This window comes from Lonchura striata, chromosome 20, assembly GCF_050655825.1.
Source record: "Lonchura striata isolate lonStrDom1 chromosome 20, ASM5065582v1, whole genome shotgun sequence".
Classification (NCBI taxonomy): Eukaryota; Metazoa; Chordata; class Aves; order Passeriformes; family Estrildidae; genus Lonchura; species Lonchura striata.
In genome coordinates, this window is record NC_140722.1 from 9298861 (window position 1) to 9439230 (window position 140370).

The window sequence follows — 140370 nt, forward strand, 5'->3', positions numbered from 1 at the left end:
TGTGCTTTGCTTCTGTCTGAAAACAACAGAGAAGGTATGAGCCACTGGATGTCTGTTGCTCAGGAGATCAAGAAATCTTAATACTGCTGTGATGGATCCTAAAAAAAAAAAAAAAAGCTTATATATAAGCTTATACATGTATGGTGCTAAAAAAGTATCATACATATTCTAACCTTCCACAAACGTTAACCAAGGGATCATTGCAAAAGGCCTGGGAAGATCCCAAACAGCACAATCCTCATTTTATTGGGACCACAAATAGTAATTAGCTGACTAAGGATTGCAAACTCAGCACCCACATGAAAAGTGGGGCTCGGGGAGTTCTGCTCCTGCCTGGCTGCTGCTGTCACACACCTGCAGCAGGGACAGCAGCCGGGGAGCTGCCCAGAGCCCCAGCACTGGGAAACCACAGCTCCCGAGCACAGCACTGGGACACAGACACTGGGGTCTCACAGGCAGGGGGGCATCACAGCAAAGGAGCCCAGACAGGCAGGGTGAGGCCAACAGCTTCTGCAAACAGTCTGAGCAAAACTGAAACTTGCTGATGGATTTAGCTTGTTGTTCCCAACACAGGTTCCTTGGAGTGTCAGCAATATTCCAGAATAAACCCTGCAGTTCAGCTCCTGCTTCCAGCCCTCAGGGTAAAACACAGGACTGCAGGTGAAAACAAGGTGGCCACAGGTGAAAATTATGTGGATAAAACACAGATATTGTGGCTGAAATGTGGCGAGGTGAAAGGCACGGGGAGAACAGTACAAAGCCATGGATGAGCTCTGGGGTTGTTTTCACTGCATCATGTGAACCAAACCTGTCGAGTTTCACATGAAGGGCAGCCTGAGGCACACGTTGTGTTCGCAGAAACTGGAATTTGTAATAAATATGTGGCAGTCTGTGGTAACCAGAAACTATTATTATCACAGGAAACACTGTTGGTCAGGAGGAACAAATGAGTTTGATCCCCGTGGTGCGAACAAACCTTGAATTTGTCTGTGCTGCACAGACCCTCGGTGTTATTATTACATGGGCAATGCTCTTAATAACAAGAGAGACTGAGTAAATGGGTTTGACTCTGAGCAGAGAAGCCAACAAGCCATGAAGAATAACATGTTGTGAGCAGAGGAATACTGTGGAGTGTAAACAGTCTGCCTTTGCCTCAGCTGGGCTCTCCTTAGAGCTGCGCCCTGATGAACATGACTAGCAGGGAGGTAAATTGATTTAATTTGTCTATTAATAGAAAAGAAGGTGGTTTAGGGTGTTTGGAGGGTTTATAACACACAATGGAAGGCGGATGGTGATTTAACTGAGACTAAAATAATCTAATTGAGTGTATAGGAGGTTAAATTTCTGCCAAAACTGCCAGAAAATTCCAAGTTATCTCAACTTAGGATCCATCAAAGCAGTGTTAAAGCTGGGTTTTTGAGTCAGCAGTTTATGTTCCTGTGGGAGGGAGTGGCATCCCAACCACAGTGGGAGTGGTGCATAGTGCCTGCAAATGACTCTGAATACATTAGCTTTTCACAGTGGATTTTGGGATGAAGATGGAAAGGAAATTAATTTCTATTTGAAATAAAGCCAACATTGTTTGTAGTTATTACGATCAGTAAGTGATTTCAGTGAAAAATTGGTTCCTGTGCAAGACCTAAAAGCTTTGCTGTGCTGTAAATATGTTTTGTAACAGAAATTGTGAATCTTGGGGCTTCTATGTTAACAGTAATTGTATTTAAAAGAAAACCAACCCAGCAAAAAATTAGGAGAAAGATTTTGAATGTAGAGAAGAAGTACTTTGAATGATTTTGAATGTAGAGAAGAAGTACTATTTTGAATGTAGAAAAGCTGCTAAAGACAGAGAAAGGCTTTCTATAAATGAGGAATCCTTTCATTTGTGCTGCCCTTACAAAGCAGCACAGGAAATCACGCAGGATGTGCTGGGGAGGAGAAGGAAGTGGTTTTGAGGATGGCACCGGGCGTGGCGGGGGCGATGCCAGCCGTGTTGGGCGCTCATGGAGCGTTGGTGCTCCTGCCAGTCCCACCCTTGTGGGAACCCCAGCCTTGCTCTGGGGTCCCATGTGGTGGTGAAATTCCTCCTCCAACCTGTGATTCCAAAGAAAAACTGTGCAGGCTCTTGCTGTTCGGTCTCAAGGCAGTTTATTGTTAGTTATCTAAAAGATTGTCTTCTTGGGCTGCGGCTGCTTGGTCAGTGGCTTGGGCAGAGGCACACACACACCCTGACATCCTCTCTGTCTGCTGTCTTCTCTCCCCACCCAGGGCTGCTGCTATCTTTTCTATGATATATTACGTATTACATGTTTATAGTTTTCCCCCAATACCTACTATTTATATTACAAAGTGCTTTTCTACTCTAAACCAATCCATAAGTGCCAACATCACCAAGAACATGGAGGCAAGGAAGAAGAAGGAGGAAGAACAGGATCAGCCCACTTTCCTCCATCTTAGAACTTCTGACCCCCATGTACAAAGTGAAAACCCCCCTGTACAGGTGTTAAAACCCCTCTGTACAATACTAAAAAAAATTCCCCTCTGTTTTGTAACTACTTTTACTATATTATCTAGCCTTCTGTGACTGCTTGTTCTACCTCCAAAGTTGGTAACTCATTCCATGGCTCAAACTCAAAATCAAAGCTGTTTCCAGCTGCCTGTCAGGGTCTAAAATGCTTCTGACCAAGGCCTGGAACATCTAAAAATGTCTGAGAGACATTTTGAGTTCCAACACACCCTGAGCCGCTGCTGTGCCCCTGGGCATGGAGAGCTCAGGGAGCACCTCCTGAGCCAAACCCAGAGAGCCCCAAACCCAGAACCCCTCTGGCTCCAGGCTGCTGCTGGGGTGTTGCAAAACCTGAACCTCAGGAACTGAAACTTCTGAAATCTTCCCGAGCTGTCTGGTGAAGGCTCCACCTCGTGAGAGTCCTGTTCCACCGGGGACACTTGGTGTGAGCTTGGGGTGTTATTGCAGAAACAGGGCAAAGCACTTCACTCCTGGGCAACTGGAGCCTGCCTTGGCCATTTCAAAGTGATTACAGCAAACAAGATAATCCGTGTTTACTGAGGTCCTTGGCGTGTTATTTTCCTTTCCCTCTTGATGTGGTGCACAGGTTCAAAGGCAGCAGCAGAGCTCTTTGCTTCCCAGGAGGTGCAGGGGGGTTTCTGAGCAGACAGCCTTGTGTGATTGCTGCCATCACATGTGCTACTGCAAATGAAAACAGTTTCTGTTCTAGACACTCATTTGCCACAGATTTGAATATGCTTAAAAATAACTGTGCACACAAATAACACATAGGGGTGCACTGACAGCATTTTTGTGAATGTATATATCCATATCCATATACCTATATATCTTTATACCTATGTATCTATATACCTATATATCTTTATATCTATATATCAATATCTATATATACACATGTATCTATATATCTTGATATCTATAGATCTATATACATATGTATCTATTTATATCTATATATATATGTCTTGATATCTATAGATCTATATACATATGTATCTATATATCTTGATATCTATATATTTCTATATCGATACCTGTATCTATTTGTCATATGTTCAGTGAAGGTGCCTGTGTATTTCTGCCCAGAGTCTAAGTCTGTGCTTCTTTTCCTGTGTAGCCAGTGTAGCTCAGATTCTTTTCAGCTAATCTACACAGCTTTTGAGCAGTTGAGTTCAGGTCAGTAGCTGCATGAGGCTGAAAAATCTTAAATTTCTCTCAGAACCCTTAAATACAAACCCAGAGAAAAATAGTTATTCATAAGGCTTGCTCATAAATAGTTCATTACAATGTTATATTGGCAAGCCTATAACAAAATGCAGGTTCCCACCTCCACGCTGTTTGTTACTTGTGAACAGAAATTCAGGAGGCTGACTCCACAGTATTTAATTTAATCAGATCCAGTGCAGATCTAGCAGTGCCTGTTCGTGTGTATTAAATCTCCTAAGACAGTAATGCATCAATTCTGTCAGCTCCTGATACAAAACTGAAATAAATTTTCCTGCTGTCACCTCAGCATCAGAGGGAAGAATGTCAGAAGCTCTCAGCTGTGTGGCTCAAAGGGTCCCTGCTTCAGTGGCACATGTCTTACCTCCCCTCATAAATGTGGAATGTGAAATGTGCTGTGTGCCTCAGTCTTCCAGGCAAAAACATGGCTTCAACCCCTGACTTCTGTAGCAAAGCATGGGACAGCTTTTTCATCAGTGAGAAAATATTCTGGACAGGGAAGAAGGAATAAATGTGGTCATATTTTAAACCTGCAATTTATAAAACACAACTGAATTCCAAATATCCTGGAGAAAGAAGCACCTTGCCTAATAAACAAGATCCACCTGCTGTTTGGCTCTTTCAGTTTCAAGGTTTCTCTTTGCTGCTGGAAGTGGCCTTTGTGAGACTTAAACTCCATAAATGGTTGCACATTGAGGTTTAGTGTTTACCCAGTTTCCCAAGTGGAGGTCAGCTCCTGGTATTCCTGTGGTCCAAGCTGAAACAACACAGGTTTTCATGATGGTAAAGAGGAGACAAGTGAGATCCTTGCTCTACACTCCTTCAGAGGTTATCCAAGAGCCCCGGGGCCAAGGCCACCCCCACTGCTTTCCTTGGGCAAAGAGCAAGGATTGCTTCAGTGCAATTAGATGGAAAACACCTTTGCAAAGGATGAAAAGATGGATTTCCCCCAGAAGAATTTCCTAGGCTAGTGGGAGATAATTCCCAGTCAGTCTGGGCTGCTGCTGTGGTTGCTTCAGTGTGGGTGCAGCCTGAGCAGAGGCTCCTGGTGTGAGCACTGGGTGCCAGGGCTGGCTCCCACCCCAGGGCAGGGAACTCCTGCAGGCTCTGGCTGTTGCCTGGCTGGGTGGAAGAGCCGTGCTCTCCCAGCCTGGCCCTGCACGAGGGTGGATGCTCAGCAGGGCTCAGCTGCTCTGAGCGCTCCCTTCAGCAGCCAGCCTTTGGGAACAGCTCAGCTCAGAGACTGAACTCTCCAAAACCTGCTCACTTGTGGAAAAAAAGGAGCTGCCACACACTAATTCATAGTGATTCTATCGCTAAGAAAAACCACTTAGCAGATCTGGACAAGAGCTGAAGCTGATAAGGAAAGAACTCATTAAACTGATAGAATTAGAGAACTCTTTTAGCCTTCTCCCCATCTGTCTTTTGCCACCTGTCACTCACTGTTGTTTCTCTAACTCAGAACTGTAGGTTTGGGGAACAGAGATTATTTCTTCCTACATCTTCTTCCTAAGGTTCTTTTAACATTACATAATTACCAATAACACAAAGGGAATAAGGTATGAGAGCTGCAGAAAACCAATCTTTGTGATGCTGCTCTTGACAGCAAAAAGCCCCTTCTAGCACACAAATCCTTTATAGTAAGTACAGCTCCTAAATAAAACATGATAAGACTCAAAAAAAATGAAAACCCAGCAAAGCCCTCTGGAAAACCAGTGTAACTACCATTGCTGGAGCCAGCAGAGGGATCCTCACCCCCCAGCTGCTGGTTCAGGCTGAGAACAACTCCAGGAGCAGATGACTGTGTTCAAACACCACATTTCCCATGGATGCTGAAGGAAAAAACCTTAGATATATTTGTACAGATATAGATGTTTTAAATGATCTTTAAAATCTTTTTTTCTCAGGAAGGCTTGGGGGAAATCAGAGGTCAAGGAACACAGGGCTAACACCTCCTGGCCAGCCCGGCACAGGGTGGAGCAGGGCCCCTGCCCCAGCCCAGAGGAGTATTTTCTGTCAGGGTTTATCTCTCTGCTCCCATCCTCTCTCCACCACTCCCCTCCATTGCTTCAGGGCAGTGCAGGGAGCTCTCAGGGCCTCGGTGTCAGAGGCTGTTCACAGACATCTTGTTTTCCCTTTTCATGTCACAGCTTATCTAGCAGAATAATTCCTGTTTTTTAATGTTTAAATGCCTTTTTATGTAAGGAAAAGGTGCGCAGTGAAATCTCGCTGAAGGGGTACTCAAGCATTCTGCTTCATAAGCCTATTTTTGTTTAGGTTTTTTTGTTTAAATTTATTATGAAGACAGACACTTTCAGAAAGTCCATTTTTATTTCCCAGCATCTTTCATTTCTTTTGGCTGGGCACCATCAGCCAAATAGGTGTAATAAAACCACGGAAGAAAAGCAAATGCACAACAAGGCGCTTTACCTGGGCAGATGTAAAATTGCACTCATTAAAGAAGCACATTTAGGTATAAAATGCAGCTCAAAAACCTCCATTAAGAGCTTCCACTAGGGAAAAAGATTGCTTTGACCTTCAGAGATTGACGCAATATGTGATGTTTATTAATAGTTTTAGAAAGAAAGTATCTATACAGGGGGTTGTCTTGCCTTTTCATCAACCCTATGGGTTGATGAAAAACTCCCTGCTCTTAGGTTGATGTCCATCAAAAGATTTTTCCTCTAATGCTGAAAGCAGCACTGTGAATGCTGCAGGACTCTGGGCTTAATCCCATCCACCAGCTTTCCAGAAAGGGAAGGATGGCTCCAAAACTCCCAGTAGATGTTCTGTGTATGAGAAATGCTCTCTGAAGTGTGAGGGGCTTGGGATGACTCCTTGGGGAAGCATCTCCTTGTTTCCCCTCATGAGATGTCTCCTGCCCTTCAGGAGGTTTTCTCTAATCAAGATCCTGAAGATCTGCTTTCATGTTTTTGCTCATGACTCGTGGTGGAGGCAGTGACTCGTGCTGAGGGGCTTTGAACACTGCTCTAAGCCATCAGCAGTACAAACCTGTCTCTGCTGTGTGAGAGTTTCTCCATCCTTAACAAAGATCAGCTGAATGTTATCAAACCACCCATTTCTCTGTGTTGACAGCACTCTGCTTGCCCAGGCCATAAAGGAGTAAAGCTGACACAAGAATGCCACTCTCAGGCCTTAACACTCACATTTAACACTCACATTTAACTCACATTATCTCAGGGCTTGGAGCAACCTGGTCTAGTGGAAGGTGCCCTTTCCCATGGCAAGGGAGTGGAATGAGGCCCTTCCAACCCAAACCATTCCGGGATTCTCAGATTTCGGGATTCCTTCCCCAGAGCCTCTCCCCAGCCCAAGTGAGCCAGCCAGCAGAGGGAGCGCAGCACATGAGCTCACAAAAATAGGAGCCTGCTAAAAAAAACCCGCCCCAAACAAACCCAAACAGCAGAATGATTATGGTCTTTAGCAGAATAAACAGAATAGTCAGGAGGCAGAAGCTTTTCCCCAGGCGATGAGATCCAGCTGCAGGCTGGATGGAGAACAGGCACCGCATCTGGCAGTGAGCGCGTTCCTCCGGGGGGGAAATCCCCGTGGTGAGGAGCCACGGGTGGGTTCCATCCCATGGTGAGGATATTCCCGTGTGCCACAGGGTGGGTTCCATCCCATGGTGAGGATATTCCCGTGTGCCACAGGGTGGGTTCCATCCCATGGTGAGGATGTTCCCATGTGCCACAGGGTGGGTTCCATCCCATGGTGAGGATATTCCCGTGTGCCACAGGGTGGGTTCCATCCCAAGGTGAAGATGTTCCCATGTTCCACCCCTGCTCCAGGGTGGGTTCCATCCCATGGTGAGGATGTTCCCATGTGCCACGGGGTGGGTTCCATCCCATGGTGAGAATATTCCTGTGTGACACTCCTGCTCTGGGATGGGTTCTATCCCATGGTGAGGTTATTCCTGCGTACCACTCATGCTCTGGGGTGGGTTCCATGCCATGGTGAGGTTATTCATGTGTGACACCCCTGCTCTGGGGTGGGTTCCATCCCAAGGTGAGGATGTTCCCATGTTCCACCCCTGCTCCAGGGTGGGTTCCATCCCATGGTGATCCCATCCCATGGTGAGGATATTCCTGCGTGCCACTCCTGCTCCAGGGTGAGTTCCATCCCATGGCAAGGATGTTCCTGTGTGCCACCCCTGCTCCAGGGTGGGTTCCATCCCATGGTGAGGATGTTCCCGTGTGCCACCCCTGCTCCAGGGTGGGCTCCATCCCATGGTGAGGATATTCCCGTGTGCCACCCCTGCTCCAGGGTGAGTTCCATCCCATGGTGAGGATATTCCCGTGTGCTACCCCTGCTCCAGGGTGGGCTCCATCCCATGGTGAGGATATTCCCGTGTGCCACCCCTGCTCCAGGGTGAGTTCCATCCCATGGTGAGGATATTCCCGTGTGCTACCCCTGCTCCAGGGTGGGCTCCATCCCATGGTGAGGATATTCCCGTGTGCCACCCCTGCTCCAGGGTGAGTTCCATCCCATGGTGAGGATATTCCCGTGTGCCACCCCTGCTCCAGGGTGAGTTCCATCCCATGGTGAGGATATTCCCGTGTGCTACCCCTGCTCCAGGGTGGGTTCCATCCCATGGTGAGGATGTTCCCATGTGCCACCCCTGCTCCAGGGTGAGTTCCATCCCATGGTGAGGATATTCCCGTGTGCCACCCCTGCTCCAGGGTGAGTTCCATCCCATGGTGAGGATATTCCCGTGTGCTACCCCTGCTCCAGGGTGGGTTCCATCCCATGGTGAGGATGTTCCCATGTGCCACCCCTGCTCCAGGGTGGGCTCCATCCCATGGTGAGGATATTCCCGTGTGCCACCCCTGCTCCAGGGTGGGCTCCAACTCTTTTCCATGCTCTTTAGCAAAGGCACCTCTGTGGATGCCCCATCAGAGCAGAGCAGTTGTGGAGCAGCCAGGATGAGCATCCTCTCGCAGAGGCAGCGCAGGGTGCGGGTGCAGGCGGTGGCCAGGGTGACAGCAGTGTCACAGCTGCTGGGCTCTGGGGCCTGCTCGTGCTCTGGCCATGCTGCAGATTTGGGCTAGAAGCTGGGAAGTTTGGGACTTGCCTGCGAGCAGTGCAGTTCTGCAAAGAGCGGGATGTGATCAGCACGGGAGGGTGGAAGTTAAGCCGCCTGTCTGTCTTAAAGAGGATGATAAATAAAGACTAACAGGAACTGGAGGTGTTCTCTGGGACTTTACCATCTACAAAAGGGTTTTTCCAAAGATCTGGGAACCTGCCTCACCTGACACATCCTCCTTGTGTATGGGTGTGGGGGAGCAGAGCTCATAGGATGTGTGGCTGGTTTTCTTGGGGGCTGCAGCTGCTGGTCCTGCTGGAAGTGTTTAATTCTGGGGCTTGCTGCTCTCTCCCTGCACTCCCTGGGGTGAGAGGCAGCTAGATGATTTTTCCCATATCCCTGCCAACATCTGGGCCCTCAATATCTCATTTACTGCTTGTGAGGTGTCTCAAAACAGGACAAACTGCACATCCAATATCTGATCCTTCACTCAGAAGGATGGGGGAGTTTCGATGAACTCATTTCACCCAGGATCTGTATCTGACACCAAACCATTGCTATTGCAGGCTGGTCATTAGCTGGAGCTCAGTGATTGCAGGGTATTTCCATAAGAGCTCTGTATCCCTTCAAATCAAATGCACTGCTTTCAATCCGGATTAAAAGTGCAGTTTGCAGCCAAGATTTAGTTTTTAACAAGGATTTAAACACTTTAAATTATTTCAAAGCTGTAAGTAAGGGTCATAATTTAAACCCTCACAGACAGATATCCTGGCAAAAATATGAAGACTATTTAAAGACAGTCAGTCTGCCTGCCTGTCCATCTATTTGTCACCTTCTAATCTGCCTGACACGTGCCATGGCCTTTCTCTCTCCAAACACAACGAGGCCAGGTCTGAACAGGCACGTGTGGAATGACCTGAGCTTCCCCAGGGTCCTGCAGGCTGCCTGTCAGCTGCAGCCCAGCCATGGGAATGGGAATGGGAATGGGAATGGGAATGGGAATGGGAATGGGAATGGGAATGGGAATGGGAATGGGCTGATGCTGATCATGTAATCACAGAATCACACACTGGTTTGTGTTGAATTTGTTCCACCCCCTGCCTGGGCAGGGACACCTTCCAACAGACCAGGTTGCTCCAACCTGTCCAACCTGGGCTTGGAATTTCCAGGGATGGGGCAGCCACAGCTTCTCTGATGCTCAGCCTTGCTGCAGAGCAGCCTGGACCTGCCAGGATTGGAGGTTCAGCCTTGCTGCATGGGGAGGATACCTGCAGGTTTGGTGGAGGAGTTTATCCAGCCAAGGAATTCTTCCCTCTGAAGTCAGTGGGAGGAGGAAGGCATCCAACTCACCACCAGATCCAGTTTCTTGTCTACTTGTATGGGAACAAGCATGACACAAAAACCACATCACTCTTGGGAATCAAGTGAGACATGATATTTCACTCTTTTAGGTGACCTGAGTATATTTTGTCCCCCCTGTAGAGAATTAAATGATGCTCAGCCAAGTCAATCTCTTACTTGGTCAGGCCTTTCCAGCTGCCCTTCATTGGCCAGGGACCAGTTGCCTTGTATGGGAGCCACAGCTTCCAGAGAACCCACTCACAGCCCTGCAGAGGTTTTTTGGGGAGGCAGGAGGGATCAGCAGCTTGGGCTGACACACACACATCTAATTCTGGCAGTACAGAGGAGGGTAAAGGTGACAAACGACTCGGGGTGGCACATCTCACTTCCAAGGCTGGATTTAAAGAGTGGAAAAATGTTGTCTGGTTACTTGTCTGAAAAAGTCTAGGAATATTACTTTTAAGATATTTTTGAAATCAAAGAACTGAGCGTAATTCTGTCTTAAGAAAACCATTTTGGGTTTGAAATGCCCTTTGTGTCAGTGGTGGTTGGAAAGACAATCTGAGTTCATTTGGTGAATTTATATGAGGGGCTGGGGCATTTGAACAAGAAAGAAAATTGCAGAAATTCTTAAGGCTCCATCCTCACGGCCTTAAGGAGCATTTCCAGGAACTGGTCTGGTGTCTTTCTGAGAGATCAAAGTGCCCTTTGCCTTCAGCTTATCAAAGGGATTTGATTGTGGTGCTTGAGTTGTGCAGCAGTAGGCAGCTCTATGGGGCTTAGCAAGAATCAACATCTGGATACAAAATGCAAATGAGTTCAAATAGAAACCAGGAAAACCTTTTCAATAGTGTGAGATTGAAACAGCAGAGCACTCTGCCAAGGGGAGCTTCTTTATCTCTGAATAATTTTGAGCTATGGCTGATGACCTTTCTGCAGGTGCTTTTATCCAGCACAAGTTCCTGGGCTCAGCACAAAAATAACTCTGAAGGGGGAGAAAATGCAGCAGCTTCTTTTGGCCTTAAGGTCTCACAAAGGTTGAAAAGGACAAGGCAAACTAAACTTGCCTTGTGTTACTGAGATTATTGTGGAAGATAAAGAGCTTGTTAGAGTTCAGGCGTCGCTGCTGAATCCTGCCACGCTTTTGTGCTGCCTGAGGTCTGTGCCTTAGTCCCTGCAGCCCATCCTTGGGTTTTGGAGGGTTAATGGGTGTGTGCAGAGTGCTCTGGGTGAGGAGGGAGGGCATCATTTATTGCTGCAGAGATCGGAGACTCCCTGATGTGATTATAACGTGTAGTGATGGAGGCTATTTTCGTTGTATGTTGTGAATATTTCCTTGTATGGAATCACAAGGAGCCTGCTTGTGACTTGCAGCTCTGTTGAAAGCTCCAGCCATGAAGCTCCCGAAGTCTTTGACATTCCCAAGTATGCAGCAGTGTAATTAGCCTTGAGGGCACTGCATAATATTGATGAGATGATGAAAATGGAGATGCCTGTGGGCTCTGCTCTTCGCAGAGGGGTTGGACAGAGTGGCATGGTCTCCTCTGCACCTCAGGGCCGGGCATCTGGCACCTGGAGCGAGTAATCCCCACGGAAGTGGGAGGAAACTCTTAATTCTTCTTAGCGATCCAGACTGCTGCTCTGCAAATCCCCTCACCACTGGAGCTGCAGATCTGAAATGGCATTAAAGAGGAAATCAACCTTTTGCACAGTTTCCTCTTGGAAAGTGAGTGTTACTTCTAATTATAGCGATTGCAATGTTTCAAATGCTCTCCCAGGGACCAGGATGCTGGGGGTGGGGAGGGACAGCTGGAAATGCAGCTATGTCCCCCCTGCCCATGGATTCCTGTGTGTTATCTGTAACAGCAGTGCAGAGGAACAGCTCTGGCATTGTCCCCACGCTGCTCCTGCTGTCCATCACCACTGTGTCCCTGACAGGCATCAGCCTTGGTGGCAGGAACATCTCTCCCAAGTTGTGACTGCTTTGCAAAGCAGCTCAAACTGTCTCTTCCCCCCTCCTTCTTCCTCCAGCACTTCAGCTCTCCCATTCTCCAGCTTCCTTCCATGGTGAGGAGCGCATTGTGAGCGATTTTGCCCCAGGCTGGGCCCTCCTGCAGAGGAGCCACCATCCATGGGCGAGTTGAGCCTGCCACCTCCTGGTCACAGTCTCCGGGACTGACCACAGCTTGGAGCTTTACAGCAGCACTTTTGGCACTTCTCCCCCTCCCCCTGACCCCCTTGGCTGTTGCCCTTGTGGGGTGTGAGCATGTGGTTCCCCCTCTTTGGTAGAGGTGAGGCTCAGAAGCTCAGCTCTGCGCCCTTTGATGTGCTTGAGTTTGGTGTCTGATGGTTTGAGGACCTGGATTTCCTGTGTGGAGAGCACACAGCACACAGGAAAGAGTTGGATTTCTGAGGAGGAGGGTCCAAGTCATCCTCTGGAGTGAGGCAGGGCTGTGGATGTTTGGCTCTGAGCCTTGCCTGGAGCATTCCCAGTTTTGGCCAGCTGTTGGCCAGGGTGGCTGGTGCTGGGGGAGCCTGGTTTGCCCTGGGAGCTCACAGAGCTGTGTCCCTGCTCCGTGCTGTGTCTCTGGGTAATCTCATTGCAGCCACACTCAAATACCATCTCTATGGAGATGACTCAGGCATGCAGCCCCTCTCTGGGCTCTCCTCTCCCTGTCCAAATTCATATCTCAGAGGAGCTCTCTGACATCTCGTGAATGGCTCACCACCCTTTCAAGCACAACACGGCCAAATCAGAGCTTTTAACCTCTCCTTCTCAGCTCAGGGATTCCCTGAGCTCAGCAACACCAGGATGCTGCTTTGCTGCCAGAGCCTGAGTCGTGGCTTCATCCCCTGCCTCCTCCCATGTCATCACATCCTGGGCACCTCAACAGCTTGCATAACCTTGCTAAGCCTTTCCTAAAGCTAAACCTCTCACCTTCTCTTTCATCACATCCCCCTCCACTTGTTGCAATATCCTTTTTTGCCTTCAACAAACTCGCTGTGGGCCAGCTTGCATCCACTGGGATGATGTTTCAGGCATTGCTTCCCACCTTTCCTGCCTCTCCTCCCTCACCCCTCTGGGCTGCCCTCCTGCCCACAGCCACCCTCTGCATCCCCTTGATCCCACCCATGTCCCTGCCAGCTGCCAGGGCTGTATCCTCCTGTTAGTTCCTAATTTTATTTCTAAATTGTCAGCTTTGGGCTTGCAGGCAGCTTCCTTTGCTGCTCTCCTCACCAGTGCTGGGCAATCAGGCTGCTGTATTTCAGTCGAGCTCCTACTGACTGGTACAAAAGGGAAAAACTCTCCTGAGCAAGGAGGGGGGCACTGGATGGGCAGGGCAAGGGATTTCCCCAGGCTCTTGTCAGGGAGGTGGCTCCAAGGCTGCCCATCCATCCTGGGGGTGTTGCTGCACTCCTGAGTCTGGTCCTCTTGGTGAGCAGAGGAGCAGAGCAGGACAGCTCTGGACCAGCTTGTTGCACAGGAGACACAGAAGAACTGAGGCAGAGCTGCTGCTGTGTCCCAGAAAGGTGTTGGCAGAGCCTGTATCTGCAGTTTCCCTGCCAGCTGGACATTCATTTAGGCAGGAGCAGAAAGCTGTGACGTGCCTCTGCTCGAAAGCAAAGGCTTTCCATTCATTTATTGATGCTGGGCTCCAGCCTCATCTCTGCTCCTGCAGAAGGATGAAAGCAGCTCCTTGTTCTCTTCTGCCAGGAGTGGGGCATGTGTGTGTCAACAGGAATTTTATGCTGACATGTGAGGAGCTTATCCTAAAGCAGCTCATTCCTGAATTCCTCCCACTGGTGCTGAAGTGCATCCCTGTGTCCCGACATCCTGCAGCCCTCCCAGCCCCCGGGCCATGTCCTGACCTCTCTGCAGGCCTCACAAGAGCTGCCCTTCTCAGCTGAGCCATCCAGGTGAGGGATGGTTTTAATGTGACTACACAAGAGACACACTTACACCCCTTGCTGTGATCCTTTCTTACAGGGAAATGCTCTGTTCAGAAAGATTTAATTGATTTCTTTAAGGATGGAAACAGTAAGAGAACCTCACCACTGCCTAGCTGTGCTCCATTCCCCAAATCCTCCCAGCTGGGATTTCTTCACTTTTGCTCTGTCCCCACTGGGTTTCATCTCTGGGATGATAAAAGCAGTGTCAAGTGTTCTGTTTTTCCTGTGAATTCATACTATGGCCATGGCCTGCCTGGGGTTAAAAACTACTGCTGGTCTCTGGGCAGTTTGCTTTGCAGCAGAGAGCACAGCTGCCAAAAAAAAAAAAAAAAAAAAAAAAAAAAAATTGGTGATGCAATCCCAATTTTGAAGAACTTGACTTTGGATCACATGATCCAAGCCACCCCAGAAGTCAGTAAAAGCACTGGATGGGAAATCCCCTAAAGTTCCCAAACCCCACAGTGCTGGCCTGGAGGTGGGCTGTGGATCTGCTCCATCTCTGGCCAAGGAAGGGCACCACAGTGTGGGCAGGCACCCATGGGCTCCTCAGGTCAGTTCTGCCTGCCTGGCATCACCCACTTCCCCAGGATGCCCTGGCTGAGCAGTGCCAAACTGGCTCAAACAAGCCCCAAACAGTTTGGATGGAGGTTCCTTCGATCTGTGCTTGAAGCATCTTTAGTTATTATGTGAACCAACAAGGTCTTCTGACTTGACACGTTTATCTTTTCTCTAGTAAAAGGGCCAAAGCAGAGTCCACAGGTGCTCAGCACAGAGAGCAGCTCTGCCTTGCTGTGCTGGGTGATGCAGGGCTCAGCCCTTGCTGTGTCACCCTGCCAAAAAAACGAAGGCCTTGCTGTTTGCACTGAAATGAATCCTCATGGGAATCTGCTCTCTGATGCAATGCTCAGCAGGAGATTTCTTTTTCCCATCACTCCGCTTATTTCAGCTTGAAAAATAAACAGGGACGAAAAAGCAATAGACAGTAAAAATATCTGGGAGCTGCTGGGAGAGTGAAGGGTTCGCCATCTGTCCGTGGGGAGCGCCGGGTGCTGCCTCAGCTGCCATTCTTCAGCACTGAGAGCCGAGGGAAAGACTAAACACCCCGCCTCCTATTCTGGCTCAGGATCACATTAGAAATAATAAACATCTGAGCTCTGATTCTCAACTGACAGTATCTCTAAATGGAAGGGAATGTACAGGATGGGAACCAGCAGGCAATGGCCGAAAGGAGCGAGCAGCTACAGCTGGGAGTAGGAATGTGTGGAGAGGCAGGAGAGTGGGCTGTGGTGGGGCCAAAGGAGCCTGCTGGAACCTGCATTCCTCTGAGGACAATAGTGAGGTGGAGGAGGAAGAGGAGGAAGGCTTTCTTCACTTCTTCATATCTGGAACTAATTTGAATCCTGGGCTCCAGCTTCAATGAGGCCTAAAAAGTGCTCATGTCCATGTTTGTGCCCCCTCTTCATCTGCAGCTGATCCAGGCACATTTTGAGACCCTTTGCCCTTTGCCATGTGCCCATGCCATGCTCCTGAGGGCAGGCAGGAGCTGGGAGCACTCCTGATACCTGGAGCCTTATCAGAGACTCACAGACTGGTTTGGGTTGGAAGGGTAAAGCTCCTCCTGTTCCACCCCGTACCATGGGCAGGGACACTTCCACTATGCCAGGTTCCTCCAAACAACCTGGCCATGAACACAGCTATGGGGCAGCCACAGCTTCTCTGGGCACCCTGTGCCAGGGCCTCAGCACCCTCACAGGGAAGAACTCCTTCCTTATATGAACCCAACCCTGCCCTGTGCCAGTTTGATGCCATAGCCCCTCATCCTGTCACTCTCTGTCCTTGTCAGAAACCCTCTCCAGCTCCACCATCAGCGTGGGCAGCGTCCCTGGGCCAGGAGAGGTGCTGGGTGGGTGGCACAGGCTGTGCAGCTGGGCACAGTGTCTGTGGCATGGGCACCAACCAGGGAAGGGCTGTGGGAGCTCCTGGCTGTGCACAGAGCCTGGCTGCCCTTGCTGAGCTCTCTGGGGCGTTTGACACACAGTCTGAGCCAGCTCTAAGTCCCCTTGGGCTATTAATGCAAACAGAAAGGCATCGGTGATACATTTTAGTTTAGCTGGAAAAGCCTTTAGAGCGATGCTGAATAAGGATTAAAAGGCCATTTAATCTATTTTTTTTTGCCTTTGCAAACACAAGGAAAATTCAAACCAGCTGACAGGGCTGGTGGTTTTGAGCCAGTTGCAGCAGCCTCTGGGATTTCCTTGGCATGTTGGAACTGCCTGTGGGGAAAAGCTGGAATGAACCAGGTAATTTGGGCTGTGTCCTGGTGGCGTTGCAAGCAGGGATGGCTGATGGGCTGCTCTGCTTTCCCTTAAGTCAGGAGGGATGCTGGAAAGATGCATTTTACCATGTGGATCCTGCTGGCAGCCAGATACATCCCCAGGCATCCCTCCCCTTGCCTGCATGCCCAGCATCTTTGCTTGGCTCTGCCCTGGCAGATCCAAACCCTCCATCTGTCTCCTGGGATGGAGAGAGATGATATCAAACCCATGTTGCTACTCTGTCCCTGCTCTTATTTCCCAGCCCCATGTGTGTGGCTCTGGGGACCTTCTCCTGCCTGTTTAACCCAACTGGGAGAATTCTTCAGGTGCTGTTCATATCTGCCCTGTCTGACAGAGCCCAGCCTGCCACATGAGTCTAACCAGCTCAGACTTCACCTGGTTTTTCAGCCCCACTCCATGCTCCGTGTCCACCCACTCCTGGTAAGATGTCTTTCACCAGTCCCGGATACAATTTTTTCCCCCCGAGTGCAAGTTCCATCTGGAATAATTGCATCTTTATTGCAGCCATTGTATTATGCAAATAATAAAACTCCATTAATTGGGCATAAAATGAGAGCAGCAGAGACTGCAAGGACGATGTACATGGGGAACAACTGCAGTATCCCGTGCTGGATGCCACTTTTTGGTGCCTGTAGAAGGGCTCAAGCTTTCCACAAACCACCCCCAGGGCCCTCCTGGTGTCCCCCAGTTCCTGCCTGGAGCTGAGCTGCACATGTGAGCGAGGGCACGTCCCCAGCTCGTGTGCCAGAGCCCATCTTCATGTGCCTGCAGCGCTCTTGAAATAATTGTGCTCAAACATTTTGACTAAGCCCTTTGCTGTCCCCATCCCAGCTCTGTGCTATCCCTGGAAATGCTCTTGCTGTGGGCCAGGCTCTCCTGGCTGCTCCGCCAGCTGCCGGTTGGTTCAAATTAACTTTGCAGGCAGAGCTCTGCCTCGTTTTCTTCTGACTCCAACAAGCTCCGGGCTGCTCAGCGCCTGTGTGGCCTGTCCCCCTCGGTGCCTTGGGGACAGAGCTAATGAAAATCATTCTGGTTGGAAATCACAGCCTGGGAGAACGGGTTTCTCCTCTTCTCACCAGGAACCCGGCTGAAGAGCCAGGGTGGCTGAGCAGAGGAAACTGGTTTTGGGGACCAGGCGGGGATGTGGAGCAGGGCTGGGTGCTGGCATTTGGGAACTGTGGTGGCTGGGAAAGGGACACTCCCTGCAAAGCTCTGAGCTTTGCTTTGATGCAAACCATGAGCATGGGCTGGATACACCAGCCAGAGAGGCCAGGCTGCCATAAAGACTTCAAATCCCCTGTGCACCAGAGCAGGCTGCAGCCCCCTTCAGAAACTGCCTGGTGAACTCGCTGCCTAGGACAGACCATGTAAAGGGAGGGGTCCCAACGCATCTCAGGTGCCTGCAAGGATTTTAGGAAGAGCCTGGTGCATTCTTGGGAGGCCTTGATCCATGTGTGCCACACGCTCAGCCCGTAGGTCTTGGAGCACATGGGTACCAGCCTGCTAATTACCATCCCTGCATCCCACAGCCCCACACCTTGCTTGCCCCAGCGTGGCTGTGACAGCAGGTTCAGCAAGGAGGGGTTTTTTTGGCTGGAAATCCAGAAGAATTCTCAGTCTGCAGGGGCATGGAAAATCCTTGGGAGGCCAGGAAAGCTCCATGGGGGTTTACTGGGGCTGCTCTGTTGGGATCATCCCTGCCTCTATAGCACTGCAGGCTGGACAGAACACAGGACAGTGATTAATTACATTTCACATTGCTTTGCCCACACAGTGAAATTAGCAATCCTAAAAACGAGGGGCAGTTTCCCAGGGGAAGAGCTGATTCTCAGCCCAGCTGGTCTCCTCTCTGTGGCTTGGTGGAAGCAGCATGTGGGGCTGGCAGAGCTGAAATGCTCCGTGTTCCCCTCCAGTGAGGAGTAACCAGCAAAGCTGGGCCAGCTCTGAGGACGTGCTTGTCCTCTGGTGTGTCCCTCGTGCACAGGGTCCTGCGTGGCCTCGGCCAGCTCTGCCGTGGGACACGTCCCCCTGCCTCTCTGCGTTCTGCAGCCCCCCAGCACGGTGTCCCTGTGGCTTTAGGAGGAGAAGGGTGCCAGTGGGGAGCACGGCAATTCTCTTGGTTGATTCAGAGAGTGGGCACACCAAGAAGCTGGGGCTGATGTGCTCAGAGCTTCGGCAGTGCCCAGCATCACCCGACGTGCTCAGCCTGCAGCGGCTGCTGCTCCCAGGGGAGTGGGTGGAAGCGTGCTCCAGGCTGAGGAAGGAAAGCAGGAGTGCAGAAGGATGCTGTTCTCTCCAAAGCCGGCCCCAGAGCTGGCTGGGAGGATTTATTTTGGAAGTGTTGGCACAAGTTGCAGGGGAAATCACTCACGGAGGAAAGGCTGGCTTATTCTGAGGTTTCTCCTGGGTTTAGGTAGCTCAGGAGGGTGTGTGTGTAACAACTGCACTCTGTGAGGAGCAGAGGGAGAGAATTAACCTCTCAGTGTATCTCTCAGGGGGAAGAAATCCACTGTCAAGCACAGCCCAAAGCTCAGAAGAGCAAATTGATTTTACTCCTGCATTTCTCTCTCCTTCCTATCAGCACCTATGGAAGCACCCATGAAGAGCTTGTCAGTGATGAGCTTTGGGAACAATTCTTTCCACAGACTTTTCTTTCCCAAAGAAAGAAAGAAAGAAAGAAAGAAGAATTAAAAAAAAAAAAGCTTCTCTTTGAGTTGCTGGGTCAGCTCTTTGGCTGCTGCTGGTGGTTCCAGTGGATGCTTTTCCCCTCGTTAAAGCCTGCCCTGTGCGGAAATGCGTGAGCTGGGGAACTTTGACACCCTGGTCCCTGCCAGGGCCCTGCCACCACGTCTGCCGTGATTGATGGCTGCGCACAGGGGGCTGCAGATGCTGTGGTTGCACAGAACAACAGGGAGCTGGTTCCTGTGGTCGGGGGAGATGCTATCTGCCTGGGATTGGCCTCAGGAAAAGCCCCCCCCAAGGCCTTTCCTTCAAGTTGCAAAACCAGTTGAGGCCACCCCAGATTTGGCTGTTTCTTTGCATAAGCACTAAATGGAAGGGAAGATTTTAGCAAGCCCCTTCAGATGTGCTGCTCAGTGGGAAAGCCAAAATTCATGATGGCTGCTGCATGCAAGGACACAGGCTTTGGTCAGACCTGGCTCAGAAACGATGGAACTGATGGAGCCATGGGAAAAACTGAGCTGTAGGGATGTGCTCTCCAGACCCTTGGCAAGGGGAGCTCTGGGTGAGTGAAGATGTGGCATTGGATCTTTAGAATCTCGGGGTGTGTGTCCCCAGACCAGGAGCAGTGGTCACTCCTGGGATGAGCTGGGTGGATTTTGCCACTTGTCCTCTGAGCCTCCTGACCTCTGTGGGGCTGGACCCATCAGCCCCATGGAGAGTGTCCATTTTGAGCTCTTTTCTTCTTCATGACATGTGGCTAAGGTACAGATTTCCAGGGACTCTTTTTTATGTACAGATTATTTGGGTGGGGAACTTCCCAGAAGGATGGAGCCCACCTAAACACACAAATACACATAAAACCTCTTGCTGCTTCAGAGTGTAAAACAGCCCTGCTCAAACGTGTTGTAAAACCAGGCAGATCAAGCCTCCCTTGCTGTAAACAGCTGCTGTCAGCTGTAAAATACCTCCTTTTTCAATTTGCAATACCTGGACAAAGCAATCTGCCAGGATTTGGTGAGAACCATGCCCATCTATCAGCTGCTGTCACCCTACCCTGAGTCTTGCTTGATCCCAGAGAATCAATCCTGCCTGATGTATAAATACTCGATCTGGAGTCTCAGCTGTGGAGGAGAACACAGAGCTGTCAGATAAGCTGCAATTAGTACATTTATCTACTTTATTTTCCTGTCGTTTCCCAAACACCATTTGCCTGCCTGCTTTTAATACACGTATTAAACCTGCAGTAAATGTTGATTAAAGAAGTCTTAATCCCAGGTGTTTGTTTTCCAACACTGCTGTGAGATGCACTCTTCAACTGCCTTCAGGAAATTTTATTTTTTAGGAGTTTTTTCCACCTTCCAAGCACAGTTATGCCCAGGAAATAGGATTTTAAGAGCAGATCAGTGAGTTGTCCTTCTGATTTGCTTTGATGTGCTTGGCTCCACTGGAGAGGGTGATGGGTCACAGCTTTGCAGGCAGCTCTGCTGCCATGGAGAAGCATTTCCACCCCTTCACCAAATGCTCCACAACCACTTTAAATAAAACACTGCGGAAGAGATAGATATATTCTTATTAGTCTTGCAAGAGAAACTACAGCAATCAATCCCAGTGCTAGACTAACTCCTTCCCTTTGCAATTTGGATGTTTAGAAGTAATTTGGGGAGTAATCTCTGCAAATGGCAGCATGGAAGTAACTGCATGCAATAAAACATTGCGGGGGTGACTGTTATCCTAATGATATTTCCAACAAACATTACTGAAATATGTTTTCCTCTCTAAAAATGGCAACAGAATTTAAGTGTTCTTCGTGGTAACAGGGAAATGGAGTAAAAATTAGCTGGGTTGGTTCTGTGATTATGATGATTTCTTTATTATTGCCATGGTGGGTGAATTTCCCCCTTCCTACTGCCCTGTTTATCCAGGGTACAGCATTATTCCCTGTTCATTATTCTCTGCTTCACGACCTGCTTGTGTGCTATTTCATGTGACAAAGCCCCTTTCCATTAAACCAATATAAATAACTACTATATTCTTTCACAGAGGAAGCAGGAATATTTCACGTGGCAAGAGCATTACAGGAAAAAGCTGCTGGCCTGGTCCCAATGGCCTGTTCTCTTTCTTTATTTTTATTTTTATTTTTTTCCAGATGGGTTAGTCTCTTATTCTTTGTGAATAATTTATCCAGGTATGCTTGGAGAAATACTCTGATGAAATTACAACTGTCTTAAAACATCTATTTCAGTGCTCCCTGTTGGGAAGGTTCTCCAGCGATGCCTAAAGAGCTTTCCTGTTATTCTTTCAGCAAAGTGGTTTCCTGTGTGTGTGAGCAAGCCAGGGGTGTTGGGCTGAGCTGGGATTTTGGGAGAGGAGCTGGAGGTGGGCAGTGATGGGCAAGGTGTGTGGACCATCCAGCCATCATCTAATTGTGAGGTTAGAGGGTGGCTGAGATGTTTGGGGATGCAGTTTGGAGCTGGGCAAATCCTCTGGGACCTGTGACAGAATCACAGAATTTTTAAAGTTGGAAAAACCCTGAAGATTTTTCAGCACAACCATCACTGCAGCACTGACAAGGGCAGCACTAAACCACGTCCCCATGTGCCACATCTGCACATCTTTTAAATCCCTCCAGGGATGGTGACTTCACCACAGCCTTGGGCAGCCCATTCCAGTCCTGGGCAACCCTTTCAGTGAAGAAATTTCCCTGCTAAACAATCAAATCCTTCTTTTAACTCAGTCAGTCTGCTGGCTGCAGCTGGGTTGGGTTTATAGAGCAGGCCAGCTGAGGGTGGGGCAGGGGGACCTGCCCACGCCTTCCTTGGCTGTGTGGGTGCACGCTGGGTGCCTCTGGCTGCAGATGGAGCTCATGGTGGCCAGATCTCTCCAGCCAATTGCTTCCTGTTTTTCAGCATTTCCAAACCAAAGTGGGATGGATGGAGAAGCACTGCCAATCCTTGCTCCTGCCTCCATCTGGCCAAACCTGGCTTGGAGGCCAGAAGAAAAGAAAAAAAAAAACTCACCAGGATCATCACCAAGGCATCTGAAACCCCAGGGCATCATGAGCTACAGTTAACACAAGCAGGAAAAATTTGGGGGAGGCTTCAGACATGTGCTGTGCTTGGTGCTCCTGCTCAGAATGCAGCCAAGCATCATCCTCCCCCGGCGTCACAGCACAGCCCTGCACGGCCAATTGAATTCTGTGGGAAATGAAGGCCGGGGTGTTGCTCAGCCCTCGCTGTCCCTGTGCAAGGGGGGCTGCTGTCCTTAGCAGGGCTGTCCCCCACGACAGGGAGAGCCAGCTCTTTGCTGCTGCCCGGGATGCTCTTTCCATGCTCTGCCTCTGGCAGATGCAAAGCTATTATAATAGGCAGGTGATTAAATGCGATGCCTCTCTATTGATCCTCTGCTTCCCAGAGCCAGAGCTGACGTTATCCTCTTTGGATATTCATGGAGCAGCTGCTGGGAGCCGGCTCGGGGATCCTGCTGGACAAAGGTGTCAGCAGCCTCTGCAGGGCTGTGGCTGCCAGGCTCCTGTGCCGAGCTCCTGGGGGGCAAGGGCTGGTGGCCATCGGCCCCTGAACGACCATGGTGTGACCCCATGCCGGCTGTGAAGGTCCGTGGCCAGGAGGAGGAGGAAGGAGGAGGAGGAGGAGAGGTCCTGGCACATCCTCCTGCTCCTGCAGCTCAGGCTCCCGCAGGCTCTGCAGTGATGGGATGCTGATGTCCTCTCTCCTCTGGATGTTGGGCAAGCCAGGGCTGTACCTCTGGGGATCACTTCTTCCTTCCCACTGGTTGTGGACACCATTTTCCCAATGGTTCATGTAGTTTTGGTTTTCTCTCTCCTATTTGCCTAATTTTCAATGGAAGCATCCCTCCATGAGCAGATGCTGAGGGAACCCAAGTGACACCCCCTTCTTATTTTGATGGGCAAGTCAAGAACAGAACAGTTAGAGCAGGCAGGCTGTTTTCCAAATGCAGTAGAAAAAAAAACAAACAAAAAATTTGGTTTTAAGGCATTTTTACTAGGTGTTTGGTTTGCAGCCAACAGTCTAATGCATCACTGAGTTTAGCTCCATCCATTCTGCGGTGCAGTTGCCCAAGAAATCAATGCCCTGACATACTTTCCTTTGCTAGAAAATACACTTTTGCTTGAGTGGGTGTGAAAGCCGAGCTCTTGCCAAAACCTTGTGAGTGCTGGGGAAGGCTGTCCCGCTGAGCTCAGCTTCCAAAGGAGCTGCAGGACAAAGGCTTCGACTTCTGTTCTACCCGCAGGGGCCGCGGGGCTTTGAATACTGACCAGAGAGCAATTGAAGGAGGGAAATCTCTTCCAGTTTCTGGCTGAAAAGAACCTTTTTCTAGTGCATGGCCAGGTGGTTTGTAATCTAGGCAGATTTTCTGGCTTCCTGTATTCATAAAGCATAGAAAAATCCCCCTTGCATCACCTGGGCTGGGCTCTGCCTTCTGCACAGACACAGCTTCACTGTTTGCTGAGAGGTGCCTACTGAGGTGGTGGTGATGGGCTCCCCCCAACACGGGGGATTTTTTGAAGTTTTTCTGCAGGGCCAAGTGCCTCTGCATGATTGTCCACTGTGGGCATGGATTTTAGGAGATGGTGGTTTCCTGCAGGGACAGTCCCCGTGGATTTGGGTCTGGGGGTTGCTCTGCTGCTGTCGGCCCTCTGCCATCCCAGACCTTGGCTCGCAGATCTGTCTCACTGCTGATATTGTCCATCCCCCTGCCTCCCTCCCGTGAGCTCTGACTCAGAGCCTGACAACTTTATAGGTTTCCCAGAGCCTTTCCAGTGCCACTGAGGCCATGCCTTTCATTTTGAGGGTGAAGCAAGGAATAGTTAATGCCTTCAAAGGGGTGAGCCTTGTGGCTGAGCTGGCTTGTGCAAGGCCACTGTCCCTTCATGCCCCACATCCCTGCTCCTGATGCAGCACGGAAAAGTATAGGAATGCCCTGATGTCATTCCTGGAGGGTATTGGAGGGGCTTGCTTGTGTTTCCAGCTCTGCTGGGGAGAGGCTGGATGGTTTTGCTCACACCAGAGCCCTTTGCTGCCTGCTGGGATCTGCCTGCAGCAGGGACATGAGCAGGGTGTGCAGCGCCCACAGTGAGTGGGGTTGGAAAGCCCCAGGAAAGTCTTACAGGTGTGCTGGGCACAGGGGCTGTCCACACATCAGAGGCTCCTGGATGCTCCTCTTCTGGATGGACTGACAGCTCCCAGCTCCAGAGCCCCCAGGAGAAGGAGGGGTGACCTCCCTGGTGCCCTTCCAGCCTCACTGTGCTCAGTGGCACAATTTCCTGTGGCCTGGGAAGAGCACACACTCCACCCTGAGGTTCAATCTGCCACCTCTCAGAGGTTCTGGGTGTTCTATCTCCTGCCCAGCTACCAGCTTCTTTTCCTCCTGTGGGTCTGGCCAGCTCCTGGGCAGAGCTGTTTGCTCTCCCCAGTTTTGGCACCCACACCCTCTGATGGCAGCACACCTTGGGGACCCTCTTTTCACCTTGGAGGATGCCAAGGTCGTTAATCCACTTTGTGGATTAAAAACTGAAAACATTTGGAGCATGAGGAGCTGTGTCCCAAACCGCTGCTGCCCCAGCACCCAGCACCATCCCTTTGAAGGCACTGTCAGTTTGCAGTAGCAGGCCAAAAACGGGACTTTTTCAGTGCAAAAAAGAATGTGCAGCTGGGAAAGGACAAAAAAAAAAAAAAAAACAAAAAAGGTGCTTACTCCTTTACCACATTATAATAGGATTGTGATGGGGAGGAGTGAAGTGGTGCAATGAGCAGAGTGCTCATCAGTGACTCCCGCATTTTTGGAAGGGGGGGCTGATGTCAGGACTCACATCTTTGGGACCAGGGATCAGCAGTGGTGTGGAGTAGACAGTGGGGCTCTGGGAAAGAGCAAATAAAACCCCAGAAGAAAAGAAAGCCAGTAGCAAAACCTTCAGAATGATCCCTTTCTTCTGTGCCCAGAGCCCTTGAACCAAACCTTTAGTTGTTCTGGGAGGGATGTGCCTGCAGGAGGACAGTGGCTTCCCCCCAGTCAAGTTTGGGGTTTGCACAGAGATTGAGATCTCAGCTGGGACAGAAATCCACTCAGCAGAGTGCAGGGGAAAGAGCAGGGAGAGGCACTCAGCAGCCCCTGTGTGCCACCTGTGAGCTCTGTGTGAGCTCTCTGTCCTGCTGGATGGCCGTGTGTGGAGAAAGCAGCTCTCAATTTGAGCTGAGTATTTTCTAAGTATCCAAAGGTTCTGGGGAGTCGATTTTCATTACCTGCTCACTGCAGGTCACTCCTCTCCAGGGCCTGGGAAGATGCTCTTTGAAATTTAACTGCAGAAAAGGAGTCAGTCAGATGTGCTCCAAGTAATTTCCACGTCTGGAGCCCCAGGAGGAGGATGCTTATCCGTTTTAGGGGAAAAAGTTGCTCCCAGTGCTGTAGAAATGGTGTGTGGTTGGGCTCAGTCAACTGCCTGGAGCAGTGAAGTCCAAGGGAGAGGCTCTTTGAGGCAGCACACTATGCCCAAAGCATCCCAGCTCCTTTCTCCTGCAGGGTGGCAGGAAGAGAGGCTGAGGGAGAGATGACCCCAAACCTCTGCCCTGAAGTTACAACAACCAAATGAAAGCAGGGGTTAGGAAAGCAACCGGGGTGCAGCGTTCGGGGGGGACAGTTTGGGGAGCAGCTGTGAAGCCTAGCACAGACATCCCCCATCCAGCAGAGCTGCTGCAGGTTTCCTGAACTCTACTCTAAGTGCAGAGTGCAGCAGTTTGTGCTCAGCCCTTGGCTCACAGGTAACCAGCTGTGAGCACAAAACCTGGCTCAGCTCCTCTTCCCTCTGGCCGGCCCAGGTGGCTGTGACCTGGAGAAGCTGAAGCTCTTGTCCTGCCCCGAGACGTGCTGGACCTGCAGATGGAGTATTGTACATGCCTTTGCAGAAGCTGAGCTAGTACAGAATGGTGTTTTTGCTTTAGTCCTCACATGCTTGCCCTTGTCCCTCCGGTCCCACCGTGTCCCTGTGCCCGTCCTGCTCCATCGCTGCCTCCCTCCTGCCCTGCAGGGGAAGCTGTGACCCGCTCCTGCTGTGAAGGAGATAACGCTGGGGGAAATGCTCTGCCAGAACAGTGAATTCAGCTCATTACAGACTGTTCCCACAAATTTCTGCTGCCCTCTTATCAGCCCATCAGCTTAACCAGATCACCCTTCAGCTCCCAGCAGACACCTCTGTGCCTCTGCAGTCCGAGCCTTGGGAGCTGCAGCCTGACTCACACTGTGTGGGAGAAAGTAATTGTTCCATCCACAGCAAATTGGACCTGTAATAACCTCTCTCTCCATAACAGCAATGATGCTCCTTCAAAAATATATTTTAATTGATTTTGGATAATGAATTCAGCTTAGCAGGGAGCGGGCAGTGGAGGGATGAGGAATGGCTGGATGGGGAACAGCAAGCAGAAGGGAGAGGTGGCTGTTTCCTCCTGTGGAGAAGGTGCAGGAGGCTTGGTGCTGAAGTCAGGGCAGGGCATGGACAGCCAGCCTCTGGGGCATGAGCAGAGGGTGAGCAACACCACTGGACTCACATCAGCCTCTCCCAGGGCTGTTTCTTGGTGCTGTGCAAGGTCTGTGTGCACACAGAGCCTTGGTGAGGATTGCACGTGCATGAAAGGGCTTTCCTTCCTCCTCCTCTTCCTCCTCCTCCCTCTGCCAGCCACCGCAGAGGCTTCCCCAGGGTTCTCTGCCCATGCCCTGGGGTGCTGAGGAGCTGTTTCACATCTTGGAAAAAGGACAGCTGCCCTTCCTCAGCAGCTGTGCTGTGAGCCAGCAAAGAGCACCTGATGGAAGGCGAGCTGCATCCAAAACTCAGTGCCCTCCTCTGCAAGGCTTTGTTCATCCTCACAGCTCACAGCAGAGATATCCAGGGGGTTAATGTGAGACTGCCATGTACCACTGCAGCTGTTTCAAGTCCTCTGCTTGGAGATGCCTCTGTTCCTGTCTCTTGCTGGGAAGAAAATGCAACAATGCTCTCTAGAGGCAGAAGTCAAGGAAAGCTTTGCTTTCCCTGGCTCTGTCTTTCATCATGACCTCACTGCTCTCCCCAGCTGTTTATTTCCCACAGCTGTTTCTGGGCATTTGGGCATCCTGAGATGCAGCCTGGGTAGTTTGCTGCCCCCTCCCTCCTCACAGGACAATCTGATGCAATTATTGTGGCTGATCAGAGGAGGGCTGGGAGAAGTGGCGAGCATTTGGGTCAGGATGGAGCTCTGGGCAGAGCAGGCTGTGCAGGGTGATGGAGGAAAGGGGAAAGGGCTGGAGGAAATGTGCTGCAGCATGGTCCAGCATCACTCTGGGGCAGGGAAAGTGGGGTTTGTGCTGAGCCACAGGATCCCAGAATGGTTTGGGTTGGATGAGACCTTAAATCTCATCTCATTCCACCCTTCTGCCATGGGCAGGGACACTTTCCACTCTCCCAGGCTGCTCCAAGCCCTGTCCAACCTGGCCTTGGGCACTTCCAGGGATGGGGCAGCCACAGCTTCTCTGGACAATCTGTGCCAGGGCCTTGGCACCATCACAGGGAACAATTTCTCTCTAATGTCCAGTTTAATCCTGCTCTTTGTCAGGTTTGATGCTTTCCCTCTTGTCAGCCGGGCTTGCTGTGCTCTCAAAATCAGTGGGGATTGTCCTTTACTTATACCTGGAGCTGGTTGGATGCAAAGCCCAGACCACCCCTGGACATCAAAAGAAAATAGAATAATTAATTTTACTATCCTGGCCAGTTTCCAATCCACTCAATTACATTCTGCTGATCCACCCTGCAATCCCATATGTTGTTGTTTATTTTATTAGCTCAATATTGCAAATCTTTCAGTAAGAACTGCCCTATGAATAGCCTTGACTGCTGAATTAATTGTGCTGCTGAAAGTTTCAGGTTAATGTAAAAAATGTACTTGCAGGACCTGGATAAAGGAAACAAAGGAAATTATATTACTGAGCTGGACTGGGCAAATCTCGTCTCCCCAAGTAACTGAGAGGATACATAAAGAATTAACTGGACAAATGACCACCCTCACAGAGAAGAATTTATTCCCAATATTCCATCGAACCCCACCCTCTGGCAGTGGGAAGGGATTCCCTCTTGTCCTGTCACTCCAAGCCCTTGCCCAAAGTCCCTTTCCAGCTCTTTTGGAACCCCTTTAGCACTGGAAGGTGCTCCGAGGTCTGGAGTTCTGAACAGTGCTGGGTTGGGCTTCATCAGCCAAAACACCCTCCCAGGCAGCTGCCTGGTACCCGTGTGCTTCTTTCTATTCCTGGTAACTCTCCTATTGGAAAGCAAGTCCCACATTGCATGTCTGCCTTTATTCAGGCTGCATCTGGCCACATCTTTTAGCTTTTATTACGTGCAGCCTGCCAGCCAAGGTGGGTTGTGTGGGGCTTTGTGCTTCCTCTGCTCTGCTCTGATCTATCAAGAGTGGTAAATCAGCGCCACACGTGCAGGCTGCAGATAAACACGGGAGGGCAGATTGTGTTAAATTGCACCAGATTAAAGCACTGCTGTTTGGAGATCCTTGCTCTGGTTTAATTTCATGGAGTTCTGTGCTCTGAGAGACTCAGTTGCTATGGGGAGCTCGCTGCTTTTGGAGCTGGAAGGGATCACTTTGGTTATTTACTCCGGCCTCCAACGAGGTGTAAAATATTCCCCATAATTCTGCAAACCCACAGTTCTGCCTGAGCTCCTGCATATGCTGCATCTTAGCTTCAAGACTGATACATGATAGCAAACACCTAAAAGACATTTGTTAAATATGGAAATTACCCTGTCAATTAAAAGCTGTCTTGTTTCTAGCTCCTACTTTATTTTACTTCAGTTTCCAGTGCCAGGGGCTCATTATTTATTTCTCTGCTGCAGTAAAAGATGTCACTGGGCAGGGCTGTGCTGGGGGAGATGTCTGGATGGCCTGGGTGAGTAACTGGGGTTCACAGCTGCTGTGGGAAGGGGACAGGCAGGGAGGGATGATAAGGAGTGTATGAAATAACAAAGGCCTGAGGCAGGAGATTTTTCTCTTACTTCACAGACCTCAGTTCATTGAGTTGATGCTGGACTTTGCAAACATCCTGGATTTGTGCAAAGGCTCAGCCAGCTCTTGCTCTGCTTCTCCATCTGCATTTTCCCCACCTCGTTAGTGTTACACGGATGGATAAGCAGTGCCTTGATTTATCACTGGTTTTCGGTTACTGGGAGGAGCTGAGGCTGCTGCTGCCTGTCACACTGTGGTTGTTTGCTTCCCAAGGGCAGAGCAGCGTGGCTGGGATGCTGGGGAGCCTCAAGGATGGGGGATTCTGTGACCAGAGGTGATGCTCTCCTTTCCCCCACCAGCAGATTACAAGGAGCCATGAGGAGCACAGATTCTGAAGTGTAGAGAGGACATAGTGCCAAAATTGTTGGGCAATTTGAACCCATGTGGGACCCTCATTAAATGTTTTCTCTCCCTGCTCTCAGCCCTCCTTTCCCTGCTGTGCTTGCAGGACACAAGTTCTGGCCTCGGCAGCACTGCAGACCCCTCCTGTCGCTCCAGGGTGACCTGTGTTTGCTGCCAGCTCATATTTTGGTGCCAACTCTTATTTAACCCAAGCTCTCATGGATGTGTGCAGAAATTTGTGGTGCTGTCGAGGGGAATTTGCATTTGGGTGGTGAGGAAATTGTGTAGCCAGAGGAATGCTGGTGTTTTCCATCAGGCAGTCAGTGCCATCCATTACTCGCTGCTCTAACTCAATTTGAGGCTGTGCTGTCAACTCTTTAAATCTGATTAGCACAAGTGTTGCTTCTCCTCCTCAGTGATTTGCTGTGGTCTTAATGTGATGCCCACTAATGACAGGGGAAGGAGCTAAACCAACTTATTTTCCCATTGAATAAATGGCAACTTTCATTGCTCTTAAAAACAGTGAATGGAAGGGGAAAATGGAGTCGATGGAGTTGAGAATTAATTCTGGCTGCTAGGAGTGGGATAAATTGGGACAAGGGAGTTGGACATGCACTCACACTGCCCTGGGAGGAGGTGATGACCTGCTCTGGCTGCTCTCAGGCCTGGCCAGGGACACTTGGAGCTCAGAGGATGTGTAGTTTGGGACAAGCCAACTCTGGGAGCCACCAGTGACCCATTAACCTCTCAGATTCCTGTTGGCACCATCCACCTTTGCAGCCCAACTTGCAGAGGGAGGAAGGATCCTTGGGGATGTTTTGTGTTATTCCCCAGGTATGGTGCTGGTTCCTCTCCCTGTTTCTCATGGCAGAGCCAGAGCCAAGACCACGGGGCTCAGGACCTCTCACTGCTGAGCAAGGCTTTATCTGGAGGTCCAAAAAATTTCTTATAAGCACTGGAGTGGTTCCAGAGTGTGTCTGTGCTCAAAAGGTGAAGCCAGCCCTGAGCCCTGCCCCAGCTGCAGAGTGCATCCTTGGCCCTGTCTCTGCAAGCAGAGGTGGGAAATGCCAGTCAGATCTCTGCCAGAAGAGCTGCTCCTGCTTTGCATGCAGAGTGCAACTGCCCAGACAAGGGGAAATGTGGCAGAGGCTTCTAGGTGATGCAAAAAAAAAAAAAACCACTTGGCTTTATTTTTTTTTTTCAAGTGCCTGTCCTTTTGGTTGAGAAAAAGTACACTGAAACAGGTTGTTTTCTTTCTTGATCTTATTTTTCATTCTTGCTGTGTGTGTTTTGCTGCAGGATTTACTACACAGAGCCCTTCATGCTGTTTCCACAGGCTTATTTAGTATCTGGGGTCTGTGGCAGTTCTTCCCTGGCCTGTAGACTTTGCTGGGTTTTTTCTCCACACTGCAATTTGCTATTAAATTTCACTGCGTGCCCTTGAGTGCTTTTGTGGAAGGATCCCACTGATGTGTTCACTATGTAATCATAACCCTGTGCTAATTACTTTTTGATCATAGGTCGCTGTGCTCGGCTCTGAAGCATTTCTCCCTCTCTTTATTCCTTTCTCTCTTCCCCTGTTCCTCCTCCCTCCTGGGCAGCATCCCTATTCTGTGTTCTGCTCATGAATGCCACTGAAGAATTGCTCCTTGCTAGAATATCCCAAGTAAATTGTTTGTAGAGCAGTAGTGTGTGTTACACATCCCCATAGTGATCCCTGTTCAAAGTCCCCAATGGTTCCTTGCTGAGGTTTGTGCTCAGGGATTTCTGCAGACAGGGATTGCATTTTCCATAACTGATATCCCACCAAAGGAGGTGATTTAATTCTGCTGAAGTCATATTTGTTTTCTACAAATTTCCCAAAGTTCATGAGGCCAATTAATCCAAGGAGATGAGACTTTAATGGCACTGATGTATCATCCTGTGCTGAGCTCATCCCCATGTGCGAGGCAGAGTGATGCATGTGATGATGATGAGGAAGGCTTTGAGCAGACCCTTGGAGCCCTGCTCTCAGGCAAGGTGAGATGCTTTGATCCAAATGGACACAGAGCAAGGCCAGGACTGTCCCCATTTGAGGGAATTTGCAGTCCTAAAGTACGACCCTGACACAATCCAGGACAGATTTGCTGTAGAGCCTGACTCAAAAATCATCCCATTATAAGTAAATGTAAAAGGCTTGTGAAGAGCAAAGCCTCCAGAAGTGGAGTAACATCATGTTACATGTTCCTCTGCTCCCATCTGCTTGAGAGCATTTTTCCCTCTGTATTTTCCAGCTTGGATGATGCCAACTGGCTGGGGATGCAGGACTGCTGTCAGCTGGGTGCTGCTGTATTTCTTTTCATGGAAGAGGCTGAAGATTAAAGATGTGTAACCTTTACACCCAAACCCTCCCTGGGGGTCCTTCATACTCGAATCCTCCTGTTTGCCCTCTTCCTATAAGCTGGTTTCTGTGAGCTGCAACTTAATCAGGATGTTAATTTTAACCTTTTCTTGAAGGATTATGTTCCACCCTGCTTAACTCCCAGAAATGCTGACACCCCATGGGCATTCCCTGGAACCAAATGTTCTTCTCCCTTCAAACTTTCCCGTGTCTTTGCAGTTCTGCCTTGTTAGTTCTTTCTAGAAAGAAGTAACACAACACAAATCTTGGGGCTCATTGAATATCTTTGCTATGTGCTTGAATTAATAATTAGTAATAGGCATCTGTCAGCTGGAAGCTGCATTATTTAAAGAGGGATGATGTGGGTGGGCAGCCGCTCTCGCTGGTGGAACATCTCTCCCGTAGCATCATGTCACAGCATTAGGGGAAGGCTGGGTGATGTGCTGGGTGTGTGGGAAGGATGCAGGTAGTGATTCAGCCCTGTGAAAACATGCCTTGCCTGCTGCCAGTACCCATTTCTGGGGAGAACGGTAGGAGGGATGGGTGTGAATCTCCCAGGGCTTTCTCAGGATTTTGGGAAGTCAATGGGACAGAAGGGAAGAGCTGCCAAGGCAGAGCTGCTCTGCTTTCCAGGCTCTGCTGCCGTGACTCAGGGGGTTGGATCACAGGTTTGCCCAAGTGACAGCTTTTTGTAGGTTTTGTTCCCCTAATTTAGGTGGCTCATATTTTTTTTTCCCCAGAGGGTTTTTCTGGGATTCTGCCTCCTGCTGTTTCCCTGGGGAGTTTCTCAGTGACACCTCCGTGGTTATTCTGCAGTGCTGGAGCAGCCTTGGGTGACCCACGGTGAGGGAAGAGAAGAGCAGAGTTTTTCCCAGTGTTAAGTGGTGAGGACAGGACCCCTGAAAAGAGGATGCTTGTGTGTTTGCTTCAAGAAATACCTGGGAAATAGATGCTGATGGATGGTAGTATTTTGGAATTATTTTTCCCTCTCAGAGGCTTTTTATAAAGTAAGAGCAGGATAAGCATCATCTCCTGGTGCCAAGGGTGGCTTCTCTTTAGCAAGGAGCACTGCCACTGCCATGCAGTGACATTTCAGCATGGCAACAGCATGGTTCAAAATAGTAATGAGGATACAACTGTTGTTTGCACAGATGAATGTAGAAAGTGATGTGAAATGGCAAGAAACCCATTTGTCTGGAAACACAGGTTTCTTAGCACCCACTTAAGCCCTCTGACACATGACATTTCTTCCTCTGAGCTTCAAAGGAAGTGAAGGCTGTGAAAAGCAGGTTGTCTACCACGGGAAGGAGAAATGTGTCTCTAGATTAGAGATGTCAGTCCACGTTTGCTTTTTGCTGTGGAAAGGATGAGTTTGCCCAGGGGGCTGCAGGAACTTGTCTCTTTGTCCCTGCCTGTCCTTGCTGGGCAGGAGGATGCTGAGGATGGGCATGGGTGGAAGGCCCAAATTTTGCCGTTTTCCTTGCCACTATTGCAGTTAGTAAACACCATCTGCCTGCCAGTTTTTCTGGTGGAAACTGCTCAGGAAAAATGCTCTGGAAAAAAAATGCAGTTGCACAGAAGTGATGCTTTCAAATGGGTGCTTTCTACTTTTTTCATCAGCTGTTGCTGTCTTGTGAAGTACCAGTTACTAATTAGCCCTCGTATCTCATTAAAATCATAGTGGGCTTTTTTTACCTACTGAAATTTTGTAAATAGCCTTTATTCAGGTCTTTAATACACAGTGATTGAAGTATTTATTGGATGTCACTTATGCAGCTCTGTGCCTGTGTTCATTTTCTTCTCAAGACATTTACTAAACCACTGCTTAGAATTACTCCAGCCCATCTGGCATATTAAGTGTTTACGCAGAGTGTACCCGACTTTCCCATCCACTTCCTCAATTAATATTAAATATTCAGGGGAATTTAAATTTTTTTCCCCCTCCTTGCCATCTGATCTTTGTGGCTGTAATGGCATATTTGGGTGGAAATGTGGCTCTGGCAGTGGAGTGTGAGCTCAGAGGTCAGGAGGGGGTTTTGGAGGTGAGGTCAAGGCGCCCAATTCTGCACAGCAGCAGAGATTTCAGCAAGCAGATGGCTCTGGCTGTGGCTATCCACAAAGCCATGGATATCAAAGTCCAAAGGTATTATTCCACCCGATTCTGGCATAGCAGGGAAGGGCTTCCTGGAGGCAGGGATTTAATTCCACCCCGCCAGCCGTGTCGGCTCTGCAAGCTGCCCTGCATCCCCAGGGAGCAGCGGGGATGGGAAGCATTGGAAATGAGCTGGCCTGGCAGAGCTCAGTGGGGAGGCACTCGGAGGAAACCTGTGTGCACCAGACATGACAGCGACACGGCTCCACTGCTGTAGGCAGCCTCACAAACAAAAGGGAGAACAGAACATGCCACTTGCCTGGTGATTATCCCGTGCCAGCAACAGAATCAGGGCTAAGAAAGGATTTAAGTGGCATTAGAATATTCACAGTGGGGTCGTGGCGGAAGGGATTTGTTAGTTCTGAAGAGGATCTCCTGCAATAAAGAGTGCCCTGGATTTGTAGCTCTTCCCACTAGATGGGAAAAGGTGCTGCTTGGACTATGCCACCCTTAAACCTGTCCACCTGGAGAGAGAAAGAAGAGGTACTGAGGAGAAGGGTTGACAGAATTCTTACTCCAGGATGCTGAGCAGCCATTGTGGCTGGCTTGGAATGTTGACTAGAAAATCTTTCCACATCTGTTTTCCATTATCTATTTTTTTTTCTTTCTATCTTTTCCAGAAGATGAGAAGAAGTGAGCATTCATGGAAGGTGAAAGCCTGTGGAATCTTTCCCCTTGGAGGGGGCTGTGACCCTGTGTGTGTGCTGCTGTGCCAGGTACCAGGACTTGGTGAAGAAGGGGCTCTGCACTGAGCCAGCAGCCACTGTGGTGACCCCTGAGGTCTCTCACTTGGAGCCCTTGACTGCTGCCACTCATCTCCATGGCAGGTGCTTTCTCTATTCCCCAACAAAGTGGACTCTGCAACTTCTGGAGGTCATTGGGAGCTTGGCTTTGTGTCTCAGCCAGCTGGACTGAGGGAATCTGAGGGGAGACAGAGCATTACAGGGCCACGGAGGTGCAGGCACACATTAATCAGCATCAACTCAGTGTATATAATTTATGCTGATCCAAACAAGGCTGCAGAGATGCAGATCAGCTGTCTCATGCCTCATTAACATGCCCCAAACCTGCCTGTGCTGCTCTCAGCAGCAGCAGCACGGCCCCTGGGTCCCGTGGGGGATATGTGGTGCTGCCTCCTGGCAGCAGATGAAGCTCCAGGGCTTGTTTTGGGGTGAAGCTTAGATTCTGGCCAGTATTTTATTTTGCAGTAGAGCTGTGCTGGGTGAGAATTCAGAAAAGGTGTAACTGTGTGTTTGTGGGGTTCCTGCCCAAAAAAGACCTTTTTGTGTCTCCAGCCATGCCCTGAGATGGATCTCCTTGGGAGGGCAGAGCTGACCCCTTCAGTGCTGTGCTCCTCTGTGCTTGCTTCCTGGGTATTCTTTCTTGTGGCATTTTTTTTCCTGAAAATAATATGGAAAAGGAGGGAAATAACCCTTCAATCTCTCTTCTGTGTGTTTTGATCTCCCTCTGGGGCACTGCAGCTGTCTTCCCACTTCTTCTCCTTCCAAGCCCTTGGGGACCCAACCTTTTGGAGACCCTAAGCAGCATTTCCTGGGGCAAACCACATCCACAGCTCCAGTTTGCTGGTATTCCTAAACAAAGCAGCAAAGAGCTATGGTGCAACTGCAGAGTCCTATGGCAATCCTGGTTTTTCTTCCCAAAACAGCAGAGAGAGTGTTTAGCAATAATAATTCATTCTGCAATGGGAGTGACTGACAACAGCATCTCCTGGTGAGAGAAACAAATGTGGTGTTTCAGACAAAAGGAGACATTTCCTTTCCTTCCAGAACTGTTTGTTGGAAACCTGTGTTTTGCAAGTTAAATTGCTGCAATTTGGTTGGTATCCACCTGGTGATGAGCTGGTTATTTAGTGACACACTGCTCCAAATTGCACACCCCCTACTTCTGGTATTTCTAAATTCCTTGCCTGTTAGAAATTAATCCCAAAGAAGGGCAAACACTCAGCGTGCTGACAGCCTGAGGGTTCACTGCCACCCCTTCAGTAATTATAAATTTGGCAGGTTCGTGGGAAGGGGAGTGCAGGAAAGCCTTGAGTGAGGTGTTGCCCTCCCTGGTGCTGTGAGGGGCCAGGGGAGCGTGCACATGGCAAAAAACACTTTTTGGATCATCTGGATGTGGTGATTTCTGCAGTGTGGGTGGCAGGTGGGCACAGAGGTGGTGCAGAGCCCTCCTCCATCTGTGCTGGATGGGAGCCGGGGGGGTCTCTTCCCAGATTTTGCTGACAATGTGTCTCCCCAAACTTGCCAAGGCAACAGAAGGGAAAATTAATCACAGGGAAGGCAGCTTGGAGCTGTGCTGGAAAACAGGCAGAAGTGACTCGCTGTGTTGGTTTCATTGCTACAATGATCTAAATTGAATTTTAACCACTTCCATTACTTTTCTCTCTCTCTAGACCAGATCTACCCTGAGGCAGGGATGGCAGCATGTCCTGTGTCCCACCTCTGCCGAGCAGGATCCCTCCTGGAAGCATCTGGAAGTTTCAAATTCCCACATTCTCCCCTCCTTAGCTGCTGGTTTCTTTGCAACCAGCCCTATGGGAATCACCTCTGAGAGCTGCTGTGGGTAATTTATAAAGGGGTATTTGTCTTTGTTCCCTGCTTGTGAAAGTGCCTTTGCTTCCAGGCACTTCTGTGTCCCCCTGTGCCAGAGCTCACCCTGGGTCAGGGGTGGCTCCATGTGGTGGAAAAATCTCTTCTCCAACCTGAGCTTCCAAAGAAAGGCTCAGCAGTCTCTGTTGTCCGGTCTCAAGGCAGTTTATTGCAAGTTATCTAAAAGATTTTCTCCTGGGGCTGCTGTGGTTTGCTCACAGCTCAGGCAGAGGCACACACACACCCTGACATCCTCTCTGACCCCGACTGCTTCTGCTCTCCCTGCCCAGGGCTGCTGCTGTCTTTTATATGGTACATTACGTGTTACATGGTTACAGTTTTCCCCAATGCCTATTACCTATATTAAATGGTGATTTTCTATCTTTTATATGGTACATTACATGTTACATGGTTACAGTTTTTCCCCAATGCCTATTACCTATATTAAATGGTGCTTTTCTACTCTAAACCAATCTGTGAGTGCCAACATCACCAAGAACATGGAGGTAAGAAAGAAGAAAGAGGGAGGACAGGGCAGGCCCAGATCCCTCCATCTTAAAACCTCTGACCCCCATGTACAAAATCAAAACCCCCTGTACAGCACTCAAAAATTCTTCCCTTTACTTTGTGACTACTTCTAGTATGATATCTAAACTTTGGTGACATTTTGTTCTTCCTGCAAGGCTGGTAACTCATCCCATGGCTCAAATCCAAAATCACAGCTGTTTCCAGCTGCCTGCCAGGGTCTCAAATGCTTCTGACCTGGACCTGGAACCTCCAAAAATGTCTGAGGGACATTTTGAGTTCCGACACCCCTGGGTCTACCTCACTGCCCTCCTGGCCAGGGAAGCACATGATGCAGAGGGAAAAAATCCCTGCTGCTGGGTAGTGATGAACCTGTCCTCATCCACACGTGTCCATCGTGGAAGACGTGGCAGCCCAAATTGCTGGCAGATTTTTGGGTCTAAAGGAAGTTACCTCCCTTACTGTTCCCATGTGGGAAATTGCATGTGGTGATAGCTCCAGCTTGCAGCTCCCTGCACCCTGTGGTGGCTCTCATGCAGGCTGGCTGCAGCCAGATTTGCTCCTGACATACTTTGTCACCTCCTCAAGCTGCTCCTCACAAGCTCAGCAGCTTAAATGTGCCTTTCAGTGAAAAATGCCAGGAGGAAATTGAAGTGTTTTTCCTCTTTTCCAATCAAATTTGAGGGGATTTCACCCAAACATGTGCCTGTCATCTGGAGTTATGAGAAGCTGCAGAATGACTCTGTGCTCAGCAGATGCTGGGGAGTGCTTGGTGCAGTGATCCACATTGCTGGAACTGCTGAAACTTCATGACATCAACTGAAAACAGGCTAAGAAAATAAATTTCCTTTATTAACTTATTTATTTGCACCGGAACGTGACCCCTGTTTTTTTTTATTTCATCACTTTCTGGCTTAGTGCTCCAGGGCTTGGCTGTTTGGTGCCATCAGTGGTGGGCAAACAGCTGGAGGCTGGAAGTCTGCTCATGGCAGTGCCATAAAAAGCCTGCCTGGACAAGCCCAAGGTCCTGATTTCATCAGGAATGGCACCAGGAGAGACCTGCAAGAGAAAGGAACATGCTGGAGAGGAGCTGCAGGTGCATGTGGGGCTGCAGGTGGTGAACCAGACCTGAAGGCTGGGGGGATCAGATGCACAGGATGTGCTGGTCTTTCCACACCCACCCACCTCAGATATTGCTATTACAATGAGATTTAGCATTTTTCTCACCTAGTGTAGCTTTATTTGGGATGTACAAGCCAAACTGGAACTGTTTCCAACTGTCTCAAGAGACCCTGCCTTTGAGAAAACCCAGTTTGGAACAAGATGTGCACATGACAGCTGCCTGTCTCTGGGTGTGAGACAGCTGCTCATCAACTTAATGGCAATAAATGAGCTCCCAGGTGGTCTTAATGGTGTCTTTGGGATGTCCCTGTGCTTAGGATCTGCTTGGGTAACCATGTTTCTATTTTTGGTGATCAGATTTTTAAAATAGCCTGTTTGCCCTGAAGCTCTGAGGCTGGGGGAGTTGGGAGTCTTGCACGTCCCTGAACTTTGCTGTGCAGGTGGCTCAGCCTTAAAGGGAGGAAAAATATACAGAATCATAGACTAGAACCTCCAAGAGCATCAAGTCCAACCTGTGCCTGCATAGCACCACCATAACACTGTCCAACCAGTAAATGGACCATCACAGTTCTATATAAAAACCTCTATATCAGCCCTACCCTGTCTCAAACACAGGAATTCCCTGCAGCCCCATCCCACTGGCCTGGAGCTGCATCCTACAGTGTCGGAATCCAGGGCTTCCCTCTGGCTGCCCTGGCAGGTCTGGGACCCTGGCAGTGGGCAGGAACCCCCCTGGACAGAGCCCCCAGAGACACTGTCTGTGATCTCTGTCCATGGAAAAGAGTTTCCAATCTTACAGGATGGATTACCAGCTCTGAGTGTTTGATATGAGTAATAATTAAGTGTGGCAAGGGTGCAAAAGTAAAATTTTAGGATTCTAGATTAGGGGTTCAAAGGGGACAAGATGGAGGAAATTGGGTGTGCCTTGTCCTTTTTCTCCTTCTTCATGCCCTCCATGTCTCACTGTGGTGTTGGCATTTTTCTGTTGGTTCAGGCTGGGGACACACTGTCCAACGTAGGTGACAGATATTGGCACGTTATTGTAAATGCAGCCCAGGGAGTTTCTGGTATTTAATGTTTGTCACATCCCACTGAGGGCAGAGACCCACACGCTGCCCTGCAGGACAGAGCTGCGGCAAGGCAGCAGAACATGTGAGAGATAAACAGAATAAACAACCTGGAAACCAGCACAGACTAATTATGGCTTCTTCTTTGGCAACAGGGCAGAAAGACAGAGAATTTCTACAACCTTGGAATTATCAATACCTCAGATTCCAACCCTACAGCATCATCCCTTCAGTGAGACACACTGCTTACACCTGCAGGAGCAGGGTAAGCTCTGTATGGGACAGAAACCCGCCTGCTTGGTGGGGTTTTGGGGGAGCATCTCTCCATGGGATGTGGGCTGGAGGCTCCTGCTGTTGCTGTGGCTCCTGGCAGTGCCTGCAGGGAGGAGCAGACAGCAGCTGGAGCAGCGAGCACAAACACAGCCAGGGTGGGCTGACTCACGCCCGGTGCTGTTAACTTGCCATGTGTGATAATCACCCAGAAATGCTTTGCCTGTGGTATCATTTTCTTTAAATATATCATTAGGGAAAATGACAGCCCAAATTGTGGGAGGATGTTAATGGCTCTGGAGTGGCAGACAGATTGCAGAAAATAGTTCCCTGCAAACACGGCGCAGGTGGGAGCTGGGAGAGGAGGAAGGGAGATGGGACGGGCACGTGGGAGCTGGGCAGGGATGGGGTGGGACAGCCCTGTGTCCTGCAGCCTTTGGTAAACCCTCTGTGCCTCTCTGCTGCTTTTCCTTGGACTTCAGAGTGAGTGGGGTGAGGATTGGGCCGTGCAGGATCACTGGAAAGAAGCAATTTTTGTTTAAGCACTGTGTGATGGAGAAGTGCCTTTGTAAAGTACAGCAGGATGGAGCTGGCACCTCTGCCCTGCTGCCTCAGGCACGGGGTTTGTGGTCCTGCCCCTCTGCTGTCCTTTAAAGGAGGTCTGGGTATCCTCTTCCTGCTCTGTCAGAAAGTCCTTGTGGTCCCCAAGGCTGCTGAGATGAAGTTCCTGGTGTACAGCACCAGGCCTCTTTCCACCCTTTGCATGAGCTCTCCTTTTTTTAACTCATATTTTTTTTATCATGTGAAGAGCAGCGAGGAAAAAAAATGAGGTTTGAACTTTGCAGCTCTCAAAGTGTGCTGTTTTTAATCAGCCCTATGTCCTCAAAATTTTTTATTTCTGCTGAGCCTCTGTAAGAGACAATAAAAAAGAATGACATTTAATTTCCATGCAGCAGCCTGCAGTTCCTGCACAAACACTGTGTATCTGGTGGATAAAGGTCTTCTGCCTTGTTGTTCAAAGATTTTGTGCTTAAATCGTATTGCACTGGAATTTTTACTGAAATTATTCCTCTCTGAGAGCACTTTAGCAGTGAGAGCAGCTCTCACATGGAGGCATTAATTGCCTCAACCCATCAGCAGCTCGGATCAAATGCTGAGGGCCATGGGGAGCCCAGCAGTGCCCTTGGTATCAGAGGAGTGGTGTGGAGATGGAAGGAGGCTCTTCTGAAGGAAGAACCCTGTGGAAATGGTGGTGCTTCAGCTAAACCTGCAGTCTTGAGCCTGCCCAGAGGCAAGGACAGCAGGATCCTTGTTGCTGGGAGTGTCAAATCCATTTCTGCTGGTGGCACAGCCACCCTATGCCCTTGTACAAAGTCCTTCCCCAAACAGAGGAGCACCTTTAGGTACTGGAACGTTCTCTAAGGTCTTCCCAGAGTGTTTTTTCCTCCAGGATACCCAAGGTTTCCCCTCAGGAAGGTGGGAATGACTGCCCTGTCCCTGGGCTCTCCAAGTATTTCTTTGTATATTTGATTTCTAAGGCTGCCTCATTGCTCTTGGCAGGGCTCTGGGGTGAAGGGCAGATTTATGGCTCCGCTGAGGGGGCTGTGACCAAGCTTTCCCCTGATGTGTCTGGTCCTGGAGTAGGAATATTTATAACCTACAGCCAGGCTGAATTATGTCCTTGCTTTTGATGGTGTTTCAGGGGTTTCCAGCTCTCCAGGGAAGAGGGGAACCCACCATGCCACTTCCAGTATGGCAGATGGAGAGAAAAGGGATTTATTTACTATGAGCAAGCTGGAAACACCTCCAAATGCTCCCCTCTGCCAGCAGTGGCAGTTGGGAATGGAAAACACTTTAAAACGATGGAATTTGTTGACTGTCATTAATGTTTTATCTCTTCCATGACTGCTGTGTGGAAATGTTGTTTCAGGCTAGCTGTGCTTCCAGGCAGGGAGCTTCCAATGGGATAAATCAATGGGATAAATCAGATCCTGCTCATGATGCTGGGCCCTGAGGAGATGTTGTGGCTGTTTTCTTAGTTTCCAGTTGTTTCTTCTTGAAATTGAAAGAAGGATTAATTAATGAAATTTATTTTAAAGGGGATTTTCTTCTAAGGTCAGTAAGAATTTAGGTGAAATGGCACTGAGTAGTCCTTGCTAAAATGGGAGGGATGTATTCATCACAAGAAAAGTGTTTCCTTCACATGGGCTGATAAACAGCCTGCAATGTGAATATTTTCACACATTCAAGTGAGGTCTGACCCTCTGAGAGGTTTTTCTTAACAGGGATCTGTGAATAAAATAACATTTCTGTAAAGCTACAAAAATAAATAACAACCCAACATGAATCTCATGTTCTTATCCAGACAGTAAGAAAGTCACTGGGTATTTCTTGAACAGAATTTGAAACACCTGAAATGTTAAGGAAAAAAAGGGCTGAAAAAATGTTCAGTTGTGTGGAACCACTTGGCAAATCAAGAGGGAGGAAGGCTCAGCTGGTCCCACCTGTGCCAGATTCTTGTTGCTCTTCTGAGTTGGAGAAGGAAGATGAAAATAATTCCAAAAAATATAAAAAAGCTGGTGCTGGGAAGGAGATGGGCTGGGTGGCCTGAGGGAACGTTCCATCCCTGGAGACATTGCTCACCACACAGCTATGGTGTGTGAGAAGTGTGGAAAAGCTGCCCTTGCCTCAGCTGGTTTTATGTGCCTTCGTTTACGACTCCAATTCCACCTTGATTTTCCTTTGGCAATTCTTCATGCTCGCTGTTTGATGCAGCAGGCGTGAGATGCTCTTTGATGCAATTACAGCTCTGGAGCTGGAGCGGGCTGCAGCACCTGATTTAAATTCCAAGCCTACTGTGAGACAGATGAAAGCAGTCTCTTGGATGGCTGCTGGCTCCTCTGCTGCCAGTGCAGGATCTGGGGTTTGCTCCTTGCCTGGATGATATCACCAGCTCAAGGCTGCCTTGTGGGGTTTTTAGTGGTGTTGTTTCAGTCTTTCTGCTGCTTAACTGCAGTTAAAAAGCATCAAGTGGTGCCTCTGGGTGAGGGGAAGCCTGGTTGATGAAATGTGTGTTCTTTTACTCTTGGGCAAATGTCCAATGTGACAGCCAGCAAAGGTACATGGAGGTCAGTTCCTCAGGTACCCAAGGGCAGGAGAGAGCCAGAAAAATGGATGGGATATGAGTCTGGTTAGCTCTGCTCTGAAGCAGAAAGGAAAATCCTCATCAGGACATGTTTTGTGAACAATTACTCCCATGTCCACAGCTCATCCTGCAAGGAATAACTTAAACTTGAAACATGATTTGTAGATAAATCAGTGATAAGCCAATTTTCACGTTATTTTTGTTTTTTTCTGCTTATTTCATCTTTCACCTCTTCAAAAGGGCAGGTGGTGATTTGGGTTCCATGTTCCAGCTGTGCACACCAACTCTGTGTTTGCTCCCCAACCTCCCTTTTCCTCCTCCAGCTGCTGCAAGAGGGACTCAGCTCCTGGCAGGAGTTTCAGCATGTGCAGATGTGCTTCATCATCTCAGCTGCTGCTGCTACATAAATACATTTATTCATTGCTGCTTTCACTAAATAAATAGCCAGAGCTTATCCACGTGGTTCTTGAGGAAACTGGAGATAGAAAAGACAGATAACAATAGGGAAAGCCTCCTGTGGCTGATTTGTAGCAGTTCTGTCTGAAGTCCAGCAGTCTGACCAGCATTTCCCATGTCTCCCATCCCTGTGGGATCCTTCCTGCTGGGATACCTGCATGTTGCAGGGACCACGTGGAACAATTACCATTTAATGCAGTGCCAGAACGTGTGGCTGAGATGGAAATAAGGATGTCACAAGTCAGCAGAGATACATCAAAAAAGAGATTTTTTTCAACTTCCACTTGTTTCTCTAAAGTCTGAAATCTCATTGGTGTTTAAAGCAACAGCCAAGTGTATTTTGCTGAAATCAGTAGGACTTTGGGGATCCCTGACAGGGTCCTGGGGTGCCCCACACCTCGAACTGGAGGTGCTGCCCTTTGGAGGGAATCCCCTCTCCAAAGGAAATGTGCCTCCTGGTTCTCTCCAATAATTCTTATTCAATATTATCCTGAAAAACCAAGAAAAGAATCCACAAAATGACTCCCTGAAGCGAGGGCAGGTCAAATTGCATGCTATCGTATGCCTTGCTGAGATGCTTTAAATTAGCAGAATTAGCTAATTAGGCAAGCTCTGCTCTGTCCTGCAATTTGCAGCCCCAGGCACTGGTGGGTGGGAGCATCCTGCAGGATCTGTCCTGCTCGAGTCCAGAGGGGTCTTGGAAGTGACAAGAGGTGCTTGGCAGAGTTTAACGCCTGTCAGCTCACGAGGAGCCCTTATTTAAAAAAGGCAAAACAACCCCAACTCCCCCTGGCTTACACCTGCGTGGAGAAGAGCAGATATTCAATTAAGGTTCTGATCCCTCTGAGCAATTATCTGCAATTGCCTGGTTATCTGTGGGCACTGATAACTCATCCCGCACCTTGCAGGCAGATAGCCAGAAGCTGGGGAATGGTGAAAAGCAGCGTGTTGGGTTCCTGGCTGCGAGCTCCAGACAGACCTGAGCTCATTCTGGGGCTGGGGCTCTGCCTGGGGACTCCTCTGGGAGGGCTGGGTGGCAGTGAGAGCCCGTGGTGGAGGAAGGCAGAGCTGTCCAGCATGGACACAGCACAGAGGGATGAGCCTGGAGGAGCCTCCTGGGCCTGCTCCATCTCCCTGCGTGTCACTGACTCGGCTCAGCCTGGACCTGGGGTGAACTGATGGCAGAGAAACGTTCTGGGGTGTTTGGTGAATGGCAGGAACAAAGAGAAGGCATCAGTGGTGTGTCTGTAGGAGCCACATCTGAGGCACAGCATGGCTTGAGCTGGAGGCTTCAATCCAGAGGGCATCTCCTGTCACATCCAAAGGTGAAATTGTTCCCTTGGATGGCTGTGCCTGCTCCAAGGGGAGCCCTGAGCCTTGGCTGAATCTGGGGACAGGGTGAGGAGAAGGAGCGGGGTGGAAAAGTGGAGGAGGAGGGTGGAAAAGTGGAGGAGGAGGGTGGAAAGTGGAGAAGGAGGGTGGTCCCCAGCAGGTCTGTGCTGCTGGGCTCCCCGAGCACTGCAGAGGGAGGAGGCTGGGCAGGGAATCCAGTGTCTCACCTTCCCTGCAGTGATTTACTCTGCACCATCCACTGCCTCTGGGATGAACTCATCCCAGTTTGGCTCTGTGCTGGCAGCTCCCAGCCTCTAATGAGAGCCCCAGGCTGCAGAGGTTCCAGTTAGGGGCTGTTTATGGAAAGCCATTCCCCCCTCAGATCCGTGGGGAGCTGGGGCAGGCTGCTGTTTGTGAGGAGGGTGGAAAAAAGCTCGAGGGGAACCCAGAAAGGTGGGACTCACCGAAGTTCTTACCTTCCGTGGAGTCAGTTTCTCTGTGAGACCATCAAGGAAGCCCTGAAATCTCAGAGATGTAAGGAGCAACTCCTCCTGTTTCCTGCTTCTCCACAAACAGGACCTGAAACCTCCTTTGAGCAAGGCTGTGCTGCAGCCTGGATGGGGCTGGTGGAACTCCCTGCATAAAGGCCAGGAAATTTATCATCGTTATAATTTTTATAACAACTGGGAAACAAGCTGGTAAAACTCCCCAGAAAGGAGATTTGCTTCCTCAGCAACAGGCGGGGAAGGGGTTGTCCTCATGTTTGTTCTGCTCTCCTCTGGTCAAGGAGACAGTGCTGGGAGCACTGTTGTGCTGTGTGGGGTGGCTCTGTGGAGAAAGATGGATGGAAAAATTTCCCATGGACAAATGAGGTGCTGGTCTGGACTTTCAGGACTCACTCCTAGTTCAGAAATGAGTGTGGGATGGATTCTGCCTGAGCAGGACTGCGTCCCTCGGTGTGGTGCTCAACCTGGCAGTTGCCCTGGGATTTTGCTGGTAAAAAAGGATCTGTGCCCTTCTGCACTGTCTTCTTTCCTAAATCACACTGGTTATGGGGAATTTCTCCTGCTCCTGGCTGTATAGAACGAAATTTTCTGGTTGTAATATAGATGCCTTCTTTTCTAATTTCTTTTCACTGAAGAAAGTGGTTTCCTCCCTCTCCAGGGTGACTGTAACATACACCGTAAAAACAAGTTATGTTCTGTGGAAAATCAGTTTTCCTGTGTCCTTTTCCCATCTATACAGTGGCTCTGGGGAGGAAACCAGGACATCATCCTGATGGTCTCATGTGGGGAGAGGTGCAAAGCCAGAGCAGACTGGAACAAATAGGAGCAATTTTTCATGAGATGTCCCCATTTGCACACAGTGCTGAAGAGCTGACAAAGGGAGCAGAGTGGGGAAAAAGGGATAGAGGAGGCTCCTCTGCTGAGCATCACCAGCAGCCTGGCCTGGGGGAGATATTCCTGACATGTTTCTGGATTTTCATTCAATTAGCAAATTAATTTTACCATTCTCAGTTGCATGAAGAGACTCTGACATGTACCTGTGACTGAGACTGGGGTAATGTCCAGATTCTGAGGGAGTTGCAATGAAATTGTGAAATCCCTTAAGCTTATTAGTGAATAATGGTGTTGGCTTTCAGTGGAGTTGGAGTAGCAATAGCATTTTAATTTTCCTAAAAGGTCCATGTAACACCGTGCCTGGTTCTCTCAGTAAGAACCACAGATAACTCTTTGCCAAGGAAAGCTTAAAGTTCTTCTCCGACAAATTGACTTTTTTCTTCATTATTCCTTAGACTCTTATCTCTGATTCCAGGCTAAGGGATGCTAAACTTGAAATATTTGAAACATTAAAAGTTGCAAGATGTGGGCAGAAGTGGTCCCAGTACATGGGGTGTGGACAGTTGTGTGTGTCTGCAAGAGTTTCATGGCAATCAAGGGAGAAATCAACTGAAATAAACTTTATTGGTGCATTGCTGCTTGGCCTTCCCATGGAAGCTGTGCTATGAATCAAAGGAGCAATGAAAATTTCAATGTTCTCTCCAGACTCTGTAAAATGACAGCAAAATCTTTGGGTCTGTCTGTCCTGGGCTGCAAAGAGCCTTGCTTTTCCTGAGCTGTTGTGGCTGTAGCAACGCTCCTGCCACAAGGTTGGGGTCATTTTGGAGTTGGTTTGGAGCCCCTGTGCTGGGAACCACACCTGGTCCCAGTGGTTCTCTTCCAGTGTTGGGCAATTTCATTTTTTGGGGGTTTGCTGGAAACATCTCAGCCTACCATAACCCTGTCCTCACTTGATGTATTTGTGGGCTGAGTCAGCACAGGTCAAGCTCCAAATTTCACCAATATGGAAAAGATTAGGATTTTCCTCTGGCAAAACCTCAGGAGCTTGAGCTCAGCCTTGTATTTGTGTGAATGCTCCTGTCAGGAACAGAAAGGCCATATGGGAACTGTGGGATAGGAGGGATTGATTTTCCCAGGTGCTCTCACCTCAGTTTTGTGAGGCAGGGGCGTGCACTCAAATCACAATAATAACCAAACACAGTAAATACAGGTAGTTAAGGAGCATTAGGATTTGGCAACTACCAGCAATCACCACGTTTTTCTGGTTTGTTAGGCTACAGAGGGTGTAATTGGGAGTGCTGCTCCTGCCTCTCCCCTGCGGTGCTTTTTACTTGGTGGATTATTAAACAATTCCAGGAGAACCATGCACAAGCCATTTGTTTTTCTCTGCTTTTTCCACTCTTTTTATTTTGTTTAATTTTTTTTCTGCTACATGAGCCTTTGGGAACGTACTGCTAGAAACGTTATTAAGAAGCCATTGACCATAGGTGCCCTGCAGATTTTGCTGATAAGAGCCACTGCCTATTGCTTTAGAGAAAGGAAGATTAAATACAGGGCCATGGCAAACATGTTCCTGGGAAGAGTGGGTGAAGTTGCAAAAGCAAAGACCTTCAGACGTCAGTGATGTCCTTTGTGGCTGACACGATGGCTTGGGGTCTGTGAGGACACCAGGCTCCTGTGGAGAGCTGGGGGTTTATAGATGGCTCTTGTCTACAGAAAGTGGAATTAGATGAGAACATCGTGACCTTAAAGCTTCCTGAGTAGCTGAACGCATGCGCTGAGCTGGGAGACGGATTGTGGAGGGGTCGTGTGGGTTTTGGGCCTGGAAAAGGTGATAAATGGGAGAACTGCTGTGGAGGAGCAGGCTGTGGCTGAGGTCAGCAGGGTGAGCAGGGTGATGAAAGTGGCTGTGGCAGAATTAGGGGTGAAAGAGTGCCTAACTCTCACCTGAATATTTCCTTTTGTCATCGTAAGAGGAGAGAAGGTGCAATGTTGTGGCCTGGGAGGAGGGAATCTGCAGAGCTGTCCCATTCCCACCTCTCTGCTGGCTCTTGCAGCTTCTCTTTCCTCCTTGAACATGCCCAGCCCAAGGTTTGTGATGGTTATGGGCAGCTGAATTAGTTACTACTCGGTGCTGCCCTGCCCTGGAAGGAGGTGCTGGACCACTGATGGGCAGGAAACAGGTTTGGAGGACGTGTCCCAGGCTGTGGAGCTGCACCTGCTGAGTGCCTGTGCATCCCTCCCTCCCTGTGTCCCTGAGCTCTGTGCACGGAGCCCGTAGCACACTGAGCACTCACAGCAGTTTTCTGACCACTTGCAGAGCCCTTGCCAGCCCAGAGCTGGGTGTTCAGCCCATGCACTTGAAACAAGCTGCTGCCAGCTTTAGTTCCAGAGCATTACCATTGGCACTTTTTAACAGGGAGAAATCCTGCCTCATCTGGGAGCTGAGTTCTGTGGATGGAGGGATCTGTGCAGCCACACGGCTGAGATGCATTACCCAACTATGGCAGAAATGTAACAAGAGCTGGATAAAAAGCTCTGCTGCTCTTCCAGAGGGCTGCTGGATGCAATTCACCGAAGCCTGAAGTTGTTATTTTCCTCTCTGGCTGTAAATTGTTCTGATCAACAACGTATGAAAGACACTGCATCAAAAGAAGTGGAATCAGAGAGATAACAGGCCTTCCTAGGGAGCTGGAATTACTTGGCATTTGATTCTGTGGCTCTTGAAATGAGCCACCATGAGACATCTGTGTGTCCTGGGTCCCAGCTCACCTGCTCTGTCTCATGCTCATCTAGTGCTGTACCCTGGCTCAGTGCTGTGATTTCGGGGTGGTGCTTCTCCCTCAGTGCTGCAGCTGGGTGTGGGTGCCCCTTTTCACCCTCCTGTGCATGGGCTGGTGCTGGGGGATGGAGAATACAATATTTTGCGGGAGAAAAAGCCCAGATGCTACTCTGATAAGCCCCCCTGTGCAAAGAGATGCCAGTCCCAGCTCTGGAGTCCTCCACTGGTGGGAGGGAGGTTGGTAACTCTGATTAGAGCTCTTGCAATTCCAACAAGACCTTTCATTTCCAGCCTGGCTCCTGTTCTGCATATTTGATGCTGTTCTCTAGTGACAGAGTGCAAATGTTAAGATGTTAGAGTAAGATTGCCCCAAGGTTCAGACGCTAATGACAAGAATTATCACAGTCTGAGTAGTTCAGGATTTGACGAAAGGTACAAAACAATTAAGCTGTGATTAACAGTTGAATGTTCCTGTAATTATAGAGCGAGGTTTTGTGGTACTGTTTACTGCCTTTTATAAAACAAAAGGAATCCTATTGCACAGACTGGTTTACTATAAAAAACCACTGGTGATGTTGGGTAAGCAGAGACGACCAAGTGAAGCTCAGCCCTGTGTTATGATGTAAAAACTGGGGGTCCTCATTTAATGCACATTGATGAAACAATTCCCTACTTTTAGGTGACAGATTTTGTTGCAGTGCCAAGGACTACTAAATACCAGCATTAAAAATTACTTCCTGGAGATGACACCCTTGTCACCTCCTGGCCTTTCTTGAGGCAGTGCCCCTCAGCCCCTCTAAATATTAAAGGGTGAATTATTTTTGCATTGGGAAACATGTCACTGAACAGAAGAGAATTTAACTTCACTTTTTACATACAAAAACTTCCAAAAGCAGTTTTTTAGAATTAAATGAGGGAATTAAATCAAGGAACAGAGTAGAGAAATTAAAAGGTTTTGACAACAAGCCTAATTATCTGTGAAGAGGGAGGAAGTTGTGTGGGAGGCCAGTCCTGGATGATGCTCTTTGCCATTTGCTGCCCACCCAGAAGGTGCCACGATGTAAATGTAGCAGAGCACTGGATCTGTTACATCCATTTAACTTGTCAGTCTATGAAGAACTGTCAACTGTATGGAAGAGGAAGCTGGGATAAATCATAAATAGTTTAATTATTAGGTAGTGCCATAAATATTCCCGCCAGCCTCCTGGGGATTAAAAAGGTCCTTTTTTTTTGCAAGAGCAAAAACAACAAGGGAGTTGAGAATCCAGCCTGACTGGGCTGTGTCCAGGGAGCAGTGGTCCCATGGGGTGGAAGGGAATTCAGCAGCACACTGGGGCTCCTGAGCCGTGTCTGAAAGCTCCCGAGGTCATTGGTGGGTTATTTATAAGCAATCAGAAATCAGGAGTGATTTGCTGTTACCGAGAGATGCTAATTCAGATTCTAGAGGGGATTCATTAGTGGAGTGGCTTTGCTGTGTGTGAGTTGATGACAGCCTCTGGGTGCAGTGCCCCTGGCTCCAGGGGGGACTCTGATGCCCGTGGGGGCAGGAGGAGCCCTGGACAGAAGCCATCTGTCACCAGGGCTTATCCCAGTCCACCTGGGCAATTCTTTCCCCTGGATATCTTACTGAACAATCCCAGCTCATCCCGGGGTCTCCCAGATGGCCCTCGAGGAGTGGATCCTGCTCATCTTAGAGGACTTTTCCTTATCTTTACCATGTTCCTCTCCCCCGAGGGGATGTTTCCGTATTTTTTTCCCAGGGTCATGGCAGGGCTGCGGAGCACTTCTTGCAGGAGACAGCACCACTGGTTAGGAACAGCTCTTATTTAGCTCTTATTTGTTTGGGACAGCCTAAGACAAGGACAGAAAATCACACAAAGCAAGGAAATGCATGGGCAGCGTGGCTGCAAATCACTCTGTTCCTCTTGGCAGAGGAGTTAACTGCTGAAGAAAATTGGGCAATTGGTGGTGCTGCCAGCTGTACAGTGCTTTTGGATGGCCAAGGTGGCAGAGCTAATTTTCAACCCCGCTGGGATGAAGAAAGCTGTGAATTACAGAGGGTGGAAAATGCCACAATAAAGAGATGAATAGAGAGAAAAATTGTTTTTTTCTCTGGAAATATTTCTTGATATGAAAGAGACTTAGTTTTTAGCTAGAAGAGGACAAAGAATTTTGTATTTTGTGAGGGTTTTATTACTGTTGACATGAAATGGCCATCACTCATCATTTATAAACACACGAGAAAGGAGGAAAAAATAAAGGAAAGCTTTTATTTTCATATTTCCAATTCCTTCCTGGTGTAGGTGTCTGTCCTGACTCTGTGGGATCAGCCCATTAATCAGCCACTGCTGCCCTTCCTGTAGATTATTCACAGAGATCCTCAAGGAGAGCCAGGATGGGTATAAAACACAGCAGACAACAGGGGAATTCATCTGCCATGGAGCTGGGACCTGCCAGGGACTCCCAGCTTTTCCTGCCATGTCTGGGGTGTTTGCAGCATTTCCCTTGTCCGACACAGGTAGAGTTCCCATTTGGAGGTGGATTTGCTCTGGTTCTTGGGATCAGCCTGGGGAGATGCCTCTGCCCCCATGGCTGGGTCAGGGAGGTGCCTTTGTACCTGGGGCTGGTGGCTTGGCAATCAGCCACGGCTCCCTCGTGTCTCTGTGCCTGCCCAGCTCCAGCCTGGCTCGCTCTGCCTGGCAGGCAGTCAGAAATGCTCCTGCCTGCAAATAAAACCCCACTCCATTTGGCACTTTGAAACAGAAAGGAAGCAGAAAACACCTGGGAAGCAGAGAGTGAGGCTGTCAGCAATGGCTTGTGCTCGTGTGAAGCCTCTCAATGCACTGAGGGGACAGAGCTGGGTTGCCTTTGCTTAATGCTTGCCAGGCTCTTTAGGAGAGGAATTAGCTCAGCACAGATATAATTATTCCAGCAGGATGATCACTTCTGGAAGGCTGAAATTTCCCTGGTGCAAAGACTCTGGGGAGAGGGGAAGGCCCAAGAGTGAGAAGGTGAGGGACAGGCCATTGTATTAATGAGCCTCAAAGCACTGAAGGAATGAGCTTTCCAGCTGAGCTGGTGAAGTCTGAACTATTCCAGTACCTTTTGGCCCAAGAACAGCCTCTGATTGAAGCCCAGCTGGAAAGAAGGATACCTGAGGACTTTCTGCAGCAGAAATATCCCAGGCTTGGGATGCTGTGGCGTTGGGGGCAGCATTTGCTCTTCTGAAGCCTTTCCTGCCCCAATTCCAGGTGAGATTATCCCCAGGCTTGTGACAACCCTGAGTTATGGTTTGGGGAAGGAAAAAACCATTGGAAGGGAGTGGATGAAGCTTGGACATCACTAACAGAAAAGTTCCCTTGCTTTTGTAGACACAGGGTATTTGTTTTGTAAGACATCTAATCTGGTCTTAGAAACATCAAATATTCATGAATGTGCCCTCTCTCTCAATGCCCTGTTTTTCTGCTCAGTTACCTGGAATATGAGTTAAACCTTGGTCCAAATCCAGCCTGACTGTGCCAGTGTTCATGTTGCAAGTCTGAAAAGGCTTTGCTGGTCTTTTCCATGCATGGAAAGGAAAAGCAGTGCAAAAAGGGTCCTTAGTATTCTTTCCTGCTGGAATTGCACAGCTGTGGCTCATGCCTTGCCATTTCCAGCCTCTCCATCACAAGTTGTCCCTGGGGGCTGGTGATCCCCTCTTGGGGCAGCAAAACCTCGGTGGAGATGGGAAATACAAGGTTGATCTGTCCCATAGAGACCCCTTCCTCCAGAGGCATCAGGAATGAAGAGTCAGGCGGGAAAGGCATTTTTATTTAACTCCCCAACACTTTGCTTTTGCCTTTCTCAGTGAGATGAGCTGTTTACTAAGAAAATAATGCAATGTTTAAAAATACAGCAGGATGGATGTGCTTTAAAGCGGGTGGGGGCAAATGTGAGCAGCAGCTCTGACGTGCCCTTCCCTGAGTGCCTGCAGCACATTTCCCTCTGGTGCAGTGCCCTGCTGGCTCCCAGCTCCTCAGGACAGGCTGTGGTTAGTGCTGGAGCAGGCTAAAAGGTTTCTGTTTATCTTGGGTTTGTTATTTCAAAAGGAAGACAGAATAAATACCAGGCAACAAAGCTTTTACCTCTTTGCCCATTGTGTAACACACTTGTGATTAATAGAGGGTGACCTCAGCTCTCCAGAGAAGTTGGAATTAAAGCCAGGTGAATAATAGATTATTTTTCTGCCTTTGTGGGTGGCTCCAGGAGAATCAAGTACTAATTTCATTTGGGCTTAATTTACAAAGATATTTTTGTTAAGTTTAGATTGTTTTTTCCTGGTGTAATATGAAAGTGTAATGTCAGCAAGGTGATGGTTTCCATGAGCCACAACCTTGTGTCCATTATAAACCCTGTGGATGCAGAAATATGCATCTGGTTTTTGGCAGGGTGGGATTATTGCTGAGATTATGTTGTTTTATTGTAATGCTTATTTTCTTGAAAGGGAGTTTAATGGACAGATCATAGAATATGGAATATTTTGGGTTGGAAAGAAAAGCTCATTTCATTCCACCCCTTGCCATGGACAACTTCCACTGGTCCAGGTTGCTCCAAGCCCCATCCAATGTGACCCTGACCCATTCCAGGGGTGGAGCAACTTCAGCTTCTCTGAGCACCCTGTGCCAGGGCCTCACCACCCTCACAGGGAAGAATTTCTCCCAAAAATCCAATCTAAACCTGGTCTTTCTCAATTCCTGCACCGGGTGGGGCTCTGCTCCCCTCCCCTTTGGGGTAACCACCAGCATCCCTGAGCTGGTTCAACACATTTTCCCCAAAGTGCTGGAAAGCCAAGCCCTGCACTCAGACTCCTCTGGCAGCAGCACAACCTACAGATTTTGTGTCATCATCTCCTCACAGAAGGTAAAAGCCAGAAGACAAAATGGGATTTGGGAGTTTTGCTCCATATTTATGTTGTATCTTCAAGTTCCTTTGGAGCATGATAAACCTTTTTGTTGGATTTCTGGGTCTAAACCTTCTACCATTAGTGTCAGCTTTTAGTACCTGGCACCAGTAGTCTTGCTGCAAGATTTAAAAGTATATTGGAAACAATTTTGTTGCAGGCAAGTTATTAAAGATTGAATGATGTCAGACAATGTGTTGGAAGCAGTGTGAATAGTTTAATATAGGTGTAAATATTAAACTGTCAGGGGCAAGTATATGAGAAAAACAATCCCTGAATGGTATAAGGAGTAATAGGTAAACATCACATTTCAATAAATTCACTTAAAAGGATTCTGCCAAATTTAATTCAGACCTTACATTTAGGTATATGGGGAAATAATTGCTACCCAAATAAAGTTAGCATAAAGAAAATGGTTGTTTTTCCCCCTTTTTGCTCCTGAGTTTTCAGAAATGACTTGGGAGTTGCTTTTATCCAGTTTGCTTTACTGGCTGCTGAACACAAGGGAGAGGCAGGTGGGTTTGAGTGTATGGTGATGCTGTTGGGGTTGTGCTGCTGAACCAGACACAAATTTTCCCCTCCCTTTACATTCAAACTCGGCCTGGCTGCTTTGGAGCACGTAGTAAAAAGTTAAATTGTGCAGTGTCCTGTTCCTTTGAGCAGCTGATGGGGGTCAAAGATCCTGGAGTGGAAGAAGAGGGTCTCAGGAGAGGGCTGGGAGTCAGGGAGTTTGTTGTATGCCAGCCCTACATTTGGGAAGAGCTTCACTGTAGGAACATCACTTCCCAAAGAAGCACTTGAGGCTCAGATCCCTGAAATCTAAATCCAGGCACTTAAAAACCAGTGAACTGTGGAGTTCCTGAGTTCTTCTGTAAGGGTAACTTCTACCATCAGTTTAAAAAGCGAATCTAAGGGATGTCAGAGAAATAAAACACCCAGAGGTGGGCAGTGGCTCTGTGGATTGAACAGCTTTACCCTGAGCATCTCCTGTGCAGCCCCACCACCAGTGCAGCTCAAGCTGCCCAGCTATGCCACATGCTCAGGTGAAGCTCCTGATTTACTGATGGAGGCTTTGTCTGGCCATTTGGGTCATCAAAGTGGAGTTTGCTTCATGTTTAGCAATCTGAAATTTTCCCTGTCTCCTGCAAAGAGCTGCAAACATTTATTCATTCCTGGGTTTTGACCTAATTTCTGGCCATAAATATTAAATTTCTGCAAGGGACCAGAGAAGAGATGATAAAGCAGAAGCCCCAGTCAAGTGGCACAGATGTGAAACAGCCTTTGACTTGCTTTTGTCAAACATAATTAAGTCCTACATTTCATTGCAGTCCTTGGCTCACAGTCAGATCTCGAGAAGTCTTTGGTGATAAAGATTATTCTGGCTTCCAATGAGACCGATGAATTCTTGCAACCACTTGCACAGGAGGCACAACATTTTCTGTTGTATTGGCTGAAAGTAAAGCCGTGAGGCACTGCCAGAACCTGGGTTTCTGATTACAATGAAGTGCCAAGATGTCACTCCTCCTTCTGTGCCTCTTGCTTGTGCATTCCTTCCACTCGTGTGAGCATCAGTTGCTTCACAGTTTGTCAGCTCTGGGTGGGCTCAGCTGCCCACCCTTCCTGTCAGAGTTTGCCTGTACATGCTTAAGCACATGCTTAAATCTCCAATATATATACATAATTCCTAATTTTTAAATTTGAAATAAATTTTTCCCTGGGTGAGGATGGACTTCAACACCTGTTTCATTGAACTGAGGCCCCAGGGCTCACTGCTGTCTGCAAAGCTCCTGCCAGCACGCCTGACATGTTTTGCTGGGAACAAAAGTATCAGGAATTTAGGTTCCTTTGTGCTCATTGTCCTCCAGAATCAATCAAGCAGCACATTTTCCCTATGAAAAAAAAAAAAAAAGTGATGAAATGAAGGAGCTGGATCAATGGTTTGAATGGCAACCCCCAAGCCAGTCCACATTAAGCTGTGTTAGCTGGGAAGTTGAGTCCTTCTGCAGCCACGCAGGAAAGCTTGTGGTGAGTCTGTGTGGGGAGTATTTGAGGCACCTTTGTTGAGATAACCAGGGAGATGCAGATGTGAAGCCTCCTGTAAGGTTTTTATTCCTCCTTGCAGAGGAAAAGTACTTGAAAACCTTCCCTTGCCTTGCTCCCTTTCTGTCTGCTGCATTATTGAATCTCACCTTCGCTCGCTGGATTTCTTATGTGCTGAAAGGAAATGAAATCTCTGCTGTGCTATTGTTGCTCCCTGCTCAGATAAATAATGTTCTGCTGAATCCAGGGAATTGCATCCTGGCTTTTGCCTGCCAGAGGCACCGCTCTGGGGAAGCATGGCTCTGACAGGTGGGAAGAGCTCAGAAGTGTTGCAGAGACATCTTTAAATCCACACTTTTGAAGCTGGATTCTTTAATATCTAAGCAAAGCTACTGGGTGTTGGGGATGTAACTCCAGGAATTGTCACCTACCTAGAATACAAGAAAAAAAGCTGGGATTTGATTCAGTTTTGACAGAGGTACTTTGACGTGTTTTTTTGCCTGCTGAGCCAAAAAGTAAAAAAGGGAAAAAAAACCCTTTTCTGAAGGAAAAATGTGTTCAATCTCAGATTCACTGGACAGAGAGAGTCTTGGGGTTTCCCACAGCTCAAAGCACAGCTCGGCTGCTCTGAAAGCAAAGGTATCACTGTGGTATGAAAGTTCTTGTAGGACAGTTTTCCTTGTCCCCAGAATGAAGCAACAGAGAGAGGTAAATGCGAGCTGAGCTCACTGGGGATGATGCTCAGCATCTCTGGGAGATTCCTGATACACCAGAGGAGGGATGGGAGGAAGGACAGGGAGATTTGGGGAGACCACTAGCAGCACTGAAGGTCAGGAGGGAGCTTGTTGGAGTCCAGGACATCCCTCAGGCTGCCCTGGCTGTCTTGAGAGGGGCAGGGGGCTCGGAGACCTTGGGATGAAGTCAAAAAGAGCTGTGGCTTTGACTTTAGCTGGTGGAAAAAGCTACCAGTTTTGTATGAGGAATTACAAGTCACAAGGGTTTGAGTAGTGAAGTAGCTGAATTGGCACAAGGTGAAAAAGTAGGATTTTGGGATTTTTAGAATGTGATTCAGGGGGTCAAGATGGAGGGATCTGGGCGTGTCCTGACCTTCTTCTCCTTCTTGTCTTCCATGTCTTGGTGTGATGGTGACACTTTTCTATTGGTTTAAGGTAGAGACACACTGTCTAACATAGAAAATAGGTATTGGCACGAAATTGTAAACAGACTATACGTGACTTTTGATCTAAAAGGTAAAAACCACCCAAGAGGGCAGAGCAGACTGCCATGGCCTCCTTGCTAAATGGAGCTCAGCAGGTCAGAGAAAGAATGTTCTAGATAAGGAAAAAGAAACAACTTTGGGAATGTGATCCAAAGCATTCCAGACACCTTCTTTGGCTGCTAGGGATGGGAGAAAAAAGGACTTTTACAATCTTGGGGTCATCAGGGCACCACAGAGACGGACCCCGAGAGGAGCTCAGGCTGCAGAGGGGGTGGCTGCCCTACAACTGAGCCTGGGAAACCCGAGGATGGAGGGGAGGGAGGTTATTTGGTGTGGTTGCTGCAGACCCTGCCTGCTGGTGACCTGCACTGCAGTGGCCACGTGCCCTCTGGAGAGCCCATGGAGGGCACTTGGCACGGTGGCTCTCAGCAGTTTTTCCTTTGCTCAGTGTCTAGCATTTCTATTTTTGGACATTTTGGGACATCATTCTCCCAGGCTAAGATGTGAGAGCAGGTCCAGGTGACCAACTCTCCCTGTGATTTCTGTTTCAACCCTGCTCTGCTGATTGTTGGCTGCTGACACTCAAGTCCTTTGAAGGGTGCCAAGGAATTGAGTTTTTCTTGTGCTGACTCTTTCATCTCCTGCTGCAAAGGGCTGTTTCATGCCCTTTTGAGCTGTCTTTGCTCCTTTTCCCACAACCTCCAGACACTCAAGAAACTTTGGAAAAGGATCAGTCTAATTCACTTTTTAATTAACTGAGAAAAAATAATATATACTTTGGAGAGAGAATGTTATTTTCCATCATGATTTTCCTGATTCAGATTTAATTTTTGCCCAGAGGGAAATTTGAAGTGGCTTAATACAAGCAGATAAGAGAGGAAACCTAGAGAGATTCAGCTCCATCAAATAACTCCTTACTCAGAAATGTGATCAGAAATGCTGGGAAGCTGACAGGGAGGGGAGATTTCCATCTTCAGGAGCAAGGAGTGCTTTTATCTGTAGCTCTGTAAGACCTCTTGCTTCACGCTGGAGGAGTGAAAATGAGTGTGGATGTGTTTCCTAATGAACCCTGGGAATGTGGGGAGGGATCCTTTTCCCAAGGAGATGCTGCATCTTGCAGCAGGGTGGGCTCTGCTGCTCCTGCAAGAAAAAAACTGTTATCATTCCCAAGGGTGACTTTAGCTGGAAGTCTCATGCAGCCAGTAATTAAAACACTGCAAGGCTTTCTCATAATGAGCTAATAATTTTCTAACACGGAAGATATTTTGACCAAAGCAAACCTGGAGCCTGTTCTGGACTTAGTTGCTGGACAGGAGTTTTGTGGTTGCTTAGGAACTGGAGATCAGTGCTTGATTATGTCCAATATGGGCTGACAAAGGGCATTTTCATCAATATCATCATTATTTACGGCCATATGGTCCTACAGCAGCTTCCATAGGGCTGCCTCTCCAACTTGGAATTGGTGGAAAGCTAAAATATGAACAGAAAAGGGTGAGCAAATTTGGAAATTTTTAGGTAGAGATCACCATGTGGACAAGTCCCTGGAATTCATTATAAAGAGATGTTGGGTTTGCCTTGAGGGACATCCAAATGCAGGAGCCAGGTCAGAGAAAATATTCCAAAAAACTCCAAAAAGGAGCAGTCTGTGAAATAAACTGATTTGCCAATGATGTGTATCAGGAATTATGAAGCTCAGCCTGCTGATGAGGGACAAGAGCTTAAATCTGTGGCTATCAAAAGTAAGCACAAAAACTTTAAATAACATTAAACAGAAAAAAAAAAAAAATCCAGTGCCAGCTGGTGTGTTCATCACAGGGTGACACAGTTCAATCAGCACAGTAAGATCTGGTCAGTATTTCTTTGTGGCATTTAGAAAGACAGAACGATGTGCTTTATCTCTGTGATGGGAGATCAAATCGTTCCTGTTCCATCTCTAATCAAGTGTAGTAAATTATATCTGCCTTGTCAGGGGGTACACTTAGAAATCAGTGTCCATATAACTCGTGTCTGAGTGTCTCAGAAGATTCATGTCTGCAGATGTTTGTTTTTAATCAATACCAAAAAAGTTGGGAAAGAGCTGGTTTATATTTTCAAAAGGCTGTCCTCATGTCCCAGATAACTGCAAGCCAGTAATCCTGGACAAAAGAATGGTATAGGTGAAAGGGAATTCAAATGAGGAGGAATTAAAGGCTGGGGATAAAACTAATGGATTTATGAAACACAGATCCACAGACGTCTGAATTAATTAGCTTAGTCATGGTTATTAGGTAGCTCTAATATTCCTGGGGTTTTGCAAAGTGTTTGACATGGTTTCACATGGAATTTGGATTAAACCACCCGAGGGGGCACAGAGAAACCCTGGTGGGAGCAGGGAGCTGCAGGGATGGGGGATCCTTACCCCACAGCGGCAGCTTTGCTGGGGGAGTAGCTGCCAGGGTCTCAAATGCTTCTGACCTGGGCCTGGAACCTCCAGAAATGTCTGAGGGACATTTTGAGTTCCGACACCCAGTGCTGCTGTTTGGGTCTCCCAGGCTGAGTCATTCCTGCTGGGAGCAATGGGCTTCGTGGGTGTCTTCTGCCATGCTGAGGGTGCTCAGCCCCTGGAGCAAACCTCTCTGGTTGTCCACAGGGAGCATCCCAGCCCCCACCACTCCACCATCCCACGGGCCATACAGGTGTGCCTGCTGGCCAGCATGCTTTGGTGACAGTCAAACACCTTGTCTGGATTTCTTTTTACTGTCCATAGAGGGATCCCAAGTGTAAAGATGGGGAGAACAAGATTATAGGGAGGAAGGTCACACCAGGATTGGGATGAAGGCTTTGACACCTCCAGGTGTGCAAACAGATGCTTGTGACATTTCTGTGGACTTACAGTGTTTTTGTTTAATATCTCAGGTTAAAGACATTTCTAGGCTAACACAAAATTGTTGTTTGGCTTATCTTCCCCTTGGTTTCATACGTGATTTCAGGTTAAAAGCTGTTTTTGTAGTGGCTTGGCAATATTAGGGGTGAATTGATGCACAAGTGTTTTAAGGTCACCTCTTCCAGGAGGACAAACAAGGGATATTTTAATCCACAGAAGCCAATGTTTTTAATGCCTCAGTGCTCTCTCTCAAGAACATATTGCAAAGTAAAAGGAAACTTGGTTTCGTGAATTTCTCTGGCCAAGTGGAAAATATTATAAATCGTTGTGTTTTCAAGCTGTTCCACCTAAGTTTTGGCATTGGAGGAGTGAAGTGATTGCAACCAAAGTGTGAGGACACAGCTCCCAGCACTTTTACAGCAGCAGCATCCAGAAGCCAATCCACAGGCACAAACTGGACATCAGGACATGCCATTATTTTCATCAGTGCTATTGAACATGCTCTTATCCCATTGGGTTTGAGAAGCTTTTATGTAAAATGTGGAATAAACACAGATCATGAGGTGGAGGATTTTTTTCCCACTATGGTTTTGGTGTTGAAAAACGCTGCTGCAGATGAGCTGGGGATTGTGGTCTGGAAACATGATATAGGAAGCAAAGTCCTGTTTGGGGGTCAGGGTTTCATCCACAAGACATCAGGAAATTTTGGAAGCCCTGGGTGAGCTCTTGATGTGATCTGCACAGAGAGCATAGCCTCGCACAGCTAATGAGCTCCAGGGAAGCTCTCCTGCCTTTGATTTGAGGCTTTTCTCCAAGCAGGGATGGTAAATTGTAGGCAGAAATAATTTCTGTCAAGGATCTAATGATGCTTCAAGTTCCTGCAACCTTTCAGATAAACAGGGTGGAACAGTACACAGAATTTTATAAGGAATCTCTAAAAATGTGCAGTGAACATAATGAAGCAAAATTGATCTGTTGTTTTCTCCCAGGAAACAAATACTGCACAAGGAAGGAAGAAGAAGATGGGCCAGAAAAATACAGCTGTACTCTCAAAATGGGTCAGTCCTTGGACAGTAGCTTTCCTCAGACATTATTTTATATTAAAAAAGAAGAAAGTTTAGGAGCTGTATTTAAGCAGCTGCACCTCAACATCCAAGGATGAAATCACCAAACAACTCTTTTAAGTATTCAGCCCAAAGCCACATAAATTCAGAATCTGAAGTGCAACCTTAAGACATGAATACTGGCCTTGCTGAGAAACAGGGATTTGGGAAGGGGAGCTTGAGTCTGTGATCCAGGACTGGGTGAGATTTACTTTACACATAAAGGATAAAACCAGAGGTCAGCCAGGAAAAAACCCATGAGCAAATTCCCAGTGCATGGTGCTCTTGAGGAGAGGGATGGCAAACAGAGCAGGAGCAGCCACTGCTCACCTGGGCTGGGGAGAGCCCAGACATGTCCCTCAGCAGGGCTCAGGGTGGTGGGATCCCAGGAGAAATGACCTTGGAAACCTTCAGCCCTGTCTGAGCCCCTTGGTGGAGTCATGGGTAAATCAATGCTGCAGCTCTGCTCTTTCCCAGGTACAGGTGGGCTCCCAGGACAGCCAGCCCCCAGGTGTGTGCCAGAGCCACCAGTGGGTTCATTCTGCGTCCCAAACTGCAGCTGGGGCAATCCCAGAATGGTTTGGGTTGGGGGGGACACACTGTATCTGGGCCCTGATGCCCCTGAGGCTTTTCCTGTCCCTGCAGGTTTGTTTATCTGGTTGTGTCTCATCCCAAGAGCAGGGAACAGGCTTCCTTTGGCCTCTGCACCTTCTGAGGATGCTGCTCAGAGCTGGGGAGGACACAGCTCCTGCTCCTGGCACCGAGCCACAGACTGAGGGATGGCCTGAGAACTGACAAATAGAATTTCCTAAATGACTTCCTAAAAGCTTTCCCATGCTTTTAAGACATAGCCCATCATCTGAGGCTGTGATGAAGCAGAGATCTGGCTGGTGCTTTAATGTACCCAGAGTGTAGGATCAGCAGTGGCAAAGTGAATTGTGGGGATGGAAAATGTCCCTGTGTCATTCCTGAGCTGGGAGGAAGAGGATGGTGCTGGCAGACCTGCACAGAGGGAGTGGGGGAACCTTCCTGCCCAAAGCCATTGATGAACTGCAGACAGCTTTGGAGAAGGTGGATAGCCTGGCAAGGTAAGAAACTGGAATTCTCTGCTGTGGATGTTTATGGCAGTGCCAGCAGTGCTCACATTTATGGCAGCATGAATTTACTGCTGGATTCTGATGCTGCCATAAATATTTTCAGCTCTCCCAAATTTGGGCTGGCTCTCCAGAGCCCTGTCCATGGCGTGGGCAGAGATGTGCTCCAAGTGCAGACATCCATGTCCCAGGGATTGAAGGAGCAGCACTTTCCTCCAGCTTCAGGGGCTGCACGTGCTTCATCCTCCTCCTTCATTAGGTTTGGACAGATCTCCTTGTTAAGGCACAAAAAACCCAACAGCCCCTGGCTAACCAGGAAATGATTTTTCAATCTTTTCCTTGAGGACGGCAGCTACACATGATGTTTCTTAGAATAAAAGCAAATCCATTTTCTTTCTTTCTTCCCTTTTCCTAGAAATTTTCATCCACGTCATCTGGTTGCCAGAGGTGACATTTTCTGCAGCTGAGGTGTCTGATGTCATGGGAAGAGGCTGTGGAGGACTTGGAGTGTTTCTGTTTCACGTTTCTCTGTTTATTTTCCATCAAGGTCACATGTCTATTAGCCAGAGTTTGGCTCTGACTTTAGCTGGAGCTTTCAAGAAAATGTTAGCTGCATCTTAACTTTCTGGGGAAAATTCTTTACAAAGTCAACTGAAACTGCCTGAAAATTTGGATGAAATTAATCTAGGATTGAACTAGGAACTAAGAAGGGATATGAAAGTTTGCTCTGAACTTGTGATCTTTGTTTGCTCTGTTTGGATCCTTGTGCTGTGTGTGCCTTCAGGGAAGTCAGTACACATAAATGAACTAAATCCTCTGGGGAAGGAAAGGAAAAGAAACTAAAAGCTTTTTGCAAAAAATATTCATCAAGCAAAACTTTTAAGCCTAGTACATTTCCTGGAAATAAATGCCTCCTACAGACCCCCAAACCACCAAAGTTCACTGCAGTGTGAAAGGCTCCTGGGTACAGTGGTGAAGCTCCTGAGAAAATATGTAAAAGATTTGTGCAGACACAACCTGTGCCAGAACCTCCCCACGCTCACAGGGAAGAATTTCTTCCCAGTATCCCACCTAACCCTGTCCCCTGTCAGTGTGAAGCTGTTCCCCTTGTCCTGCCACTCCGTGCCCCTGTCCAAGGTCCCTCTCCATTGCTCTTGGAGCCCCTTTGGGCACTGCAAGGGGCTCTAAGGTCTCTTCAGAGCCTTCTCTTCCCCAGGCTGAGCACCCCCAGCTCTCAGCCTGCCTCCAGGGCAGGGGGGCTCCAGCACTCTGAGCATCTTTGTGGCTTCCTCGGAACTCTTTTCAGCAGGTCCAATCATCCCAACAGAATATTTGGGTCCTGGTCCCCGTGGTGAGTGGGGAAGGACTGAAGGTATCAAACTCTTCCCTTGACATATTGAAGATTGTTTTCCCCTGAAAATTTGGCAACACTTGCACTTCTCAGTGCCTGTCAGGAAGATCTTTTGCATTTCCCATCCCCTGGAGTGAAGACTGCCTATCAAGTGTCTCTTCACCACAGTTTAATGTTTCTGGTAAAGCTACTAATTTGATTTTTAGATTTTGTCTGAACAGAATTAGCACACATCACACACTGGAGCTGCCAGTTAAGGGAAAAGCCAAGGAATGGTCAGGGGAATGAAAGAAGTTTTCCCTCCCGGGGCTACATCAGCAGACAAAGCCCAGATGTGATCCACAAAGTCCATGTGATCCTTCCTTGCACATCACAGAGATGACAGTGACAGAAGGTGATGATGAGCAGGACGTGGGGATGGGTTCTGCCCCACTTAGGAGGGAATGTTTGCAGGGTGAGGGTGTCCCTGCCTGGGCTGGGCTGTCCCTGCCCTTGGTGGCAGCAGGAGAGCATCAGCTGCTGTGGAAATGGAGCAGATGAGGTGGTGGCTGCACTTCTGGGTGGGGCTGGGACTCACCCTCCGTGTGCCATGCCTGGGGGAGAGGGGAGGTGAGCAGGGCCAGGGGCAGACACTTGGTGTCCCCTCCTGCCACGCTGGTGCTGGAGGAGGCTGGTGGGAGTTTAAATCTCTCAGGGAATGCTGGCACCAAAAAGGGATCAGTTTTCTGCTGGTATTTACTGATGACATCCCCATTTCTCCTTCTTCCTTTTATCTAATAAATGCCATCTCTCCCACAGGCAGATGTCTCATCCAAAACATTAAGATGCAGAATTAAGTCAAGGACTAAAAGGAAAAAACAGCCCCGAGAGGCACATCTGTGGCACTGCTAACCCTTGCAATGTCCCAGCTTCAAGGGAAGACCATCAGGATGATTTTCCAGGGAGACTCACAGCAAAGGGTGACTCCCAGAACCTGCTGATGATGCAGGGGGGGATCCTTGGAAAGGGAAAAGCCACGTCCTTGCTCTGGACAGGGTCACTGACCATGTCTGCAGAGGAGCACAGCAGGAGTTAGCAGGATGCTGAGCACGAGTCTCCTCTCCCAACACAGCTGCTTCCCCAATGTTCATTCCAGCACCTGCAGACTCACCAGGGAACACGTGGAGTTGGTCACAGCCTGGGAATGTCACAGTGAGGTCACTGGAGAGCAGCTCTGGGGCTTTGCAAGTGCTGTGGGAAGACCCACTCAAGAAGAGCTCAGCCCCCACTAACTTCCCACTAGAGAGAAGTTCCTGTGAGTTCAGGTGTCCTCGCTCTGTCCTAGGTGTGAAAAAGCCCAGAGTGTTTTCCCTGGGATTGAAGAGCTGAGCAGACAGTGAGAACAAAGCCATATGCTGCATGCCAGCATTTCTGTCTACTGTTTCTAAATACCCCACCAGGATCACAGGATTTTTCTCACTTGTGAATTTTATGGGAGGAAAGTAAAAGCCTAATAGAAGGCAGAACGAACTCCATGTTTTCTGCTTCAGCATCACCTGCTGGTTCCAATGGGAATTTACAAACTCGTGGAAGAGCTCGGGAGGTGTTGGGCAGGAGGTGCCAACCATTGGCAGGCTTTGGGATTTGAAGTGGGATGCATGGTTGTTTCTCTGGAATGGTTCACAACCTCAAAGCTTCAGTGAAGAAAACAAGGGCAGAAAGGGCAGTAAGAAAGCAGCTTGTCAAATCATTAAATTTTACTGTCATGTTCTGAGCTTCACAATGAGAAGACAATAAAAGGCATCCTTGGGCAAAATTTACCAAGCACCCTTGGTGACTGTGGCCCGAACTGCTTTAATATCCACCTCAAAGTTAGTAGAAGCAACTCCAAGCATATTGCAAAATCTAATTCACCGTGTCTGAAAGATCAAAGCCTGAAGAAAAGCACAAATTAAACCTCCAGAAATATAATTTCCCCTCAGAATTATAAAAAATGACATTTCCCTTCTTCTTTCTTTTCTTCAGTCCTCATGCAGATGTACTTGAGACCAATGGATAGCATGAGATGATGCCCCAGCTTGTAGGGTGACCTCATACACAGATAAAATCTCAAGAGAGCTTATAATTCTTGGAATTTAAAGGTTCTTATTTCAAGAACAGAGTTTTTGAGAACTGTGGGAGAAGATTTTTTTTGCTCTTGGGTCTGTTTTCTCACCTGGATTGAGCCTCAGTGCAGAATGGGGACCTAATCCACCTGCACCAAATTTCAGCCACAGGGAAACCTTGGGAAGAACTCTGATCCAGAGGTTATGAGACAGAGAGGGTCAGGACAGGGAGGAAGGATTGTTTCCAGGATTTTTCCTGACCACTGCAGAATTTTGTTGTGTGAGAACTAGAAAGCTTCAGTCACACATAAGGATGGTAACTGGAAGCCTTCAGCATACATAGTAATAAAAAAATAGAGACATGTGACAATGGTCTCCCAAACTTTCCTCAGAAATTAATTCAGTGAAATCCTAGAGGAGTTAGATGTCTAAGGCTGTTTCTTCATAATCCAAGGCAGCTCTGTCACTACTTTCTCAGCCCAAAATCTGGAGGTTTGGTGCTCAGATGTCAAAATGAGGCCTGGAGAAGGAACAGGTTTCCTGTCCTACATATTACAATGTGTAATAAAACATCCCTTAATTACTGGATTGAATCTGGGACGCTTCCAGTAACAAAACCCAACAACAACAACGACCAAACAAAACCCAAAAAAACCCCAAACAAACAAACAAACAAACAATACAAAAAACCAAACCCAACATAAATTAAGAGAAAAACATTCACAAAAGTAAATATAGGTTCCCAGTTTCAGCTGTCACAGCTGTTCCTCCCTTTGATGCTGCTGAGATCTGAGCACTGTGGTGCCTGGGCATGTCCATGGGCTCAGGAAGATGCAGCACTTGTGGCTGCCACCAGAATTCCTCAGCACTCTGGGATGCTTTTCAGGGGAACCCACTCTTTTTTATTGAAGATGGACTGGTTGGGGCAGAGCAAATAGAAGTGCTGTGAGAAGCTGGGATGTGAACCGAGCTGGGACAAGGTCAGTGGGAAGGGGCTGGGGATCCTCATGGCTGTGCTGCTGGGGATGGGCTGGAAACCATCAGGGGTGGGTGGCCCCACTCCTCCTGGGGCCCTGCTCCCTGGTGGGATGTTCCTTTCAGATGATGGTGCCCTCAGTCTGGATGTCCCTCACTGTGGGAAATGGATTTGTACAAAATATCTAAGCCTAGTTTTATTTAATTATTTATTATTATTATTATTACTATTTATTGTTTTATTTAATTATTTATTATTGCAGAGATGCATTGTAGTAGGATCCACGAGGGATCATTTTAGATGATTGGCTTTAAGGCATTTACAGCATGGTGTGGCTAAAGCTGATAGGCCAAGAAACGCTTCTAGTGTTTTGTAATTTGGAAATAATCAGCTTCTGATTGTGATAATGTGAATTATAACACCTGTATTGTCTCACCCTTCACTTGAGACTGAAAATGGAATAAAAGTTTTGAAAATGCCTCTCAGTTGCCCCATCTCTAGGTCAGAAAAGTGTCACCACAGGCCTCCAGGCAGGTAATTATTAGCATTGACTCCATGATTGCAGAAGGCTGATCAATTGCTTTATTTTACCATACTATGGTGTTCTATATTCTTCTATTAAGAAACATTAATTGCTCTTGCAGCCAGTCCGATACTGACAGACCAGATTGGTCAATCCATCTCAACACCGTCAGCAGTGACCAGTCAAGGAATCTCCTTTGGCAAACAAATCTCCATGACACATTCCACACAACAAGCGCAGAAGTGAAGATAAGAATTGCTTCTCATTCTTTTCTCTGATCTTCTCTCAGCCTTCCCCTAGAATAAGCCTGGGAAAGTCATGCCTGCTGCTCTCTGTGGAGAGAGCTGCTGCCACAGGAAAGGGCCTAATCCAACACCTCACAACTGCAGCTGCTCTGGCATGGAGCAGTGTGACATTCACACTCTCTGGACAGACAGGCATAGTTCTGTCTCTCAGGAGAAGCATAGAGAGAAGAGAAAACAATCTTTATCCCTGCTCCTTTGTTTTCCCCATGTGGAATGTGGTATGGAGATTGTTTATCTGCAGTGATGGCTGGGTTGGATTCTGGTGAAGGTTGCTTGGGTTCAGTGACCAACGGATCCAGCTGTGTTGGACTCTCAGCAGAGAGTCTCATGTTAGGTAAGTAAGAAGTAAGTAGGTAGAATAGTAGAGTATCTCTTGAAATAGTATATTAATGTAATATAGTATAGTTTTAATAAAGCAGATCCTCCAGCCTTCTGATCTGGAGCCAAACATTGTCATTTCTTCCCATCATGGGTTGCCTGTTTTCCAATGGGGCAGCAAGGCTGAGGCATCTCCACCTCTCCCCACTGCCCCTGTTCCACCCCCAGGCTCCTGCTGTCTCTCCCCCTCCATCCATCTCCCAAACGGGTTTGTAGTGCTCTCTGAGTGCCTGCAGGAGAAGCAGGGTGTGAAAAGTCCATCCTTGTTCCTGTGATGAGTGCAGCTGGCAGATCCTGCCTGTGGCACCGAGCTCACGCTGCTCTGGAGCCCGGCGCTGCCCCAGCCACGGTGATGGAGGGCGAGAGCCTGGAAAAGGCACAAGACATGAAGCAAAATGGTCTTGAGGGCAATTTGAGGGAAGTAATGAGAGGTTCAGAGACTGGGACAGAGCTGGGGTCAGGCTCAGAGGAGCATGTCCCCGTGGCTGAAGCAGAGGATGCCAAAGCAGCTGTGCCCTGCTTTGTGCTCCTGCTTGGAAAACACTTAAATAACCTCAAATGTGTTCCCTTGGTATTCCTGAAAGTTGTTGTAGAGTATCTGTTTCTTAAATACCTTAGTCACAATTCTTCACACCCAGATGACGAAATTGTAGTAGGATATATGTTGCTCAGAGTTTTTCACACAGTTTTTCACTTTCAAAAGCCTGGCTCAATCACAAACACTCGGTCTCAGCATCAGTGGCTTTCGTGAACTGGATCTGAAAAGCTCTGCCAGTTCCCAAGCTGCCCCTGCAGCATTTGTGCCACAGGGTTTGCTGAGGCTGGAGGAGCCTCGGGTGACACAGGTGAATGCAGGTGATGTGGGTTGGGTGGGTGAGGGACAAAAGGGCTGTGTGGGGGTGGGGAAAGGGGTTGGATTGTGTACAGGGTGAGGGATATGTGGAAATGGATCCGCTTGTGGGATGAAGCAGCTTCCTAGGTAAGGCTGTGGTTTTAGGCAAGGACAAAAAGGCTTCAGATGAAGGTTAAATGTTACTTTTGTAGGGGAATAATGCACTTTCCTCAGCTGGGAGTGAGCTCTGAGCAGCCAGCAGCCCAGGGTGCTGGATAGCCTCTCTCATGGCTGGATAGCCTCTTCTGGTCCTGTTGGCAGGCATGGCTGGGTGCAGCCACTGACATCTGTGACATACATTTAGAAGTGTTCTTTTATCCTGTCAAACATTCAGGCCCAGTTTTTTGGCTGCTGTGACTCAGCACAGCTTTGCTGGAACCAGCTTGTCCCAGCAAGGCTGTTGACTTTCAATCCCACCTAAAATTATGGGGAACTGGAGTGCCTGTATGGTGCTGCTGCCACAGCTCTCTGCGTGACATCTCCAGAGCATGACAACCACATAAATAGCATATGTGAGGAGACAGCACATATCTGTGCTTGGTGCATATTATTTACATACATCTCCTCTACCTCACTGGTGGTTCTCCCCAGTTAGAGATTTGGTAAAGGCTGCAGCCTTTTCAAGGCAGACATTCCAGCCTTCGATGGGAATACATTTCCCACTACGGTTGCTTGAAATTTTCAGTAAACATCTATTGTTTCCTCTTGCTGGAAAATGGAATGAGGGAAGACTTCTGGGGCTGAGTTCAGGTGGATTAAAGCTGTGAAAACATTTTGCTTTGGGGTGGTTTATCAGGCATCAGCTGCTATTGATCCACACAACAGTGAGAACTTGAGTGACATCTCTTTGGGGAGAGCAACTTCAGGGGGAAACAAACAGCAAATGGTTTCTGGGTATTTTGGTGTCAGACTTTTTTGCAGTGATTTTGTTGCTCTCCAAGCTGTTTGCTGTATAAAAGAACTGCAGCACAAAGGTGATAAGCAGATCTTTGTTTTGAAAAGCTCCTGTGAAATTCACCATCTGAGCACAGAGATGTTTTCCTCTCAAAGGGATAAGAGGTTAAAATGCGGGGATGGTGTTCAGAGGATCTAAATTAATAATCTGCTGCTGTTTCTTACTCAGTACCTGTGTAAATCCTGCAACCATCACTGCCCTTCTTGAAATCAGATACTCTTACTCTGTCAGCCTCTGGTTCACCCAAATAGTGAGTGTTGGGTGAACGGTGCCCATTCCCAGAATAGTGAAAAAAATCAGTGAATAGGCCAGGAATAATGGGGGCAAGGAGAGCTTCTGTCTTGTAAGAGTAGAGGGAATTGCTTGTTTCCAGGTTCATGAGTTTGAGATGCAAAGAGAAAGAAGACAGTAAAACACAATTTAATGTTGCAGTGAAGATTTATGGCCTCATCTGCAGTCACCTGAAATGATCAGCCTCTTGAAAATTGTAAATAGTGATGGCAGACAATAAAATACCAGTGGAGTTGGTACCACTATGTGTTCTTTCTCCTCCTGGAGCTTGGGGGATTTTGCTTTAAATGAATTTTTGGTGAAAGCAGGGTCTGCTGTAATTATTTGCAAGTAATGAGGATCAGGCCTAGCAGCACACAGAGTGTTCTTAAAATGCAGGTGGCTGCTGGCACTAATCCTGGCTGTTCTCCTTACCATGGACCCTGTAGATGGGTAGAAGAGAAATGGAGAGATTTCCTCAGTGTTTGTGCTTGAAATGGGCATGAATTACACTTGTTCTGCTGTCCTGCTGTTTTAAAAAGAGGAACCCATTGACTCCAGCTTTGTTAGCCTGGTGGCCCTGAGAACCAGCTGATCCTGCAGGAAAGTGTTTTATTGTATAATATCTCTGTTTCTGTAAATCAGTTCCTTGCAGCCTGAAGAATTGGCAGGGAGGTCCCCAGCCAGCATTCAGGTGGGTTGTCAGGGTACAGAAGTGTCAACACTGGGCAGGTGAAGCTGCCCCTCAGGAATGATGGATGAGCTGAGCTGCCTTTCTCTGCTGGGCTGGGCCTAAAATTTGTGTGTGAATGTCTCAGCTTGTTTTTGTGACTGGGTCTGAGTGTTGGGATGTACTGGGATCAGCCACCTCTGATGGGGCTGGACCATCTCCCTGCCATTTGCATCCTGAGATCTTCTCCCAGATCTTCTGTTCCTGGGAAGTTCAGTGATCATGGAAGGGAGATGGGGACTTTGAACCAGGCAGGACATGGCCTGTGACATCTCACTGACCCCATTCCCCCTGCTGGGACTGGGATTTAGGTAAACCCCAACACACGCTGCAGTCCGTGGGATTCCTTTCCCCACAGTGGGTTTGTCCCCAGGCCCATCACTTCTCCTTGGGAACAGTTTCTGGTTTTCTTTTCAGTCTGATGCTCAGCAGCACAGAAAAGAGCCTGCAGAGGTTTCTGTCATCTCTAAAATGAGTCTGACTTGAGGAAATACAAAAGCTACAATGAATATGTATTACTGGAAATATTGAAGAAGCCAATGTCCTCTTCTTTTTAATAGATGTTATTTCTCATTGTTTGAATGAGTCTGCTGGCCATGGAGGGCAGATAATCCAGTTGTGGAATCTTTCTTGTCTTTTGTTGTTTCATGATTTATAGCACCATGCAAGGAACAGGATTTATCACCACTGTCTCAGTGAAGTAACACTGAATCCCTTTGTAGAGACTGCTCTGGAAAAGTGGGATTTAGGGTTCAAGAAAATATGTTTTCATATTTTTATTTATTGTTTTTTCTTGTTTCCCTGATGCTCTGTTGACCATAAATCTGTAAAGATTATTCAGTTCTATCTCCCCTGCCTTAGGAAGGGATATATCATTGCTAAATTTTTGGCATCATTAATTAATGTCCTAATATCACCCATTACCAGTGGTTTTGGTCCAAATTTAGCTAATTAGCCTTTGGCAAGCCATTAATCAGGTGCCCATAATCCCAGGAGTGACAGTTGCATTTTTGAACCTTTGCTTTCTGGCATACTCCACATCCCCCCAGCCTTTCTCCTGCTCCTCTCCAGCCAGGTGCTCATTCCCTGCATGAAAAAATGATTTTACATCTTGAAAAATTAATTCTCTGCTCATGATGGCCTTGATTAAACAGATTGACAAACCGTGCTAAAGGTGACAAAACAGCTCTGACATGCAGACGTCTTCACCCCCTGAAAGGAAAGGCAAAAAAATAAAAAAAATCCCTGTGGGCTGTTGCTATTAGGAGATGCAGGTGGCTGAGGGTTGTTTTCTGTAGAATCAGCAAAGGTTCTCCACATTTAGGAGCAATGTCTGTAACGTTAAACTGGTTGAAATGGCAGAAGATGCAATTACTGGCACTTGAACTGGATTATCCTGAAACAATTAAGGATTTTTCATCCACAACTGATGCAGACTGTGCTGATGCTCCAGCAGTTTGGAGGCAGAAATGGTAAAGGTGTGTGTGGTTGCCCCATCCCTGTGAGCATTCAGTGCCAGGTTGGATGGGGCTTGGAGCAATCTGCTCTAGTGGAAGGTGTTTTCACTTGCATGTTGATGCCCTGGATTCTCTGTTGCAATTCAGCACCTCATAATGGTGTGTGAGATTTGCTGTCTCCCCAAAAGCTCCCTGGGCATCACCTGGAAAAAGGGTGGCTTTTTGTCTTGTTCTTTTCTTGGCTTTTGTTACCTTGCTGTCTGCTAAGAAACCTTCACACTGAAGAGCTTCTCTGTTTTTCAAATAAATAGGCTGGGATAAATCCTTTTTGGGTAATGTTGACAAAATTTAGGTTGTCTTCCTTCCCTTGGTGCATAGGTGTCTTCTAATGAAGAAGAAATCTGGCAATCACGCTCTTGAGATAATTGTCCTCTTCTCACCCGGGGACCCTGAGAAGAGCATGTGTTTAGATCCCATGAGATATTCTGGAAGGACAGATCTCATCATTATTGAATTTATAATTGGAGTGAAATGATGTGAAGCAGCAGAATTGGGACTGAAGGTGCAGCATGACCATCCTGGGCTTTCTTCCCCATGCAAAGAGAGCAGGGATGAACACTGAGGAGCAGCTAGAGGGATGGGTGAGGGGGAGTTTTGGAAGGATATTTGTCCCAGATACAAATCTTGCCTGTCAGTAAAGAGCATTCCTGATCCCTTTTCCAGCAGCTTTTCTGAAACACATCTCAGGCCAGAAGGAAAACCACCAGATAAATAGGTGAACCTGCTGTATTTGCTGCTCTGCATGAACATAAAGGAGTGTGGGAAGGGCTGAGAGCACTTGTTGGGGTGAGAGCCAGCAGAGAGGAGCAGAGCTGAATTTGCAAACACTCTTCCCATCAGCTCCTGGGCTGTCCAGCTGGGAGCTCTTGCACTGATTTACTGCTGTCCTTGCTTCAGCCTTTGGAAATCAATCCACTGACAATTAAGGTAATGTCTGGTCTAATATTTATTTCACACTCTCATTAATGGACTGACAAAACCTCAATTTTTGAAGCAGTGAGACTGTTCTGTTCCACAGGAGGGCTGAAACTCTGGGTCATGCCTTTTTTCCCTTGTCCCTGTTAAAGCTGAGATCTCTTGTTGAAGCTTTCAAGAAAATTGCCATGCAGCACCATACCTTAGCATTGTGTTCCTGGTGAAGAAGGTGCAGCTTTTGTGCTAAATATCCCCAAGTATGCATTAAAGGAGAGCAGGAGCACAAAGTAGCCCTGGCTGCCTGCTGGGGCCCAGGAGGCTCTTTGTTGGGCTGGCTGTGGGTTGGGAAGAGAAAAAAACATTTGCTGCCCAAGAGCTTATCTTCTTTTTCTCCACCTCTTGGGAAAGTGTGCCCTGAATTTGCTCTGATCAGTGTGTGTCTCTGCTTGTGTCCCCAGCACTGAGAAATTTCCCCAAAATCCCAGGAAATGGCTTCTTTGGGGAAACACTGCAGATGGCCAGAGGCGCCAGAGCAGGTGGCTCTGGTAGTCAGCAGTCAAACCACTTTGGGAGTGGGTCCCAAAGTCCTCTGTGCCCCCTCTTTGGGGGCTGGCCTACCTGGGGGACTCTGCAGCTCCTGGGAAATTAGTTTATCAGGGTCAATGTCCCACAGCCAGTTGGGGAACTGCAGGTACCTGTGGGCTCTGTGTGGATCACCCCACCTTGAGGTAAGGAATTTACCACTGCAGCTTCTGGAGTATCTAACTCAGATAAGAAGTGCAGGATGGTCTGGGTTACCAAAATTACCTTTAGTTAATGCTGCCAAAGAATACTAAATAATAACAATTTTCTCCCCGTGGTTCCCATTCCTCCTTGTAATTTTTTTTGCCAGTTTCTAGGTCAGATTCCCCATTCCGCTGCTGCTGCGCTAGAACAGCGCTCAGGTTGCACAATTGCAGAGGAGGGAGGAATCTGCTTCCCGAATCCCGTTCTCCCCAGCAGCCTTGCCCGATTCTTCCCTTCTTCCCAGCATCTCCCGCTGGGAGCCCACCCCAGGTAGGCTGCGGGTCGGGGGCTGGGGCAGGGTGGGTTTGGGGAGGCCGGGGGATGCTGGTGCCCCCTCGCCGCGCCGGGGCTGGGACGGGGAGGCCACCGCAGCTCCCCGGGGCGGGGGGCGGACGCTGCCCGAGGCTCGCAGGTGTGGGCTCGCCTTCCCTTTGCCGCGTTTGGTTATTTATCATTTCCCCCCCCCTTTTCCTCCTTCCCCCTCCCGCTTTTCTCTTACGCAGTGGGAGCAGCCCGGCAGCCTGGCTCTGCCCAGCCGCCCTCCGTCCTCCCTCCCTCTCCCTCATCCCTCCCTTTTCCTTAAAAACGTGGGCTCCGGGGTGCAGCCCCCTGCGCTGGCAGCAGCCCTGCCTGCCAGAGCAGCCCTTTCCCCTCCTCCACCGGCAGAACCCCCGGCTTTGTCCCGTGTCCCCCCCATCCCCCGGCCCGGGGCTGCTGGATGCGGCCGCGGGGAGCGGAGCCAGGTCCGGAGCTGCGCTAGAGGGGACCTGCCGCAGGTAAGCAGCCGGCTGGGGTTTATTGCCAACTTCGGGCTTTTCCTGCTGCTTTTTGCGTGGTACGGACCGCTGGGGTCGTGCCGGAGCCCCGGTGGCTCTCGGGTGGCAGTGGAAGGTCTGGGGGCACAAAACCGCCTGTGGGGGACTCACCGAGCCGCGGGGTGGGAGAGGCAGGTGGGGACATCCAGCCCCTGGGAGAAGGGATGATGTGTGCAGTCCCCTGAGCCGGCGGGGTGGAGATACGCGTGATCCCTGTGCGCTCGGGATGCGCCAGGCTCTCGGGGTTGCATCCCATTAAAATGCTCCTGGGGAGGGGGGCTGTGTTCCGTGGCAGTAAATCATCCTTCTCCCTGGTGATAAATCACCCTTCCCCAGCGTTTCTCGTGCACTTGCCTTGCCACAGTCCCCTGCCACCCGTTTGATCAGCAGATTTTAAAGCTGCCTCTCGCTGCCCCAGGTCCTTGGCGCAGGCTGCTGCTTCACGATGGACCCGCTCTTCTCTGCCCATATTTTTGAAGACCCCGACCTGAGGAAGCTGCTGAACGACTCCTCCATGCTCAACCTGAGCTTTCTGCCCAGCAACTGGTTCAACAACAGCACAGGGGACGGTTTCCTGCCGCTCAGCATCAAGATCACCATCGTGGTCGTCTACTCCATCGTGTGCATTGTGGGGCTGGTGGGCAACTGCTCCGTCATGTATGTGATCGTCAGGTAGGACACCGGGGAGGCTCCCGGGGAGGCTGGGAGCGGGGCAGACCTTCCCTCCCTCCATCCCTGCCAGCCAGGCTCTTCCCTGGGGTTAGAGACGTGCTTCAGAGGTAATGATGTGGCATTTGTTTTATTGTTTTGGTTTTATTTGGGTTTTTTGTTTGTTTTTTTTTTCCCCCCTTCCTAGGCTGTGATGAAGGTTTCTGCCAGTTTTCAGCTGCCCTCTGGTGCCTCCTAAAGTTTAACCCAGAGAATGGAATGGAGTGAGCAGATCTGCTCAAAAAAATTTTTTTTTTTAAATTTTTTTTTGTCTTTTTAGGGATTTTGTATGTCTCTGGGGAGGGCAATGTGCTGGGAGCATTCCACTGCCAGGGTGTGCTGGCTCCTTAATGGGACCTCTCCTTCCTGTGCTGTGTCCGGCACCCCAGCTGTGTTTGCAGGTGCTGCTCCATCTGGAAGCTGGCTCTTTCCAAAGCTGAACCTTGTTGCAAAGGAAAGAGCCTGCTGGGAAGCTTCCTTTTACTCTTACAGGAGAAAAAAAGTCGAAAATGTAAGTCTTCCAACCCTTTGGAGCCTGCAGACTTAAGTAAGATGTGAGAGGATGCTGCAGAGTTGAGGGCAACTTCTCTGGCTCCTTGTGCTGAAGTCAGGAGGGTGGGGGGGACCTTAGCAGAGGGACAGCACCGAGCATGCACCACTTCATCCTCCATGTCCTTGTCTGCTTCTGTTTGAATGGTTCAAACCCCTCTGGCTCTGGGAATCAGAAACCTTGTTCACCCTGTAAGTACAGAATAAGTTTGTGCAGCTCTCAGGGCTGTGATTATGTTAAACCCAGCATCCCCCTTCTGATCTTTGCACCCTGCATGTTAAGGAGGGAGCTTCCATTTTATCCACATCTTGGAGCAGATTCCTGGTGCAGGTGGACTCTGCCAGCACAGAAAAGACAGGCTGAATCCTCCAACAGAAGAGGAAAGTATTTAGCAGGTATTCAGACACTGATGAGATTCTCTTGTTCCTGCCAGGAGCCCAGCTGCTTCCAGAGCATCTTTCCCCTGAATAACTACAACTTGGCTGGGGAGATGCTGTAAAATTAGGTCTTTGGTACCAGAGGTTGTTGAAGAGTGGTTCAATCTCTGCTCCAAGGGCAAAGTGACATGTCTGTTCATCAGGCTGCCTGTCTGTGATCTTTTAGCTGAGCAGTTCATGGCACTGAGAGGGGATCCCATTAGTCCTGGGGAGTCTGTAGATGCAGAGAGGAGCTTTGCAGCACACTGGTGCCATGTCTGGACAGCTTGAGTTCCTCTCAGTGTAGTAGCAATTGCTGGAGTAGTTTGTGGGTGTGTGCAAGTGTGTGAGTAGTGAGGCTCTGGAGCTGGAAGCCCACATCTGACGATTGTGATGTGGCTGCATGGGAATGCCAGCTCGTGTGCAGCAGAGGAAGGGAGTCCTTACCCTGTGCATGAGCCTTGATGTGTGTAAGGAGAAGCCTGGGCAGAAATCTTCTCCCTGTCTGCAAAGGCCTGGTGGGATGTGCACAGCAGGACCCTGCTGGCCCTGCCCAGGGCTGGGGCTGCAGCATCACCAGTAATATGAGTGTCCCAAACTGGGGCCCGGGCAGGGTGGACCTGTGCCATGGCTAACCATGAAAAATACTGGTTTCTGCTCCACTCCTTTTTGGCTGTATTACCTTCCAGTTGGATAAATGGCACTCAGGGATTTTGCAATAGAATTTCCCATGGAATGCAACTCTTTTTGTGTCCTCTTGTTGTACAATTGAAAACTGAAGACAGGTGCCACCCCAATCTCCCTCAGGTTTTTCCATTTCCCTATTTCTCTTTACTCAGAAATGAAAAGTGTGTGCTGGGGAGGTTATAACTGAGCTAGAGCACATGTAGGGGCTGCTGTTCCCCAGCCATGTGCCCTGGGAGCTCAGTACTGAGCTGAGACCAACACTGAGTTAGAGCCAAGGCAATGACCCTTGAGTTGATGGGCAACAACTTCTGGTCAGCTCTGCCCAGGATTCTTCTCTCCTTGCCCTGTCTGTTCAGGTCAGGAGGGTGAATTGGACTCAATATCAAACTCTTTACCCTGGCCACGTGCACAAATTGATGAAAAGCTGCCAAATTGTGGCCAAACAAGGATGATACTGGTGAGCTTCTCAAGCACATGCTTTTCTCCTCAGATTAGAGCTTTGATGCTTCATGTCTTGAATGGCATCTGGTTTTCAGTAGGTTGGAAGTTGGTTGCTGGTAAGTCAACACAGGGTTTAGGGGCTCATAATGATAAATTAATGGAAAAATGATCAGCAAACCCTCTGGGCTGCACCCTTATCACTGTAGGTAATGTGCACCCCAACAAGTTTTTTTTCTTTCTGTGCTTTGGCAATGATAACCAGGCTTCAACATATTACACAGCCCATAGGAAAATGGTATACTACCTGCCAGAAAAAGACTGGTAGTGTTATAGACAGTAATTGTTTCCCATTTTTGAGGGAGTTGGGAAATAAAAAGACTCTAATACCAGCACTCAAGGAAATTGGAGGCATCAGAAAAGCTCATTTTTTTTGTTCCTCCTGAATGAGTTTTCTGCAGCACCAAGGGAAAAGTTTTAAACCTCCCGGTATTTCACGCAAAAGTACAAATTCAAAGCCTCCTCTAGGCTTTCCCCTCTGATGCAGAACCTAGCCTACATCTCTATTGTATTTGGAATGATTTAACATTTGGAACAATTAATTTATAGAGACGGTCATCATGTGACTGCCAATCCCTTTCAGGGCTGAGCAGCACTAATTGGGTAAGATGGAGAAGGGCTCTTGTCAGGAACACGATTTCCTGGACAGTGAAGGGCCTGTTGTGGGAACCTGCCTTGCCTGTGGCTTTGTTCTGCTGGCTCATCCTGGAGCTCCTCACCAGCAGAGACGATGCCTCCCCTCCCTCCTCCTCCTGCTGTTTGCTCTCTTCTGCATATATTTCCTGTTCTGCTTCTTAATGAACGTGAAACAAGCAGCTGAACAGAGGGTTTGGGGAAAACCAGGCTGCTGAGATCCCTCCTAGCTATTAACTGAAGTCTGCAAGGCTGCTTGCCAAAGAGCTTTGTATTTAGGAAGGAAAGCAAAGGGGAAGGAAGGTGTATTTTTGTACTTTTGGTCCTGGGGGTGGGGCTGACCCAGGTGTTCTTATAGGGGTGTGACATAGTCCCCAAATCTCTGCCAACCCTTGGTGACCCAGGGAAGGGACAAGGTGCAGCTCATTGTCCCTAGCTCCACCATGCTGCTGTGATGCTCAGCAGTGGGGATCTGGAGAATCCATTCCTCCAGTTCAAACCCCCCTGGGAATGCTGCCTCATTTCTGGGGCACTCCTCATTGCTATAGCATCTCTCTGCTGGGAGCCTGGCAAAATGCTGGGGATGCTCAGCTCTCTCTATGGCAGAACACCTTTCAGAGCATTTTGAGCAATGTTTTGGGCAGTTTAAGGCTGTCAGGCTCCTACATTTTCATCTGCTGCCTCCAGGTGAAGCTTTAGGAGGAGGAATGTGATGGGGAGGTGCCTGAACCATGAGCCTGCCTGGGGATGCTGTGCCAGCTGTTGTTCTGCTTGAAAACTGCCTCAGTCCCTGAGAACAGGGGTGAGGGCAGCTGCCTGTGATGAGATGGGGGAAATTAAGTTAACTATGACATTTCAGAGATGCTGATTTCTTAATAGAAAGCTTTCTCAGGGAAAAGTCTGGACCAGCTGTGTGTCTCAGAGCTGAAATGAAGCAAGTGTTTCATGCAGGGGGCACCCAGCAGATAGGAGTGGGGCCATCTGAGACTTTTGTTGTTTCCAGATCTGCCTCTTGGTTTTTCCTTGAAAAACAAAATAAATACACATAAATTATTGCTATTTATGGAGAAATGAAACCCACACCAAGGGCTCTTTTCTCTGGAGAGTGAGTGGAGCTGGGTGAGGATGGTGAGGTGAGATCCTGCTGTGGAAATGGCTGCAAAGGACAGGTCTGCAGCTCCCTGATTTCTGGGTCCCCATCAGCCCAGGTGAGCTGGGCTTAGCCACATGACCCATAATAGCCACATCTGGCCCCTGCTAACACAGGTCCCGTAGCTCCAGTGGGTGTTGAGGGGCTCTTTGTTTCACCTGGCTGTGGTGAGATGGGTGAAAGGGAGTTGCCCAAATGCAGCAGTAACTCTGTGATGTTTAATATGGGACTTGGTTCCCAATGTTTTTCAGAGACTGAGCAATTCCCAGAAGCAGTCTGGGTGTCAGCAGTGGCAGATCTGGCCCATGTGCAGGGATAAGAATGTCCTGCTGCAGGGTGGGTGCTGATGAATGCCCTCCTTAGACCAGAGCACCATTCCTGGTGGCCAAGCACCTGCTCAGGGATGTGGGAGCATCCCTGGGAGCCCCTGGGTGAGCTGCTGAAGCCTTTGCAGCCACAGAGCCTCCTCCCTTGGCATGGCAGCACCATCCACAGTGGTCTGCAGAGAGCACCTGCAGGGCAGGGCTGGTTTTTCCCAGCTGTCCCCTCGCACAGAGGTGAGGCTCAAGGACAAGAAGATCCCAAAGTGTGTGCTCGTCCTGGCTGGATGCAGATTCCCTTACTAGCCCCTGCTAGTCAGTCCCTGTCTTGCTGGGTAATTTATAGGCTTTTAGGTGCTGTTCTGGTGGCTGCTTTTGCTGTAGTGTCTGGCCTCAGAGTCCAGACTAATTTAAATTTGTCCTTCTCAAATTCTCTGTGTTTTTTTCAGGGCCTGTTGAACCATTAAGAATAAATCATCTTGCACTGGTCAGAAGTTTGAGGCTGAGGGGGCTCTGGTATGGTGATCAGAGCAGCAGGGATGCAGAGAGCACGGTGTGGGTGGACAGCTGAGGGGACACAAATCATGACAGAACGTGCCAGATCAAATATCAGCTTCACAACCCGAGGGCTGGGAGCAGAGATGGGAGAGAACTGGGGCTGATTTCCACCATCACAGGGTGGGAGCAGCTCAGTAAAAATCCTCTTTGAGCCTCTTCTGCTCTGTTTTGCTTCCTGGAGCATGTCCAGGCATGGGGGCAAAGGCTGGCATTGCTGCCAGGGTGTGAGGTGGGCATGGAGGGAGATGCTCAAGGTGAACAACACTGTCTGCATCCTAATTAGCTGGAGCTACACATATCAAAATCAGGAGGCTCCAAGAGGCAGAGAGCTCCTGGAAATAATGCTCAGGGTTTTGCAGAACTGCAGGCTTTGCTCTGGTCCCTCTGGCCCTGGTGTCTGCAGCTCCATTTTGGGTTGTGGTTTGCTGCAGCCAGCTGGTCCTTAGCCCCAGCCCTTGCCCTGCAGCCTTGCTGTGGCTGAGTGGAAAAGGGAAAGATGCAAAACCAACAGCTCTGCAGCTCACCCTGAGGCTCAGCCAGGGGAAGAATCTGTTCTTGTGAGGAGCAGGTCCTTAAAGCCCCAAGAGTGTGTCTGTCTGTTTACCTACCTACCTACCTACCTATATACCCTTAATGAGCTGCTCTTCATCTCCTCTCTCAGACCGTGTATTCCCCTTAGCAGAGGGTCCACATACCCAAAAGGAGAGGGAAGATAAGTGCTGAGCTGATTCCTCTCAGGCTTTGGCATCCCAGGGAACAGGAGAGCACAGCAAAGTGATTTCTCTTGTGACAAAGGGGGGGGCTGGATGGAGAACTGAGCACTGCCCTGTGGGAGAGGCTCCATTAGGAAATTACCTCTGCGGCAGAGTGCAAAAAGTGGCCCAGCAGGGAACTAATGTCCTCCATGGAATCCACAGGTTTATCTGCAGCACATTTGTGCTGTGGGGGAGGAGACTGAGGTGCCTCCTAAAGCTTGAGAGTTTAATTTTTTTTTTTTTATTTATTTTTTTTTTTTTGTGCAGATTAAGGGAAAGAACACTCTCAGAAAGAGAGGTTAATCCACAGAGAAGTGTTTGATTGATTTTTCTGTGTATTGAGCATTCTGGAAATGTTTGGGAACATTGGTTGGCTGGGACAGTGGCTGTTGGCTCTCAGCATGCAGAGAAAGTGGTGTAGAAGTAATTAATTAGGTGCAAATTAATTACACCCCCTTTCAAGAGTGCAAAATCAGCTTTAAATTCTATTGGAATATGGGTTGAAGGAAGTGGTGGGACAGTCACCTCAGAGTGTCCTGTGTTAGGATGGGGGAAGGTGGCTCTGTCATCACCTCCAGAGGCTGGTGAGGAAGGAGGCAGAGGACAGGGATTTTTGCACTGAGGGTTTTGCAGGGCCAGGCAGGCCAGTTGTACTTGGACTCTGAATTCATGCTGGGAAGTGTCTGGGAGGAGTGGGGCCAGTGGGGCTGGAGGGATGTGGGAAGGAGCTGAAGATTTGCTCTGCACACCCTGAGTTCAGGGCTGGTTGAGATACCCCAAACTTCTCACTGCTGGGGACACAGCCACCCTGAGATGCTCCTCTGGAGTTCAGGCCACTGGAGGCTGCTGTAATTCTCCTTAGGAAATCCCAAATCTTAAAGCCTTGGCAGCTGCCTGGTTATGTTGGATTTGCAAAGTCCTTTTGCTCATTCATCCCATCACAAAAGGAAAGGCACCAATATTTTCCTTCTACTGCTGTTGGTTCTGTAAGTTTGTCTGGGCTGGCTTTCTAAGAACTTGTGATTGATTTCTGGGCCAGGAAAAGCCTTACTCAGGCTTGTGTGGGGACCTCAAAGTATTTCCAACGTGTGGGGACCTCAAAGTATTTCCAACGATGTTTCCATCAGTGCTCACCTCCAAAATCTTCACTTGGCTTTTAGGCTCAAAAATAAGATCATTTGGTTTTGCTTTCTGAAACTGCTTTCAGACTTCTGATACAAGCTCAGCTTAGAGCCCCAAGGCAGGTAAAAAAAATAGACTTTATAGTCTGATTGTGACTCTCCTCTCTGCTGCTCTTGCAAACATGGCCAGGTCACCATGTGTCCCAGCAGTGGTCAGAATATGCCAGTGGTAATGTCTTGCCAAGCATTCAAATAATATATCAAGAGCTGAAGAAGCTCAGGGGAGGGCACAGACCTGGAAGGGAAGTTCTGGGCTTGCTGTTCTGTATCAAATTGGCAAAAAGAGCTCTTTAAGTCAAATCAGACCCTGTAGTATTTTAACAGGTATCAGGCTGAAAATAGTGCAGCAGTTTACGGGTAGAAGCGTTACCCTCAAATGAACTTGCACTCCGTTAATAACATCATGTCTGCCATTTTTGGCCACGTCTCTGCTAAGGCCATTAGTAGAGTAAATGATAGATGAGCTGTAGTTTTAAAATTATACCTATTTGAGTATATTCTGCCCATGAGAGGAATATCCTGGAGCTGAAATGTTAAATTCAGTCACAGAGTCACTGTCGAGCTCCCGTTTCTGCAGACACTGCACGTCCCCCCTGATAGGTGATCACAGCTGGCTCTGCATCATTTCCCAAGTGTGAAAAGGAGATGATTGCCATTAGAGCAAGGTGACTCTTCCTTTGGGGCAGTCAGTTCGTGTGGTAAAAGTAATATTGAAATGACAAAAAAATCCTTAGGGTTTGACTTGTGACTTTACTCCTTTCCCTAGAAAGATCCATTGTGATATTTTGATTTCTGATTCAAACCTAGTTCCTTACCAGTTTTTGGTTGGCCAGGGCTGGCCATTTTGCCTGTTCTGATTTGACAGGTCACATTAGGCATGCTGTCTGGCTATGAGCCCATATCAAATGGCTGATCAACCCCTGCACCTTTCAAATCAGCTTACTGGCTAAAGCTCTCACCATTCTTCTAACAATGAAGCCATAGGTAGTGAAATCCTAAGTTTGCCTTATTGAAGTAATTTTTCAAGAAACACCATCTGAGGTGACAGCCTCAGGCTTCCATGGTGCTCACTGGCAATCTGAGGGAATGATTCTGCTGGCCATGGAACTGACTGTGGAGGGACTATTTTGGGGTGTTGTAGGAGATGGGCTGAACTTCGCGTTGATAAACCTGTGGGAGGTTGAAAGGTTCTCCTTTTGAAAGCAGCAGAATCTTCTTTGGTAAAGCTCAGTGTCTAACCCATCATGGTCAGGTGGGAGCTCTAATCATTGCTGATTCCTGCATTTCAGATTCACCAAGATGAAGACAGCCACCAACATTTACATCTTTAACCTCGCTCTGGCTGACACCCTGTGCCTGATGACCTTGCCCTTCCAGGGAACAGACACATTCCTGGGCTTCTGGCCCTTTGGCAATGTCCTGTGCAAGATTGCCATCTCCATTGACTACTACAACATGTTCACCAGCACCTTCACGCTGACCATGATGAGCGTGGACCGCTACATCGCCATCTGCCACCCCATCAAAGCCCTGGACATCCGCACGCCCCACAAGGCCAAGGTGGTCAATGTTTGCATCTGGGCACTGGCTTCTGTCTTTGGCATCCCAGCCATGGTGATGGGATCTGCGGAGAACGAGAACAACGGTCAGTGAAACTGCACCCACGGGAGGGATGGAGAGCCCAGGGACAGGGGTGCCACTTTCATCAGTGGGGGGAGGTCTCTGCTGTCAAATCATCTTAACCCTGCCCCTGCCTCTCTGTAGCACTGCTGCTGCTTTTCTAGTGTTAAACATGGAATTGTTATGTGAGGAATTGAACATTAAACATAGAATTGTTATGTTAGGTTGGGAAAGCCTGTTGCAGAATTTCTGAGAGAGAAGGCATGATTTATGTCTGGAATGAGAATTGAGCTACTCCTCAGACTAGGCTCCTGATCAGCAGCCTTGGTGGGGCCTAGAATCCTTTGACGCTGTAAGAAATTAGTTGTGGTGCAGTTAGAAATTATGTTAAGGTAACTACAAAGTAATGAGCTATCTGAGTGTGAATTAGGGTAGAGCTGCAGTGTGAAAAGCCTGACCACCTTAAGGCAAAGGTAAACAATGTTAACTTGCCAATCAGAGTGCCTTTGTTAGCTGTAAACTATATAGAGATGTATAAAAACTGCCATCTTCTCTTGAATAAATGGAGAATGTTGCATTAACCATAGTGGTTCGACCTATGTTCGTCCTGTCCAGCTTTCCTGTTTCAAAAGGACCCTGGTTTCAAAAGGTCAAGTCCAGCCATTAACCTAACTAACCAAACTAATCTGAATGTGCAGATGCTTTTCTGCTTGATCTGCATTTGCTGATCTCCCTTCCCATTTTATTTTTTCACTCTTGCAGAGATTGATTGTCTAATTAAGCTCCCTTCTCCTGTGGACTACTGGGATCCAGTGTTTGGCATCTGCGTCTTTCTCTTCTCCTTTATGATCCCTGTGTTGATCATCACCATTTGCTACAGCCTCATGATCAGGCGGCTCAAGAACGTCCGTGTCCTCTCGGGCTCCAAGGAGAAGGACCGGAACCTGAGGCGCATCACCCGCATGGTCCTGGTGGTGGTGGCAGTCTTCATCGTCTGCTGGACTCCCATCCAGATTTTCGTGCTGGTGCAGTGCTTGGGTGCCAAGGCAGAGAGCGAGCTGGAGCTGGCCATCTCCTGCTTCTGCACCGCGCTGGGATACGCCAACAGCAGCCTGAACCCTGTGCTCTACGCCTTCCTGGATGAGAACTTCAAGGCGTGCTTCAAGAAGTTCTGCTTCCCCACTGCCTTCAGGACCGAGCTCCAGATGTCCAACAGGATGTGCAGCATCGCCAAGGATGTGGCCTACGCCTGCAAGAACTCGGAGGGGACTAACAATCCGGCCTGACTAGGCATGGAAATCCCCATGGTGGCTGTCGCCCAGCAGAGTCCGACCACCCCCACGTCAGAACTGACTCAGATAACGGCCCTTTAGCAGGACCCCAAAACTGAGAGGTAAGAAAACAAGGAAACAATTCTGGGGGTTGGAAAAACCGGATACTCCAAGAGCATGCAGAGAAAGTGAGCCCATTTGATGCATTTTTAATTCCAGTGCATCCTGCAGTAAGGAACGTGTTTGAAATCAGCCCGCTGATTCCTGCAAAACCCTGGGGGTCTGCAACATTATTGAGAGTTCAGGAATTAAGGGTTTAAAATAGGCATCGCTCTTGAGGCTTACACTTCTGCTGCTGGGAGACAGACAGAGTATGAACTCTTGCATTGCTTTTTTCCTCCCTGGGTGGAGATGTTAACAGCTCGCTTGGCTCACCAGGCGCTCGTGTGCGGGTTTTCCTCCTGTGCCATCGCTCTGAAATCAGACTTTGCTGCAGCCAAAGTGGGCAGGAGCCATCAGACAAAACCCAAGATCATCTCCAGGATGAGTCATCGTGCAGGGAACGATGCAGGGAGGGAGAGGAGGGAGCTGACAGGAAGAGAAATTCAAACTGCCGTGGAAGGACAGCGCCAGCTCCTGCAGATGGGATCTGCAGTGAAATCCCCCCCTGCCCCAGCTCAGAGGGGAGCAGGGTGGGGAGAAGGGACTGTCAGAACTGAGGGTGTAGCTCTGAAGAGGAGAAAGAAAAAAGACTGAGGAAATAAACACAATTTCTCATTTACATGCTGCTACTACTTTTTTTTTTACTCTGTATTTTCAGTGTAATAATGGACAGAATGTGTCTGTATATATACATGTCTGTAGTGGAATAGGTGCAGGTACATGGTAGGATTTCACCCTACCAAGCATGCCTTGGGCATCTTCCTCAGTGAGAGGAGGAAGGAATTAAGTGGCCTATAGACATGTGAGTTTATCTATAGGAAAAGCCATTTTGGAGAAGTCGTAATGGCAGCTCTTCCAGAAGACATGGACATTCCTGGTGGGAGGAGGCAGCCTAAAACAGTCCCACCCACTCCACAGGGGATAAGTGGGGCATAAACCATACAAAACCTGGGGTTCTGTGGTTTGTTTTATGTTTTTAACTGAAAAGAGACCCACAATGCTGAAAGCATGTGGGAAATGCTGCCCAGGTACCACCCCTCTTGCCAACCATGGATTGTTTTTCCTCTCCCAATGTAGGCCAGAGCTTTGTGGAAAATGAAATGTCCTGTCATTTCACTTGATAACAAAAGCTTCCCCAAAGAGTTTCAGCACTTGAGTGCCCTCTGTGCTGGGGAGAGCAGCAGGCTGGGGTTGTCCCTGTAGCAAAACAGCCCCAGGAAATCTGGGCAGTGGTGTTCAGTGGTGCTGATGGGGGAGCAAAGCACCAGCCTCCACCTGGACATGGGAGGTCAATTCCAACATGAGAACCAGCAGTGTCCTCTGGACTGTACAGATTCCAATGTGAATATATTTATTGTGCTCTGATCTATGAGATTCTGTATTTTTAATGTATTGATTTGCCAATATTTTAATGCTGTCATGTTCTTTCTATATGCTGTACAAAGGAATTGAATATTATATTTCTATGTAGAGTGTTTCCTTCATGGTTGGGCTTTAAATATAGATACAATTCCAGTGTCCCATGTGTCCCAGTACCCAGATCCCTTGTAAACTGCTCAGGCTGGGAGGATTTTGATGCTGATTAACATTTGATTGGGAATCTGGATGTATGCCAGAGCAAACTTTGCAATTAGCACTTCCCCATACCAGTCTGGAGGGAGGAGGAAATCTGGGCACTTTAAGCACTTTGTAGTAGATGTTAATCCCAGAGCCCTCACCAGGAAATCCCATATAAACCCAGGCATGTGAAGAACAGCTCCTTGAAAACTGTGCTGCTGGCAAGCTGCATCCATACCTTTGGAAAACTGGGTTAGGTGGGATGTTTGTGGGTGGTAACAGTGCTGGGCAGTGAGAGACCTTGGTTCTGCTCAGCCCTCAGCTGTGGGATGGCCTGATGGGGTCTGGGAATGGTTGGGGCTGAAGCTGGGGACTGACTGCCAGGCTGTTCTTACCTTTAGGAAGCAGGAGAACATTCATTAGTGGCTGGCCAAGGAACAGCCACACTCCCTTTGTTGTTCTTGGCTGGGTTTTTAAATAGATTTGTGTCCTCTGAAAAAAAATATTCCAGTGTTTGGCATTTTTTAAATATGGATTTTGTTACAATGACTATGCTGCAACGATCTTACATAATCAAGTACTCAATAAATGTGTGTTTACCAAGCTTTTGGGTATTTCCACAGCCCTTGCAGTGAATGTGTTTAGGCATTCTGTTCAATGCTCAGTGAAGTTTGTAATAAGAGCAGCAAACACCTGAAAGCAAAACCTTATTGTACTGTGCCTCTGGAGTTACAGGCTCATGGTCAGCTGGATGCCTTTAGTGCTGGCTCTGTAATTCCCTTTGGAAGTGGTTGTGTTGGTGTGATTTTTACAACTGCCGCAGTGTAAATGACATTTAGGTGGCTACTTGTGTGCTTTAATAAAGGAAAATTAAACTCCATGTGGTTTGGATGATAATCTGGAAGACTTCACTGTGTGGATTTGGAATGTCTCAGCCCATCCCTTTTAAGTGAGACCAGAGGGAACTTTTGTGACACAGACAACTTGGTCTGTAGTTAAGACAGGAACAGGAGATGTGAAAATGCTGGAAAATTGGGTCCCTGGATCTTTCAAAGGGCAGCTGTGATGTGTAGCAGGGCAGCAGTGCAGGCAGCTTAGAGGTGAAGTCTGCTGAAGGATGAAAGAAGCTCTTTCCAACTCCTCTCCCCACAATTCCCAGGAGCTATGGGGTTAGGTGTGACCTGGGAGAACAATAAATTACAGAACTGCTCTGAAAATAAAGCCAAGGCCATATTCTGTAGGAAAGATGGATCAAACAGTGAGATGTGCAATAAGGAAAGTGCTTTCTCTCTGCAGAGATCAATATTTCTACCCAAGCAGGTAAATACCAGGAGAAGGTTTTTTATTACCTTCTCTTTCTTCTTAAAAAAGAAAAAGTAAATTGGTGAGAAAAAAAAAAGAAAAGGAAACCTTTATTTTTCTAATTCAGTTAATTATAAGTGTCCAGGGGTGAGTTCTTATAGCAAAACCATAAACCAAAGTGCTTTATTCAGTATTATGGGATTTATTAACATAGCAAATATTCTCTCTGCTGTGGTTGGCTGAACTCAAGTGCTGGAAAAAGCTGAGGAATGGATGAGCTGGAGACTGAGCTCTACCCCAAGCAGCTCCTTGACTCTTGGTAAATCTGGGCAGAGATCTGGCTTTGCAAGAACCAGATCTCCCTTCCTCTCCCTCAGCCAACAACACTCACCACCAAGTACAGCTTTTAACAGCAAAAAATAAGAAGCAGAATTTACACTTTCATTGAGGTTTGGATGGAGAACACCCTCAGGCACAGGGCGGGGTTCTTGGTGTTGTTCTCTGCAAGGCCAGGAGCTCATCTCTGACCCCTGTGGTCCCTTCCAGCTCTGGATGTTCTGTGGTTTATGGCTTTATGCTGTGGGAAGAGCTGAGCTGAGGACAGGCTGGGTTACCCTTGACTGAGCTGCAGGTCAGACAGGGTCCTTTGTTTTGGGTGAGAATCCAGCTGAAATCCCTCTCCCCACAGCCACAGCAGGCACAAAGCCTTTCCCCTGCTCCAAATGCCTCTGTGCCCAGGGCTGGAGACAGCTTCAGCAGGTGGGACAGAGCCCGACTGCAGAAAGAACAAAGCTGTGTTGGGCCTGTCCTAGGCTGACTGTATGATGCCTTTATCCCCAGTCATCTGCCCTGTTTATGTTGAATAATAAATTCTACACCTTTAAGACTTGTTCCAAGAGTGAACAAGAAGCGTGGAGTTTGTTTTCAAGAGCTGCACTCCCTCCTCCACATTCCTGCTCCTGGGCTGTGTTGTCTGCAGACAGACAACGAGACAGAGCTCTCCTTTGCTTTTTCTAGTTAGTTTTAGCTAGCTGAGGCAAAGAAGTTCCCTGGACTGTGGTTTTTCCCCTTTCTCTGGACCTGCTCTGGACTGAACACCAGGAGAGCAGCAGCAGCTCTGGGCCTGGCTCGTGGCATTTCCAGCACTGAGGGATGGATCAGAGACTGAGTGAGCCCAGCTGCAACCCAGGGGATTTTTCCGAGTTTGTGTCTCTCTTGGAGTGGCAAGAAGTTTTATTGTTTAATATTGTTTAAGTTTGCTTTCTTAATAAACAGTTTTTTTTCCACTTTTCTCCAGAGAGGTATCTTTCCTGAACTGGTTGTGGGGAGGGGCCGATTGAATCTGCTTTCATAAAGGAACCCTTTTGGGGGTTCTTTCCCCAAATTTGCCCTGAACCAGAACAGGCCCTTGTGGTGCCCTGCTCCAAAGCTTGAGACTTGCCCTGATGAAGGCTCTGCCTGAAGCTGAGCAGTTGCCATGTCTGTTTTCCCAGGCTTTTCATGAGAAGTTAGACTCTAAATGTCTTTCTTTTTAAAAATTATCTCTTCCTTTTTTTTTTTTTTTTTTTTCTTCTCCAGGAAGGTTTGTTAAGTATTTAAAGAGCAGTCACTGGGCTCCAATCCCTCTCTGGGTACTCTGGAATATCATTGCAGAGTACAACAATGTGTGTCCAGAGAAGGATGCCTCTCACCCTGCAATGCTTTATAGGGAAGGTGGCTACTCTCCATAGTTAGAGCTCTTTTTTTTTTTTTTTTTTTTTTTTTTTAATGAAAAGGATCTCCAGCAGCAGCTGGTGTGGGTGTAACCTTTGATATCCGCTCAGAAGAGAGACTCAGACTGGCAGTAAAGAAGGCTCTGCCAGAAAAAACTCCAGCTTGCTTTCCCACTCATTTTGCTGTGCTTCCCCTCAGCTATTTTTGTGGGTATTTATGCAAAAGCAAATTTCTCCTTCCTTCAACAGGAGAATCTCCTTCGGACACATCCCAGGCTGGAGCCCTGATTGTGCATTTGTGGCTTCACGCCGTGGCTGCCCTGTGGATCTCTGTGGCAGCAGATCTCATCCCTGTCCCTTTGCAGAGTCAGTCGGTTATTCCCACCCCTGGTCTTCACTCCCCAGCCCCTGCCCAGGGCAGTCTGAAGCACCAGACCTTACCCATCAGCCTTCTCCTTTGCTGAGGAGAACCACGGAGCTGAGCTGGGAGGGATGGAGGGTAGAATCCAGCAGCAACAGATGTAGGAGGGAAAGTTGCCCCATCTCTGTGGTGAGGATGGTTTGTGAGGTGGGGAGGCTGAAGGAGGGAGAGAAGAGGACAAAGGGAACCCGTCGGAGCAAATCCAGAGGAGGCCACAGAGATCACAAAACGGGCTGGAGCATCTCAGCTGCAGAGACAGGCTGAGAGAGCAGGGGGTGTTCAGCCTGGAGAAGGCTCTGGGGAGACCTCAGAGCCCCTTCCAGTGCCTAAAGGGGCTCCAGAGGGCTGGAGAGGGGCTTTGGCCAAGGGTCTGGAGTGACAGGACAAGGGGGAACAGCTTCAACCTGCCAGAGGTGAGCTTACAATGGATAGTGGGAAGGAATTCTGCCCTGTGAGGGTGGTGAGGCCCTGGCACAGGTTGCTCAGAGAAGCTGTGGCTGCCCCATCCCTGGAAATGTTCAAGGCCAGGTTGAAAAAAACCTGGTCTAGTGTAAGATGTCCCTGCCCATGGCAGGGGGTTGGAATGAAGCATCCTTTAAGATTCTGTCCCACCCAAAGCAATCTATGATTCTGTGGTTCTGTGAGATGGGATGTGGGAAGAGCAGCCCATAAGCCCAAAGTCCTGGTGCTGTGTGAGGAACAGAGATGGACTGTAAGAAAGTAGAGCATGTGCTGTGTGATGCTGATGGATGTTTGGCACAGGGTTCTTTTGGGCCCCTTCTTGTCATGTCTGAGTTGCTGCCTTCCTCTTTTGAGTGGCCCACAGTGGCTGCATGCATTTGCCCTGTTGCATATTTAGACTGGGGATTCATGACACCCTTGCTCAAAATGTGGCAGCAGAAGTACCAAGGTTACAGCTCCTTTTGAAAGGGGGACTTTTAGGATTTTTCCAAGCAAAGGAATTGCTATTAGACTGAGTGCTGTTAAATCAAAGAGGCCCATGGCTCACAAACTCCCTTTGTTCCTGCTTTCAGCACTCTGAAGCCTGGATAGATTGCACGACAGAATGAAATAATCAATAAATAGAGCAACATGTTTTTGTATCTTGGCAACAATGATGCTGCTGAACCATGTAAACTGATTTGCTCTCTCTCCCTCAGTGCAGAGATCCCCTCTGGCTGCAGGGAAGGAGGGATGCCAGCTCTCCACAGCCCTGGGGGACACAGAGAGGCTTCTCTCATCTCAAGGTTTGTGCTTCAGCAACCCCTAAACTGTCCTTGCCTTGGAAAGTGCACAGTGATATCCTACCCCAGCTGGGATCACCTTCACCCCACAACACATCTGCCATGTTCAGATTCACAGAATCTCACAGTCCTAGAATGGTTTGGGTTGGAAGGGACCTCAAAGGTCATCTAGTTCCAGCCCCTTGCCACAAGCAGGAATCTCGGGAATTTGGTCTTCCTGGGGCTGAACTGCTGGAAGGGCCTTGGAGAGGAAATCATATCCTGTTCAACCAGCCCACTCTTGCAGCAAAAGGGGTTTTTCCTCCAGTCTGTGTTTTTTCTGAGGGAGGATGTAGCTCCAGTGCTGATGGAGTCTCCTGCTGCCAGCAGTGGTCAGGGAGACATCGCTGCTTCCCTCCCCTCTGGGCCTGAAGCCAGGCAGGAAGGATTGGAGCCTGGAGCAGCACCAGCACTGCCAAACAGCACATTATCAGTATAGTGAAGTGAAGAATGATCCTTCAAGAAACCAAGCAGGAAACTTGATTTTTCCAAGGAAACCACTGAAAGAATCAGCATCTTCCCGTAGACTGGTTTTGGCTGCATTAGATCTCTGTTTTCCTGGCCACAAAGAGGAGCCCAGGCAGAGCCTGAGGTGGCTCTGTCCATTCAATAAACATCAGTTTCTCTGTGTGTTTCCAGCCTGGCATGTGCAGTGAATGCTCCAAGAACAGCTCATGTCATGCTGATTTCATTCAGTGACGAGGAATAAAAACAGAAGCTCTGTAGTCAACATGAAATTAAGATTAATGGCTCTTCAGGTTGATTTCCTCTGTGTGAAACAAGCCCCATATTACAATTTGGCTATTTAATATTTGCTCATTGTTAGTCATTAATAGCAACTTCTGCACATGCACAGGTCATTTGCTCACATATTTTGGAGTTTCCCTCATCTCAGCCTTGCACTGCTCTTTGTTTAACCACAGAGGAAATCACAGAATCACAGGATGGATTGTGCTGGAAGGGACCTTAAATGTCATCTATCCCACCTTCATTTCTGGAGATAATCACCTGCCTCCAGGGACAGAAAATGAGCCCAGCCCCTGGTGCTGGTGTTTACCCTTGTCCCTCTGTTCCAGAGGTGACTGGGAGGTGACAATGGAAAGCCAGCCAGGGCTCTCCCTGTGGTTTGCTTTGGCATCTGCACCGGGGTTTAATCTGCATGTGCTTGGCTGGAAAATGCCTTCATCTTCTGGTGAGTGTCAGCATGCCACTGAGCCCTTCTGCCTGGGGCTATCCCCCAGGAACTGTGGGGGATGAGCTCAAGACCAGGCTGGATGAGGCTCTGAGTATCCTGGTGAGTGGAAGGTGTCCCTGCCCATGGCAGGGGGATGAAGCTGGATGATCTTTAAGGTCCTTTCCAACCCAAACCATTCTGTGATTCTGTGGTTCTGTGATTCTGTGTGTCAGAATCTGAGGTATTGATGATTCCAAGATTGTAGAAAGTCTCTTTCTGCCCTTTTGCCAAAGCAGAAGCCATAATTGGTCTGTGCTGGTTTCAATGTTGTTTATTCTGTTTATCTCTCACATGTTCTGCTGCCCTGCCCAGCTCTGTCCTGCAGGGCAGCGTGTGGGGCTCTGCCCTCAGTGGGATGTTACAAACATTAAATACCAGAAACTCCCTGGGCTGCATTTACAAGAACGTGCCAATATCTGTCACCTACGTTGGACAGTGTGTCCCCAGCCTGAACCAACAGAAAAATGCCAACACCACAGTGAAACACGGAGGGCATGAAGAAGGAGAAAAAGGACAAGGCACACCCAATTTCCTCCATCTTGTCCCCTTTGAACCCCTAATCTAGAATCCTAAAATTTTACTTTTGCACCCTTGCCACACTTAAATATTACTCATATCAAACACTCAGAGCTGGTAATCCATCCTGTAAGATTGGAAACTCTTTTCCATGGACAGAGATCACAGACAGTGTCTGTGGGGGCTCTGTCCAGGGGGGTTCCTGACCCCTGCCAGGGTCCCAGACCTTCCAGGGCAGCCAGAGGGAAGCCTTGGATTCTCACACTGTGATTCTGTGGTTCTGTGGTTCTGTGGTTCTGTGATTGATTCTGTGGTTCTGTGAGCCAGTGGCTCTGACCATCCCCATCCATCACGAAATGGTGGCCATCAACTTCACATCCCAGCTCCTGGCCAGCCTGGATGAAGGAGCTGAGCTGGGTGTGGCCACAGCATGAAGGATCCCCCTGAATCCATCACATGGATAAGGGAAATTTAATTACATCCGTAGGATTTCCATCAATGCTGAGCAGCAGCAGGTTGAGTCTCAGGGGAGATTTTTCATTGCGTTGAAATCTGACTTTGTTAATTACCAGTCTCTGATCTCATTTGAGGGTTAAGTTTATGAAATGGAATCCTTATTTCTCTGATTTCCTTATTCAGCTGGTTTATTGAGTCTTGTACAGGGGATGATTTGGACCTTAGAAACTCCCAAGGTGTCTCACATTTCTGTCATGAGCTGTGCAGGAGAAGCATTGGAGCAAGGGGAGGTGATGGAGATGTGCAGAAGTCCTGGTGAAAGACAGAGAAAGAAAACATCTCAGGAAAACTGAAAATGAGGACAAAGCTCTGGCTGTCAAATTCTAGCTTATTTTACCCCCAAAGGGAACTTCCCCTTCCCATGTGGGATGCTGATGGCAGCACCCAGAGCCCCCACCCCACCCAGCCAGGGAACATTTAGCAGAGCGACACCAGCCTTTGGTGCACCCCAGGCTGTTCACTGCCTCATGGGGAAAGATTGCCATCCTCTCTTTACCCAGGAAGCTCCAGACTTGGCTGTAGGCAGTAAGTAGAGTGCCTGGTTTTTATCTACACATCAAATTTACTTTCTTTTTTAAAGAGAAAATAGCCACTGAACAGCCCTTGAAGCTTGGGGCTAGTGTCTAATTCCACTTGAAGAGCTTTGTTAGATAATTGCAGTATTTTTCTGAGAGAAAATAGAACAATCAAGGCCTGTAATTAAAAGCCATTCAGGCAGCTTTTATCCTTCTCTCTGCATCTTCACTTACCAAACACAAATGCCAACAAGGACTCACGGCACTATTTACAGTCACTATTCTTGGCCTTTGCCTTTAAATTAACTCCTCTTCCTCACTTCCAGGCAAAAGGAGGAGGAGGGAGGGAAATGTGGCTTGTGGCTTTTCAACTGGTGTTTCTTTGGAAAGATTTATTTTTTTTTAAAGATGTCTGATATAATGGAATCATAGAATCATTAAGTTTAGAGAAGGTCAATGAGTCCAACTATCGACTCAGCCACACCACCAGGTTCACCACTAACCCAAATGAAATGCCACATGAACAGGTTTTGAACACTGCCCTGGGAAGCCTCTTCCAGGGCTTGACCATCCTTTTGGTGAAAAAATATTTCCTAATATCTAATCAAACCTCCCCTGGCACAACTTGAGGCCATTTCCTCTCATCCTGTCACTTCATGATGACAAGCCTGGAGTTCCTCTGGAAGCCTCAGACCTGCCACAGAATAAGAGTTTATCACCCCAAAACTGCCTCCAGGAAAAACCTCAGCTGCAGTGGTGGTGTGGATGGGACAAGACCCACACACATGCCCTGGGCATGGACAGGGAGCTGCCAGGGCCATGTCCCACAGCCCACAGAGAATCCTCAGGATCTCCTGACTCACTGTGAGAGGGAATCCAGCCTGGGAAGTCCCCTTGCCTTCAGCAGCAGGTGGGAATGTCAAACCTTGATGTGCTGCGACCCTCTGAAGGCACCAAACTGGGCTTGTTCCTCCCAGAATTGGCAGTAAGCCCAGAGGGTCATTATTACCTTGGGTTTATGGTGGGACTGTCAGTGGCTCATCAGCACCCAGGGGCTCCCAGCAGTCCCAAGGAAACAAAGTGAGTGCTACACATGTCAGGTTATACAGAGAAGGGACAAGTTCTATTTCTTGGCTTGATTTGAACCCTATCTTCTGGATACCCTTCTGCTTCTCATCTTTTACAGTCCAATTTTTTCCTTATCCATCTTTAATTTTTATTTTCATATTTTCCTCACATCAAGACGCTTCTGAGAGCCAGGCCGTCAACTCTCAGTGGGATATTATTTCTTTTCTCACCCAAAAATCGTGACCAGCCTTAGGGAGGCAGTGTAGGACTGTCTAAGACCCAGGGAATTAGAGCTTTTTGAGAGAACAAGCTGCAGCACAGCTCGGATGAGGACAATTGATCCCAACAGCCAATATTACAGCAGCACGAAGACTTAAAAAGCAACAACTGCTTCCGATCCCCCGCCTTTGCTCAGCTGCCAGCGTTGAAAGCCTGCAGTGGGAATATGAGCCCTAATTGCTGTTCTGGGGCAGGAAATGGCTCGCAGGGATGATGGAGCAGAGTCCTCCAGGGCTGTGTCCTCACGGGTGTGACAAAAGGAAGGCGATTCCTCCCCGGAGCAGGAACCTGCTGCAGTGGGCAGCAGCAGCAGGAAGGCTCCAGCTCCTGCCGTGTCCGGGAGCTGCGTGGCTGCCCCGCACCTTTGCACCATTGACACAGCACACGCTGTCCCTGAAGGAAATCTCCCCGGCTTTCAGGCTGAGCTGGTTTCCCTGCTCAGTGCACGGCTAGGAAGGGGTTAGGAGGAGGAGGGAACCCTGGGGGTTCCTAATTCAGCCTCCTGCGACCCTGCAGACCTCACACGGGATGCTTGCTTTAGGAGGGGATTTATTCAGTGAATGGTTCATGGGGTTTATTTCCCCGCTTCCAGTCTTCAGGATGCAGCTGATGTGGGCTGGTGAGACAAGCCAGCCCCAGCCGTGGGAGGAAATCCGAAGGAACGGGCGGGGTTTCCCTGGGGGGATCCCGTGCTTGGAGTGGGCAAGCATCTCCCTGGAGGGGTTTTCTGCTTTCCCAGAAGAAACCGAAGCAGCCTGGCTTCTGCCGCTGTGCTCCGAGGGTCTGCCCAGGCACGGGAAGCCCGAATTTGCTGGCTGCCCGCAGGAGCAGGGTGCCGGGCTGTGTGTGAGGCTGAAGAGGCTGCGGGGGATGCAGCGATGCTGAGCTGAAAGCAGCGAGTGCCGCTTAGCGCCGCCGGGCTGAAGCTCACCCGGAGCCTCTCCCGAGCACGGCCGGACACCTCGGCCGGTGCAAATCCTTCTCCCCTTGGAGCCTGGCACCCACGCGAGGGGCCAAGACTCGTGTCAGGTGTTTGACGTGGAGAAAATCGTGGATACAGCAGGATGCTGCCACAAGGAGATGCTGAGATGGGGCTGCTCGTGCTCAGAAGGGTCAGGGGATACAAGCAAAGTCTATAAGTGCCTGTGGAGGGTTCAGAGAGGAGGAAACCAGACTCTCCAGCAACAGGAGACACGAAGTGAAACATAGAAAATTCCATTAAAATAGGAAGGAAATTCACTGTTAGAGTGGTGAACTACCCGACTGTCCACAGTAGCTGTAGTATCTCCATCCTTGGAGACATTCAAACCCAAGTGGACACGGTGCTGGGAAATTTGACCCTGCTTTGATTCTGTGACTGTCACGTCTTGTGATTTAACAGAAAAAGCTCCAGCAATATCACATGTCGTGTCTGAAGTGGGTAACTCACACTGAAAAGCCCATTTCCATGCAAAAAAATACAGTCATTTTTCTACTTAATAAAATACATTGCCTCTCCTAGAGCCCCAATGCCAATGAACAGCAATGTTTCAGCTGATTGGGCAGCTTGTGTGAGAGGTGACATAATTTGGGCCAGTTTTCTCACTCAGAGAGGTTTTTCCACCTGGGAAGCCCATTGCCAGCAGGTGGCAACCATGCTAAAGCAAAATTCCTGGAGAAGTTTTGCCTGGAAGAATGTGTTCTCCTTCATTGTTCTCCCACAGTTAGCACCTTAAATATGGAGAAGGCAACAGCGTGATCTTGTATCCACACATCTGTTTTTAGTTTTCTGTAAATGAAACCGGCATCCCGAGGTATTGAGGGTGGTCAGTTTTGGTGTAGGGGTGCTCAGGGCACTGAATTGCTCGGAGCAGTCTCACCTGGGGTCTCCACCCACACCCACCCATTGCTCCGAGAACCCATTTAAGCTGAGAACTGCAGTCTCCTCTCCTTTTGTGCTACCTGTCCTGCACTTTCCTGGGGAAATTGAGCAGGTAAGAGCGGAGCTTGCTACCTGGGGTCGGGGGAAAGCTTAAAGGAAATATTTTAGCTAAGATGACCTTCCTAAAACCAGTATAATACAAACGTCAAAGGGCTAAAGGGTGTGAGAATGAGTTTTCCAAGCTTTCAATATGGAGTTTCTGACCTCCAGACTCCAGTCAAGTCCTGGTTTTGTTCAAGTATTTTGACTATTTATCTGTGAAAGAAGAATCTTTATATCTGCAGTGCTCATTAGAGTTTTTCTTATGGTTTACAAAGCATCTTAGTTTTGTTACAAACCTATTGTGTTTTATTTTATAATGGGCAAAATGCAATATATATGTAGCAAAGATATGGCACAAGTGGCATGAATTTTCCCTTGTGAAAGAAGGACCAGTCTCTTTTATTTCCCCCATGAGGTTTATTTCATTACTCACTCTTAAATAAATATGTATTTGACACATAACAGGAACAACTAGCTCAAAATAATTTCTATCACAAACTCTCACAGTTGTTATAGTATTTGTATGGTGTGCTGTTTAGCTTTTTTTTTTTTTTTTTTTTTGAGACCGAAATCTTCCTTTTGGTCTAAATTTAACAAGTCAGAAAAGAGGAAATTTGTGGTGGGGTGGAAGATGGACATCCTTCAAAATCAAAAAGAAAGCCATAACACACAGGAACATAAATGCACATTGAAAATAGTTTCTTTTCTCTTCCAAATACTCATCCTCTCTTTTATTGATGTTTCATTGAAAGTGCTCATTAGCTCTGCTGTATTAAACAATCCTCCCTAATAATGCAGTGATACAGAACTGAGCTTTGCACTCGTCTGGAAATTGTCTCCAGCCTGAGCTTGCTGTACAGCAGATGGCAATAAAAGACCACTCTGTGGCAGAAAAGCACCCCTGAAAAGGAAATGCTCTGTTCTTAATAATTCAGAGGGTGAAATTAAAAATCAGGGTCTAGAAATGCAACTCTGAGACTTGGTAGGAGCAAAGAGAGGAAATACAAGAGTTGCAAGTGGACAGGACAAACCCTGTTGCTGATGAGGATTACAAACAGCGCACACGACGTTACATATAAACAAAAGAAAGGACATTTGTGCATTCATTGGCCACTCCTCCAGTCTGCAAAGTTGCCCCTGAAAAGCCCCAGAAAGTCAGGGACCTGCCAGCCCCAACCCCCTGTTCAAGAAGTTCTGCATTCCAGCAACTTCCGGAAACTTTTCCGAAAACTGTCATCCAGGAAAGCATACAAGAAAGGATTCAAGCATGAATTGGCATAGCTTAGGCTGGTGATGAAGTAGGATATCCCAATGACCATGGAGGTTTGGGGTAAGTCAGTGGTCAAAGCCACAATGGTGGCCAGGTGGAAGGGGGTCCAACAGAAGAGGAACACAGCCAGGACTATGAAGACCATAACGGTGACTTTCTTCTTGGCTTTGTCCAGGGCTCTGGCATTGGAGTTCAAGTGCATGTTCCTCAGCTTGTAGAGCATCATGGTGTAGAGGATGCAGATGGTGGATACTGGAATGGCAAAGCCAAGGATGAGGGTGTAGATCCTGCTGGCTTTGAACCAAAACCTCTCAGGCTTGGGGAAACTGAGACCACAACTCTTGATCTCCAGGTCGTCAGTGTAGACATTGGCAAAGATGATGAAAGGGAGGACTATGATGGTGACCAGGATCCAGATGCACAGGCTGACAATCCTGGCTGCTCGGTACGTGCGGTGGGGCATCCTCTTGGACCTGACTGTAGCCAGTACCACCAGGTACCTGTCTATGCTCATCACTGTCAGGAAATAAATGCTGGAGAAGATATTGTAGTGGTCTATGGACAAGATGACCTTGCAGAGGATTTCTCCAAAGGGCCAGTAGCGGAGGAGATGCTCTGCAATATTGATGGGCAAGACAAGGGTGAACAAGTCATCAGCGATAGCGAGGTTCAGGATGAACATGTTGGTCACAGTCTTCATCTTGGGGGCCTTGAGGATCACATAGATGACAGCAGTGTTGCCTGTGAGTCCCACAGCACAGATCACAGAGTAGATCACAGGCAGGACAACGTAGAAATCAGCTGCCTGCTCCTGGAGGGTGAAGTTGAACCTCATGCTGTTTTCCGGGTAGCAGCTGTTGCCTGCGTTGCTGCAGGAGCTGTTCAGATCATCCCAAAAGGAGATGTTTCCCATGTTTATTGATCACAGACCACCCTCAGATGCCACTGAAAGCCTTTCTAGCCCAGCAATGTGAGAGATTCTTTGTTTGGTTGGAATTTTTTCCCCCTTCCTGTGTGAAGCAGCTGTTACCTCATTTAGATGCAGCTTATTTTCAAAGGGGAGCTCTGAGGCTTCATGGACCACCTAATTTACCTCTTTCCCCTGTTAGATTTTGAAGTGATGAGGGGAGAAAAAAATGTTTGGAAGACATAAGGCTCCATGAACCAAGAAAACAAGAGAATAATGACTTTCTAAATAAGTCAAGGAACTTTTCTTTCCAAGAGTATTCTGGTGAGCTTTGGCTTTCCTTTGCTGGGGGAGTTGAGCGGCTCCCGTTCAGCTGTCTGCTGTGAGAGTTCTTCAGGGGCTGGCCAGGAACAAGGAGGCAGAAGGGGGAATTTCGTGCCTGGCTGGCTGTTCACAGCCCTTGGAGGACCTGAGGGACGGCTGCTGTTTCTCTGGCACAGCGCTCGCTTGCCGGGCAGGAGCAGAAGCGTTCCAGTGGTTAATTAGCGCCTGCCTTTGTGTCGGAGTTCAGGCTCTTCACGGGCTGAGATTTCACAGACAATGAAGACGTTTCTGACACTGCTACTCCCCATCCCAGGGTCCCCTAGCAAAAGAAAGAGGTGGGGGGGAAATAGTTCAGGGAGTATTTCTGAAATTAGCGTTAAAGGGCATTACCCTGCAATCAAAGTACACCTTTAAGCAAGGGTGGGCTATGAACTTACTCACTGTGAAAACCATCCTTAGTACAAACAACTGGCAGCACCCCAAATTTGGCACAGACGGACAGACAAACCAGTAAATCTCAGAAGTTCAGGATTAACCAGGGAAGAGGGAGAAAAGTACCCTGAAAGCAAATCCACTTTAGAGCCACAGCAAGAATCATTCCATCTGTAGTAGTTACCACATCCATCACTATTGTCTGACCCATACTTCCAAGAATTCCTCCGCAGGGAATGAGCAAACAACTGACCCCTACCCCCACCGTAAAGATCAAAGGTTTGGCGACCAGTCCCAGGCTCTGCAAAGAGAAGTGCCTCACTTCTCTTGCCTTTTGTTGTCGCACAGCAGTCAAATGAGTGGGACTGCCGGCACTGGGGACAGAGGGCTGAAGTGTCCCTTACCTGGGGAGCGGCTCTGCTGCCTCCTCCAGCACCTGCTGCTTGCACTGGTGAGCCTCTTCCCTCTAATCCGAGTTGGAGGAGGGTCTCTGGGTTGCTGACGTACTGGGATTTGCAATCAGATCAACACGATGCTTCTGTGTGTGCGCGTTGTGTGTCTGACCAATTAGCACTTGCTCAGATCAGGCAAGGGGGGAAACAAGGGTTTTCTCTCTGCAGGATTATTAAAATAGTCAATACGGTGGATGTTTCCTTCAGGAATGAGGGAGTTGTTGAGGGACAGGCAAGCACCCAGGACTGGCTGAGTGAGGGATGCGTGAAACGGTGGGAAGCAGGGGGTTAAACTGCTTCAGTAGGGAACAGTGGCTGGCTTTAACAAAAGGAGTAGGAGGAGGGTAAGCAACATTACACTGTGCAAAATAAACAAATAAATAGACGTACCTCTCCAGATCTGTGCTGTTTTCGGCTGCTCTGAGGGAGTTTGGCTGGGTTTCTCCAGCTGGGTCTCTGATCCGGCTTTGGAAATTCAGAGAAATCCTTCAGCTGTGCATCAGGAGGTGCAGGAGTCCTGTGAAGCTTGTCAGAAATCCACCCCAGGTAATAGAGCAACAATGTAAGATTACTTTACCAGCATGTCCCTGAAGCAAAAAAAAAAAAAAAAAAAAAAAAAAAAAAAAAAAAAAAAAATCAAGAGTATTTTGAGTCTCCTTTAGTCTTTTAAATGTTGCCTGACCTTTCTTTCAAGATAAGGCAAAGGAAAACACAAGCATCCATCACTGCCATACCTGGCTGAGTGCATTTAACCAGGAGAGCCAGCCCATAGATCTGTAGCCAAGAACTGTGTTTGACTTTGCTCCTCTTCTTTGGATGTTTTTATATTCTTCTGGCAAGGTTATTGTGCACCAGTAGCTAGGTGTGAGTAAAACATTTCATTGCACTTTTTAAGGCCATGGCTATAACTGACTTTTCAGCAGATGGGAATTTTTTTTATGTCCGAGGTACAACTCTTCAAGATGTTTTCTCTGCCTTGGCCAAAATTTAACCAGATATTTGGCTTAAGGAAAACGAAACAGGAATTGTATTGTCCAATTATATTGCATAGGAATGATATAGATTATACTTCTTCAGATGAAACACCCCTGGAACTTTCTTCTTGCCTGTTCTGGGAAAGCTGGTGTGGTTTATAAGGAGTTGTAAATGAAGCAAGGTAGGTCTGCAGGGGGAATGTGGTTTCCAGGTATTGCTGTTGTCCTTTTTCAGAGAAAACCATACAGGAAGGCAGAAAAATTCAGAAGAATGTGATGTTATATTTGCTGATCTGTAACTATTCCCAGAGACAAAAGGGTTTTAAAGTATTTTTCATCCACAATTCTTTATATTTTTTCAGCATCAAGTATATCTCTGGTCTGTGGAATAGCTTAAAAGCTGTTCTTTCTCTTCCCCAACTATATTGTCTTGGAATTGGCATCATGCTGCCATGGGCAGGGGTTGTGTGCCTGGCTGCTGTGTGTTTTAGGGGCTGGGAGCTGAGGGGGCTGCAGGAGCCGTGGTGCTGATCATGCTCCCCTGTGCTTTACCCTCTGCCTTACTCCTCATTATCCATAGTAAACATGCTGTCCGTGCTTTGGTTAGGATGTGCTTGATTAAAACAACCTGTCAGAGATGAGATGGAGACTAATTAAAGCTCATTGCCTGGTGTGGTAGAGGGGCTTTTGTTTATATGCCCCAAACAAATTATTGGCACCTGCTTTTGGAGCTCCTTGCCTGGTTCTCCAATGAAACATTTTTGCTGTGGGGAGAGCAATTGCCAACAGATCTAAATTCATGTAGAACACTGATTTGCAGTAGAAACTGTTCTACCAACAGAGAAAATATTTTCTCTGTGTGTGTGTCTCTGGGCCCAACCAGGGCCAGAGGCTGTGCACAGGGGAGAGAGATCCATGCATATTGGTGTGATGGGGAGTGCTCAGAGAAAAGGCTGAGACAATGTTTCATTCTTGTTATCTTCTCTGGCTGGGCATCCCTTGATTATAAATGTTACAGTGGCATAAAGCCCTGGAAATCAAGCACTGGTTTGGTGCTGCTACAAAGGGCACGAGCTGTGTTTTCCCTGCTTGGATCTACTTTTGTGCCAACAGCTCCATCATCAGCACAGTGTAAAAAGGACAGAGATTTTATTCCTGGCAAATCCATGCCATGGAGATGGACTTTGCCTCTTGAAGCCCATGTTCACACTGTGCAGCTTGGGTCAGCTGTGCAAACAAAGAAAAGGCAGCTTTCAGGGAGGGGGAAGTCCCTGCCAATGCTAAATCAGAGGTGCTTTATTGCCTTCATAAAGCTGATGTGCTGCTGGCTCCAGACAAAGGCCATGCACCATTTTGGGGTTATGGAGAACCTGTTTTGTTGGGCTCCTGCTGCTGTCAAGGAGTCAAGTTCATCTCAAGGACACAGATATACAATCAATAATCTGTTTACCAAAACAAAATGTTCTCGGCTGGCTGTCTTGCAGTCACTGGTTATTAAGGTGATTTATTTGTATGAAGTGCTCAGGCTTTCAAAAGCATTACAGGTTAATAATAGAATCAAGGAGTAGTTTGGGTTGGAAGGGACTGTTAAAGGTCATTTAGTCCAACCCCCCTGCAATGAGCAGGGACATTGTCAACCAGATCAGATTGCTCAGAACTGAGCCATCCCACCTGGCCTCAAATGCTCCCAGGGATGGAGCATCTACCACCTCTCTGTGTAACCTGTGGTAGTGCTCACCATCCTCATTGTAAAAAAAACCCCTTCTTTTTTATAGCTAATTTAAATCCACCCTCCTTCTGTTTAAAGCCATCCCTCCTTGTCCTACCACAACACGACCTGCTGTCCTGAGAAATGTCCAGACCTGATCATGCCAAAAGGGCAGTAGTTACCTCTGGCAAGCTAAGTGTGCCTGATCAGGCTACTTGTAGGGTAACATTCACCCACAAGCTGGAAAGTCCTCCTGCTTTCCCCCAAAACCTCCCCAGTCTGATTGAACCAGGCTGGCTTAGAGAGGTGATGGTGCTCACCTTGTAAGACACCTCAGGGAACCAGCAAGAACTGCAGGTGGTGAGGGGTGACTGCAGGGCAAATGTCTCTGTGGGTAAACTGGTGAATTGTGGGCAAAGAAAGGTGCTTTTAAGCGGTGATAATTGTCATGGATCCAGGGGCTGGTGACACATCCTGCCTGCCAGAAGGCAAAGGGGTACAGGAAGTGATTGAAGGAAAATGGGAGTAAGGAGTCCATAAAGGGCCTGTTTTTGTCAGGGATATCAATAACTGCCTGTCTCTGCAGGGGAGCAATCGACACAAACACCGTGTTAGCAATTTCCTCAGACCAGCTGTGATGGGGAATAAAAGCTGCAGCCCTGGGAGCTGCTGGGTGGCTGGCTGAAGCTGTTTGCTCCTTGCAAGCCAGGAAAGAGGTTGAGAGGCTCCTGCAATGGGCTAACCCTCCTTCCCAGCACTTCTTGGAGATCCTGGCTCTTCTACCACAACTCCCCCAGCCCTGTGGCACTGTCTGGGGCCACCCAGAGGTGCCACCAGCCATTGAGGGCAGCAAGTGGCATTGTAAGAGGTTGCCTGGCTTGCAGCAGGAGCTGTGCTGTCAAATGTGTTAATTAAGAGAGCTCTGGTAAAGTACTCATGACAGTGGGAGCAAGGACACGGTGCCAATCTTGCTTGCAATTAATACATATCTGTGAGAATTTAGAGTGCAGAGGGAACGCTGCTTTAAACACATTAATTTTCTCTCCCATTCCCTGCTGGTCTGGCTTCAAGCAGCCTTGCTCCAGAGAGAAATTGAAATCTGCTTACATTCCAGGATGCTTTTATTCTTCAGCATTTATTTCTGTTTTTCTCCAGGGCTGCAAGTGAATGTGTACGTTGGTTGGTTTGCTGCCCTGAGCCAGCTCAGTCTGTTGAAAGCAGAGCCCTTTGGAAGAGGGAGGTTTCTGGAAGGGGACTCTCCCCTTTTTCAGTGCTGCTCATCACCTTTGTGGGGTGTGAGCAGCTTGGGGAATGGCCTGGGGCTTCTCTTGTGTCAGTGCTGCCACAAGGAGTGGGGAAGAACTGTCCCGTGGCTCTGACTGTGCCAGAGATGCTGCTGCCTCATCCTCCTTAACTCTGGAAGCAGGACAAGCTAATCTGCTGTGTCAATCTATGGGCCAATTAGTCATCTGGACTTGGAGCTTTTCTGCTTTTCTATCTCAGAGTTCTTCCATCAACCCATATGAGTGGCAGCTTTTGAGTAGTTTGCCTGTGGGACCTGTGAGGGCAAAGCCTTGGATGTGATGGGACCTGGTGCTGCAGTACTCAGGGGTACAGCTAATTACTTCCTTTTGGAGTTCTCTTGACCACGGAGATGTTAACAGGGCTCTGTTTCCTGCTGCTTGCCTTTATCAGATGTGCACAGAGTGTGTGCAAGAAGGTTCTTCAGCACAACTGAAGATTAAGACATGAGGAGGAATCCTAGTTTGAAAGGATGAGAGCAAAACCAAAATAAAAGGATGTTTTTTGTCCAAAGTTAGCATGAGCTGGTAGGTAGGAATCAGCTCTTCCCTGGATCCCTGTCCTTCCTGTGCTGCTGGCAGATGAGGGTGTCCTGCAGTTCCATGATCCATCAGCATTCCTGGCAGGAATATACATTATTTAATTCCTATTAAGCTGGTTGTAACACAGCTGCTAAGAGCCCTTGGTGTTTGCCATGTCCAAGTGAGATGCGTTGTCACTTTGACTTTTTGAATGCTATCTGAACTGCCACTTGTGAAGAGTCGCCCTTTCTGTGATTGCTTGACCTGCTTGGAAAAGCTTTGAGCCTTTACAAACAGCAGCACTGCAATAGGGCTGTAATGCATCCTTGGGAAAACAGCTGGGAGCCCTTCAGGGATCTCACCAGGGAGCAGGCTCTGTGCAATATATTCCAATATCTCTAAGCAACAGCTTAATGTGCTGCCTTGTCTGCTTAAGTAGCAGAGCTCCTCTGGCCTAAAAGCCTCCTCACAGAGGGTTATAGAGTGCAAATTGTTGCTGAACGAATTTGCTGCTTTGTTCACTCTGGTTTCCCTTCCCTTTTGTGTTATGACAGTGAAATGACTCATCTTCACCTTAGTATCATGTTTTAGAGAAATGGTCTAATATTTTGTACGATGTTCATTGTGAAAAACCCCAAACCAACATAACAGATGAAATCTGTCTCCTGCTACAACGTTTTCCAGTGCAATTACACAGAGCTAGTACCTTCCTCCACCCTCTTTTGGCCAATAGACATTGTGGACTAAAAAGTTTACAATACCATCAACTATTGTAAGGAAAAAAGGAAAAAGCAGAAGGCCTGGTTTGAGCTTAGCAAAACTTGATTTTAGCTTTGGACTGCAATAATTCATTACAGCTCTGTTTTACAGTTAATACCAGCCTGACCTACTTAAATAGGACATCACAATTCTTGTGGTCATGTATGTGCTCATGAAAATTCAGTGCTAAGAGCATGAGCCATGTTGGTTTTGTCAGCGTGATGGAGAAAAATGTAAGCTGGATAACTAAGGTGAATCGAGTAGGAAATGGTGTGCTATAAAACTCATAAAAAGAATTTAAAATGCAAAATGTAAAAGGAAAAGGGAAGGGATTACTGCAAGGGTGAGGTTTATGACTGGTGCTCTCTGCTCATCTGCACCCCATGGTCATGGCCATAGTTGGGAGTGTTTGAGCAAGTGAGGGAGGGGCTGGATTCAGTGTGGGCCCCAGAAACAGCCAAAAGAGCAGTGACAGTCAGGAGCACCTGGCTCTTCTCTCTTTAAAAATTAATTAGAGCCCCAAAGCAAAGCCCGAAAATTTAATTCCCTGGGGATTGACTCTGTGAGGTCTTTGACTGGGGATTTCACAGTGTGCTGGGTAAATAAAGTCCCCGTCAAAAATCATATTGATGCACATTATAGATGACCACACCAAAGTTTTGGATGCTTGTGGAAGAGAAGAAAAATCAAAGAAATAAAGGTACACATCTGTGTTCTCCACAGGGAATAATTTCTGAAGTGCAGAACTCACCAGGCTATGCAGGGCCTCCTGCCAAGGGGAACTATTTCAGACAAATGCTGACTGCGTGGGAGAAGCTGTTTTGTGTTGGAGGGCCGAGTTATGACTGAAGTTTTTCACTTCTAATACTTGGTAATATCAGTGTCATTTTATCAGTAAGGAGAACACTCAGGCTCTGAGACATCTCCATCTCCACCTGCTTCACAACTCCACTTGAAGGCAGATGAAAATTATTTCCTTGTAAATGACCTGTTTACACCAAATTCTGCAAACTCTTACTGAGGCTCCTTGCCATAAAGTTGATTTTCTATTTATTTTTTCCATTTTTTTAATAAGAAGAACTGCTTTCTTCTTGCAAATGTTAAGTAAATTTTTTCCCCACCTGGGATGTCTGGAGGTGCAAATCCTGTACAGAAACACTTCCCAACTGCATCAATAACCTTTTTGTACTGCTCAGTGAGTCCTAGAAAACTGCAGAGCAGTTTTGTGCCTCTGCAGGTTACTTGGCAATCAATTCTCCCTCTCTGATAAATCCTAATTTACAGGGAGGATGTGATGAACTCCCTCCTCTGCAATCAGGAGCTGGCAGTGTCCATTCTTCTGTGGGTTTATGGATTCAGCAGAATAATATCATAGGAACAAAGGTGTTCTGCAGCATACCTGCTTGGTTTGCACCTCATTTTATGGGGCAGACAGCAACCTTCTGCAGCCCTGAAAAGGGCAGGGAATTTTCTGGACTGGGAAGAAAAGCATCCATGAGAGAGGCAGAATATGATGCTGTTACCCATGGCTGGTGTTCCCACCTCTGTTGTCAGATTTCCCTTCCTTGCCCACCCTGAGTAATGGGTGGTTTGTAGTGATGTTGTCCATATTGAAATCGGTCAAGGAATTTCTGGATTTATTTCCAGCATGAAAACAAACCCTGTTTTGCTGGTTGTATGAGGGAAAAATTATTTCAGGCAGAGAAAGACAAAAAAGAGGTGAGAGACCAGTGAATTTTTTCCATGTGGCTGCAGGGAGGGAGAACAATTGTGGTGTGGAGATGTGTTGTTAATGTGAAAGCAACAAAAGCGACTCAAAGACTGAGTGAGCATCACTTGAGCTGCACCTCTGTCAGTAAGGGCTGGATAACTTCTGCTCCTTCCCCTGCCTGAGGCACCTGTGTGGGGCTGGTTGCCCCTGTTTACCTTTCTTAGAAAACAGTTGGCTTCTCAGGCTCTCCTGGGCATTCAAGTGAGTCCAGGAGATGTGGGGGTGAGCTGGTAAGTGGGTTTGGATGCTCTTGGCTGTTAGGTGTTGCTATGTTTCCTGGTGTTCATCTCCAAAGCAATCCCTGGCATGCTGCTTTTGTGGAAGGCAGAACAGCTCAAGAGAAAAATGTGCTTGAAATTACCTGTTCTGGGGAAATGCAATCACTGTGAATTTTCTGCTAGGAATTCCTTGTGAACAAAGATGGAGCTTGAATTAGGGATCTGCCCTTGTGGGGGTCCCTTACACTGACAGAGCTCTCTGTGCCTCTCCAGAGGGTTGTCACCCTACAGAAAAATGTCACTGCAGGAATCTCCTGGCAGGGCTGGGAGGGGAATTTGACATCACAACTGCATGACTGGGAAAATCGCAGAGGCAAATTCTCCTTTTCTGGCCAGGAAAGCCAAGGTGTCTGTCTGCTGTGTTCCACGAGTAGGAAATCAGTTGCTGAGGGATTTCTGCTGGGAGATTTGTGCTTTATGAAATTCATGCCAGGGGCAGAGAACTGGGGAACTGGAAACGATAGTGCTGTCTTCCTCCCCTCTGCTGCTTTAATTGTTTGTAATGATTTAATAAGCAGCAGTATTCTTCCCTGCAGCAAACACAGGCATGTGGCATTTTATTGCCTTTATTAGGGTCTCTGTTTGGAATTTCTTTGCTGTATTTCCTTCTTTGTAGGTTTGGTCCAAAACTCGGAGAAGTCAGTGTGAAACTGGACTTTGTGCTGTCAAAATTCCGAGTTTTGAGCCAGCACCAAATCCATGCAACTATATGGGAAGGAAATAATAAGGACAAATGACATGATTTAAACAAAGAAATGCTCTTGGCTTTGGCACTTTATGTGCACAAATGCACATCAGGAGAGGAAGAGCAAATCAGGTACAAGCTCCCAGTACTTGCAGAAGAATGAATGGAAATAACTTCCTGTTTAGACTGGAAATTAGGAGAAAATTTATACTCATCAGAAGGGTGTTGAACTGGAGCAGCTGCCTAGTGACAACAGACAGATGGAGAAGTGAAACCCCACATTAAAGGCTTTTAATGTGGAGGTTTTTGCATGTTGGGGTCTTTAGAAGCAGATCTTGTGAGTCCCATGGGCAACGCAGGTGGTTTCCCAGGGGAGCATCCCTGTCCTATGCCAGGGATCTGCTGCCCTGGTCCCACAGAGTGACCTGGGTTGTACCTGATGGCTCAGCAGAGCTTGGGGAAATGCCTCAATGTTTCTTGGATTTGAATGGCATTTGGGTCAAATCGAGTTTCTCCTCTGAGGGAGGGAGCCTTGAGTTCTCATGGGTTTTGCTTGAACATTTCTTTAATCTGCCCCCCACCCCAAAAACCCCCAGCAGATCCCCTGCTCCTCCCACTCTGTCTCCCACATCTCTGTGATCCTCAGAGCTTTTCCCTTACACTAGAAGAACTGGAAATTGGCTGGGTTTTGTTGCCTCTTGGCAACAAAATTGTCTCCTATTGTGCAGCTCAGGGGGAAAGAAATCTCTTCCTCCCTTCAGTTTGCTGCAACAAAGTGTTTTGTTCCTCCTTGTGAAGAACTGGGAAGAAACACTTCTTTTTAAGCTGAGGGAGCACAATTCAATTCCTTTATCATTTTGAGCAAAATAACCAAGTTATTTATGTTGAAAGTCACTCCAAAATTTTAAAGAGATCTTTTGAGAAAATATTTCTCTTGATGACTGATTACGAGTGGCTACGGGAAGAAACTCTTTGCCTTGAACCACTCAAGGCAATAATTTCTTTCCAAGGATTAGATGTAATTATATTTTCTGGGTGAAAAAAAAAAAAAAAAAAAAAAAAAAGTAGTAGTGGACCAAAGGAGATTCAAGCCCATCTCCACTTGCTGCCAATGACTGAATTAAATGCACAGGGCTCCTATCAGCTCTGCCAGACAAAACATTGCTTTTGGGTTATTGGGGGTTTTGTCAGAAGTCTTTGTAATATGAATAGTTCATACTGCTGGCTTCAGCCATTCGTGCTGTCCATCATATCTTGCTATTATAATGCAGCTCTTTTCATTATGTTGTCTTTTTATTCAGATATGTGAACCTTTTCCTACTTCTAGTCACAGTTTTCAGTAGGACAAACATTTTCTTATCTGTGAGTGTATTCAGTGGTTGCCACACAAGTGAAGCCAAGAATCTGGCAGGTGAAAATTTATGAAACTTTGTATAATGGGAAAAACTCAGCATTCAATTTCCATCTCCTTAGAAATCTCTATTTTTTTTTTTTTTGTCTCTTGTGCTCTTTGTGGCTGGTCTAGTTTAGTGCTTGGAAATGCAATTATATGGATCCAAATTCTTTTGAGAGAGAATAATCTTGTACACAAAGCCAAATAATTTTAACTTTTCAATATTAGAGCAGTTTGACATCCAGGGAGCTGGCAGTGTTTAGTACCTGGCCAGCCTCAGAACAGAGAGTTCATCTGATTTAAGTGAAATTTCATTCATTGGAGACAAAGTAAAATTGCCTCTTATTTGCTCAGCACTAAAAATCCACCTGAAGCTGATTGCCAATACTTGCTGCTGAGTGATGGGATGGCCCATGGGATGGCACTTGCAATGGCACCATGAAATGAGAGAAATATTAAAAAATGGTATTTCCAACCATGTGCAGGCCCTGATGTTCTGCTGTTGGCTTGGTGCTGTCAACAGGGCTGATTTTGATGGTTTCAGAGGCACTAACCTGAGCAGTGAAATGCACCTCAGTGCATCTCTGGTCTCTGCAGGTGCCTTTATCTCCCTTCATGCTCCTCAGAACTGAAATCCTGCAAGGACCAAGTCAATCTGAGACTTTGGGAAGGATCAGTAGTGAAAGATTTTGGTGAGATTTGAGTCAGGAGATTTAAGTAGCAGCAGAAGGTGCTGTAATCTTCATCCTTGTGCTCTCCTGCATGCTGATGCAGTATGAAAGAGGCAGAGATTCCATAAAGCAGCTTCTGCAGCTCCAGTGGGAGAGAAACAAGTGGTCAGTTCTTTAATTTCTTAGAGTTTCAGGCATGTATCGTGCAGCTGTGCTGCACCCCGGGGGCAAGACTCTGCCTCTCTTTGCTCCTGCTGGTGCTTCCAATCTGTCCTCTGGGATTTTTATTTGCAAACCACCTCTGACCAGCTTCCACTTTGCTTTAAAAATTCAGCACCACGTTTGTGGCTGAAGAGGTCCCAGAGCTGGGGAGAAGGATTTGAGATGCAATTTGCATCAGAGTTGTTACAGAGGGGAAAATTATGCATCCCTCCTGTGTCTGGAGCTGCTAATCTTGTTCTGAACATTGAAAACCTCTTCAGCTTCCCTCATTGTACCTAAATTTGATTACTGCTTTGATTTCACACCTCTTTCATGCAGGCTTTTCCTCTCTCCTTGGCTGGAAATGTTAGGCCTGAGAAGAGAAATCTTGTCAAGCCTTGGGACAGTTCCCATCCTCTATCCTGGCTCCCAGTGCTGCTTGTAATGATCTTGGGAATCTGAGCATAAGGGAATCTGGGAGGAATTTAGTGAGAGGCAAAGTAAGGCACAGAGGTGAAAGTATAAGTTCAGAGTGTGGGTTACCAGAGTCTGCTGTGTTGTGGGGATCTGGGCCATGCAGTGATGTTTTTCTCTGTGAATGGCCGATTGCTTCTGTATCTCCTCCTGAAATTCCTGTGCACCAGGGCTGGTGCTGGAAGTGCAGCCACACAAAGTCCCCACAGAGCTGTGTGGGACCCAGTGGGAATCATTTATTTGCTGCTTTTGATGAAAAGCTGTGACATGAGCCTCAGTGTCAGGGAGGTGAGACGTTAATGCTGCTGCTGTCAGACAGTGCCCACACAGCGTGTCTGGAGACAGCTCAGAAGAAGATGAAGAAAAAACAGGATTTAACCCCATGTGCTACTGAACTCTTATCAGAAACCGCTTGGAGTGAAGTCTGTGCAGTGGCTGGGGAGAGCTGGATCAAGGGGCCAGCTCTGAGAAGTCAGTGGTACAGCAGTGATGTCCTAATACAGATCATTGCACAGAGATGAAAAAGTCTCCGTTTGCATGGCCTGAATGTCTGGGTCTGGAAATTCTGCGTTGCACAAGCGGTGCTGAGCTCATCTGGCTCTGAAATATCACCTCTGCACCTCAGCCAGGATCAGCATCAGAGTTCTGAACAGATGAATTAAAATCAGGCATAAGCCAGAAGCACACCTCAGCAATACACATCTATGTCAGGTGAGGAGACCAAAAGCTTTTGTTATTGTTCTTGGAGAATGAATTCAGCAATTTAAATATTCCCTCTCTTGGCATTAAAATACTTTAGTTTCAGCTCTGTCCCCGATTATCAATGTCAAGTGTTCCTCTGGGTGGTTGGGGGTGGGTTCTCCCCCTGCAGCTCTCTGCAGGTTGGTGATCATTAAAGATGTTCTGTCAGGTTCAGATGTTTTGGTGCCTGAGCAGGGAGTGCAGAACAGGGATGACAAGCGCTGACATTTGCTGTGCAGGAAAGCCCAAGGGACAAATTTGTGCCAATGAACATCACACCTTTAAGTAGGAGGATCAATTTGTGTTGTGCTTGTACCAGAGTCTGGTGACAGAGGGGGCTCCCAAAGCAAATCTTGGTCCATGTAGGCCCCTGTGCTGAGGCTGCCTCCAGGCTGGTCCAGTCCCTCAGGGTGCCCAGGAACAGGGACTTCCCACAGCCCAGTGCCCCCTCGCTGGTCCTGGGGCTACTCAGGGAAGAGCCATGGATGAGGCTCTGCAGGACAACGAAGGCTCAGCCCTGCTTCAACATGGGATCCCATGGGACAGGGCACGCTGGGATTTGCCCCTGCAGCTACCCAGTGTGTCCAGAGAGACAGCAAGGAGACAGTGACCTCTGTCAGCGGGACGCCTCTGTGCAGGTACCCCCACTGCTGGGGTGGCTGCGCCAGCTCCTCCATGAACCTCCAGCCCTGGGAACCTGGAGCAAGTGGAAACCACAACTTTGCCAATGCTGCCTGTGCCTGAAGCAAATGGAAAGAGAACTGGGGTGTGAAAAATCAAGGTTGTTTATTTACAGAAGATCAGCAATGAAAACACAGAACACATTTAGATTTGTAAGAATATTTGTAATAACAACAATTTATAGAATGTATATACCTAAGAATGTATCTAACAACAATATTTGAAATGTATTTACAGAAGACAAAACAAAGCCCTAAAACCTATATGCCAAAGGCAACAACAAACTCTAAAACCTATGTACAACAGGGTTCCATCTCTGTCCAGGATCTCCATCAATCCAGGAAGAAAAGCAGGTGCCATGGTCACTGCAGTCAGGCACAGAGGGCTCTTCCGTGTGTCCCCAGGCTGGCACAGCGGGACTCTGCTGCCAGAGCTGAGGCTGGCTGGGTCTGGGGGCTGGGCCCCAGGCACTGGGATGGGGCTTGTGTGGCCCAAAGCAAGCACAGGACAGGCTGGGCATGGCCACCAGAACCCAAGGCACTGGGTACCACGGGTCTGAGCAGAGACCACCCAGTCCAGCCCCGCCCCAGCCTGGCTGCAGGGAACCCACTCTGCCTGTGGGGACCACATGCCTTTTCTGCTGATGGCATCGGTCTTCATCCCAGGACCATGGCCTCCTCTTCATCTTTTTCATCAAAGTCCATGTCCTTGGTGTTCTCTTCCATTTCCACATCCATCTCCTCTTCCATATCCACATCCACCTCCATCTCTTCCTCACCAGTCTGTTCTCCATCCACCTCCATCTCCTCCTCCGTATCAGTTTGTGTGTCCACCTCCATCTCTTCCTCACCAGTCTGTTCTGAATCCACTTCCATTTCCTGCTCTGTATCAGTTTGTGTGTCCACCTCCATCTCTTCCTCTCCTGTCTTTTCTCCCTCCACTTCCATCTTCTCCTCTCTATTAGTCTGTATGCCCACCTCAATCTTGTCCTCTCTGCCTGCCACAGCCTGCAGAGGTAGCAAAACCTCAGAGTGGGGTCCCTGTCCCACCCCATCCCCCCAGAACTCCAGCCCACCTGGGCAGCTGGGGGGATCCACCTCCATGGAATGGCACCGTACCTTCCTCAGGACAAATGCCAGCATCCTGCAGGGATGGATGACACAATCCAGGCCTTAGATAGATATTGAGACTGATGATGAGGTATTGGGGCAGGAACAAGAAGGGTGACAGGAGCAGCAGGAGCAGCGTGCAGCGTGTGCTGAGCCCAGGGCCAGCGGTTGTGTTGTGCTGCTTGCTGGCTGCTGGCAGTTCCAGATGGGACATGGATTGTGACATGACCACTGAGCTAGAGAGCCTTTGGTTCCATGCTTAGCAACGTTCCCCCAGAGCATGGTGCTCAGAGCCCTGTTCCAAGGATTGGGCATCCACAGCCTGGGCCAGTGCCTCAGCACCCTCAGTGGCAAAGAGCAGCTTCCTCAGATCCAACTTCAATCTGCCTCCTGCAGCTGAAAGCCGTCCCCCCTTGTCCTGTTGCCACAGGCCCTGTGGAACACTCTGTCCCAGTCTTTCTTGTGGCACCCTTGCAGTGCTGCAGAGCTGCAGTGAGGCCTCCCCAGGGTCTCCTCTTTGCAGGTTGAGCATCCCCAGCCCCACGTGGACAGCAGGCAGTGTGATCAGGGGGAGTCCAGGCTGGAGTCAAATGGCATCAGGAACGGAGAGATGGAAGCTTTAGGCCCAGCTTTGCCTCTAAATGTACAAAATTAATAACAGTGGAGGGCAAGATGGTGGGACACTGGTTCTGCTCTAATTGGTGAATATTTTCTTTTTTTTTCCCCTTCTTTTGTGTCATGCTGATGCAGGTTTGGCTGTTTGAAAGGAAGCTTGGCACAATATCCATTGTCTTCTCCAGTTGTGAAACACTGAGAAGAGTCTGGGCAAGCTGATGATGCAGAGCAAAACCTGCAAATATACTGGTGATCCTGAGCCTGGAGGATGCAGTTAAACCCAGCCAAAAGTAATTTCTGGAAAGTCAAGCCTGGTGTACATTTTCTTGAGTTTGGCTATGCCAACTTCACCTGAGTCGTACAAAAAAGCAAACAAAAATCTCAAACCAAAACAGACAAAACCCAAAAACAAACAAACCCACACAAACCAATCAAACAAATAGATTTAAAAAACCCAAATAAAACCAAAGGGAATGAGTTCCTCACAGCAGGCAAATGGCTGCTTTCCACAGGATCACCATAAAAAGCCACAGATAACAGCTGCTCCAAAATACACCCAACAGGAGAACCATCAAAGTGATCCATAGCAACTCTGGGGGCAGCTCCCCATGAAGGTGAGGGATGAGCACACAGTGGTACAGCTCCAGCCTCCCCCACCCTCCAGGCTGCTCTTTGCTCCTGATGTAAGACCCTTGCAGGACTGTGGCTCCACTCAGTACATTATAAATCATTCCCACAGCTCTCACTTGAGCCACTGGCATTTCCAGAGTGAGATCCAGGCACAATCCTCCTGCCTGCTGAGCCTCTCTGGCAGATCCTGAGCATCTTCCTGCCTAGAGCCACAAAAGAGCTCAGCCTCTCCCTGAACTGGGTTTTCAGGGGAGGTTTCCATATCCCTGCAAGATGTGTTCATCCCCCAGCACATCTGATTTTATGTACCGTGATGTGTTTGGGTTCCTTCCTTACTCCTGTGTGCCAGTGAGAACCCACCCATGTGAATGGAGGGTATTGTGAGGAGGAAAATGCATTCCTGGATTGCCTTTTTGCTTCACTGTCACTCAGCTGAACAGGGTCCTTTTCTTAGAGGGACTTACAAGAATGGGTAGGAATTTTGGCTCTGAGAGGAGCAGAAAGCACATTTTCTGCACCACATTCCCAAGAGATGCCGTTTCCCTGGCAAAACAGTGACAGTCATTCATCTTCCTGGGAAGAATGTGAAGAGCCATTCAGAGATGACAGGTCCACCTGGCCTTTGGCTTTGTGTACCTCATTTCACATGTCCAGTTTCAAGGCCATTAAAAGAGGCTCATGTTCGCCATGTTACCCAGAAGTGCTGTAGTTATTTCCAGGAGAAAACCAAAAATTGACTGTCCTGCGGTGTGGTAGAAATCCCACCACAATTGTTACTGTGTGCAAAGGCAGCCAGTGCTTTTTGGGGTTGTAACAGCTGAGAGCATGGTAGAGCAGCTTTTATATTATTTTTAGACTCCTGAAAACATTATTCCCAAAACAATCTTTCTCTCCTGTCTTCTGTCATAAACTATGGAACAGAGAAAATGGAAAGGAGCAGAGGTTTGTTTAAATTCCTTTTTTTTTTTAAGTCTTAAAATAGTGCCAGCTTGATGCATAACACTTTAGAAAATGGATTAGTAGCACCTATTTCATCCCACCAGAGAGGTGGGATTTAAATCTTCCAACAACAGAAGCACTGGATGTGCCAGAGCTCAGTTTTCCACCCCTCACACAAGTCTCTTCTTTAAGATGTACTATTTTAAGCAACCTCAGCCAGATATATTAAAATACTGCTCCAAACAACAACAGAATGAAAATGTTCCACCAAATGGGGAAAAATAAGAAAAGTCTGTCTGAAGTTCTCTTGTTGATTTTGCAAAGTCAGATGCAAACAAGGTTTGCCATATTTCTTTCCTAGAACAATGTAGATATTTGATAGAAATCTATCTCTGAGGCTGCTAAGTTGGGTGAGGAGCAAAACACATTCCAGAGAAGCTGTGGTTGTGTCACCCTTGGAAATGTGCAAGGCCAGGTTGGATGGGGCTTGGAGCAACCTGGTCTAGGGGAAGGTGTCCTGAGTATGGTGAGTGCAGGAAAAGAAACTTTTGGTTTTCCTGAGATGCTGCATTTGCAAGGGGAGGTCACAAATACCCCACATAGTTTGAAATGCCCTGAGCAGAACCCAGCTGTGCTTCCTCACAGGTGATGAGGGATTTTCACTTGTATTTTATGGGGGATTTTCACAGGGCAGTGCCAGAGCAGCTGAGTGTGTTTGACAGGCAAAGAGGGCCAGTGGGGCAGCAGCTTAATTCAATGGAGCTTTTCCTTCTGTGATCCTCTCTAACCTGAGGCACTCTGGATCTCTTGAACCCGGCAGCTGGGCAAGTTAATCACTGTAGCAAGTGATAAATTAACCAGCTCCACTCTCCTTAGCATGGGTGTGATGAGCGTTTAGTAAACCAGTGAGCACTTGCCAAGATGGAAGCTTGTTCTTTGCCAAGAAGGAGGGAGAAAATATTGCTTGGAGTAAATAAAGCAACCCTGCTTCCCCAGGAGGAGGAAAAGCAGCAATTAAAGATGTGAGTGCAGCAGGGAATAATTTGCACAAGGATATATCTTGTCTGCTATGCAGGAATGTTCCAAATAAACCATGCCTCTCCTGACCTTTATTTTTCTGGATTTCTACCATGTGATATAAGAGACTCTTAATAAAAAAAACCTAAAATGCTTTGTGGTGAGGGATTTCTTCCTTTCTTCAGGCTGCCTCTTTATTTTGTTCCCTCCAGAGCTCTCACTTAATTTCTGCTGTTGTTTGGAGCACGTGCTTACCTCTTTCCTGATCCCCTGGGCTTGCTTTGGCTCTGGGTGTCATGGACACTCTCAATTGTGGTTTTTTTTCCCCTCCATCTACCTCTGTTTCTTCAAGTGCTTTTCCTTCATTTACCTATTGGAGCGATGGATTTTTCTCACCTTTTATTACTTAGTGCTTTTTCTTCATTCTCTAAAACCAACTTTTCACTTGCCCTGTGGCTGTTAGATGCCAGAAATGGGAGCATTAATTCTTTCTCTACTGCTTGTCTGAGCTTTCACAGGGAGCTGAGAGCTCTTTGGGGTTAAACTTGACTCACTTCAGTGCCTTCCTGGATCCTGCCTGTGTACTTTGACACTTTAAGGGAATAAAGTCTCAGTGTGGAGATTACAGTTGTGAAATGATGGCTTTTTTGGAGAAGGCAAGGATGCTGTTGTCAATCTTTTCAAGGTTTAAATACTTCCTATTTCATCTTAGCCTTTATCTTTTTGGAGGATAAACTGAGCACCTTGTTTTGGGGAGAAACAGGCTCAGATCAGCACAGAGGTGGGCTGTGGCAGGTACCTACATTTGGAGGGAAGGGTGCAGCTCCTTGGGGTGTGTTTGTGTGGGGCTGTAAGGTTTGTGTTGGGTCCCTGGAGCATTGGGAACACCCCACTGGGAGATGCACATCAGGAAATGGGTGTATAAAGGGCCTGAAGTGTGACCAGCTTTGGTGAAGGGTTCCATAGGAAAAAGTATTTTTACTGGGATTTTGGACCATTTGAGGCTCCTTCTCATATCCTTTGCCTGATGAACGTTCCCACTTTGCAAGAGCGTGGGGAATCCTGAGATCACACAATGAAAATCCCTAATTATATTTTTTTTCCTAATGCCCTATTTTTCCCCTATCCCAGCAGGAGTCAGAGTAAAAGAATATGTGTGACCTGCCTTTGTAACAGGAAAAATGCTATGGGGAAAGTGGTCAGAGGAGCATCACTGCTCTGCCCTTAATTTTCCTGCACAGCTGAGGATGATTTAAGAACCAAGGCACAGCCAAGACCTTTCCTCCTCCTGTGCTCATCAAGCAATCACTGCCTCATCACAGCTCAGTTTCAAACACCTCGTTTGCATCTGGCTGACCTTGACTCCCCTCTGTGGATGGGAAGATGAAGAGGTGGAAGTGTAAAATATTGGGATTTTATGGGTGAATTGTGAAATAGTGGCTGGTGCAGGCTGGTTTTGTGGAAACATTGTCTGCTGTGCCATGGAGGATGAGAATAAATGGGTTAAACAGGAGATAAAAAGGGCAAGGCACCTGGTTAGCCACTGTTGAAGGAAATGTGGAAAAAAAATACATGTAAGAAATATGTCAGAGATGGTCATTAACTGCACTGCAGGGTCAGAGCTCTCTTACTAATTGGCCATGTAGTGAATACTGGAAATGATTTAAAAAGCTCTTAAGTGACTGAGGGCTTTTAGTGAATTTTAGTTTGGGGGAAGCAAAGGAATACTCTTTCTGGCAAAACTTTTCTTCTAATTTAAGTATGATCCTCTTTCTGAGATAGCAACTGCTTTGAATAAACTGAAATATCTTCTCCATTAGCTCTAGCAGGAGCTGGATAAACTTCTCATTCGGGTAAACTTTAATCCAACATATGGCTGTAGAATAATAAATTTAATGGGAGCCATCAAACATATTGTATGAATAAGGATGGTGCTTAGGGCAAGAAGAAAGAGTAATTAGGAGTGGACAAATAATGAATGATAGTGGGGAAATTATAATTTATCCTGGTTTAGGGGGGATATTTAATTAAGCTAAGAATCTACCTTCATTGCAGGCTAAGCTTTGTAACAGAATTATTCTGCTGAGCAAATTTAGTAGTCCTAGGCTCCAGACAGACCTTTAGATACAAGTTTACCTCTGGTTTGAGAAAGCTCAGGGCTTGAGCAGCATTTTATGGCTTTGGTCTTGACCCTTGGGCTATAAATGCTCCTGTAAAAGTAATGCCAAAATTACAGCTTCTACTAATTTCTATAAGTTTCAATGGAGAAAGGTCCACCTGGACTTTGGGGAGAGTTTCTCAGGACAGAACATTTCAAGCACTATTAAACTGCATTCAAACTCCCTTTTATTGGGGCATAAATGTCACACCTCGGTCTATCAGTCTGACAATTCTTTGAGAACAGACAAGCTTTACAAGCTACTTTAAAAATAATTTCACTGACAGGTTTGCAGCTCTGAGAACGTTAATAAACTGAAATGGCATTTCACCCTGCAGTAGCCACTAAGTAATTATGATTGTCTGTCGGCAGACTAATGAAACCAGCTGTTAACAACCTAATGAGAATTTAAACCAGCCCTCTGCTCCACAGACACATCCCTTTTCTGTCCCTAATTATCCTGCACCCAGTGCTTCCCAGAGAAGTTTACTGTTGCTTGATGTTCACGTAAAAACTGCCTTATTTTGGAAAAGTGGTGCTGCTCTTCTCTGAGGTGGAGTTTCACGTGGGCTGCTGCCATGCTGGGGTCATATCACAAAGTTCAGTTCCTGCAGGAGCTGGGGAGCATGGAGAGCTCTGATAGCACAGCATGGGAAAACTGGAGTGGAGGGATTCTGGTTTAGTGTGTCCCTCAGTGGCAGACAGCATTAGTTATTGATAAGACTTTAGTTCAAAGATAAGATGTTGCTGTTTTGGGTCTAATCTTTGGCTGCTTTCAATACAGTTTCCCCTGGCAGTTAAGATACTGTTTTTCTCTTGCTATCAATCCTCTGTAGTTCCAGATGACCTTTAAAGGTCCCTTTCAACCCAAACTATTCTGTAACTCTTTGGATACATGATGAATAGCAACATGTATTTTACTCTCATTATGCATGATATTACATCATGTCTGGCCTTTTTGGGTTCTTTCTTCTCCAGGTCCTCGTGACTACTCTCACTTCTATATGCTCTTATTCTTTTCTGTTGCTTATCAGTGAGTATTTTCAGTTCTGCAACCCATGTCTTGAGCAAGTTTTCTGTGACTCACTGCACCGGACACCAGGTCAGTCCAAAGAAGAACATTAGGAAATATCCAGATCTGTTTCCTCTTCCTTCTCTGTACATGCTGCTGTTTTTAACACTCTGGCTTTCTGAGCTGCCTCACATGTCTTAATTATTTTCTGGATAACTAGAGGGATATCAGGATTAAATCCTGCCTCAGCTCTGAGGTCTGGCTTTTGAAGAGCCCCAGTCATCCTCTTCTGCTCATCTCATCCTGGCCTTGATGGAAATATTCTGTCTTCATGGGATTGCTGTTCAACTCTGTGCATTCTGGAGCTGCTTTTCAATGAAAGTTTATGAGCCTTTGAAAGGTTTTCTGGTGTGGGAATGCCAATCCTCAATCCTAATGCTTGATGGGGGTTGCAGTTGCCTGAGTTGTGAAACCTCCTGAAAAACATTGTTTGTTCTTTTTTCCTTAACTTTTCCTTGACTGTTTTCATCAACAGGTTAGGAAGTTTGGGTATGTCTTTTCAAAGGGAATTTTAATGATGCTCCTGTCTGGCATTTCAAAGGGGAACAGTGGCTTATTTTTTTAACAAGCACCTGATTACAATCCAATTAACCAACTGCCTTTAATTAACCATAATATATTCTAGGAGAGCAGAATAACAAGGGAAGAAAAATCAAGTTGTGACAACTCTGTGACTGAACCTGGACTTCCCCTTTCCCAGGTGCAGGATTCTGGGCAGCCCTGTAACCCATTGCTGTCCACATTGAGCTCTGCCATGCAGTGCCTTGGGTTTCTGGGGAGGGAAAATCATCCAATCCCTCAGCTCCAGGTTCACACTTGTACAGTCACCTGCAAATCCAGAGGCCTGTGGGGTATTTCTGCCTGTGGTTTATGTGCTTGGGATTTGCACACTGGATCTTTGATTTTGAAAGTTTGGGCAGCCTGGCTGCTCAGCGAGGGGTCTCTCTGGCTGGAAGGTCTCTGAACTCTCTCCTCTGTGTGAGGGGCTTGAATCTGTTCTTTCCTCACCTCCTTATCTGCAGGTTTCTTGGTGGAGGCTTTGGAGACAGGAGAACATGGCAGGAATGCTGGAATTAAACAGTTATGTCCAGGGTCTGGCTTTGGGTAGTTGATGAATCCCTTGGCTGCTGGGCCTTAAAATTCTTTAAACTCCATGGCATCTCCTCTTACCAATATGGGACTGAGACAACACTGAGCTTCTGGGCTTTTCCTGGGTTAGCAGAACAAACTATTGCACTCCTAACCTGTGCACATCAGAACTAACCTGAGACTTCACCCCACTCATTACAAACATGAGGGGGTAGTTCCTTATACTGTTCAAAGAATTGGATGCCTCATAGGATTCTGGTTGTGAGTTTTCCTCAAAAGCGTGGTGAGATGAGGTGTGCAAGACTCATTTCTTCAGAAGGGCAGGAGAAACCACTGAAGGCCTCCTCAGTCAGCAGTCTGACACAGATTTGCTTCTGAAGCTTTGTAATTTGTCCTTATTATGTTCTATGTGTGATTTAATGAAAGCTTCTTTCTCTACCGTAATTGAGCTCTTAATCTCATCTGAAAAGCAGAGCACAATCCCTTCAGAGATGTTGTTTGAGTAACAGCCTGTTTGTGTTTCCTCTGCCGTGGTGTTACTCATGGAGATGCCCAGTCCTTATTTAAGAGCAGAAAATAAACAGATTTCTCCGAGTCAAAAATACATCAGTGATGCCACACAGAGTAGGTTTGAACAGAAAACTCTTCCACTGCCCAACTGAGCAAGCAAGATCTTCCCTGGCTCTGCAAAGAACATGAAGGAATGAGTTTTCCTCAGTGAGCTCCTGAGGCCTCATGCAGGTGATGCTCAGCAAATGGCAGCTGTCAGCAAAACAAGTGGCTCTGGGCAGGTAAAAGTTGGCAGGAGATAAGAGTGGAAAGTCAAAATAACAGGTTGCTGAAAATCTTGTAAGAGGATTAATGACATCAGTGAAATTCCCTCCATCTTAAAGCTTCAAAAAGCATTTTTACAAAAATCCACAAAAAAGTCCTGATTTTGATCAGTCTGATCTTCCTAAATAGCATTTTACAATCAGAATTAGGAGTTGACAGATACTAAAGAAGGCTCAGCAGAGGATTTTTCATTGTGACCTTAGTACATATTTTTTACTGTGCTGTGGTTTGGAAGGAGGCCCCAAGCTCCAGCTGCAGCCTGGGGAGACCCTCTTGACCTAAACACTCCCAAGAGCTGCGGTGGGACTGACCCAGAACCAGAATCTGCAGGGAACTGTGTAAAGCACTTCCCACTAGAAAGCACTTGAAGCTTGATGGTGATGCACAGTTCCCAGCTCAGACCACAGGCAGTGCCAGCAGTGACCAGTTTGTGCCTGCTCTGCACAGCTCTGATGGCTGTGAGTGGGAGAGCTGTGGGATGAAGAGGCTGATGGCTTTTGGGGCACACAGAACCTTCCATCTCTACTGCTTTATCCACACTGGAGAGTGGAATTTCCTAGAGAAATACCTGGAGAGTGGGAAGGATGAAGAGAAAAATTCTCTGCCAGTGGATGCTGTGCTTGTTACAAACACAGGAGTTACATCTTGTAGGAGTCCTTGCTATCAATCCACAGGGATTCCAGGCTGAGATCAGCTCAGCTCTGTCATTTGCCAGGGGAGTGAGGACCAGACTCTGCACCACACTTCCAGAGCTGGGGACGGTGGGTTGAATCACATCCAGAAACAGGATGGCTTGTGTTTTTTCTTGCCATGCACAGCAGATATCCTGATTTAAAGCTATGCTGTCTTCCCAGATTCTGCTTCTTCTTCTGAGAAGACCCATTCATTTTGATCCTGTCCCATCCACCCATCCCTCCAAAGATCTCCATTGCTGGAGTAATTGGCAATATTGGATCAGCCTTTGATGTGACGAGCAGTGGATTTTTGTAGTCAACATGCCAAATTAAAGTGCCACAAATAAAAGATCAATGACTTCCTTCCTGGAGAAGAAATTAAGGTAAAATCTTTTCATGTTATAGACTGAGTGTACAAAGCTAAAGAGGTAGAAGATGGAAATGAGACTGTCTCCTGAGAGGAGTAAATTTGTCAATTTAGCAAATTAGAGAGAATATGCTTTCACCTTTGAAGTAGTCAGGTTCCAAGATGATGCCAATTCGAGTAGGCAGGGCTGGGATGGGAAATGCTCCCATGGGTTTTGACAGATCTATTCACACGAGGGCCCATTTGCTGGTGCCAGCCCTGGAAGCAGAGCCTGGAGAGACAGCTCAAGGACAATTTCTCTGCCTGATTTTACAGCATGTTTGACAGAGCTTTCCATTCTCCGTGCACCCTGTGGATGGTGTCCTGGATGAGCCCGCCCTGCCACACGCTGCCTGTGCGGTGGCTTTGCATGAGGCACCCGGGCCTGCAAGGGCCCTGCGCCCTCAGCCAAAGCTCTGGCAGGTCAGAGGGAATTTAATGAGTTATTCAGAAGCACCAAAGGCCCTGTGAGAAGTAATTAGTGCTGTGTGATTAAATCAGAGCGTTTAATGCTTTTTGGCAGAGGATCAGGTGCTGCTGCAGAAATTCCCACCCAGTGTGGCAGCCCAAGGCCTTGGGAAGAGGGATGAGGCCCCACCCAGCTTTTTGTCCAAAATCAGCCCAAAACACATTCCCTCCTAATGCAAATAACTTCTTTTTGGTGCCTTCTGCCAGAAACAGGGCAAAAATTGGGAGAGGAGGAACACCAGCCCTGAAGTGCTGAGGAAAAAGAGCTCTGTTCCTCAGGGGTGATGTGGAGGGGGCCAGAGGCAGTGTGTGCCAACGGGTGAGTCCCTTCTGCATCTGCTAACATGCTCCTGATTTTATTTAGTTAATTAGCAGCAGGGGGAGAATGTGTAATCAGAGCTGTGCCTCTGGGTAACAGGAAACAAGATGTTCTCGGGTGCTGGAGCTGCTCTCAGGTGCTCCTGGCTGTGCTGGCCAAGGTGACGGGGCAGTGACTCAGAGAGGAGCAGGAGCAGCTGCTGGCACCCTGCCTGCTCAGCGCTCGGATTTGCTGCTCCCCAGCACGGACCTCAGGTCCCTGCAGCAGCTTTCCATCCAGGAGTGCTGTGGAAAAGGGTGGTGAGCCCCTGGGATGTGATGAGATGAATTTTCCACATCAGCCCTTCCTTTCTGTGTTATTTCCTCCCCTAGTGAGAGGATGTGTTGGGATCCCTTTCAGGGGGGCTTTTAATAAGTAAAACACTGCAGTGCAGACATTGCACTGCACCTTCCCCTGCTGGTGCCCAGCCTGGGTCAGGGCAGGTTGGATGCCACATGGAATCCATCCTTTGCCATGCCATGTGATCCTCCATGCAGTGGGGATAAAATGCCCAGCACTGGGGAACTCCAGGTGCTGCAGCAGTGATATTTTTGGGAGAAACCTGAGTCGTACAAAAAGCCAACACAAATCTCAAACCAAAACAGACAAAACCCAAAAACAAACAAACCCATGCAAACCAATCAAGCAAATAGTTAAAAAAAAAACCCAAATAAAACCAAAGGGAATGAGGAATTAGTATTAGTTTTGAGTTCCTCACAGCAGGCAAATGGCTGCTTCCCACAGGATCACCATAAAAAGCCACAGATAACAGCTGCTCCAAAATACACCCAACAGGAGAACCATAAAAGTGATACATAGCAACTTTGGGGGCAGTTCCCCATTAAGGTGAGGGATGAGCACACAGTGGTACAGCTCCAGCCTTCCCCACCCTCCAGGCTGCTCTTTGCTCCTGATGTAAGAGCCTTGCAGGACTGTGGCTCCACTCAGTACATTCTAAATCATTCCCACAGCTCTCAGTTGAGCCACTGGCATCTCCAGAGTGAGATCCAGGCACAATCCTCCTGCCTGCTGAGTCTCTCTGGCAGATCCTGAGCCTCTTCCTGCCTAGAGCCACAAAAGAGCTCAGCCTCTCCCTGAACTGGGTTTTCAGGGGAGGTTTCCATATCCCTGTGAGATGTGTTCATCCCCCAACACATCTGATTTTATGTACCGTGATGTGTTTGGGTTCCTTCCTTACTCCTGTGTGCCAGTGAGAACCCACCCATGTGAATGGAGGGTATTGTGAGGAGGAAAATGCATTCCTGGATTGCCTTTTTGCTTCACTGTCACTCAGCTGAACAGGGTCCTTTTCTTAGAGGGACTTACAAGAATGGGTAGGAATTTTGGCTCTGAGAGGAGCAGAAAGCACATTTTCTGCACCACATTCCCAAGAGATGCCGTTTCCCTGGCAAAACAGTGACAGTCATTCATCTTCCTGGGAAGAATGTGAAGAGCCATTCAGAGATGACAGGTCCACCTGGCCTTTGGCTTTGTGTACCTCATTTCACATGTCCAGTTTCAAGGTCCATTAAAAGAGGCCACCTTTTACCCTGGCAGTGCTGATCCCTCCTGGTGATGGCCTCCCCCAGCGTGGGAGGGATGCTGAGCTGGTCTCAGAGAACCACAGGGCTTGAGGGCTCCTGTGTCATTTCATTGTGTTGGTAAAAATTATTGAACCATGTAGCTCTTTCCTCTTAATTATTGAACTCTGGTTGGTTTCTGGAACTGGTGAAGGATGTGGTGCTGCTGGAGGCAGTCCAGGGAGACCTTTGAGCTCCTTCCAATGCCTGAAGGTGCTTGAGGAGACCTGGAGAGGGACTTTGGAAAAGGGTCTGGAGGGAGAGAACAAGGGGGAATGGGTTCAGCCTGACAAAGGACAGGTTTAGAAGGAGAGTGGAAAGAAATTCTGTGAGGTTGGTAAGACCCTGGAACAGACTGGCCAGAGAAGCTGTGGCAGCCCCATCCCTGGAGGTGTTCCAGGCCAATTGGACAGGGCTTGGAGCAACCTGGCATAGTGGAAGGCAGGGGGCATGGAATGAGATGGTCATTAGTTCCATCCTAACCCAAACCATTCTAAGATTCTATGACTGGGCTGCTGAACTTGGCCAAAAGAAGAGCTACATTGCTGAGGTTAAGTGAGAAGGGGGATTAAAGCCACCTGTGTTTGCCCTTTAAATCCCTTCCAACATCAATTAAGATTGTTCTGATAAAGGCCTTGGCACTGCTCAAACAGTTGCTGAAAGCTGTTCTGGGCTCTATCTCTGGGAATGGGCACAAAGGAGCCTTTGTTGTTCTTCAGTTGGGCTGAAATCTAAATCTCAGCCAGTGCAGCTCAGAGGGTGACACATGCTGGCCACTGGCCACTGGGGCCACTGTGTGGACTTGTTTTCAGAAAAATGGGAAATGCAGAGGAGAGGTTCCTGGATACAGTAACTCTACCTACACCTGGAACTGAGGCATCTGCCCAGGGATTTCATATTCACCGAATGGGAAGGAAATTGAATCAGGGCTTGCTAATTTTCATTAAGTCAAACACCTGGGATTCACTTCAGATTTGCATTTTCCTGGAATAATTCAGCACAAACACTGTATATTTATACACAGGCATTGGACTTTTCTGTTGTTTGATGAGACTATTCTGTTGTTTGATGAGACTACAATTTGTCTTCCTCTTGTGGTTCCTGCAATCCTTCCTCTCCTGAGGTTTGCAGTTGAATTACCAACCTCTACCCCAGGAATATTCATCTGTCATGTTTTGGATATTGTTGTTCTTCAAAGGAAAGCAAACAATGCAAGTTTAAGCCAAGCCTCTTCCCAGGCAGATTTTATTGGAACCAAGTCCTGCCTCAAACCAGAATCCAATCTCATCTCCATTGTTGTGTACGTCTATTATTTTTCCCATCATTGCTTTTCCATTTCTTATTACTATGCAGCTCAGTCTTGAGCAACATCATTCTGAACTACACAGAAGTCACATACTGCTTCTTTCCTATTCATATCTGCTTGTTACCTAATCCCACCCAGCTCTCTATTGAACATCTGCTTTTACCTGGGCAGACAGGTGTGATTTTTAGCTGCAAATACTGCAAATTAGGGATGCAGAATTTCTCCTTACTCTGTGAATGTGATCAGGGCCCTTTCATGTGTCACTGAACATGTGAATTCTCCCTTTCTCCCAACAACCCCCAGTGCTGGTTTTGGCTAAGATAAATCAGACAGTGCTGTTAGGAGTCACTCCCCACCTGCTTTTCCATCTCATCCAGGGGCTGGGGAAGGATGGCTGGTTGGGTTGTGAAGACATTGCACTGCACCTTCCCCTTCTGGTGCCCAGCCTGGGTCAGGGCAGGTTGGATGCCACATGGGATCCATCCTTTGCCCTGCCACGTGATCCTCCATGCAGTGGGGATAAAAAGCCCAGCACTGGGGAACTCCAGGTGCTGCAGCAGTGATATTTTTGGGAGAAACACGGAGCTGTGCATGGCCAGCTTGAAGTCTGCACTGGTGTGAGCACCAGGCCTGCCGTGCTGAGCTCAGGGCCACAGCCAGTGCTCACCCTGGCTGGGACACTGAGTCAAGGAGCTTTGCAAGAATTCTTTAGCCTGGAGAAGCTCTCAAAGTTAATGGAGTCCAACCATTCCTGCAGGAGTGCCAAGCTCACCACTGAACCATGTCCCCAGGTGCCACATCCACACTTCTTTTAAATGCTTCCAGAGATGGTGACTCCAGTGCCCTGGGCAGCCTGTGCCACTGCTGGCAACTCTTTGGTGAGGAAATTTTCCTAATATTCAATCTAGGGCTCCACTGGTGCTACTTGAGGCTGTTTCCTCTTGTCCTGTTTGTTACCTGGGAGAAGACACTGCACACACACACAGACACAGACAGAGGGACAGATGGGCATGAGGCATGGGAATTCCCTTTGACTCCTCAGGCACAAACCTATGGGATGGTCCTTTTTTTTTTACACAGCAGATAAAAACTGAAGCAGTGAGCTGTATCCTAACCAGGGAGATGGGGGTAGAAAGATGCTTTGAAAGGGGATAAAACTTGCTGCCAGGCTTTCCTCCGTAAGCAAGTTCAATTTCTTTCTCCCTTTTAAAAATTATTTTTCTTTTGGTGCTGTGTTATTCCTCCGTGGGCAGGAGGCTGCAGGCATTTCAATTTTTTTCAAGTTCTTGTTTTAAAAAGGGCCCCAAATATGTTCTCTTCTCAGAGGCAGTAAACAGCAAGTGCACAATGCAGCTTCTCTAAGCCTCTCTTCTCCTGTCTCAGGGAGAAAGGAATTCTCCAAGCCCTAGAGCCTGAGTCACTCGCTGTGTGAGCATGAATTAACCAGGAATGTTCGAGAATTATTCCTGAATAATTCATGAACCTGAATTAATCATGCATTTTCATGAATTATTCATGAATAACTCATGGAAATGCAAGGTTTATTCATGCTCCAAAAAACCCAAGGCTTTTTCCCTTCTCTTCTGCTTTCTCTCCCTGTAAGAAACAGACCTGAAACAAGCTAAGGAAAAAAATAATATATGTATATGGGAAAAGAACAGGAATAATAATGCTGAAACAAAACAACCAGGACAAAAGAATGCAAAGCTCTTTCTTTCCTTTGCAGTGGGGACAGCAGGTGGGAGCTTTCCAAGCCAGACAAAGGAGACCTGACAAGGACCTGTGGTGAAGGGACAAGCCCAAGGCAAGGAAGTGTTCGGTCACCTCCTCTCCTGGAACAGGCAGCAGAGACCTGGAAAGACAGGAGACATCTTGCAAGACTCAACACCTGGAGCAGTGCTAACCAGGCAAGGAGCAGCTCTGTTGCTATCAGGATTGTGATCTCTCTCTTTTTTTCTCTCTCTGTTTTTGTGTTTGTGTAGTTTTGTTGCTTTCATAACGGTAAATGAACAACTGGTTTGGGGAAGGAAGATCAGTGTGTTTTCTTTAAATGGTAAAGGAAAATCCCCTAGAGAGCTGTTTGGGCTGGGATTGTTTGCTGTCTGGAATGTGGAGCTCTGTTTCTGAGAGGGAGAGGGCTCAGCTATGCATTTATCACAGTTTCTGCTCTGTAGCCTTCCCTGTGTTTGGGAGAGGGCTGGGGGCAGCTGCCTGGTTCAGGGAAGGGATGTAGGGAGACAGGCACACAGTTCATTTGTATATGGTGCTTCCTGATAAAAAAAATCAATGCCAGGGTGTGTATCAGTCAGGAGAAAAGGGCTGGAGAAAACCAGGTGTGAGACTGTGCCAGCAGGGCAGACTGACAGGTCTGGGGAGAGTTACAGTTCCTGCCGGGAGCTTTGCTGCAACTGATGGTGGCTGAGATAGGGAAAGAGAAAGTTCTCCAGGGTGAACTTGAACCTTCCAAGTGAGAGGAATCAAATCCAGGCAGGACTTTAATGGTGGTGTGGAGACAAAACAAGAAACTGGAATAAATTGGGTCCTAGCTGCCTTTTCTGCCAGCTCCAACTCTCCCTCTGCCTGCCCCAGCTTCCTCCCATTTTCTTTGGACACTCTGGCCATTCTTCACTGGCCACAGCACATGGGCCCAGCCTTGTCCCCAGAACCCTTCTGGCAAATCCTGCTGCCAAGCAGAGCAGGCAGGACTGGGGTGATGCTGCCTGGGCCCTTAGGAGCTGGAAAGAAACTGCTCCTGAACTCAGCAGCCCTTGGCTCCTCAGCTGCTCCTCTGGCACAGGAGATTTTGGAAATCACCACCAGCCTGGCTCTCCAGTTTCTCCGATGGTTGAAGTCTGAAACTCCAGGGGCAGAAAGGGAAAGCTCAGTGGGCAGAGCCGTGGGCCAGGATTTAGGATCCAGCTCCTTGCAGCTTTGTTGCTTGACTGGCTTAGACATTTCTATTACTGGTCTGTGCCTCAGTTTCCCCATGGGTGAAATGAAGGGAATTTTGTGTTCTTCTTATAAAAGCATTTTGATGTTTACTGGGGGAATAATTGTGGAGGCAAGGGAACAATCATTTCCTGGAATACCCCTGGGTCTTTTTGAGTCTCGTCTCTGCACTGCCTTGATATCACACAGACACAGCCCTGCACTGGAGCAAACTGCTGGAGATCCACTGAAGTCATTTGAGCTGTGATGGTTCATAGGGGCAGAGAAACCATCCTGTGTCTGCTCAGTGGCTTGTTCAGCATCTGCTCAAAGTGTCAGCTGTGAGGGCTGGCCCTGCCTGATCCCAGGTGAGACCTGCCATGGCTGTCACTGCAAAGGGCACTTGGATGCCCTGAAGGCATGTGGTGCTGTGCTCAGTCAGACCCAAAACAGCCTCCTAGCAAAGGGCTTTAGGATAAGGCAAGCTCAGAAAGTTGGGAATAGGAACAGAGAAATAACTGGTAGAGAAAATGTAAGGCCAAGTATTTTATATCTGCAGGTTGGCTGGCCTGGGTAATGCACAGCTTGTGAACACTCCCACTCACAGGAGAGCCCAAACCCCTGTGGTGACATTCCCACACTGTCCCTTTGCTCCAGGTGGGCAGCCCTGATGTCAGCCAAGCTCTACGTGCTCATCAGCTGGCCCGACGGCAGCCGGGTCATCAACATGGAGAACATCAAGGAGCCCCGCAAGCCCTTCCACCTCTACACCGTGGGGGAGCAGGTCCTGGCCCGCTGCCCTGGATTCAGTGGGCTGTACTGGGGTGTGGTGGAAGGCATAAGTGGTAAGTGACACCCTCCTGGCCTGGGTTTGCAATTTGGGGCTGCTCAGGAGCAGGAGGAGTTTAGTGCTGGAAGATCTTCTCTTCTTACAGAGCACAAAGGTATTTTGGAGAAGAAGCTGCTGGAAGATCGACAGTTCCTGGAGAAGTTAAGTGAGTAAGGGCTTTTGAAAATTGCACCTTTCAACTTCCATGGAGCTTTTTGGGTGGGAGGATGCTGAGTATGTTGTAGTCCCATCATAAATTTCACATCATTGCAATCAGTGTACAAAGCACTGAGTGGGAGTGGAAGACAGACACGTTGCTGCCCCATTGCTCATCCTGAGTATCTCCCTTCCTTTCAGAAGAAGAATCAGCTGTCCACAGCATGATGCCATCCCCACCAAAAAAATCCAGGAAAACCTTTCCAAAATGGACTTCAGGGAATGCATCCAGGAAATACCCCAGTGACAGGAACTATCCTGCAAAGACACTGCTGAGGGTGGCTGAGGCCAGCCTGCCCCATGATGCCAGCAGCTCTTCCATCAAGGACAGGCGTGTCCTGGGGAGCGTGGCAGGGAGTCCCTGCTCACTGGCAGCTCCCCCCCACCCAGCCAGTGCCTTCACACCTCCATCCACCTTCATCACCATGGCCATGCCAGGGCCAGGAACTTCCCAGAGTGAAGAGGACAGGGCTGGTCCAGCTGCCAGAGGTAACCTTGAGTTCTGGCTCTGCTGCCTGGTCCTGAGGGACAGGGTGGGATGGGGACTTGCAGAGCAGTCAGAAAACCTCTGCTTTGCTCCAGGGCTGTATGGGTTTGTCTCAGGGCTACAGAGGTTAGAGACGGCATTTCCTGGTCCTTTCCACCTGGGAGATCTGTTCCAGGAGGGCTGTCTAAAGGGAGATGCCTGTATGTAGTGTATGGTCTCTGCTCTGTCAGGCACCAGCTGTTTCCTGGGCTAGCAGTTCTCTCCCCCCAAGCCAAAAAACAATCTGAATGAATGAATGCCTGAATAACTGAAATTCCCAAAAGCCCTGTGTCTCCATTAGTCAAACCTTCTCATATTTGCCTATTTCCCTATTTTTCCACCCACTACTGCACCCATTAAATGCACTTATGAAATATGCTAGTGTCTTATTTACCTGCTGACTAACAGCAACATCCAGAGACGAGTTGGCTCTGCTTGCCTTGCCCCCACCATATCATTTGCACTTAGAACAGAAGCCCTTGAGATGCCACTTTTTTCTAATAACAAATCCCCATTGATCAGTCCTGGAGAGCCTGTCTGGATCATTGCTATGCAAATGGAATAAGGTGTTGTCATGCAATCTAGCAGGGATGCTTAGATAATCTGTTCTGGAGACAGAGGGGTTCAGGACCTTTTTAACAGCTGATTTTTCAGCTTCTCTCTCACCCTTGCTGCAGATTATGTTGCCCTTCCAATGAAGAGGAAGTCTGATGGCATCTTGTCCCCGTGCCAACAGCAGATCTGTCTGAACAGGTAACACCTGAAAGCACAGTAAGGAGCCTGGATGTTTCACACCACACATTGATTTCTGTCCACACTGTCTCCATTCTCTGGCAGTGCTTGCTTTGAGTAGATGCTCATGGAGGTTGAACCCAAAGCACAGAAGATAACAGGAGTTTGTGTGGGCACACACAGCAAGAAATGAGCCTGTGCTCTGATTCCATGGTGGGTCAGTGGGAGGTCCCCGATATCTGCGTGCCAGGGGGATGCAGAGGAGTTTGTCCACATTGAGAACCCCTCATGTTCCCTCTCAGTCTATTTTATTCTTGTTGCAAATGAAACCAGAATTGACTTTGCTTTGAATTCCAGATAATTCTCCTCAGGAATGGATTTGAATATGAGCACAAAGCTGTTCGTGTCAGTGCTGTTTAACTTGCTTGTTTCTTCCAGCCGTGAGGAGCACAAGATTGATGCTTTGCAAGAGATGGATGGCTTTGAGAGGGCTCACAAAAAATTCAGTCCTGGTGAAATGGAAAGGTAATTAGCAAAAGAAGGCACTTGTTCCCAACTGTGTTCTCCTTCTCACTACAAAAGTGAGCAGTGAGATCACAGATGGGTGACAAAGTGGGGCAATCTTAAACTCTAAATTTGCTGAGTCTCTTTACAATCAGACCAGGTGTTTCTGATTGTAGGGCTTAGAGATGCAAGAAGGCTCTAAAACAGTGCAGAAACTACAAAGCTCTTGCCTATAACAATCAAAACATGGTTGTGTGTTCCTTGTCTTATTGCTCATTACTTTGATAGCCAGTATGCAGTGATAAAGTGATGCTAGGGAAGGTTTTCTTGCAAAGAAATGGGTGCCAAAAAAAATTCAAGTTATGGTTCTTGCATTGTCATTTCCCACAAGTCTGTTGTTTAATACCACAAATATATGTGTCCTGGGACTTGCAAGACAGGATTTATATCTTTCCTTACAAATAAGAAGAAAACTGAGCATCAAAGTCTCCATGTATGCATGCCAAGGGGGAGCTGAGGGTTAAACTGAACATTCCTGAGCACTGAAAAGTCCAGATCATGTCATTTTAATCTCCTGCCTTACTCCTCACACAGGAATAGCTGGTAGGGCTGATAGTCTGTCAGAGGAGTTGTCCTGCCCTGCTGGCAGAAAGCATCTAATCACTGCTTGGGTGGAGAAGTGACATCCACAGTGAGGACATGGTGTCTTCTTGCCTTTGCATGAGCAACTTTAATTTTTCAGGGTGAAGAAGATGGAGCAGCTGGAAAGGATGGTGTTGGACCTCCAACAGGACGTCCTCTCTCTGAAGAAGAAAGTGCAGAGGCTGGAATCCCTGTCCTTCCAGGAGGAGCCCCACCGACAGCCATGTGAGGTGGTGGAGCTCTTCAACGGCTACACCAAGGAGCAGCTCAAAGAGACCATCAGATTTGACCAGAAAATCAGCACAGCCTGCAAGACTCTGCTCTACAAACTCTTCACCTCTGACTACATCCAGAGCCACTCCATCACAGGGCGCAGGGGCAACACCTTCCGGGAGGCCAAGCCCATGATGGACGAACGCTGCATCAAAATCATCCGGGTGCTGCTGAAGCAGAAGTTTGGGGATCACCTCAGTGACACCGTGATCACAGAGAAGATCCAGAATGTGCAGAAAGCCCTGAGGCAGAAGTTTAAGACAGAGTGAATCTGAGGAGTGGGAGATTTGGTGTCTCCTCCTGCCATTCCCGTGTGTGCCCCTGAGCAGCCTTCCCAGGAGAGATGAGCCGAGCAGCTGCTGCTCAGCAGATTTCCCCCAGGGAGCCAGCCCAAGTGAGCCATGTGCTAAACACAGCTCAAACACTGCCAAACCTCTGCCTCCATTAACTGAGCAGGAACTGGGCCCAGCTTGGCTTGGTTTTTGCATCTACAAGTTCCTTCCCATCCAGTCTGTGTGAGAACCTCACTGTGGGTGCATGGAATCACCTCTATGACTCTGATGGTGCTCAAAGGCTTCAGGGCTCCATTTGAGTCCAACAATGGGTCAGAAAGGTAGTAGCCTTGTTCCACACTGCAGAAATGTTGGCTTTGGGATGGGGAATCCAGCTGCAGACAGCCTTTGTCACCCAATGTGGCTTCTCTCTCTTTGCCTCTGGTTGCCTCCTTCTGCCTGTGGGACAATATTTACTCTTTCCTCACAGTGAATGTTTTATTTCCAGCACTAAAGAAAGGCAGACTCATTAAAATGACACCTTAAAACATTCAGAAAAAGATATCTTGATTTTTTTCTGCCTATTTGAATGTAGCTATAAGGAGGAGTTGTCTTCCCTAACAAAAGCCTGCTGAACAAGAGAAAGGGTCACCCATGAAAGTTACATTAATTTTCCTTTCTAGACCAGATTATTTCCATACAGGATAAATCCCTTACATTTTTATGACACAAGAGTGAGGGTTGGAGGACAAAATATGGCCCAACTTTGCTTCAAAGATACACATATTGTGGACACTGTCACTGTTATTTAAATACAGTATTTTTATCCTAGATAAGAAATGCCGAGTACAAACAGACACTTTGCTGAGGGACTACAGAGAAGGTCTAGAAAGACACATCTTTTCCCAAATAATTCAGAGCTGGAGTATGGGTGGGTTAAAATTGTTCTGAGCATTAAAAGAATGAGATGCTGACACCAGTCCAGCACTTAACAGAAGTGTTGCAAAATACCAAACATTCCCTTTTACAGAGGCTTCTCAGACAAGGAACTGGTTTTCTCAGATTAATTTTTAAATTATTGAGGAAAAAGAAATGCCAGTGGGTTTGCATTAATCAAAACATTTGGTTTAATTTATATGTTTTGTTGTGTTTTCAAATATTTAATTTCTTCACAGTTAACATGAGAAATAATAATGTGAAATAAATGTATTGGAGAAACAAGGAGCTGTTTTGAAAGGGAAAAAAAAAAGAAAGGTGTTATTCTCAGAATTTTCCTCCCAATTCAGCCTCTTTATTTTAGCTCATCCATTAAAGTGGGATTAATGCTGTTGATGCATTTTGATTTTGGAGGGAGATAGGCTTGCCATTGTTTCTAGCACTATTTTCATCAGATGTTTCTAACAGTCATGTTAAATTGCAAAGTAATAACTAAAGATATTCCTTCTGTTTTCTCAGTGCAAATGCTTTTCCTAACTATTGTGCAAACGCATTGGTGATGATTTCTGCTTTGTAGGGAGCTTGGCCTGAGCAGCAGCTGGAGCAGGTCTGCTGTGGTCATTTAGAGCCCAGAGTGCAGCTAGTCCTAGAACTGAGCAGAACTGTCCCAAAACCTCCCCAGTGAGAAACACACCTTGAAACACACCAGCCCTGCCAGAAACCTGGGACCTTCCCACCACAGGCCTTAGGCTGGAATCACTAATCAGGGAAATGCCTTGATGATGTTTTGAATGTCAACTTATCAGAGAGAAGATTGAGGAGGTACAACCAGCCTTGTCCTGCAGAACCTCACAGCAAATCTTCCTCCACCGCCTGCCATGGGCAGGGACAACTTCCACTGTCCCAGCTTCCTCCAAGCCCTGCCCAACCTGGCCTTGGACACTTCCAGGGATGGGGCAGCCACAGTTTCTCTGGGCATCCTGTGCCAGTGTCTCTCTCAATCTCTCCTCTCAATGTTCATCACATTCCTCACCAAGCTGCAGCCTGGAAAGCCAGCTCATGAATGTTATTTATTAAAATAAGTGCTGCTGCTGTCCTTCCCCTGCTGAGCCCCCTGTGATGAGCTGCAGATCATTACTGTGAGCAAGGGGAGAAAAAAGAGCCAGGGAATGGACATGCTGCAGGGTGCCACGGCTCCCGAAACGCGCCGCTCTAATCGCCTCCCCTAGAAACTGATGAGCTGGGTGACCTTTCTGCTTGAAAAACCCTTCGGTGGCTCCCTCAGAGGTAACTTCCCAGCCTAACACACTTGCTGGTATTCAGGAGTGCTCCTGGTAAGAGGGCTGATGGATGCTCTGCGTCTCCGTGGGCAGCACAGCCACAGCACTAATGAGCCAGCGCTCAAATGGGCGCTTCTCGGCTATAAAAGTTGTCCTCAGATATTCTCAAAGGCTTTGATATGGTAGAGAGGGTTGAAGAACGGCAACGCAGGCGGCTTTTTGTCAAACTTCATTTTTTAAAGTATTTGTGAGCCAGAGGCAACGTTTGCAGGCTAATTGGGAGCACGGGCAGCCGCTAGTGATCAAACGTCAGCACGAGGATGGTGATGCTCTCACCTCCCTGAACTCTCCAGCTCTGGCTAATCAGCCTCCAGAGGGAGGATCACACAGCACTGGCATGTGGCATTCCCTAGGGGATGCAGGGGTCAGGGCAGATAGAGGAGGAGGAGGAAGGTTTGTGCCAGAACCACTTCACTCGGGGATGTTCAAAGCCTGTGTCTCTAAGTGGTGAAGGGCTGCTCAATTGAATAGAATTAACTTCCCACTTTAAATGAATTACCAGGAAAAAGTGGTCAGCACTTGCTGTTGAGATTAATTTCTCTGCTGAATCTGCAGCATCTTGTTAAAAATGATGCTCCTGCTCGGCTTCTGGGGTGAGGTGGGTGCAGGAGGGCGTGGACAGCAAAAATGAGGGTCAAAATGCAGGGGAGGTCTCTGGGGAGGTTTTGCATTTGGTTCAAAAGCAAGAAAAATGGTGCTTGTCAACATTTGCAGAAGCAGGATGGGAATGGAACATCCAGACCTCTCTCCTTCCAGGAGGAGCTGGAGCAGCAGGGCTGACCTCAAGTTGGGTTTAACCAAGGTGTGCAGGGACCTCAATGGGCTGTGGGGCTCTCTGAGAGCCACTGATCCCCAGCACCCCAAAACTGCGATGGGGCCCTGCCACACTCCCCACCAGCTGGTCACACCTCTGCTGTTTCCTTAGGAACCAGTTAAAGCTGCATGTTACTCGCTGACAGCAATACACAGGTTTTCAGGGAAAGATGGGAACCTTTCCAGCCTGCTCTGTATCAGCCTTTACATTTTAAGCTGGGCCAACACAAGGCTTCTCATGAGGGTTTCTTTTTATGAAATTTCATAAAAATCATAGAATTGTTTAAGTTGGAAGGGACCACTAAAGGCCCTCTAGTTTCAACACCCTGGAATGAGCAGGGACATCATCACTAGATCAAGTTGTTTAAAGCATCATCCAACCTGACTGTGACTGTTTCCAAGATGATGCATCAATAGCTACTCTGGACAGCCTATGCCAGTGTTTTTAAAAGAAAAAAAAATTCCAGTTATAGAGGTGCTGCTGGCAGCATGATATTTTGTGGGGAAAAAAAACTGGCCCAAACAAGAGAGAGAGATTCTTTGGTGTTTAACCCCATTTATTTAGAATTAATTTCCTTGACCCTGCCAGGGGAGTTCCATGTTCAGCACAGGCAGATTTCAATTTTCCCATTATGTGGCCTGTAGGAAACACTCACTGCTGAGTCTCTCAATGCCTGCACTGTGTGCATCCCCCAGAAACCAAAACACATTCACTTAATGACATGCAGACTGTGAGTATCAGATAAAGGAATGATGTTAAAATGGAGCTAAATCCCTCCCTGGGTTTTAATTGAGGCTTACAAAGCCTGGCTGCCTTTCTGTGAGCCCCAGACAGCCATCACTGAGTCTGCCTGGTGCTCCAGTCTGGATGGATGCACTTGGAAAAATCCTCTGTGCAGGAGGAGTGGGGCAGTGGGTGGTGGAAGTGTCTTTGGTTTGATATCCTCCATCAGGCAGCTGCAGGAACAGGGCGATGAAAGAAATACCAGAAGGACAAACCTTGGCTTGTATGAGGTTGGAGTTGTGTGTCATTTCCTACTGTCACCCACACACAAATAGTTTGTGTCACAGGAAGGTTTTTTTTTTTTTTTTGGTTCTGGTAAGTCTTTGTCTTGTTTGATTTGAAAAATCTAGTAAAAATAAAACAACCCATATAGAGTGTGGTCCCAGAGTTATAACTTGAAAATATTTTTATAAAAGGAAGTTTTTATATCATTTTACTTTCTTCTTGAAATCATATCTGGTTTTGGTTTTGGTTTTTTGTGGGTTTTTTTTTAATTTTTTTTGTTTGTTTTTGTTTGTTTGGGTTTTTTTGGGGTTTTTTTGTTTTGTTTTTTTTTTTTTAAGAGTGCATTCCCATGCCTGAGAGGTGTGTAAATACATCAGATTTTGTACTTAAAGCAGTCATTTATGTCTCTGCCTCAGTCATATATTCATTACACTTTAACCAATATTTCTCTGTCTGCAGTACTTGATTACATTATTCCAACTCATATCTTTCCATCTCTCCCACCTTTTCAGAGCTGAATGGAACTGAGGACATCATTATTAAAACACAGAAAGCAAAGAAATAAAATTAACCAGAGCACCAGTTCTTTATGTACTGAATACACTGAGGAAATAAAAGGGCCTTCCATAGCTCATACACTTCTAATAAAATCTGGATGTGAATTGCTTCATAAAAGCTTGGATGAATTCTATTCAGAGGCCAAAAAGAGAGAAGAGAGAGAGCTTGGAGACCTCCACCAGCAGGATGCTCTCCCTGCCGTGGTGTGCAGCCCAAGGGAAATGCCAGGAGAGCTTTGGAATCAGGTGAGACGTTCTGCTCAGAGGATGAGCTTCAGGCCTGAGTCCCAGGGCCACAGGCTGTTAAAGTCCCTCCCAGTGAAATATCAGTCCTGCTGAAGTTGCTGGAGCTCTTCCTGCTGCCTCCTGAGGTCTCAACCCTCCCTTTGGTTCTTGCCCAAGTCGCCGGATGGTGGAGGAAGGGCCCTGCAGAGGTGTGGTGATTTCTCATCCCTGTTCTTGCCCCACTCTGATCTCCCAGGGTCCCAGGAAGGTTTTAGGATATGGACATGGCTTTTCAGCTTCATCTCGGTGCTGGAAGATGAAGGTGGTGAGGGACACACCCCAGGTGTGCTCTTGTCACCAGCACATTCCTGCTGCCCCAGGACACTGCTGTTCTCAGGAGATGCAGCCTGGTGACGTGCTCGCCTTTAAGGATATGTTTGTTGCTGTGGGCTTTTCTTTTGGCACATGGGTTCAGCTGAAGCCAAGGGGGCTGTGCTCAACTGAGTAATGGAGAGATTAACAGCCCAGAAAGCCAGGCCTGCATGGTGCTCATTGATTGTTTCTCTTGAATATAAGCAGAGCAGCCCAGAGTGTCAGGCATCCGAGGAGAGAGGAGGCTGCAGAACTGATGTACTCCTGCTAATGAATAATCGTTAAACTCCAAAGGAGTTTATTATTATTGCCATTAATTCTGGTTGTACTGTGCCTGGAGACAAGGAAGGTGGAGAAAGATGAGTTCATGACCTACATATTACAGACTAGATTTTATCCTGGTACTATGAGAAAATCGATCATTTCTTAAGTGAGAGGACTGATAAAATCACTGACTTCTGAGGAGCAACATCATTTCTTTTATGTGTTGAACAAGCTCACTGGGATGGTGCTGGAGAAGGGTCAAATCCCTCTTCTGTATACCCTAAGGTCAGGAGTTTGTTTGCCCTCAGTTTCCCAGAGGCAGGAAGGAAGCAGGAAACACCATCAGCATTCACACCTTCACTTATATTAGGACTTCTTCTCCATGCTAACCATGAGGTTTTACTTACCCTGAACTCAAAATAAATTGCCAAAAGTCAAGGAAAGCCATAGGAAGATCCCTCCAGCCATAACAGGGATGGACCTAAGACAGGGGTTTAATATTGTTCCTTAAGGTGTTTTGGATCAAGAGTAAAATACTGTCATGATCTGAGAACCCTGCTCTTCACACTCCCCAAAATGACTCCAGCACATTCCTGAACAAGAGGATCTCATGGAAACTAAAACGTGAAAGACACAAACCACCCACAAAAAATATCTATACTCATTTGTGCAGACCAAAGGGGAGGTGCAAACTGCTCTCTGCCTTTTGTCTCTTTGATCAGTGTATTTCCAAATCTCTAGAGCTGAACTAGGAAGAAGTTGGGTTCACTTTCTGCAGAAGTGCTGCTTTCCCACATGGAGATATTTCT

General features: G+C 47.8%; 3 protein-coding genes and 2 long non-coding RNA genes across 11 annotated transcripts; 3 read left to right on the forward strand and 2 right to left on the reverse strand.

The window, feature by feature from the left end:
• Positions 1-358: 358 nt before the first annotated feature.
• On the forward strand, positions 359-34643 carry LOC146765730 (uncharacterized). The gene is made up of 3 exons (XR_014949671.1): positions 359-1205; positions 31788-31879; positions 32637-34643. It is a non-coding gene; the product is annotated as an uncharacterized LOC146765730 (long non-coding RNA).
• A 3368-nt stretch (positions 34644-38011) lies between these two features.
• LOC144247184 (uncharacterized) lies at positions 38012-74914 on the reverse strand. 2 transcript variants are annotated; one of them, XR_013340891.2, is made up of 3 exons: positions 74561-74914; positions 45049-45208; positions 38012-38239 (listed from the first exon to the last, which is right to left on the reverse strand). It is a non-coding gene; the product is annotated as an uncharacterized LOC144247184 (long non-coding RNA). The 2 variants fall into 2 exon arrangements; XR_014949672.1 differs by lacking the exons at positions 38012-38239; positions 45049-45208 and adding an exon at positions 71455-72322.
• OPRL1 (opioid related nociceptin receptor 1) lies at positions 72308-87395 on the forward strand. Of its 4 annotated transcripts, XM_085558196.1 has the most exons (6): positions 72308-72860; positions 73741-73904; positions 74138-74410; positions 74868-75121; positions 83195-83550; positions 84288-87395. In XM_085558196.1, exons 4-6 carry the CDS (start codon positions 74895-74897, stop codon positions 84809-84811), a joined length of 1107 nt encoding a protein of 368 aa, XP_085414322.1. In that variant the 5' UTR covers positions 72308-72860; positions 73741-73904; positions 74138-74410; positions 74868-74894; the 3' UTR covers positions 84812-87395. The 4 variants fall into 4 exon arrangements, with proteins under 4 accessions (XP_085414322.1, XP_085414324.1, XP_085414323.1 ...); XM_085558197.1 differs by lacking the exon at positions 72308-72860 and having other exon boundaries at positions 73438-73904; positions 74301-74410; XM_085558198.1 differs by lacking the exons at positions 72308-72860; positions 74138-74410 and having other exon boundaries at positions 73432-73904.
• A 10627-nt stretch (positions 87396-98022) lies between these two features.
• On the reverse strand, positions 98023-101356 carry NPBWR2 (neuropeptides B and W receptor 2). Of its 3 annotated transcripts, XM_085558201.1 has the most exons (3): positions 101100-101356; positions 100662-100871; positions 98023-100144 (listed from the first exon to the last, which is right to left on the reverse strand). In XM_085558201.1, the coding sequence occupies exon 3, from the start codon at positions 99505-99507 to the stop codon at positions 98509-98511; it is 999 nt and encodes a 332-aa protein (XP_085414327.1). In that variant the 5' UTR covers positions 99508-100144; positions 100662-100871; positions 101100-101356; the 3' UTR covers positions 98023-98508. The 3 variants fall into 3 exon arrangements, with proteins under 3 accessions (XP_085414327.1, XP_085414326.1, XP_085414328.1); XM_085558200.1 differs by having other exon boundaries at positions 100662-101356; XM_085558202.1 differs by lacking the exons at positions 100662-100871; positions 101100-101356 and adding an exon at positions 100267-100575.
• Positions 101357-128445: 27089 nt separating this feature from the next.
• Positions 128446-135375, forward strand: LOC110469025 (uncharacterized). Its single transcript, XM_021527419.4, has 8 exons — positions 128446-128721; positions 128850-129030; positions 130709-130896; positions 130987-131046; positions 131238-131585; positions 132300-132375; positions 132793-132879; positions 133601-135375. The coding sequence occupies exons 3-8, from the start codon at positions 130722-130724 to the stop codon at positions 134040-134042; spliced, it is 1188 nt and encodes a 395-aa protein (XP_021383094.2). The 5' UTR covers positions 128446-128721; positions 128850-129030; positions 130709-130721; the 3' UTR covers positions 134043-135375.
• The last annotated feature ends 4995 nt before the right edge of the window (positions 135376-140370 follow it).

What these genes read in the sequence shown, in the direction of transcription:
- OPRL1 (XM_085558196.1), top strand. Translation starts at nt 74,895, where the DNA reads ATGGACCCGCTCTTCTCTGCCCATATTTTTGAAGACCCCGACCTGAGG. An exon ending in GTCATGTATGTGATCGTCAG is followed by an intron (nt 75,122 to 83,194) that starts GTAGGACACCGG and finishes CCTGCATTTCAG; the next exon opens with ATTCACCAAGATGAAGACAG. An exon ending in TGCGGAGAACGAGAACAACG is followed by an intron (nt 83,551 to 84,287) that starts GTCAGTGAAACT and finishes TCACTCTTGCAG; the next exon opens with AGATTGATTGTCTAATTAAG.
- LOC110469025 (XM_021527419.4), top strand. Translation starts at nt 130,722, where the DNA reads ATGTCAGCCAAGCTCTACGTGCTCATCAGCTGGCCCGACGGCAGCCGG. An exon ending in TGTGGTGGAAGGCATAAGTG is followed by an intron (nt 130,897 to 130,986) that starts GTAAGTGACACC and finishes CTCTTCTTACAG; the next exon opens with AGCACAAAGGTATTTTGGAG. An exon ending in AGTCCTGGTGAAATGGAAAG is followed by an intron (nt 132,880 to 133,600) that starts GTAATTAGCAAA and finishes TTAATTTTTCAG; the next exon opens with GGTGAAGAAGATGGAGCAGC.
- NPBWR2 (XM_085558201.1), bottom strand. Translation starts at nt 99,507, where the DNA reads ATGGGAAACATCTCCTTTTGGGATGATCTGAACAGCTCCTGCAGCAAC.